At 37.4% G+C, this 144,179-nt stretch overlaps 1 protein-coding gene across 2 annotated transcripts; it reads right to left on the bottom strand.

Moving 5' to 3' along the window:
* Positions 1 to 29,887: 29,887 nt before the first annotated feature.
* Positions 29,888 to 89,327, bottom strand: FLRT2 (fibronectin leucine rich transmembrane protein 2). Of its 2 annotated transcripts, none has more exons than XM_054161943.1 (2): positions 88,338 to 89,327; positions 29,888 to 33,380 (listed from the first exon to the last, which is right to left on the bottom strand). In XM_054161943.1, exon 2 carries the CDS (start codon positions 32,954 to 32,956, stop codon positions 30,968 to 30,970), a length of 1,989 nt encoding a protein of 662 aa, XP_054017918.1. In that variant the 5' UTR covers positions 32,957 to 33,380; positions 88,338 to 89,327; the 3' UTR covers positions 29,888 to 30,967. The 2 variants fall into 2 exon arrangements, with proteins under 2 accessions (XP_054017918.1, XP_054017917.1); XM_054161942.1 differs by lacking the exon at positions 88,338 to 89,327 and adding an exon at positions 85,076 to 85,170.
* Between the last annotated feature and the right edge of the window lie 54,852 nt (positions 89,328 to 144,179).

Raw genomic sequence — 144,179 nt, forward strand, 5'->3', positions numbered from 1 at the left:
TGTAGGAAACCTAACAATATAACCTTATGGAACATCCTAACAATAATTCTCATCTGATCTTAAAAGTGAGAATCATGCTTTGTACTTATGTGAGCCTTATTTCCAGGCTCCAGTATGCTTGCAAAGCTCTTTAGAGCCAGGGATAACCACTCAATGTGACATTTAAGCAAACTCTGTATCATGCTTGCTTGTACCCTGAGTGGCCACAGACTAGCCTTTATGACATTTGTACATTCTGAGTCACTTTTGTCTGCCTTTGAAACCAGTGTCCATAAAATGAAAGATTAATGAGATCATTTGCAGCCATCCCTCACACAAATAGAATTCATCCCTTATTCACTCTGACATTTAGCCTGCTTCACACAATGCTGTCTGATATTACAAACCAGCAGGGTCACTTCCCCCAGCCTCCTTTTACTCATGTGCCTGCATAAAACTGAGCTTTCCTGGTAACATAGTAAAACAGTCTTTAACAAGCTACAACAGATTAGCAAAATAATTACTCTGAGTAGTTTAAGTTTCCAAAATTATTTCCTGACTTTTAAACTACTTTTTTTCCTTTTATTTTTTTTCTCTCCTCCTGCAAATTTCTATGTTGGACACAAAAGGAGGTTTTGCAGAAGATGAGATAGAGATAAAAGTCAGGGGAAACAGAAGGGAATGTTGACAGTTGCAATATGGACAATGGAATTTACTTCACCCTCAACAAGTTTGAGGTTGACACACTGGAGGGAAGGGATGCCAGCCAGAAAGACTTGGACAGGCTTGAGAGGTGGACCCATGCCAGCTTCCTGAAGTTCAATAAGACCAAGATCAAGGTCCTGCACCTGGGTAGAAACAATCCCAAGAACAAATATAGGCTGGGCAAAGGATGTCTCAACAGCAGTCTTGAGGAGAAGGACTTGAGTGTTGATGAAACACTCAACATGAGCCGTCAATGTGCCCTTGCAGCCCAGAAGGCCAACTGTGTCCTGGGGTGCATCAAAAGAAGTGTGACCAGCAGCACAAGTGAGGTGATTCTCCCCCTCTACTCTGCACTGGTGAGACCTGCCTGGAGTATTGCAACCAGTTCTGGAGCTCCCCAGCACAAGAACTGTTGGAGTGGGCTCAGAGGAGGACTGCAACAATCAGAGGACTGGAGCACCTGCCTTAGGAGGCCTGGCGGTGAGAATTGGGACTATTCATCATTGAGAGGAGAAGGCTCCAAGAATACCTCATATTGGCCTTCCAGGACATGAAAGGGGTCTAAAAGAAAGCTGGGGAGAGATTTTTCACAAGGGCTTGCAGTGATAGGACAAGGGAGAATGGCTTTAAGGTAGAAGTTGGTAGATTTAGACTGGATATTGAGAAGAAATTATTTACAGTGAAGGTGGTGAGACACTGGCTGCCCAGGGAAGTTGTGCATGCTCCCTCTCTGAAAGTGCTCAAGGCTAGGTCAGACAGCAACCTGGTCTAGTGGAAGATGTCCCTGCCCATGGCAGGGGGTTTGGAGCTAGATGATCTTTAAGGTCCCTTCCAACCCAAACCATTCTGATTCTAAGAAGGAAGGAAAGAAAAAAGAAGGAAAGTGTTAAAGGAAGTTAAAAATGAGAGGGAAAATGGGAAGCAGAAGTAAAAAGAGAGAGAGAAAAAAGAAAGGGAACAGGAATTACCTAACTTGCATCTGCACACAAAGGACATTCTGTAAAGTACAGGCAACTGGGTCTGACATAGCAAATGAACTCGTGTATTAAGTGATTTATATTTAAGAAGAAGTTTCATTCAGCTATATATTCTCATTGACTGTTTATTTTGGTTATGAAGGAAACTACAAATCTGCAACTCATAACTCATATAGCTCCTTTTTCCTTAATTAACTATTTAACTAAAAACCATCTGGTAAGCTGCCATATGCAATCAGTTCATTTTTCAGATTTTCACTACAAATTCCTTGTCATTATGATTTCCAAAATATTATTGTTGTAGAAGAAAAGGAAATTAATCCAAGTCCCATTGTTCCTTGCTGCATAAAACTAAATCCTGTGCTTCTCCCTCCCTTCTCAGGGAATTTCTGTGGAGCAAGACAAAGCATGCATTAAAGGAGAGATGTTTTAATGGATCATTAGCTTTCTTACTGGAGGCTTCAGCAAAGGAAATATTTTGCTGTGGTCACTGGTGAGCACAAAATATATTAAAGGATATGACACAGATGTTTTTATATCCAAGCTATTTTGTGGCTCTACAAAATCTAATACAGAGAAGCTTAAACTGAGAAGCTAGAAAGGGAGTAATTTAAGGGGCATGGTATTGAGAGCTTATGCCTTGGTTAAGGACAGCCTGGAGCTCAGGTTCCAGGCTTGATTCAGATCATAAATGTGACTTAGGTTACTACATTAACCAGTTTCTTTAGTTTTGGTGGGTGCTTTCTCCCCGTTCTTTGGAAACAGAACAATTAAATTGGCTTGTCCTAATGTATAACTTGGAATATTCCAAACAGTTATATTCATACAACAGTAAAGCTGTATCTTATCCACCAGTAGCTATCTGATTCTCATCATCAGCACCATGACACTGAGTCATTGTCATAACTGAACACAGGTTGGGAAATTTAACATCCAAACATAGGGCTAGCTGATGTAACTTGATGAAAAGTGTTTAGGAAGAAATAGGAATAGGAATCAAAAGCACTTTGAATCAATTTCTGGAGAACTAAGTATCAGGAATGTTCTTGACAAATGATAACTCCAGCTAAAATAAAGAAGATGATGAAAATAATTCTGTTTGTTTGTTCAGTTGTTTCCCAACAGAGTTTTTAGGTATTTTTTTTACTCTGAATGCAGGAATTGAACACTGCAGCTCTTCACAAGTCTGTAGAACCCTGCTTTCTGTCTTTCACACATACATTCCTTTGCCCAGTTTGAAGGAATTAGCTTGGTATATTGAACTAAATACAAACCGATATGTAGCCATTGCAGGCAAAACAGGTAAACAGAGAAGAGAGGAGGAGAGACAATAATAAACAGAAAAGCAACATAAATCTAAGAATATTTGCATTTGAAACCTTATTTATTTGTCTGCGTGTACATGTGACAAACAATAAAAAAATGTAAAGAAGGGAAAGTAGTGATTAAAAACACTGCAAATTTTAACCAGGAGACTGGATATTAGAATAGAGTGAAAGCAATGATAAAGCTTTGGGTGTGGCAGTCCCATCATTACATATTCTTGTTTCTCTTTCATCTCCATTCTTGTTATAAAACCCAGTGAAATGGATCTTGGAAACTGTAAAGCCTAGTGCTGAATTGGTTTAGGGAAGATGAATATGGTTGTTACTGCTGCTCACTAACTCTCCCATCTTGCTCACTCAATGAGTCCATATTTGCAGTGTGAGAAAAACACTTCTCAGCCAGAAGTAGCTCATATTTTTTACTAACATTTGACTTTTTCATGGCCTATGATCACAGTGGAGTTTTCTTCTTAAAGAGATACCATCTCCACATAACTAAACCAGAGCTGAAAATCAGGCTCAGGGAGGAAACACAACCTAAGCATATCTGACCGTAGCCTTATATCAGGAAGGGAGGTGACCTGAGACTGCCAAACAAGAGGAGCAGGTCTCCAAGGAAAAGACTCCCAGCTGCAGTATAAATTACTTTGTTCATGAGCTTTTAAATAATCTGTGTGACCTCTAGTGGCTTTTGCTAACTTGTGTCCCTGTGCTTTCAATTTGTGGAAGTGTGGTGGTTTTAGGTATTGCCTTTAAAATTTAGTTACAGATTTTGAGCAGAAATTGAGTAAAATTAATGTTGGGGGGGAAATTTTAACCTACCATAGGAAGTCACCTAGATACACTGATGGAGCAGCATATGTATCTTAGCTACTGCTGGATTTCTGTTGTGGAAGAAGTCAGCCAGGGGTTAGAGACAGATATGCATATGTTTTTGCTTAGATTAACACGGGGGGGTGTGGGGGGGGAACGGCAGGGGGGATGGGGTGGGGACGATGACGACTTGAAATAAACATAACAACTTTCTCTTCTGCCCAAACAATGTCACCCATGACAGAATCATAGAAGAATGGTTGAGGTTGGCCTAGTCCAACCCCCTGCTCAAAGCACTGCCACCTAGGGCAGGTAGCTCACATTTCTGTCCAGATGGGCTTTGAATATCTTAAAGCATGGAGAAATCATAGCCTCTTTGAACAACCTCTTCTACTGTTCAGTCACTATCATTGGAAAACCAAAACAAAACAATAAACCCTCTAATTTTTAATGATTAAATGATTTATTTTTCTGTTTATAACATTTGCTTCTTTTAGTCTCACTGCCCTTTTTTTTTCCCCTAAGAATGTGAAGAACATATGATAATGGACAGTAGAGACCTATTAGATTTCAAAGCTATACACACACAAATATTTTTTGCAGGGTGGGGTTTTCATCCTTTCTCTGACTGTAACATGCTCCACACAACCCTAGCTCTGTGTTTCTTTGACCACTCGCAGGAGTCTCCTCCTGTCTGCTCCTGCTGGATGTTCCCAGCTTGCCGTTTTTCTCCATTCCTGCTGATACCTCACACTGTAATATCACTCACTTCCTCAGGCATTCTTGCTCTTAAAAGACGTAAGCTGACCCTCATCTCCAAAAGAAACACAGAATTTGGCATCAAAAAGAAGTCAAACAGGTGATCTTCCTTGTTTTCTGTCACATTTCTTAATGGAGCTGAATAACATATTGCAGGAAAGCAAATAAACCAGATACTGTCCATCACTGCTGTGTTTGCTGACTGTTAGGTATAGTTGGTAAACATTACTGCTAGCTTTCCAGCATGCTGGTGTGCTTAGATCAAACTGGGATTTTTTCCAAAACTCCTAGTGAAAAAGATACATTAATCCCAATCAGAACTGTTTCTTTTACAGGGTTAGTATTCCGTTATGCTGTGAGCAGCAGATGGTGGAAGGTATACACAGACAAATGATGTAATGAAGGTGTATCCTTCATTGCTTGTCCCAAAATAATTTATGTTATAATTTAGATGTGAATAGATTTCGCTTTGTAGGTCTTTTTCACTGTTTTGTCCCTCTTTTGCAGAGAAAGTATCCAGATCACTAAATATTATTACATGAATACATTGTATTATACACAGATCCTAGATTTTATACTAAAATATACTAGGATTTGAGTCACTTAGATTAATCAACACAGGAAATACAAAAGAGTAACAGGATGATAATCAAGCATTTTTTTTACCCTTTCACTTTTTATGGTGTTTTGTTTTTGTTTAAAAACAGGGTCTGCATCTGTTAATGAAAAATCAAAAAATTTAATCCCTCAATGTGTATTACTGTATCATCAACCTCTATTGATTTTAAATAATGATGATGAAAGTGAGACAAGGATCACTTTAAAACCCCATCAAAAAAAACTTAGAGGAATGTAGCTTTCCCGTATGCATGAGCACAAGAATTTCCTGTATGCAGCAGTGTACCTGAAAGTAGAAAGTCTTTTGCAATTACAGAAAAGTTATACTAAAGCAATCAAAGAAATGGAAAAAAACAACCCAACATTCATCCTAATCATCAAAATATATTTCAAGCCACCAGCCATTGAGATAGCCTGGACATTTTTCAACCTCAAGGGATGTTAGATTTGACCCTTTTGGCCTTTTAATTTAATAATATTCCAGTATCTGGGAAGAGATAGCTACTGCTGAGCTGGCATTACTCAGGCTGAGTGGGTGGGATATATTTTGTCTGGGAATAACCTGATATTTCTTGCTAGTTATGTTTGTGCTATGTTGCAATTAAATAAACACAGTAAGCATATACACCTAGGGTTCTTTTATTTTCTATGGTTTGTTTTTTTCCTAAAGAAAGAGCTGATTCATCATGTTTGTGGGAGATAAGCTATAACATGCTGTTAAGATACAGGTTTTATCACTGCTCAGCAATAAAGATGGTTTATAAATTATATCTTTGCCATAAGGTAAGCAAAGATAATAGACCTGATTTGTACACAGCATATGGGCCCTTATAACCAATTTATTTCCTTTTTTATTTCTTGGATTTGCCTAAGGCCTGGGTTCTGTTTGTTTAGAGTTTAATCGAAAAATGAATTTTAAAGACATCTCTTTCGAATTGTGCAGTCCCCTGGTTTTTAAGAAAGTATAATCCAGACATCTGTTAAACTTGTTCCCCAGTATAATTTTAAGAGAGAGAAAACTAGCACAGCTCTAGCTAGTTATTGTGTTAATTGTATACTGCAGAACTTTAGTTTAATGGAAGTGTGTTATTAACGACAATTTTAAAATTAATGACAAGTTTAAAAAGAGCTTCTAAAATGTAATCACTTATCTACAGTAGGAATATTTTTTTTTGCTGTTACATAAGCAGAAAATACACATTTTGGATCATACTGGGTTGTGAGTTTTGTTATTGGTTAGGCCACAACTTGAGTACTGTGTCCAGTTCTGGGCCCCTCAGTTTAAGAAGGACATCGAGACACTTGAATGTGTCCAGAGAAGAGCAACAAGGCTGGTGAGAGGCCTCGAGCACAAGCCCTACGAGGAGAGGCTGAGGGAGCTGGGATTGTTTAGCCCGGAGAAGAGAAGGCTCAGGTGAGACCTTATTGCTGTCTACAACTACCTGAAGGGTGGTTGTAGCCAGGTGGGGGTTCGTCTCTTCTCCCAGGCAACCAGTACAACAAGAGGACACAGTCTCAAGCTTCACCAGGGGAAGTTTAGCTTCGAGGTGAGGAGAAAGTTCTTCACTCAGAGAGTTGTTAGGCATTGGAATGGGCTGCCCAGGGAGGTGGTGGAGTCACCATCCCTGGAGGAGAAGACTTGATGGGGTACTTGGTGCTGTGGGTTAGTTGCTTGGGCGGTGTTGGATTGGTTGATGGGTTGGACGCGATGATCTTGAAGGTCTCTTCCAACCTGGTTTATTCTATGTATTCTATTCTATGTATTCTATGAGGTGTTCAAGAGGTGATTGGACGTGGCACTTGGTGCCATGGTTTAGTCATGAGGTCTGTGGTGACAGGTTGGACTTGATGGTCTTTGAGGTCTCTTCCAACCTTGGTGATTCGGTGATTCGGTGATTTTTTGGTTTTTGTTTTGTTTTCTTTTAATGATATTTTTTAAGATTAATAAAGTTAAATTAGCATAGTTTAAAAAAAAAAAAAAAGAAAAAAAAAGAAGCTACAAAATAGCTTAACATGTCTACTGTTTGCCCAATGGCTGTGAGTCTTGCCAATATCTAAACTATGATTCCAAAACCTTCTCCAAGATGTTTCTAGCCCTGGGCAAACCACAAATCTCCCTCAGGAAGGACTCCGACCACTGTGGTTTTCTAAGTTAGAACACAGTCTTTTGTGAGATGAATGTACTTCTAAAAAGAGAATTAGCCCTTCCCTAATATCTGTATCAAAGAACTTTGGCCCATGGATCAGTATTTGCAACTTAATTCAATTCTGTGTTAAAGTTTTAGTCCTAACAACCAGCAAAAACTCAACAGAAACTCTTACATGCTACAGCATCCATGTCAACCACTACTCTTTTAAATGCTGCGGTCATGGTCCACAAGGTCATCTGATATTGTATCTCTAATGGAAATTAAAAATGAGTGTAGTAACAAGTGATAGATTCACCTGTATCCTACCTCAGACTAAAAGACAATGAGTAAGCTTAAACTATGTTCAAGATTATTCTGATTAAAGTATCTGTGCCTTTGAAATGGACAGAATAAATTCATGCAATAGAGAAAAGCAGATCAAATAAAAAAGAAATAATTTTTTCCTTTCTTTATGAAATCTTAGTTTCACTGATGTTCATCAGCACTTGATACAAAATTTATTTGTGTGAAATTCTTGTTGTCTACTAAGTGATGAGTATTTAATCTCAACTTTTTACAGTGTCAGAATTTGCCAGACAAATAAAACTTATATTATCTTCCCCTTTCTTCACTGCAAAATGAGACAACCACCTGCTTTCACACTTCCCATTTGGAGCTTCTCCAGAAACTGAAGCCTGAATGCAAACTGTGATTTATGTTTCTTGCCAAAAATAAGACAATAGATTCCTAAAACTATAATATTTTTTTTTTACCCCTCAGATCAGTAAAGATCAAATAACAACCTTGGCTACAAGGCCTATAAAAAAATCAAAGAGTCTTACCTGTTATACAGAGAGGTTCTGTTTTGGCATTTTGCCTAAGGAGCATTTTGCCCTTCTATTATTAGGTGCCAGGTAACTATAAGAAATTTAGATTCAGTTTTGGGTTGTGAATGAAAAGAAATATTTACTCAGAATCTTGTAAATTTTCAGAAATCCTACTACCAGAAAGCAGTGACTGAACAAGAAGGTATCATCTCATATCCCCATTGTTAATGAACATTATGAAGAAGCCATTTTCTATCAACTCACTAGAAGGCTTAAAAAGAAACAGCTGAAGGCACACAGGGTGCCCACATCTCATCTGGTCCCTGTCGTCACAATGTTGCCACTGCAATGTACATTTCCTACAGGTAGCTCACAGAAGAGGGCAATGAGGCTTTGCTAAATGTGTAGTTGGCAATACTATCTGATTCTATGACCTTCAACTTCCCATGGATGTTAAGAGACCATGTTCTAGTTGAGTACTCAATGTTCAAATGAGAAAACTAAAGTCTGGGATACTTTAAATCATGGCACTCAAGTATCTGTGAAATGACAAAAAAAACCCAACAAAACAACCCAGAAAATTCCTTGTTAGATGTGTACTGTGGCAATTGTACTTCTTATAAAACTGATTCAATTTCACATATCTTCAAACTACAAAGTGGAAAAGGATAATTTGAGGACAGCAGAGCAATCAGTTTAATTTCAATTACATTGAGTAGTGTATCAAACAAATCAGATTTGTAAACACTTGAGGAAAACATGATGATGAATATTGGCCAACTTTGACCATCAAACAGAAACAGTAACAAGACAATCTAATTTCTGTCTATGATATTGTAGCAGTCAGTATAGATGAGGAAGCAGCAGAAGTCATGCAGTGTGGTTTCTGTGGAGCTATTGTCTCACATGGCATTTTCATTAACAAAGTAGGGAAATTTTGCATCTGTTTCTGTAGAGGAAATTCAAAACTGGCTCCACACTCATAGTTATCAACTCACAGGGAACAAAATATTATGAAGTGGCAGAATGGGAACTTTCATGCATGCAATGACATATCATTTTCTTATTCACATTTATGACATAAAGATAAGGTGGTTCAGGACATGTGAGTTCAGAAACTTCACACAATACTTAGAACTTTCTTAAACTGAGCATTAAATTAGAGTTTTAGAATTAAAAGATAAATTTAATATTAATAAATAACCAATTCAGGTAATATTAACTTGTGTGTTCTACAGGGGCTCAGAAATGAAATTTCTGAAATCTAGTAAGAAGTCTAATAATTTTGAAAATTGCTTCACAGAAATGAATACAAGTAATTTTAAAAGGTGTTGTTAGGTACTGACACAGCAAAGGACATCTGACTTCCATGCTGGAAGACAAAGCACAAAAATAAAATAACTGATAGTGAATGCATTATACATGAGAAGGTCAGTATAACATCTGAAAATGAAATTTTAGGTTTCACAGAGCTGTCAGAGATCTTTTAAGGACTGCTTAACATGTGCATAAAGCATAAGGAGAGGATGTTGTCATAAGCTGAAAAGGAATCAAAAATGTCATGCTGTATTGTGAAAAACAACATGCCAAACTGGAGCAACAGCTGTAAGAGTGATATAATTCTGATTTCCTTAGCACTTGTAGCATCTTAATATTAGATGTAATTTTGTTGTGATGTATGTAGCAAAAAAAAAAAAGCAAAAAAAAAAAAGGCACCAACCAAATTGCTTGGATGGATTCTTTAGGAAGGAAAAGAAGAGGAAGAAAAGATCTTTGAAGCATGAATGACAAGAAATGACTGAAAGATTCAACCTTGCTTAGTCAAGAAAGAAATGGCAGAGGTTAGAAAAACTAGCATTACTTAAAATCACAAAGGCCATGTAGAAGTAAGTGATAAAAGTTATTTCATTCTCTGTGTCCAGAGCTAGTAGAATCTTTAATAAATGGATTTAAACATCTGGAAAAGCAGAGAGAAGGTATTGCAAAGCTATAACTAAACTCCAGATGCTGTTCCCTGGATGTAGCATTTATCACTAAGTAGAAAGAGGCGAATGGACATCTATCAGGAATGTCATGAAGTAGAGGAGTGCAAAGGATTACAGGGCTTAGAAAAACTTTCCCAAATCAATTTTCTATTAGTCAATAATTATATCCACATGTTCCACATTCTGTTTCAGGAATTTTAATCTAAGAACCTAATCTCAATAATTGTACAGTAGTTCAGTTATGACTTTAATTATAATCATTCCTACAAAATGTTTATTTCATCATAGGAAAGCAGTGATCCATAGCTTGTTAGGAATTGCTACAGTATTTTATTCTTCAAAGGCTAGTCTGGGCAACATTTATCCCAGGCCATTATCATTCCAAAGTTCTGGTTAATGTCATACTTGCTCTCATTTAAGAGTTGGAAATGAATGGTAGGCATTTTTTCCACCTATAGCCTTCAATTAAATATGTTTTTTTCAGTTTACAGGTTGGTATCAAATTTCAGGTTTTGTATGTGAAGACATTTTACATTGGAATGCACACATTTAGTAATCAAATGGGGAAGAGAGCACTCTTAGTCCAAGAGATGTTAACTGCAATTCTAGAACAGGTGACTTTGCATTTCCAAATATTTAAAAAATAAAACCCTGACCCATAATTGAATAGGAAGGATGGAAAAACTATTTGTAGAGCATTACAGATGAACAAGGTTTGGGAAGAGAAAATTACTTGAGGATGAAAGCTCTGGAGGATCCCAAGGAATTACAGGCTTGAAGACTTCCTAAGGAAAGATTTATGTTAACAAAATGAAAGCAAACAAGCACAGTGTGGCTTACAGAGAATGTCTGATTGTCCAGGAGGAAGCCCTCAGAAAGTAGCAATACAGTAAAATGGACACCTATCTTGAATGACAGATAGCCCATCTGAATACTGGCAATAAACACAAGTAGTGTCCTTTTGTTTCCAGTCCTTTATAAGCATCTGTAGTGCTTCTGCATATTTAAATAGTTTTTATTGACACTTCACCATAATTCAGATTGTGACCAATAAAATACATAGGAGTAACAGCAAGCTATTTAAAATCAGCAGATGTGGTGATCCTTAAAATTGGATTCTTACAGGTTCACAATTTTCCTAAATATTTATGCAAGAAATTTTAAAGGTAAACATTTCTATTCTTCCATCTAAGATGCCTGAATAAGAGATATATCATGAGATTAAGAGAGAAAGAAATATTTTTCAGTAGTAAGTGTGTGGTACTGTAGTAAGCAGGACAACTGAAGCCTGAAGATCTCAAAGGAATTCTTCAGTATTGTAGCCAAGGTAGTTGTGTTCCTATTGCCCAGCCACTTGAATTTCAGTCTAATAAACAAGCAAGAAGAACTGTTTTGAAAGTAATAACAAGGAGACAGGCTCACTTTACTGAAGAAGTACACAAAAACCAGTAAGGCTCAACCAATACATTTCTGCTGCAGTTTAAAAGAAGATAGGACAGGGAATTTTCAGAAGAAAAATCTTTTCCCTGATTAAGGTTGGCTTTATCCAAGAGAATGATCATAGAGCTGTAACTGCACACAGAGAAACAACTGGTTACTTTTGAATGAAGGCAAGCAAGACATAATGTGTCTATTGAGAAAACAGGTGGGGGGTAGGGGATGGGGGGGTGGAAGACACAATACAGAAGTGTTTATAGTCCTGGGATACATAATGAAGACGGAGGAGTGTTACTATGACAATACACTTGGAGAAATTGGCAGAAGAGCAGGAAGTTGTCCTTGAGTGGAAAGGTCCTTGAGTGAGATAAGGACCTCTCACTATCAGGACTTGCTACTCATTTAAAGGTGCACATCCTGAAAATGTAGAATGGATAAAACCAGAGTAGTTGTGGATAACAGCACAGATAAAGACACCACTGCCAGCAAGCCAGAGGTAGCTAATGACTAGGATTCACTCACTGACACAAACACTGGGAAGACAGAGGAGCTACAGGGTGAGGATCAGCTCTGCTGACTACCAGAGCTGCAAGGAGATTTTATGCACCAGAAAAGAAACTCTGTAGAAGAATTTGTCTTAATGTGTCATTACAAGCAAAAATTATAAAAGAAATGCTCTATGGATAATTGTGTCTATACTAGGGGCCTTGTCAGAGATAGACTTATAAGCTGTTAGTCACACGTTAATCTTTTACATCTAGTGTATTCTCATTTAAAGTCAAGAATGTTCCCAAGGTGTTCATGAAATGATTCTTCATCCTAACAGGTGGAGTGAAGTGAAGACTGCTGAGGCTTCTGTGACCAGACCTCAAAAGCCAAAAAGAATATTTGCTTCCAGGCAAGTTCCACTAAGTTCCTTCTCTGAGATGGTCAAACAGCCATTTTGAATGGCCTTTATCAATGTTATGAGCACACACATGGATTAGGATGGATGGAGAAAAATACTGTGTCTGTAATCTTGGTAAGAAATTTTGCTACCTCTTATCTTAAAGCAAGTACTTTGTGTTTTCAGATAACAATTAAAAAGACAACTTTTATGATCTTTTAAGCAAAATGATGACATTTATCTGCTATTATCCAGAAATAAATTATTTAATAGACATTTTCATCAATTGCTTAAAGCTAAATTGAAAATATACACAGCCTAAAAGATCGCAATGGCAGGATAATATTGCCTCATTTACTCTCTGGATTCTACAACCTACTTAAGGAATCCATCTGCTTTATGGGTTTATATACCCACACAGAAATAAAAAAAAAGTAAATCTTCAGACCTCAATGAATTTTTTTTTGTGAAGCAGTGCTAGATTGAAGGGGGAACTTCATAAATTCACAGTGTTATGTGGTAATCTAAAATTCACAGTACATTTGATGAAATTAAATATGATCCAAGGACCTAAAAGAAGTTGTACAGCTGGAATAGCTGCAAGAACTCTTTTGAAGTGGAACACTTGGTGCTACCCTTAGACTTTGAAAACCACTTTTAGATGCAAATTTCTTTGGAGGATGTCTTTAGGAAAATGAACAGATTAATGAATCAACTTGCAGGGTCAGTAAATTACACAGGTTATACCACAAACTGCACACATTAATAGTTTGGAAGTCTGTTACAGATGTAAAGATGTTATAAACATATTTTTTTGGAAAGAGAAGGTATCACAAGACCCTCTTCTATGACATGTACTCAGCAACAATAAAAGGAAACTTACTCTAGCACACAAATCTGCTCTGCAAATTATCTTTCTGTAAAGGCAGAACATTTTACAAAATCAACAGAAAAATGGACTTGATAAAAAAGCAGCCTTTGATGAAGACCCTATCAGACCAAGCTGCAGCTAGTAATATAAAGTTAGGGATATCTGAATGCTCTCATTAAGGAGTGAGACAAAATAATTTACTGGAAACTTTTAACTGATTCAGCCTAATTTAGAAGTATCTGTGCAAAAAGGTTTCCAGTTCTCTCTAGTTACTAAATATTGCATAGCAAAAAGAAAATAAGGATCAGGCAAATTGTATATTTTTAAAATTTTCATTAGCTCTATACTTAATTTGGGTGCTCCATAGCTCAGTTCTTACAAAAAATGTGGCAACATTTCATTAAATCAGCTTATTCCATCCCAGATCAAGACACTCCAAGCGTTCTGATGCAGTATGGTAGATGTAAACTGAAATTTCATTCCTTAAAATATTTTTTGGTTACATTTTAACATAATAATTGGTGTTGATATTAGTTTGAAGTTTTTAAAAAAATAAAAAGAAAATAAGAAATGCAAACCTATTTTGAAGGAGGGAAAATGGCCTTATATTTAATGCAGTATGACACAATATAACAAAATTAAGAGGCCTCCAGCAAAGCCTCCAATCAAGCCTTCTGTTGAAAGGTCCCTTAAAGCACGAGTTAATTAAAACCTACTTTTATATCTTACTGTTTTGAGCATATCTGTTTTGCTTAACTTATGCCAAAGCATAGGCTATAATGTCTCTTTGCAAAGACACCATTTTAAATGCAAAAGGCTTTCATAAATACTATCTCTTAGTGTTTGAACAGGAGAACGAGTTGATGCACTGAGAGAATTACACCCTCTGATACCATTTCCTCCTTTTATTCTTATCTTTTCTGACTTTATAATTGTAGGATTTCATCCCTAGGTGAAGCTTATGTAATCACCCTGATTTTTTTCTAAAACACAACTCTGAAATGTGTTTGATTTTGTTACTCTTTTATCACAGCAATATGCTCTTGTTCCCTATTCAGCTGGTCTAGTGTAATTTCTTAAATGTTTTTCTTGTGGCATCACTTCACCATATTTTTTATTGCTTTATTTATGAAATAAACAGCCTGTGTGCTTTTCCTCCTTGTCAGATTGTCAATCACATCTGTCTTGGTTGTTTTGGTGGGGTTTTTTGTTGTTGTTATTTGTGTAGTTGGTTTATGTTGTGGGGTTTTCTTTTTTTTTTTCCTTTTTTTGTTTGTTTTGTTTTGTTTAATTTGTAGCTTGTTATGAGCAAGAAAGAAAATAAAACTTCTCAGAGACAGATAGATGTGCTGAAATGTCTGAAAATTGCTGACTGGATAGATTGCAAAGAGTCTGTAAATTCATGTTCTCAGGAAAACCTAAGACTTTTTCTTTGGTATACTGTGCAGTAGCATAGCTGAAGACTAAGGAAAGCTTTAGGAAATAAACTGTGAAAAATACTTCTCAGAAAAACTGATAATATTATCTAATGGTGTGGAAAATCGTATCTGGATAGATGGGAAGAGCACAGAGGTGTGACTCAATCACTAGTTAAAACCAGAATTCTCCCAGCTTAAAAAAAATCCTATTTTTGTATCATATCTGGGCTGGAAAAACAAGTCACATTCAAGAATAACAAAGTAAAGGCTGATGGAGGACATCCAGATGAGCAATGATCAGAGGGAAACCAACATACTCAGGAGATTGCTTTTGCTATATTAAAAGTCTGTTTTGAAAACAACTTTGAATTGTTTTATTTGATCATTTGAGGAAGGAAAGCAACACTGGTAGGCTTTTCTATCACATTATATTGGCTTTTTTTTTTCCCTTTAACTTTTTTGAAAGAAAAAATATTCAACAGACAGAATTTTAGAGCTGAAGTACAAATATACCTTCAGATATGTTAGCTGTTTGAAAATTCAACAGAAAATAGATCCTCTGAAGGCTTGTTCATTTCAGCACTGTCTATTCAGTGATGTTTTATTCAACAGCAGAAAGTCTGTAAATAAGTAGCAATAATGTAATAATAATATAGAAAATGCTTTCTTTTGAGACAACAGGTTTTCCTCCTTTAAGAGAGGAAATATTTCCTCATAAAGATTAGTTGCTTTTAACCACCTGACAACCTTTAATTAGATTAAAACAAGGCCTATTTTCCCACTATACATTTACAAATGCATCAAAGAGACACACTTGCCTCTGTAAGACAGACAAGATATAATTAAATGTCCACTAAACAAGAAAGAGATAAGGGAAAGATTGCTTGTGTAATTCTAGTAAACCTACTAGGTGTATTTAAGTAACAAAAATATGGAAGGTGCCCTATACAACAGAAATTTACTAAAGCATCTCATTTAAATATGATATAACTTCCTTTATTATGTTTAGAATTGCATTTGACTTTCAGCTGGATTTCAGATCACTGTGCCTTTATATGAGTGAAGAATTGGCATATAAAATACAACCACAGAAAATCATACTTCTCAGAGAAGTATTGAGTGATTTGGAATATCTAACCTCTTAAGAATAAGCAATGATTCACTACATTTTTTATTTTCAGGTCTTTATCTCAATACAGACCCTAAGTAGTCAATTACTTTAGCTGTTGGTAAATGTAAAGGCTCAGAATCCGTTCGGGGGGAAGACAAAGAGCCAGAGCATGAGAACAAGACCTTAGGAAAGTCTTAAAAGAAATGCAATCTTATTAGAGAAGCTGATCATCATACTGAGAAGGATAGTGTCTTCTAAACTGGAATTGACAGCTTATAAAGATTTCTCAGGAACAGATTTTTCCCCATCTAAGTTAAGGTTGCTGAATCACTGCAAAAACTATTGCCTACTTTGGCACAGGTTTCCACAGTACATTCTCTTCCAGAAGGTTTTATTTAGACTACATCATCAACCTTAAATTGTAGAGATGTAGTAGTAGAAAAATGAAAACCCACTTCTTTTGACCCCTGTTTTTGATTATCTCTTTAAATACTTTAGTCCAGTTTATAGTTACTCCTACATTTAAGAGAATGCTCTTTACTCTTAAATAGATTCTGTCCTACAAAACTCCAGATACTAGTCTCTAAATTAGGTTAGACAACACTTTTAACATATGTGCTATCTATCCTACTGTGTAGGTCAATAATACAGTATATTTGTACTGAGCATGAGGCCTCAGAACCACAACTTTTCAAACATACTTCATCTGACCTGCTCCCAGTCTGCCTGGAACTTTGCTCCGACCTGGTTTGGCAGTAACAGTTATTTTTCTCTCATAACCAGATGACCAATGGGTTTTCATACACCTTCTTCTGGTATTATATATGTAGTTGTAATAAGTTGTTCTGTGTAGAATGTGACTGTAACGTAACAAAGAAAATGTACTCTAGTATGTTGGTGGAGGCTCTCAGAGGAAGAGACACAGTACAGAGAAATGCAGGCATAAGAGATGGGTTACAGGCTGCACTGGAAAGCCCATGACTATGAACAACTCACCTGTGGTTAGTCAAAGAAATACAGACCTGGATGTTAAATTTGAAGTGCAAACTTTAGCCTAGTCCCTGACTGCAAAGACTGAAAATAAATTACCATTGGATGTAAAAGGATAACAATTACTAGGTCTACATAATTCATTGGATTGTTAATTGGAATATAGAGCAGAGGCATACACAATTCTTGCTCTCTTTTCTTCTTCTGTCGCTGCTTCTTGCAACTTTTCTCTCTCTCTCCTCCATGGCCTTGCTGGGTATCGCTGTTTTGATTACTGCGTAACGGGAAGGAGGAAGGGAACGGGGGAAGAGGTGAATGGGTCCCCTGGATCCATCCAGGGGGAACTGAGGAGTTTCTGTGTTGTTTATAAGTTGTAAAAATAAATAAATAAAAAAAATATATAGTGCATATACTGTATATTTTGTACATATTCATTGCATTTCATATTTCTAGATTGAAGTTTGCTTGTGAGTATAGATTCATTTGCTTCCATTCCAAACTGAGCTAGTCTAGCAATTTCATTTTGGGGGTAATTCTCCAAATTAGCTGGGAGTGTGTGTGTGTGTAATTTCAACCCACCACACTGGACAAAACTGGTTTTAGGGGTATCACAAGTCCACCATATGCAGTAAATTTGGATCTAATGTGGACTTGCAGACCAGTGAAGAAAAAGCAACATGTAAAAGACCAATTAGCTAACAAATAAAGATCACCCGAGCAGATCCTAAAGTAAAGAAGAAACCAACACAGTCAACATCATAGTCTTTCTATTGAAGGAGCTGAGAGGTTAATGATTTACCGTAACAGAAGGAAGGATCCCCAGGGAGAATAGCAGGGCAAGCACAATACCAGAAAAAGGGTTAGCAGCTAGGAAACATCACAGTACCACAGTATAACTAAGGTTGGAAGAGACCCCAAGGATCATCGAGTCCAACCTGTCTCCACAGACCTCATGACTAAACCATGGCACCAAGTGCCACATCCAATCTCCTCTTGAACACCTCCAGGGATGGTGACTCCACCACTTCCCTGGGCAGCCCATTCCAATGACGAACGACTCTCTCAGTGAAGAACTTTCTCCTCACCTCGAGTCTAAACCTCCCCTGGCACAGCTTGAGACTGTGTCCCCTTGTTCTGGTGCTGGTTGCCTGGGAGAAGAGACCAACCCCTTCCTGGCTACAACCACCCTTCAGGTAGTTGTAGAGGGCAATGAGGTCATGTGCTACAATGCTAAGGGAGGTTTTCTGGCTCTGGTTTGGACAGCTTTTTTTGGTACGTTGTTATCCTATTCTTTAAGTTCCTTATTTTTTTATCTTTTTTTTTTTTTCCTGTTACATTTAGATGATGGCTAAGTCTCTAATTACAGTGTTAAGTCTTTGATTATACTAATAATGAACTTCCAGCTTTACCTATAACCATTGCTTCCTTTTCAACTACTAAGGTTTTTAAGAGAAGTGTGGATATCATGAAGATATAATTCCATTGTTGTTTGTGTATCTCTATTGAATATCTTGTGATGTCCATATATTAGTTTAAAGAAAACTCCTTGTAAAAATGCTGAAGTATATTATGCTCTCCTACTAAGATGCCTGTAGGTGAATCTACTGTTTTCAGTAGAGGTCACAGATAATTTAAAAATGCCTAGCTTTTACACAGTGCTTATCTGAAGTAGGTCAGTAAAGGATTTATCATGTGTCCCATTATAAGCAAAAATCAGCAGGCATTCAAATTCTGGATCGTTAGCATTTTGAGCTCAGAATTTCTATTTTCTATGCATTAGATGATACTGAATATTAGACATTTATTTATAAATCTACATAAGAAGCCATAACTGACCTAAGCTTCTACAGCTATTATAATCTGACAGTGGATTTAGCATTCTTTGGCTCAATATATTCTTAAGGATTCAAGATTCAGTCCAGAACTCCTCGAAGCTGTTAGGACAATTACCTCTGAAGAAGTCTGTAATGGCATCCAGAGACCATTCCAGCCAATTTAAACTTCCATGAAATCCATGTTTTACTAGTATCTTTGACATGGCACTTGGGACATGGTTTAATGGCCATGGTGGTGTTCAGTTGACAGTTGATGACATCAAGGATCAACTCCAACAAAAATTATTCTATGATTCTAAACTAATTCTAAAATTATTCTGTGATTCTAAACAAAGAGATACGTTCAAATACTCATAAGCAGCATGGATCTACAATTAAAAATATGAACGTACATTATTCTATAACATGCAAACCTGGAGCTTTTAATGTTAGCTGTGAATTAACCAAGAGTTCTAAAATGTTTGACTTTTGTCAGCTTAATTTATGGTCCTAACAGTTTTCCAGGAATATATTGTGTGTGGTTAGTGAATAGAAACTGGAGAATACAGTGCTAAACTCACAAACCAGGCTTAAGTTCCCTCTATACCACTCATGTTGCCCAAAGGACTCATAAACACACTACAGGTCATTCAGCAAGGATCCACTTGCTGATGATATATGTGCATTAGACTGAATGTTGGAGATACATGTGGCAGGTAGTCTGACACAGAGGTGACTGACATAGGGATAGTCCATCACACTGTTGAAGTCCTTTCACCTCATAAGACCTGCTGAGGGCTTTGTGTTAGCTGCGTATGTGGAGCTGTCTGGCAAACTGCTCTTTGTTCATCATCAGAGGTCTGAAAGGATTTGTCCTATTTTGCCTCTTGCCTGGCTGGTCTTAGAAAAACTTGCACATGCTAAAGTATGGCATACACTCAACATGCCTAACTATAGCCAGGGTAGTCAAGCAGGAAAAAACCAAAGGAAAAAAACCTGTGAGGAAATCCAAGAGACCATTATGAAAGACTCAGGGCTAGAAGCAGTTAATGCTCCAGAGGACTGGTATTTAGCATGGCTAATAGAACTTTATGAAATGGATGGCTCTGGAAAACAATTTTTAAATGATTGTGAGAAATATCCTGTGAATAGAATTTTGAAGGCTGTAATATTCATTAGAAATATGACTGTATTTCACAGCTAGAAGTACATTCTAACATAAGGAAATTCATGTCATTTCAGGCATATAATACTCCATACTCAACAGAGTAATCTTGTTACTCTTTTATTCATAACTTTTCTATTTGCTATGGTTATTTCACTTCCATTCTTCATCATCTGTCAAAAGCTAAATCCAAATGAGTACATGTCAACTTTCAGAATCAATGGAGAGAAGGCATTCATCTGACAGTGCATTTCTCTACAATTTCAAATTAAGATCAGCTTTTGAAACACACATAAATCTTGTCTCCTGATCAAACTCTGTTTGCTGGATTATTGGGGCTTGCAGAAATTTATCTCTAAACAATTTATCTTCTATAACAAGGTAAAGGAATGTTTGCTGTGAAGCTTTGTTTTCTTCTGTTTTCTTCAACTGACAAGCATGCAGCTTTTTTAATTCATTGCAGCTTACCAGACACTGGTATCTTTGGAGAAAAAAAGCGTTGGGGGTGGGGAGGGAATGGATGCATTCAATATAAAATAAATAAATAAAAGAAGAAAATAAGTTAGCAAATGTATGTAACAGGTATTTTTTCTCTAGGTAAAAAAAAATTATCAGTGATACTATTAATTCAGGCACTTAAAATAAGCAGTAACTCTAATTAAATCCCACAAATGGAGAACTTTGTTCAGATAAACTTTTGTATCTTTCTATTTACAGCAATTATATAAATATAACCCAGGTCTGAACAGAATTTTTATGTTTTGATTAGTATTTATTCAAATACATTTTATACTGCTACAATATCTATCTTCTTGGTTTTTTTCTCCATCCCTGCCCCATATAATTCATTAACTTTGAAGTTCAGTGTAGTCTGTTACAGAAACTTCAGAAGCCCGAAGGAACTTCATTACCTGCACTATTTCATTTTCTAACAGAGATGATCTCTAGCTGTAAAATAATAGTTTACTAAAAGATTATAGTACAATATGCACTCTTTATGCCTTTGTATTTCTGAATATGATATTCAGCAATATGTGCATAATATTATGGTTTAAAAGCAAACCCTGGCAACCCCTAATAGAGAGTGTTTTAAATTGCAAAGGAATGTATTTGGAAGAGGCCAGCATTAGGTTCATGAAAAACCTTGCCCTGTTTTGCTTCCATCCTGAGCAATGAGTAAGGCAGGAGTCCTATCAAAAAACAGATTATGTGAACTAGAAACTAAAAATTACAGTAAAAGAGAGGTACTGAATCTTCAAAACTGCATCACAAGCATGGAGAGGAGTAATTTAGAACTACAGAGTTAGCACATTTCACAGGAGAGTAGTTGGGGGTACTAGAAGGTGCTGAAGATACTACAAGGCATGAAGCCTGGTTAGCACAAGGAAAGAGCATATATTCAGTGAGAGCCTGTTCTTACATCATTCCAGAGATGACTTGCCCTTTTCTTGATAAACAGATTGAGAAATGTTTCTCTTCCTTTCTTACTCACTTTGGGAGAAATAATACTATTACTATTTACAACCGGAGGAAGGCATGGATAGGTTTATAGATCCGAAAGCAAATAATCTTTTTACACCAGAAAGGGACAGTAGAGGTCATTGAAACCATATACGCAGTGCTGAGGACTTGGCTTGTAGGCTACCACATGTCCAGGAACACATCTATGGTCAAGAGTCTTGCAGTTCCTTCTCTTGGTCCTTTAATTTGATGTATGATTATTTATGTCTTTTAAATATAAAGTCAGAATACCTAAACCACATATGAACAACAGAAGCAAACTCTAGGCTTTTCATATTTGAAGTCAGCAGCCAGAGGCAAGTGGAATGTCAGGGAACCAAGGAAAAGATGCTCCTGCAGCAGTTGGTGTGGCAGAGAAGACTGATGATGCATACAAATTTCCTTGCATGTTAGATACAAGTAGAAAATCTTTAAAATGAAAAAAAAAAAAAAAATCAACTGTAATGTTAATAATGTACAAAGATTTGAATTTTTCCCTTCTTGTTCATACTGGGGTTTAGTTACTTACTGTGTTTTCACACATTCTCCTCTGTTTACAGTTTATTCACAACCACACAGAACAGTCCTGCTATACATTGACTCCTCAGATGTGCTTTGTGCATTGGAAAGTGTCTTTCAGCAGGTGCATAGTTAATCTCTGTATTATTTAAGTTTTAGTGCATATGCTTCCAAAGAACATACATTATTGAAAAGATGTTCTCACCAGTGATGACAATAGAGTTCTTTAAAAAATAAGTCATGCTATTCTACATCATTTCTATCTTTCACAAGCTTCAGTGGAACGGAAATGATGCATAAATCAGAGCAAAAGAAAAGTATGGTACTCAGTCCAGACAAATCCAGATTTATACATACACATACATATATATATATATATATATAGTTTATGTCTATATATATGTTTTTGTGTATGTTTGAGTATCTCTCTTTTTATACATATATAAAATGTATAACTATAGTGTGCGCTTGTGTGTATGTTTGTATGCATGTCTTACGCATGTGCAAAACCAGTGAGAAACAGTGCAGTAGACATGCTACTATGGCAACTCAAAAATGCAGGCAATCAGAAAATAACTTTGTTTTTCTTGTTTTCATCTTACGTGTAAAGACTTTCAAGTGACATCATTATGTGAGGAAGGAACCAACAATCTGTACTCTAAGCCAATCACACTACAGAAGGTTGATGTGGCGTAGAAAAACTGATGCAAATACAAAAGAAGTTGTGAGATTGGTGCCTCTGGATTTTCCATAGTCTGGGTATAAACTGAATTGATATCATGGCAATCTTCATCACAGTTTGCAAGTATAATGGTTTTGTAGAAACTTTTTCCCTTGTATTTTGACAAATAATAAGTAGTTCTAGCTACTTAGTTTAACAATTAATTGGGCAAGGAATAATGAAAAAAATAAATAGACAAGTAACATAAAGCAGGAGTATCCAGTCTGACCACTAACTCAATGATCACATCTGCTGTATTTTGGAATTTCACCTGCAAGCAGCTCATTAATATTTGCACTGATAAAATATGAGTCATCAAAAACATGATCTTCCAAATTTGCCTTGTTATGAACTCCTCCTTTAACACAGTGATGCACCTGGAACTCATAGTGATGAACTCAGAAATTACAGGAAATGGTAATTAAAGGCCTGCAAAACAAAATGAATCTCAGATCCTTCCTCACTTTTATAGGCAGACCTCTAAGAGGATGCAGCTCAGAAAAGGTACATTAGCAGGGTAATCATCCTAAAATGACCCAGCTCTGCACCCTTCAGCTTCTGTAGTCAGCAAACACAAATGCCATGACTCCAGATATTTTCCCTCTGTTCTAGATACTTCCGGTTTTGAGTGAGATATCTGTATTGTCTTCCTCCTTGATCACTACAGAAGAGAATCTGATATACCTGAGCAAGCAGTAAGAAGCATTTGTCCCCTTCTCTTTCTGCAGCTACTAATAATAATCTGTAAACCCTATAAAACTGAACTTCCCATAATTACAAACTGGAGTATATTCAGTCTCCCCAGCTCAACTTCCTACCATGGATATTGTAAGTAAAAGTTGAAAAACAATGAATTAAAGTTTATAGCAAATTCCCTAAGATAATTTCTTTCCTAACTCAGTATTCTTAATTTTTTGCTCTTCTGCTAAGAAGACCGTCTTACCATTGTTGTAACTGTAGCAGAAAATAAATTAAATTTGATCTACCTTTAATTTAATTTTCCACTTGTTCATAATGTGAAATTGTAACAAGGAAACACAAAACCAAAGAGGAAATGTATAGAAGTGTAGTTAACAATGAATTTGTTGTGAAGGCAAGTATCACACATCAAATAGCCTAACCCTCAAATCCTTCATAGATGATAAAGTAAATCAGTAAATCTTTTCCTTTCTTTTTTCTTTCTTTTTCTTCTTTTCTTTCCTTCTTTCCTTTCTTTCTTTCCTTTTTTTTTCTTTCTTTCTTTCTTCCTTCTTCTTTTTTTCTTTTTCTTTGCTTTTTTTTCTTTTCTTTCCTTTTTTCTTTCCTTTTCCTTCCTTCCTTCCTTCCTTCCTTCCTTTCCTTCCTTCCTTCATTCTTTCCTCCATTTCTTCTTTTTTATTCTCAGCTAAAGCTTTGAGAAACTACTGAACACTTTCTGTAATTACTCATTTCACCACATGCTTTAGAAGCGGATTTCATTTGAAGAGTAAAAATTACAAAGGAAACTTATGTCACAGATGTATATGTATAAAGGGTATGTATGTGTCCTTTTTCACATCCATAACATGTCTTTAAAGAGGAGTATCTATTAGCATATTTCATCTCAACTGAATAAAATCTGCCTTTTCTTCATCATAAATAGGCAGTTTCAAAATATGAAAATGACAGCATTCCATTTGCAGAAACATTGTTCCAATCCTCATTATAAAGAATTTTATTTATATATGTCATAATCAGCGCAAAGTCTATAGGAGTGGAAATACTGCTATCACTCAAAAAATACATTATTTTAATGGAACCTTTTGGCAATTGCACTTTTAAAGAATGTTCATATTCATCTCAGCACTCTCAACTATCAGTCATCAGGGAAACCTCTCACTTTTCCATAGAGCATGTTAAAGTTGCAAACACGTGTGTGCATTCAAGTGGGATTTTCCGTAATGGTTTATATACTCTCTCCATTCTTCAAGGCATTCTACACTTAGAAAAACAGGATAATGCAATCAGCATGACTTTCATTGCTCTTTTGTTCCTTCCTCTGTACATGAAAGCATTCTATGCAGAGGAAGATAAATAACAGACCCAGTGTCAAGATTCTTTCTCTGTATAAGATGACCCAACAAAGCGTTACTGTATTATAAACTCTTAATATAAATGCATGCATTTGTACTATCACATATGTCAATCATGATATGGCATGGTAAGCAGATAATGTGAATGTTTATTTGTAAAAAAAAAAAAAAAAAAAGTTTTTGCTATGCTCAGCAGTCTGTTTGTGGCTTTAAATGTCCACATCTTGCATGGCTTTACTTCAGACAGTGTTGCTTAGTAGGTGTTTCTTTCCACCCCTCCTTTTCTGTGAAGTGTTTCATTGCTTACCTAGCTTTTCAAAAGAGAAACATAGGCCTACTGCCTTACTTGGTTTATGTGTTTTACTTGGGGATACAAAGTGTGCCATTATATACATGTCATGATGAATGCTTTTAATAATCCTTCCAACATACATATTATCCCTATAAATATTCAGATTTATAGTGAAATCAGAGGTCAGGATTTTACCAGAAGACTGTACTGATTCATTTTAGATATGCAAAGAATTATAAGAAATATCACCAAGTCTCTACTTGTGTAATAAAAGTATTTTAGTGATTTTTAGTTTGAGCCTTCACTGACTACTGGCACTTGAAGTAAAATTAAAGCTTTTGTTTCATACATTAACAATGGAATATGGTTTCTCCATGTGACATTTTAATTCAGATAGAACTCTTTTGAAAGGGAATGACTGGAAAAATATTGACTGAACAACAATGAAAAACACTCTTTCATGTGCTTGCTTCGGGAGTTTCTGTGTGGCTAAACGCTCTATACACAACCCCTGGAATTTATACACACATGCACATATATGTGAACATCTCCAGATAACTGATCTTAGAACTATAGAAAGTAATTACAAAGATTGATCTCTACTAAGAGAAGTAATTTTTGGTTACTAAAAATTATCTGATTAAATAGTCAGTGTTTGTCAAATTGTTTGTTCATTGAGAAAACAAAACCATCAACTGAAAACTATTCCATTATTTTTCCCAGAAACACATAAATGATTGCAAGTGTGGTCAGGCAAGACGGTTTAATTACCAGGGTCTAGTCTGGCTTAGAAGAAATGTCAAGTTCAGGGAAGCATACAAAGGGAGGGATCTAGATGTGGATGTATTGCACAGTAGCTCTTGGTAGTTTTACTTGATATTCAGGGTTAAGACATAGTAAGATAAATTATAGAGGAACTGTGACACTCAGCAATATTACATTTCTAAGCTTGGAAGTGGCACAGCTTGCGACATTCAATATTTCAGGCTCTGGCAAAGCCAAAACTTAGTTCTTGTATAGGAAAATAGAATAGGGGTAATTTAAATTTCTAAGTAGCTGAAGCATTTCTTTATATGTACTGTATATATTACAATATATGCTAGGTATAAGAGATACAAAATTTTATTAAGGCCTATGATTGAATGTTGTGCATTCTGAAAATTCAAGAACAATTTAAAATGGAGAACTGGAAAAAAAACCCACACTTTGTTTTAAGGTAAAAGATTAAATAGATAATAATAAATAAAAGGCAGTTTTAAGATTGTCAGTGATTAATTTCAAATGCATTTCTCAAATTACTATGAATATAATGGGGTCACAGCTTCCACATTTTTTTTTTAATAGATTGTAGCTGCTTGAGTGTACTTACAAACTGCAAACACTGAAATACAACCTGTTCTTGGTTACAGTGCTTTCCTATATGCATATCAGAATGAGATAATCTTAAAGATAAGATTAAATCTGAGACATTGAAGTAACATTTGTTTAACTCTTTCAGAGATAGAAGACAAAAGTATTTGTCTTTCAGAATGTGAAGAGCGAGAGGGTGGACATAGAGTAGAACATATGAAAATGTATCCAGGAATGAAAATACAAAAGTTTGATATTTTTGGTTTTCTGTTTTCCCTTTCAGATATTCACATCCTTATTTTAATTAACTTACTCATATAAATACAGCAGGATTGTTGCATTTTTTGAATAACTCTTTACTGAATATGTCAACAAGATAATATATAGTGTATAGTGAGGTTTTGAAGTTAACAATGCGTGCAACATGGCAGATTGCAGAAAACAGATAATGCAGACTTCAAACTTTTTCCATGTTAAAGATAGAAAGTATACCAAACAGAACAGAATCAAGTGTGCATGTCTCAGTTAAAATCAACTTTATGAAAGATCACCTTCAGATATTTGGGACCAAGGGATGCTAACAATTTGTTTAGTAGTTTGTCTGTTACAGAGATCAGAACTCAACTCTCTGTGAGGCACATTTCCACAGAGCCCCAGTATAATAAAAGCCTGCCAAAGTTCTTTTGCACTATTCCAAATGGACTACTATCCAGAGTCCTTTAAAAAGCAAGACATTCTCTGCAGCAAAAAAAATTTAATGCCAAGTGCTTCAATACTGCCCGTAGTATCATCTGAACAGAAGTTCAGCAGAGCTCAGGGAAGGAGTGATCGTCAGCTTCCTAGGATTATCTCTGTGTTTAGAAGAGAGCATGAGGAAGAATTTGATGAGGCTTAGAGCCAGTAACTTGGGGTTAAACTTTGGGTTTGACACTCATTTCTGTTTTGTTTTCCCACTAAGCTGGAAATATGTCATAAGCAAAACCATTATTCTCATGGTCTAAAGAAAAAACTTTAGTATCTCCATGTTAAATTTAAGGTGTAGAAGTACTATAAATAGAGAATTTAATGGGAATTAACCACTTCACTGTCAAAAGCTGAGACGGAACTTTCACTTCAGTGCCATTAATAAAGTGCCTTAAAACCACGAGAACAATAAAATATTCATAAAGTTCTGTTGCTTGCAAAATTAAAATTTACATGTTGCTCAGGAGAAATTTAGTCTCATGAGGAAGTGAGGGAAAAACTGAGATGAACTACTCTAGTAGCAAACACCATATGTTACTTTGTTTTTCTGTTTTACATGACATTCAAGGTAGTCCTTTACGGGCTTACAGGGAGAACTGCTAATACCTTTTTAGTCCAAAGTAACTCAATCTCTCAATATCCTTATGAAGGAATTCAGTAACAGTGTCTCCAATAAGAACCTTTAAATACAAAATCCATGCATTGATCAGGTGTTTGTTTCTGCCAGCAAGCTACATGCAAAGAACACATTATAGTGACACATTTCCTCTGTGGGAATGAGGACATGTTTGTAAATAAATATGTCTTCAAAAGGAACCCAGTCACTGGGCATAGCAGTGCTGTGATACTGTTTCAACATAATTTTGCTTAAACTTTTGTTTTATTCCATTCACCTATTTTTTCTGTACATTTTTGTCAGTTATTAGAAGTACAAAATGGAAGATGGGTGAGATTTTCTCTGTAAACTACTCATTCTAATGAACCTTTTCAAATCAGGACCTGGAAGAGAACATTTTGGATGACTTGCCTATGCACACATTTGGGACTTATGCTCTATAGCCTTTAGGAAGCATAAACTATGCTATTTGAATTATCATTTTGATTTTTGATCTATGTGAGTAACAGTACATACATATACATATGTATATGTGTGTGCATATATATATGTGTGTGTGTGTATGTATGTATATGTGTACATATACACACATATATATGTATATATGTTTCATCACCTGAGATCAAAAACAAGAGTTTGAGAATGCCTTCTGGTTTCACCCTATTAGGACAGTAACCACATTTGTTGTCATACTTTTGGGCTTGTGGATCATTCACCTGTAGTACAAACTTCCTGAATAAGTAATTTGCTATAAATAAGGTGCCTAGCTCATCAATAAACTATGGTATCCTGAGGCGTAGAACAGATGATGTTCATCAAGGAGGATAAAGATTCCTCCAGTATCAGACACTGAAGTATGAAATTGTAGTAAGAACATACTTTCAAAGGATGCCTTTTGAAATGAACTTACAACTTGCTATCTCAGCAAAATTAAATACTATACCCACAGCCAATGAGAATCTCTGACTCAATTTCAAACGCTAGCATGCAATGGAAGCGTGCAGAAGCACTACTAGCTGCTGCTTGTCTTGTGGACTTTGACATCTAAAACATTACATGAAGAAAACAAAAGCATCAACCTTCCAATCATAATCTTTAGTAAATAGATCACAGAAAAAAAAACCAAAAAACCAAACACCCCCCACCCCACCCCCACTTTGCATAGACGTTTCTACCTAGAATTACACCATTTGAAATCATATGGCAGAACTTTATTCAGCAAAATTTCAGTGACTTTACCATTACAGTAGCCACACAGGCTGATTAAAATACCTATTATAGCCAGAGAAAATAGCAAATATACAGAACATAGAATGGAATTTCAAAATGTGATTATAAAAGGTGTTGGAAGAAGGATGTGGTTCCTTATACGATGATTGTACTTTGCCAACAATCATAACTGGATTCATTTCGCCATAGCAGAAAATGAGTGTTATCATGTGATTTGAATGTCAGAAACTGCATACTCATAGACTGCTGTATTTCAAGAACAGGTTGAGTGAAATGGGCAAAGGAAAGGATTAAAACCCTCTCTCCCAACATAAAGTGAAAAGTCTAAGCATTCCACAGTGAAAGTGTTTCAGCCTTTGCTTCCAATCTACTTCCAACAATAACTTCTTGTCCCTAGTTGGTCACTGTAAAAAGCTTTCATTTTGGGTTCCTACTCCCTCAGGAAAATTTTGTCTCCCTCCAACCCTTTTTATTTTTTTTAACTCTTTATCATGAACTTGTGCTTTTCCCCAAGCTCAGAAGAAACTGAGTTGCATTAAAAACCGAACAAACTTAAAGAAAGAAAGATTTAGATTCCACCACTGAGCTGACAGGAAATCCAGAGTTCTTGGCAGTCACAGAGTCAGTGGGCTGGCTGGAATATTATATAATTTTGAAAGCATCATCATGGTCATAATAGAAGCATGATGATTCACATAATGCATGTAAAGCTCAAGGAATCAAAAGGTATTCCAGTTAAAGAATTTGAGAGAATAAAAAAGGAAATTCTAACCCCACCTACTGCTTATAAAGCACAGATCATTGTGGAAAACTTTCAAAAGCTCAAGACAAAGGGTATCAGAGGAACAGTGTGGACTTGTACTCCCCAATTTCTCAATTAATTGGATACTTAGTTAACACCCATCTCTGAACACTGTACTATGGTGTATACTATCAAAACACAACCAGGATTTATACATGATTTCCTCTGATGAATATATTTCAGCTCCTAATAGAACTTGAGGCCTTTCCAATAACAAATAATTTTTTGAAATTTTTTTTTTCTGTTTGTCTTTTTCCCCCCCTACTTCACCATACAGAACATAACTCAGAACCCTAGATTAAACAGGTCTTGAATTATGAAAGTCAATAGTAACCCTTTCATTTGCATCATACTTTGCATCATATTTTCAGCAACTTACACTTTTATATTCCAAATTCTACATGAATACTACAGAGCTGGGAGCACTCAGAATTCCCCTCATTCAAGCTTTACCTGAACACACTGTGTCAACAAATGCTGCCCCATTAAAGGGAGATGCAACTTAATGACAGCTATCTGTTACATACTGATAACCTTCATCTCCCAGTGAAAAGGGTCAAAGAATGCCTAAAGCTTCTTAATCATAATGAAAAACAGGAACAGTTTCTGTCATAAAAGTATATAGTGTTAGGGGACATTTTCAGAGTAGCTTTTGAAAATAGGAATCAAGGTCACTTTAAGTTTGACACTGAGCTCTGTCTACCTTTCCTATTCCACATATATTGACAGGAAACTAATCAAAGAAGAAAGCAGCCTTTTGGTAGCACTCAGAACTCTAGCTTTCAGTTGGAGGTAGGAAATGCAGAAGTGACAAAGGGGAAGGGAAGTGTTTCCAGTTGTTTGAAGCACAACAGCAACTGCCGTGTTTAAGTCAGAAGGGACATACCCATTTTATCTGAATCACTTTTGTCCATTCCTAGTGACCCTGTTTTAATATGCACTTATTTTCCTGTACTGCAGGAGACTGAGAAACTTAACATCCCTCAGACAGCTTCGACAGCAAAGTGGTTAATGTTTGAAGAATGAGTCATTCTTTCCTTTGCCATGACATTGGGTTCTTATTGTACAACCCTGTACAGTACTTAGCAATATTTTTTAAAGATTTTAAAAAGCAAAGAGTTACAAAACCATTTGCAATTAACTTGAAATAGAAAAGATAGCACTTTTTTTAAATCCCATTATATAGTACACCGTATAAATTACAGAGTATTCAAATGCATAAATGCATCTGTGTAACATTTATCAAATGTAATTTCTTTTCATTGTTTTTCAGGGGTTATCTTTTCTGAGAGTTCTTTTTCTTTGTCCTAGACACCCCCATCTGCCCACACTATCACGTATGACAGTGCTCCAGGTCTGAGACATTGCTGTTGCAGTATCGCATGTTGTTGGGGATGTGGCAGTCTGTGTAGTTAATGCCCCCATTTGGGGTATAAATGGGCTGCAGTCTGAAATCTCCTTTAAGGAGCTGATCATTATTTAAGGAGACAATCTGGAAGCTGGTTTCCGTCATCTCCAGGATGGAGTTGTCCTTCTTGGTCCCTGCCTCGCAGTAGTCATCTTTCCGACGGCCCCGGTTGTATTTCCACTTCTGGGAGGTGTAACGCCCTTTTTTGTGCATGTGCCAGCAAAAAATGCCGAGCAGGACCACAAGGACAAAAATCACTGCACCCCCAATCAACCCTGCCAGCAGAAATGGGGAGCCCAGGTTCTGAGAAGTTGTCTGCTCATGGCTGGAGGGGATGTTGCTGCCATTGCTCAAAAATGAAGCCTTGGTTGTGGCTTCCGAACAGACAGTGTCTTCTGCAGTTCGGTAATTGTTGTAAGTATCCAGTGGAATTAAGCAAATCCGGTAGGTGGATCTGGGCTCCAGATTTACCAAGCTTAAGTGTTGCTTATCTCCACTAACTATTTGTTCCTGAACAATTCCTCCTACCAGGCTATGGCCCATTTTAACCCATGTGAGTTTATATGCCATCACGGTAAAAAGAGACATCCAATTAACTTGGATGCAAGTGTCATTCACAAAATGGATGGAGAGTTGGATCCGATCAGATATTGGAGGTGTCACCCTTTCTCTGTCTTCCCTGTCAGGAACAGTGGGGAGTGTGGCTAAGGTAGGAATGAGAGGATGGTATTTGCTACTTGGTGGAGAAACTGATGAGGTGGGAACTAATGTAGTTGGCATGGTTGTAGCTGGGACTGGGGTGATGATAAGTGGCAGACCAGGGGTAGTGGTGGGGCATGACAACATATTCATATTGAGCTCCCTGACTGCCATACCTCGGACCTGCTCCGGTCCCTGGCACATAAAACCCCGTACGTTGATGGAAGAAGGAATAAATTTGAGCCATTCAGTGACCCACTTAATACTGCAGTCACACAACCAGGGATTATTCCTTACAGTGAGTTGCCTCAGGCTGTGAAGATTATCAAATACTCCCTTTACCAACATCCGAAGCTGGTTGTTGGAAATATCGAGGCGTTCCAGTTTGTGGAGGTTAGAAAAGGTTGTAAGTGGTATATGAGTTATCTGGTTGTCCTGCAAGTAGAGCCTTAGCAGATGTGTACCTGGAAGATCAGGAGGAGGGTAGGTCAGTGAATTCCGCACTATTGAGAATTCCTTGAGCTTGGAGAGGTGGCTGAAGGTGCCTTCAGCTATGCCTTTATTTGTAAGGAGATTGCCATCCACAATCAGACGCTCCAGACTTGTAAGATTCTGGAAGGCCAGGTCTGAAATGACAGCAATTCTGTTTTCATCTACTCGGAGTTCTTGTAAGTCCACTGGAAGGCCTACTGGGACACTGCTTAAATGATTCTTGGACAAGAACAGAAGCTTGAGGCTGATGGCTTCCCGGAATGCTCCATCCTCAACACCAACAGTGGAGATGGAGTTGTCATCCAGGTGCAGCTCTTCCAGCTTCAAAAGCTGAGCAAGGGCTGCCCGAGAAATGGTCTGAATGTTGTTTTCCTGCAGGTGGAGAACCCTGACATTCTTGGGCAGGTTCATGGGGAATTCGTCTAATTGGTTGCCATACAGGTAGACTGTGTGCACAGACTGAACATTGTGCAACTCTGCAGGAAATCCAGCATTATTAATTTGGTTATTGTGGAGGTAGAGGACAGTTACACCCTCTGGTATCCCAAGAGGCACTGAGGTCAAACTTCGCTCATTACAATAGACAAAGTTTCGATCACAGCGGCACACTTTTGGGCAGGCCAAAGTTTTGCAGACCTGCATGTAAAGCCCCAGGGAAAAGATAAGCCATGATTTCATGAGAACAGCCCAATCTGTGGGACACGTTCTAGTCCATGAACCCATTTCTAATTTAAAGAAATAAAGTACCAAAGTGTTAAAGAACTGATAACAATAATAAAGCACAGGTAGCAAAATCTCAGGTCATTAAAACTGCCTTCTATTTATGCCCAGTGTTCAGGCCAGAGTTGAAGTCCTGGAGAGTATGAAATAATCCTCTTATAATTGGTCTACCTCCTACTTTTGATAAGAAAGCCACAGTCTTATTAGCCAGGGTTACAAAGTTTGTTGCCTTCCTCCATGTGTGCTGAACAAAATAATAGCTGTGTCTTTGCAGGTAAGCAACAGGTTAATTTAAAGCTACCGAAAGTCGTCTGTATGAGTTGCTTGGAGGGATAATATTTCCTTTCCCTGAAGTCTGTTGGTGTTACACTCAGCTTTCAGATGTCCACGAAGTCCTCATATCATCTATCTGTCAGATTCGGCCTTCCTGTAAGAGGCAAGAGAAACGAAAAAGCTGAATAGTATGAAATGTTTAATAGGGAAGTTGAAGCCCATTGGAAGACTATTCTAAGGCTGTACTTTTTGACACTTTCTGAAAAAAAAAAGGCATTAATATTAAACATTACCTTAATAGTACTGCTAAATACCCTTGAAATAGATTTGATGAAGTCATTGAAATGATTGAAGAACTTTCAGTGACTTTGGTGAAGGCTAGATCTATCACTTGCATTTGCTTATTGTACCTCCAGTCTTTGACCTCTCTTTGTTTCTAATCCTAAACCTAAAACATTTTATAAACCTAAAACTAAACCATTTAACTGGAAATTTTTGCTCAGGTATTATTTTCTTTTGCAGAACTACAGACTAAAATGAATGTTATCCACTGATGCTTGACAGAGTAGACTCTGGGCCATATTATTTAATCACACTCTGTGCACTTTTTGTCATTTCCTACTAGACTCTGGAATGTTCTGCTTCTCTTTTTGTAATGCCATTATATATATTCTCCAACTTAATGCACACAGCCAGATTATAGGTACTTATGAAGAAGGTCTTTTTTAAAAAGTACAGTAATTCACAAATATAAGATATCCTGCTGTAAGGTACGTATTTGTTAGAACTATTACCTTGATATAGTTTCTTAGGTGAACTGTGCTGTCAACACACTTCAGAACTAGCCTGCCACTAAATGAAACTGGCTCACATCTGCTAAACTGTTGGTTTAGGGTATCAGCTCAGAGCAGTTTCTTCAAAACCATAAAAGTTAGACACAGAATACAGAATATAGAATTAACCAGGCTGGAAAAGAACTTTGAGATCATAAAGTCCAACCTATCACCCAGTACCAACTAATCAACTAAACCATGGCACTAAGTGCCTCATTCAGTCGCTTTTTAAACACCTCCAGTGACAGTGACTCCACCACGCCCTGGGCAGCCCATTCCAGTGGCCAATCACTCTCTCTAGGAAGACTTTCTTCCTAACATCCAGTCTAAACCTCCCCTGGTGCAGCTTGAGACTGTGTCCTCTTGTTCTGTTGGTGGCTGCCTGGGAGAAAAGACCAACCCCCACCTGGCTACAACCTCCCTTCAGGTAGTTGTAGACGGCAGTAAGATCTCCCCTATTCTCTTCTCTTAATTCTGCAACAGTTGTCTATGAATGGCCACATAAACAAATATGCTAGCTTTAGCACAGATGAGTTCTTTAATGTGTATTTTCAGCTTTTATTTGTATTATTAACTTTTATTTTCCCAGATACTATTTAATATTCAGATCTATTAAAAAAAAAGTCTTTAAAGCATGCAATGACAGATATTGCATTGTATGATATTATCTTGTCTTGTTATATGTTATTTACAATAGCTGAAAAAAAAGGTGTATTTTGCATACTTGAACCTAATGAAGCATATAAACCTTGAAAGGTACCAAACACATAGATGTCAGGGCGTTGAACTACAGTTACAGAAGCACAGTACTTTCCCAGATTTTGTTTACTCAGATCAAAACTCATGGCTGGGATTTCAGGAAAACAGAATTTCAGTGCAGAGAAATCATGTTTAAAATTTTTTATTCCCTTATTTAAGCAGTGTAAGTACCAAACAGATAATTCACTGAGTGTAATTCAGGAATATGTGTTGTTTTGCTACATCCGTGCAGTTCATTACATGTCCCACAATGCTGCCTTTGCAAACCCCATGGACTGAGTGTAGAAAGTTTCTTTAGGAGTCAAACTCTACAGCCTTGCACTTGTAGGTCATCATATTTATATGGAGCAGGATCAGGTACCAACCTCAAGGCTAGAAGAGTTGGGGAAAAAAAGTGAGATCCTGAAAAGTCCTGTTTCTTAGCATTATGGATTTAAGTGACAAATGTATCTATATTGTAATGCAAGCTATATTGTGTAGCAGTAAGATGGCTACCCCACTATTCAAGGTTTTCTCTCTCACAGGTATAATTCAGTCAAGAGTGGTTTCTTTTCAATTATGTCAGATGACGTGATATTGTAGAGAAACCCTAACATGATTATGTTCTAACATGAGCTGAAATACGGCAGTTTATCAGCCTTTAATATGGCCTGGCTCCCATCGAGATGATACTGCCCTGATCCATCAAGACACTGTCTTTTTAAAATAAGAAAGGACATGCAGAACCTCTTCTGAGATGCTTGGGACCACATGGAATAGTAATAGTGGATCTCTTTCTTCCTTTACTTCATCAGAGAGAGAGAGTAGCAGGGCCAATACCCTGCACTGAGTTCTTGTTCAATTGTAAGTTCAATTATTGATTAGGTTTTATTTGACTCCCAGGTATGATAGAATGCCCAGCTGAGGACTTGCAGCCACAGGCAACTGCAGCTCCTGGGAATTTCCTAGGAGGGAATGTCATATTAAAACTAATTTATGCATTCACCTTTTTCTAGGACTCTGCTCAGAGCAGCTCTCACCTAGGTAAATGTGGCACTGAATAAAAGATTTCAGTAATTATTCTAGCAAATTGGGTCAAACACAGAGCACTTCTCATTATAAGTAAGAGAGCTTCAACTGGACAGCCACTTAAGCATATCAGCACCTTGGAAGCTGGCACCTTTTCACTGTCACATGAATTTGCCCTTAAAAATCTGTTAAAACTTTTCTACTGTATTCATTCCTTACAATGGTGAGAAAGGGAGTCCTTTTATTAATGCCATTATCCTAATCTCCAGCTATCAATCCTTAATAAACTGATACTATAAAAATCAGTACAAAACCCATGTATTGGTAGCTACTGTTGATTGTAATAAGCAAGAGCACAAGGACAGATCTAGATATCTATGACTTTAGGATTTATTGCGGTGCAACAGAAGGAATGAGGACGCAAGGATACAACTGAATCTGTTTAGATAAATAGGGGAAAGCTTTACTTCATTAGTCTTTTAGAACTGTTTAATAATAATTCATAGTAGTGGTCATAGTTACAGGATTTTTTAGCAAATCTCAGGGACACTAACGCAATTCACTCTGGACTTGATCATTCTGGACTCAATTCATTCTGGACTCGATGATATCAAAGGTCTCTTCCAACCTGGTTAATTCTATTCTATTCAAAAGTGAGTTTTGTCCCTGTGTTAGAAAGCTCTACTCCAATGACATTAAAAAGAATGGAGAGGTGAACAATTTACTCAATTTTTTTAAAAGTAACTTTGTTAAAGAAAAACATTCTCTACAAATTCCAGAAGGCTGGAAAAGCTGAAACAGTTTGTTCTTTAGCAACTGCCAAAACTGAAGGCAGGTAGAGTAATTGAACTTTCTCTGCATCCCTGCCATGCTGGCCACCTAAAGCAAACTGTGTTTTCAATACTCTTACATGAACTTAGCTGAGCCTCTCTGTGAATGAACTGATCATTTGCAACAACAAGCAAATACCTCAATAGTAACACCTCTGCCCATCATCACCTTGGTCATTTTTGTTTCTATTTCTTTACCATGTACACTTCATTTCTATATTTCTCACTGTATCCCCCTTAGGAGCACAAGCCACATCTTCCAAGTGTCTAGGACATTTCCTGTCTTGCTGCAGCCAGGATCTTAAATCCCATTAGGATTTAAGGAATGTTATAATAAAGTTGAGAAAAGAACATTGGAAGAGATGAGAACATATGCACACGTTTTAGGTAGCCATGTCTAAAAATCTGGCTTGGTGGCCTGAGTTGCTGACACTAATGTTTCCTTTCATATCCTAAGAGGAGTCTGAGATTAACATTTTTAGCTCACTGTCTTTTAAAAACCTGCTTTATTTAAATTACCTTTTGTCATGACTACCACTGTCTGGAGAAGAACAATTCTGTCTTTGTGCACTGGATAAAAAATTTAAATCTGCTTTTGTTCCAACACTGGAACTGAACAGTCCTTTAAGATATTTTGCTTAAAATTTTTCAAAGGCTGAAACATCAGGTTGCAAGTTGGAAAGGTGAGGGTGTCATTAGTCTCCCCTTCACTGGTCAGAATTACCAACACAAATTTAAGCTTTAATTACCCTACTGTGTATAGCTATGAAATAATTTCATTTCATAAACAAACATGTTTAAATAACTAATATATATATATAACTAATATATTACTGAAAATGCTACTCAATTTTGTGGTATCTAGGAAAGAAAGAAAAAACAACAAAACAAAAGGAAAGGAAAACAAAACCAACCAATCCAAACAAAAATCCAAAGAAACCCCTCACCAACAACACAACAAACAAACAAACCAACTGAAAAAAACAAACAAAAAAACTAGCAGCCTGTTTATGGAACTCTTTCCTACCTCACTGACCAATATTTCTTCAGTGGTGGTATCTATAGAGCCTATAGAAGCTCCAGAGCTGCCCTCAGAGCCCTTCTCCCCACTTTTCATGCTGCTTTCTTCCAAACATGCAGTCCCATGCATAACAGTCAAAGTCCCTGTGGCTGCCTGAGAACCTATTTACGTTCAAGGGACATAACAGAGAATAAAGGGCCAAGATAGCATATGGAGCATAGCCTGCATATGAACACTTACAGCCTGATGTTACAAGAACAGGAGTTTTGTTGAGCTCCTGAAGCCCCTTGTCTGTTTTCATTAGTCTTCTGATGTTTTATATTAAGGGTACTTTATATTAAGGGTATTTCTTTTTTAGGGGGAATTAATGACATTTGTCTATTTTTTTTTCCTTCAAGGAATCCTGAAAACAATAAATAGTGTGTCCTTGGAATACATTTTTTTTTTCTCTGAATTTCTAACAACTCGGCACCACTTTTCCAAGCAGCTCATTCATCGGAACCTAAGTGCAATCCAACATAAACTGAAAGGCACATACAACCAAAATCAAATGGTCATATCTACTCTTTTCACTACTACCAGCCAGTGACTCTAATTTAACACAAAAATATTTAGTATAAATTTTCTTGGCTTTATTGCAGTCATAAACTTACCCTACATAATTATAATATACAGTAAGTATAAAGTTGTTATGTCTGGAATTGAATGAGAAGCAGAAAACAAATCCAGTTCCATTCCTCTGAAGCCTAGTACAGTGCTCCTAGTGCTTAACAAAAATGCCCATGTATTTCTATCACCTGATAACAAAGAATAGTTATGGAACAGTACATGACAAATCCCATTTTTTTCCTCCTCATAAGTATTGTTCACATCTACATCCACATTAGTGGATACTCTGCTCTTTTTTTAGCTTACTAGAAGCCTCAGATTAAGAGTATTTTTCTTTATGAGTTATTTGGGTTTGAACTTTGTGTTCAAAATTTGAGGCTATAATCTCTGCATCAAAGGTGCAGAGAAAATGACCAAGCAACTAAAATACCCCTTTGTGTGCCTGCTGCTCTGGCTGCTTTATAGTTATGAGCATGCATTTTTATGTAAGAAGAAGTAAGGAGGAAGAAAAAGAGGTGAAAAGTATCAGAAGAGACCATCCTTGATGTCCTCTTCTGAAAAGAATATTGATGTCAGGATAAAGATCAGTAGCTAGTGCTGGAAGGAAACATTAAAGTGTCTCTGTACACTGTTACAGACACTATGAAGTCTGTACGGACAGATTTTGGTAGAGAAAGACATTATTGTCTTTGCACTACTGTTAGCAAAATGATTCAGCATATATACACAAATGAGCTCTTCACTCATCTTTTCTGCTCTGATCAGGACATTTCTGGTTTTGTCTCTCAATTTACACTTATCCTCAAAAGCTTAGATCAGGCAGCCTGGTGAAGGCAAGGGAAATGGATTTGGATCTGCCTTGGTGGAGGCAGGAGACAGTTTACTGAGTTGTGCATCTTGCAGCAATGGGTGTAAAGACATCATTTGCCGACATCTCCATTGCTTGTCTCTAACCTTCTGCTCCTACAAGCCTTTTATCTCTTTCCAGCTACTTTCCTGCAAATTATTAAGCAGACACACTTCCCAGAAGGATGCAGGTTTCAGGAAATCCCTTTTCAAAAGGAATGATATCGTCAACAAAAGCATTGTCTTCGGAAATTTGGGTTGTCTACAGGTTCCTGTCAATCAACAGGAATATGACAGATTCCAATTCCTGTGCACCAGGAGGGAGAGGTAAGACAGCAGGAAACTTTCTCTCCCTTGAATAAACAAATACATGAATAAATCTGTGAGTAGTTTTCTTACCACTTGGCGCATACACACACACACACATGCACACACATCACCTTCCTCATAGAATTCTGGGATTGACAGTGATGGCTGGTTTGTTTGACAGTGTCTCTGCTACATACCTGACAAACTCTGAGTAGTACAGCACTTTGAGAAAATTAGTATTTCTATATCCTGATAATTCACAACTTGAATTGTATATGGTTTATCATTCAAGACTGTTTTTAACTTATGGGTTACTGCAGAGTGCACTTATTGTATAGGTATGAAGGAGGCATGCAAGAGGGAGAGTGGAAAGGAGAACTAGCAGTGGAAAACAACAGAGAAGTTTTTGAAGGATACAGCTCAAATACAACATTCCCCCCCCCCCCCCCCATTTTACAGTTTAGTAGGAATTAGTAACAGGTGAAAAGAGAGAGCAAACTACAAGACATAATCACGAGAGTGACCACGGTAGTTCATGAATCAGGGCAGACACAGTTACATGAACAATGGCATTAATGCCTCAGGAGTCATGAGGCTCCATGCATCCTGCTGGGAAGCGTGTTTTGCCACACATCCTTCTCAGACTTGTCTGTAAGTGGACACTAAAGTGCCAAAGTTCAGATGTGCAGAATACAGACTAACATATCTTCAAGCTTATGTTTATTTCAGCATTTTTTTTAATGACAGAAGGAAGTTATTCTCAAGACTTGAAGTTGAATAACTTCAAAAGTCTTTTCAAACCTGGTCTATTCTATTCTATTCTATTCTATTCTATTCTATTCTATTCTATTCTATTCTATTCTATTCTATTCTATTCCATGTGAATATATCACCTGTGATAACTAATGTATCCTTGAGTCCAAGAACATCTATGTTTCCACACAAAAAAGCAACTCCACTAGTGCACACAGATCCTCTATAGGTCAATATAATTTTTACCATAGACAATGTATGTTGAGGAATATGACTATTTTTATTAAGCAAAACCAGAAATGAAACACTACAGAACATCCAGTGGAAAATGTCAAAGAAATTGCACATATCCTACTGCAGGCTGAATTAGTTGACATTGTTGTGCTACCTATCCAAAATTATCTTTTGGTTTGCCATACCACCCAGTTCAATTTGAATGTCTGTCTACACAGATTAATCTTGAATAGACCTCTGCTACTGACCATTTTATCTTCAGGCAGAACCAGAAGGAAAGTTCTAGAAGTGGAAAACTACCACTAAGTATTCCTACCTGTGGAGTCTTTAATTCTAAAGTAGGGCTCACTGAAAACTATTTCAAGGTAATTGCAGCTGTCAGTGTAAATAGGAATGAGGACACACATGGCAAATTAAAAAGCAAAATCTTTAATTGCTTGTGCACAAACAGGTAGGACTCCCACACAAAACACAAGGAAGAAAGAAATGTACAGAAGTCCAGCTTTTAAGCTTACATGAGCTTCTGAGTTATGTAGGACTTCAAGGCAGCCCAAAGTCATCAATAGCCCAAGTATCTGTTTATAAGGAAATATTGCTGATTTCATTATAAAATTGTTAATTGTTGAAACTTTACTGCAGATGGTGACCATCATGATATTTTCATTCTAGTGGTCAAGAAGGAACAGATGATCACCTCCAGGACTTATATTAAATGGAGTATTGCACCTACCAGCAAAGGGCTATTGGTGTCTTTATTAACCTTCCCCCAAGGCCTAGTCTAATTTTTCAACAGTTTGATGCTACACTGCTCAAAAGATGACGATCTGTTTTGTATGAAATTAATTACCAAGTCTTTCATCCTCAAACAACTGATCTCGTCTCTTAGTTGCAGTAGTTTTGAAGGATCTCATCCAGGACTCGAAAAACTCAGCAGTGTAGTATGTGATAGTGTAAAGCTGGATTAAGAGTGTTGGAAATGGTAGATTAAAATAAACATATATGAGGAGCTATCTACAATTTCAACAAAATATGTTTTCATCAAAATATGTGATTTCACTGCAGTCAAAACCTTTCATGGAGATTTGTTGGTTTTGATTATGTTTTCAATAGGAAATACATAGAATACATAGAATACATAGAATAAACCAGGTTGGAAGAGACCTTCAAGATCATCGCGTCCAACCCATCAACCAATCCAACACCACCCAAACAACTAACCCACGGCACCAAGCACCCCATCAAGTCTTCTCCTGAAAACCTCCAGTGATGGCGACTCCACCACCTCCCCAGGCAGCCCATTCCAATGGGCAATCACTCTTTCTGTATAGAACTTTTTCCTAACATCTAGCCTGAACCTCCCCTGGCGCAGCCTGAGACTGTGTCCTCTTGTTCTGGTACTGGCCGCCTGGGAGAAGAGACCAACATCTGTCTGTCTACAACCTCCCTTCAGGTAGTTGTAGAGAGTAATAAGGTCACCCCTGAGTCTCCTCTTCTCCAGGCTAAGCAACCCCAGCTCCCTCAATCTCTCCTCGTAGGGCTTATGTTCCAAACCCCTCACCAACTTTGTTGCTCTTCTCTGGACTCGTTCCAGCAAGTCAACATCCTTCCTAAACTGAGGGGCCCAGAATGTGCCTGAGGTCCAATGCTTTCTGATCATTTATGACCAGAGGCAGAAAGGAAAAAAAAAAGCTATACAGAGTAAAAAATTGACCTTTTTAACCCAAATGGAAAGTTTCGACACAATTTCATTTCATGAGCCTTCATAAAATAGTGTTTACATTCCACATTTTAAAATAATGAGTCATTGTCGAATTCTCTGCCTCTGGACAGCTGCACTTAACATGATAAAAGAAAAAGAAAGATACTCTCTTTTGTTTGTTTCCTTCTTGACCCCCTTGCAGAGGACTTGCAGCTTACTGTGACTGAAACTGAACATGTCTGTTTGAGAAAAACTAATAATGCTACTAAACTAAATTAAAATAATTTTGCCTTTGGAACACAAATGTTCTGCACTGTGTTTAGCATAATGCATTTTGTAGTAAGAAAAAATGAAGGCAACCTGCTGTTTCTTTGCAAGCAAATTGGTCCCTACCTATAAATTATTCTACACTGTGAAGCAAACACACTGCTTTTATCTAGAGATACGTGGGCAGCCTGGCAAAATGTCTGTGGATAATTTGAAAGAGCTGTTTTTAGTGACCTAAGTGACTAAACATTGCTTCTATGGAGACAACATCTTGACACATTTTAAATGTGTTTCATGGGGTGACATCGTTGCTGTGATTCTGTGTGGTGTCACATTACTTTGTGGAGCTTCATTCATCTAGGGTCTTAGGCAAATGAGTGTGGACTGACATGTTCTTATCTTCCTTATTTGGAGCATATGGACCAGGAAGAAAATATATCCCTAGCTGCCCCTCAACACCTTAGGCACCTTGACAAAAATTTAGCTATAAGTGTCACCGTGTGTTCATCTTTCCAGTGCAGACAGATGGAAATCCCTTCTTCCTCTTTTAGTATTATTTAGCATGCTGCTCCTTCACAGTAATAAGAACTACTCCATAAACACTGCTAAGGAGCTATCAAGAAAGATTAATAAAGTTGTTTGCACCTTAACTGCTTCAGAGAACTTGTCATATGTAGTGTAGTCACTTATGAGGCCACTGAACAGAAGACGTTCTCCAGCTAGAGAACAAATCTTGCTTATATGACACAACCCCTGTAACAGGCAAATAGAAGGCTATCCAAAAAAATATGTTTAAATCATTGTCATCAGATGGCCAGTTAAGACAAAAGGGGAAAGATTATAATGATGGATGAAGAGTGTCCAACTAATCCTCTGAATCCCTATGCAGCCTAATAGCTGAATTATTTATCAACTGTACAATATCTCAGCATCAATAGTGCCTGACAAGTGTCTGGGGATCTGGATTTGTTATCATTCCCAGTGATCTAATTACACTTTTCTGTATGCACAGGTGGAGAAAACACAGTGTTCTCACTACTCCAGGAATGACAGTAGAGCAATTCAAATAGGAAACACTGCGCTCCCACATACAATCAAAATAAAAAAATTAATTTTTCAGTATTACAAAAGTCTAAAGACATAGTAGTAACTATTTTAAAGCACTACAAAAACATCCTGTGTGGTAATAAAATAGGTATTTATATATTTTATATTTAATATTTTGGGCAGTGGTATCTTCAGACACCACCATAACTTATTTACAAAGTATATTTACAGGTTCTGTTACTTGGTTGTGGGCAACATATTAACTGAAGACAGTTAAACGATTTAAGCACAAATCTGAGAATTTCCAATACAGTGATTTAAACTGGGAATAAAGGTGCTGCAATCTGCAGTTTCCCACAGTGGGGATTCTGGAGCAAATCATCTGGGTACTCATGACTTGCTCCTTTGTTTGGTATCTTCCCAGGTGCTGTAACTATAATTCAAGCGTCTCTTGTCCCTTTTTCAATACTGATGTCCAAACACATATCCTAAGAATGTATGCATCTGAGGAATAAAAGGATTGAGGAAAATATGACAGGTGGTGGGATTAAAGAATTTGTTTGACACTTCGCTCCAGTTTGGTTCTACTTTGGTGAAAGGGTACAATACTACCTTTTCCCAGCAGTCAATTCAGACTCCTCATTTAACTTCAAAGTTCTTTGAGAATGAGACCATGCATGGGACTGCACAGAACTTAACACAGAGCAGCTTCATTTTCAGGTACAGGTAGAAATGAGAACATGCCAGAAACAGTAAATAGACATTTCTAACCTAATTATTCTCAGCCATGAATTAAAACCACAAGAGGATCATGAGAGGTCTTAAAGGATCACAAAGTAATAAATAAAGGCAGTGTCAGCCAGCAAGAGCACTGCTCTTGAAAGATGAAGGAGAACAGATTACATGTTTAAACACTGGCTGTAGCAGTTTACATCAACCAGGGAACTACTTACTAGCTGCCTTTAATTTCTGGCAGCAGCTCAGTTCCCTGGGGAAGAAAAGACAGAACAGAAGAAAAAATTATGTTTACATCTGCAGCTATGATTAAAGTCACTTCTCAGTCTTCCTCCTGCTGTACTCTTTCCTTGAAGGACCAGAGATGCTGCCAACACAGAGGGTGCACAAAGACAAAGGAGAGCCAAATGGACATCGTATTTCCAGAAGCTGGAAATGTGCTGCTCCAGCCAAAATTCTGTGCCATGTTGATGGCTGCAGGACAGAATATTGTATGTGAACAGTTTCACATGCAATACAACATCACAAGCCTTCTGTCCATGAACAGAGGAAAGAGGACACAGTAATGGCAATGTTTAATTTTCTCCACAGAGTGACAGGAAAGAGCCTGACATACGTGTGTTTATGAAGAAGCTCACAGCAGAATAAACCTTTGATATTCTGTCCTAAAGTTTCTGTCCTTATATTTTCTCAATAAATGCTATAACCCCTTTTTATTTAAGAGTTCTTCTAAGCCAGTTTCACTTAGGAAGTTCAAAGGCTTCATGTTGAGTGAATTCTGACAAAGACAGAAGAGAGCACAGAAAGCAGCTCAGCTTTCTTTTTCTCACTTCTCTATGCCTTTGAGTTCTGTGCGTGGTTGCATCAGTCAGATCAAAATTGCCAGCAGGCGCATGAATGACACCTACCAGCAGCAAAGTGAAAAACAGTCCTCTAGTATTAATTCTTCACAGTGGGTGATCGCTAGCCCTGTGCAAACAGCCAACGAGACTCACAAAGCACTTAAACTCTTCTAATACTTTTTAAGTGGGTTCTAAAAGGTGCAAAAGCCTTGAGTTGGCCTTCAGCCTCAAAGCAAATACCACGTGCCAAAGTATTTCAGGCAATGAACTCCTTATCAACATGTATCCTTTTGAGCACAGTCATTATTGCAAGGAATCAAAACATTATTCTTACAAGCATTTTGTGCTTGCACAAACCCAGACATCTCAAATGAGTTCAGGAAGGCTGAGAGGCAGTGAACAATAAAACAGGAGAGAGGGCCAGAGGGAGAAATACTTTTTTTTTTAAAAGTGAGATAGTTTGAAGCAGCAAAATGTGCCTGGTAAAAAATGCAATTATTGTTTTCTTCTCTTTGCAGAGCACTCTATCTATTCAGGTCACTGCATTAATCAAATACAAAGACCCTCTTTTATTCTTTTTGTTTAGACCTCTGGGTACTTTAAATGGACTTCATGAATATCTGCTCTGGGATTTGGAGGTTTGATTTTTTTTTTTTTGCTTGGACTGAAAACTGAGGTAGGTCCCTAATGTAAGTATTTTTGTAAGCATGGGACATCTTGGATCTTAACCTATGTCTACACCACCATCATGGGTACTGGAGTCACAGGTTCTTTACTCATACACTTTTTCTAATAAGGCATATATGTGTTATAATCCACTATGTTAACACTGAAGCCAGTGTCCACTTTACATTCAATCCATGGTGTTTTCAGAAATGTTACCTTTGCTTGTATGTTCTTACATCTACACAGTCCTTTTGTATAGGGGGATACAAAATGAGGGAAATAAGAAGTAAATCAGCTTTGATGGCCAGGGAAATATTCCTATTGCCTACACACATAACAGCAGGCATAGGCTTGCACTTTCCTGTTTTATTTCATATTGGATACATATATGCAGATGTGGAAGGATACCTATAGAGTAGATGAGGAAAAAATTCAAAATCTTCTGCTTTATGAATAGATGAATGGCAGCAGCCATTCATAAGTAGCCTGGGAAAAGGATTCTGAGAATTTGTGTAGCTGCAGATGTTGCTTTGATTACACAAAGGACATTTTCTTATTGTGCAAAGCCCTCTTTATTCCACCTCTGTCTTTGGGCTACTGCTTCTGCATATGCTATTCAGGGCATATAGCCTAGAAGACAGACGTGATGTCAATTATTAGAATAAATATGAAGTGAGGAAGTTACCTGAGCCTTCACACATACCCCACCTCAATTTGATTTGGCAGGAATTTATCAGGCATTTCACTCCAGATCTATCTAGACATCTCTGACCCATTACACTAGATAGCTGACCTTAATCCAGAAAGTAGTGTGAAATAATAAAGAACAAAAAAATGAAACAGTTATTCCAGAGTATAACAGACTTACTGACTTCTAACATCTAGAATGAGCTCAGCCTGCAGCAGTGGAGTTTGTTTATAGTATAGTATTATTTTAGAAATCCTTTCCTTGCTATTTCAATCAAAAGGAATGGTGTTTCCTAATACCATACATCCTGAGACATTGCCACATGCTCTATCCAAACAGAGTCTTAAACTAACCCATCCTCGCAGCAATTATCTTCAAGGTTTTTCATCTTCTTGGGGAATATTGCCTTCCTCTGTTCCAGTGAAGCAGAAAGCCATCTTGTATTCAAAATAAAAATAAAATAAAATAAATCTGTTTACACGTTGGCTGCAAATATTGTAAGCATTAACTCTCATCCCCCCAAAAAAGTTTATTCAGATCTTCTATTAAGTCTTACCTGAAACATAATGTAAATTTCATACTTATCACAAATAAAAAATAAAATATAGAATAAATATAGTGATAAAAAAGAAACAAAGCAGAGGGTACCCACACACACTTTTACTTCTGATCCTGCACTCAATTTCATCCCATCATCATCACCAATACCTCAGCATCCATCTTGATTAATTCCACTCCACTTTTGGTGGATGAACATTCCACAAGCCTCCATTCCTCACTGGTATTGTTAATCTAAGTAGTAACAATCACAATTTTAAAAGGAATCACTATGTTTCTGCTGTTTGAATGTGGTAAACAAGATAAATTCCCAAGATGGCCTCTTCACAGCTATGGTATATAAAGTCAGTAAATTCTTAATAAGAGCAATCAAGGCTTGCTTATTTTCTCCTTCTCTAAAAATTACAGTTATGAACTTACTATCAAAAATGATAATTTCCTTTCTTTGTTGTCTTTGCAGTTTCTGAGAGGAACCTCACCTTTCGCATCAGCTCCTTCAGAACACTGTGAACATGATCTTACAGCATTACCAAGGCCATAAAATTTCCAACATGGCTTTACTGCTAATGGAAAATTGTATCCTGCAATCTGTTGGGCACAGTCATGCTTGTCATTGTACACATCATAATTCACCTTTCTGATCATCCTTTCTAATCCAGACAAAGTCAGTAGTGTCCAGCCATTGATCATTAGAATGGGTGATAACTGTGGTGAAAAATGAGTTGGCAACTTATGGCTATTCCTCAGGAGAAGTAGTCTGAAACGGTGTGAAGATGAGGCAGTTGCATGTATGATAGTTATATTTCTCCTTCCTGACTCCAGAACCAAACCTTTGATTAAGTACTGACCCAGGAGCAGTCAAGCATACCTCTAGAAGAGGTGCTTGGAGAGAGTACCATCACTTCACTGATAGAAACAAAATTTAGTCCCCAGGCTTTTTTTTGTACATACTGTTTCTTCTCTGAAAAACTCTGGATGAAAATTTCCTTACAGCAGATGAGGACAGGATTGAAAATAAAATCATCCACCTAATGCAGAAAACAGTAGAATACCCCTGCATTCAGACAAGCTCTAAATAGTATTAACTGCTGAAATACTGAAGTAATTAATATTTCTAAGAAATGCTGTGGTGGCCTCCATCAAGCTGTATGGGCAGGCTGTCCCAGATATCTTACTACCAGAGTGATGAAAATGAGATAAAATGTCCTCTGCTGGATTGTGTTCAAAAAGAAAAGAAACTATTTGTAGCAGTCCCACAGGCTTCACTGAGCCAGAGTCATGGCAGAAATAAAGGAAATTCTCCTTTTCTGATACTTTGAAAAATAGCTTCTCAGGTTTTGGATTGCCATCCCCAAAATAAGGAGACTAAAGGCCAGGCCTCAAATGTGTGGGCACTGGCTTTGTGAAGGTATTTTTTGTTAACACAAGTTACAGTTAATTATATTCACCCCAGTGCTCATTTACATGTGTCAGTTTGGGGTTTGAGAGCTCTGCCCTGGAAGGGCAATACTGACTGTATTTCTGACCAGATGGCTGCCAGCAAGAGACTGGCTAATTCCCTGGGTTGTCTGTATGATATGGTAACTTGGGCCTGGGACTGACCTCCTGGCTCAAGGAGTCTGGACCTCTGCTGTCACAAACAGCCATATCACTGAAAAGTAGTATGTTAACTGGGAGCTAGCATGTGGTTTATTCCTCTTGCCATGACTCCTTTTGGCACCCTTCCCATTTTCTCCTGGGAGATAAAGCCTTGTGCTTCAGCTGCTTTCATTCCAAGAGATAGCTAATGATCCTTTCCAAAATCATGGCATGACAAGCATTATTACCCTCCTCCTGGAATTCATAAAGCATTTTTATTTTTTGGTTTAGATCGAGAAATCAGAAGAAACTGCTCTGACACAGCCAATGTCAAAATCAGCTCTGACTTTCTCAAGAAATCCAGGATATGACCCAATATATGAGATGTAAGGGAGTAAGGCTGAGGGCTATAGGATTTTACATAAGCATACTACACTGGGAGGTTCCTCTGAGCTCTCTTCAGGAGGCACTCTTGAACCCTTGAAGCAATCCAGAATAAGGACAACTCAAAGCATGTCTCACATTGCACTTGGTCTTTGGGATCGGTGTTGCAATGATTAAAAAATGCAATGCTAGATCTTCCCTAGAGTTAAAAAAAAAGTTGCTTAAGGGTTGCAAAATGAGATGAGAAGTAAAATTAAGTTACAAGTTCCTATCTTCTCGTCTGCATTCAATCAATGAAACCACATGTTCTCTCTGCTTAAACATCCAGCTTTGAAGATGTGGCCTTAATGGCCTGAGGCTTAACTGTTCCAGCTTTGTTATTTTGGTTTGGTTTTTTTCCCCTTCAGCCTTTACTACCAACCACAGACACTCATTCAATGCAAGTATAAGGAAAAAGACTGGTGTCACAGTGGGGAATTCAATTTAATGAAAGCACTTGCAGAAATTCTTTTGTTTATTGAAAGCATGTAAATGGACAGTATGATTTACAAGGAAACAAGTACACAGCTTCCCCTGATGCTGTGGTTAAGACAGCTTGGAAACTATTGTGCTGTGTGACAGAACAGCACAAACACATGCTGCTGAATGACAGAGCAACTATTCAAATCCATCCTTGTTTTAAGCACCAACTATTACAGTGACTATTCTGGTTCTACCTTGTTCTCTCTGACAATGTGTGACAAAAGTCCTTTGAAATACTGAAAAGTTGCAAATTTGCCTTTTTGGAATTGCAAAGAATTTGTCTTTGTGGTTTCTGAATGGCAATAAGGAGCCAAAGCTGAGAAGAATAGTTGTACATACTGTGTCAACTATACATAGTAGAAATCAAATATAAACCTGGAATGTGGAGACCCAGCTGAATTACATTCCTGAGATTTTATAGCACTCAGGTTTTAATATAGCCTGAACAAGATATGGTGGAAGTCATGATAGTTATTTTATTTCATGAGCAAAAAATATACCTCATGTTTGTAATTCCATGATATTCCACATACTTCAATCTCTTGGTCCAACAATATCATGTGAACAACTTTATGCCAGAATTAAATAATCTTTGTGTCTTTCACCACTTCTTGAACTTCTATTGACGTAGGATTTAACGAGACATATCAGTCTTTAAACTGAGACAAACCAATTTGCAATAGATAACTGAAAATATCAACTCTTATTCTGATTCAAATATTATGATTTTATAAAGTATGTTAATTATTTGGAACTACACAATGAAGTATTCTGCAAATTACAGCAATGAGATGGGTTATTATTGAAAGTGTCCTTATTATTTGCAGTTGGTGACATCAGTCATATGAAGAGTTTCTGGTTTCGTGTTCAATGCTCCTAATTCATATGATAATTTTGCTATTAGAAATGTTCATAGAAAGATAAATAACACACTCAACACAATAGCTTATAATCTACTTTTCAGAGCCTTCACACAAGTAGCTCAAACACCAAGAAAAAGGGAATTGAAATGCATCTCTCCAGTTTTCGGGAATTTCTGCTTCTAGGGTCAAACTCTTCACTGATGAAGAAGTCATTTTATTGCGCCTGTCTGGCAGAGAGCACACTCTGCAATATTTAGACATTTCAAACTGAAGTCTGACTAAGAGATTACATGGACATTTTGAGAAGTGCATGATAAAGAGCTGTATCATTCTTAGCACCATACAAAAGGTTTTTTCTATGTATGGTCCTAAACATATATTTGTAGAAAAATGTTTAATTTTTTAAAACTGATGCTACAATTTAGTAATGGAATTTAAGAATGGTAATGTTCTTTTCTCTCTTAAAAAACAAACAGACAAAAATCTCCACCATTTTGACCTTCATTCCAACATTGCATGCTAAAATGTTAGAATAACACCTATATGCTTTCTCAACAAAATTAATATTGGTACTGTTAGTAGAGTATAAAACAGACATTACTATGAGTGACTGTTATTTTATTGCTTATTTTTAAGCATTCAAGCTCCATAATACTTTACTTCTCATATTTATTTTATAGTTTTGAGTGCTAGATTGATAAGTTTATTTGCACTAGCCTGAAAGACTATGTGCTTTATTTAAACAGAAGCTATTAAAACTGGCAAAAGAAGGTGGGCTATAGTAGAAGTACAATTTTGAGAAACCAGTAAAAAATCATAGTCATGGATTACTTTCTTATGTATTTCCTAGATCTGATTCTATTCTACTGTCTTTGAAGTCAATGGAAAATTTCCTATTAGTTTCAGCTGTCCCTTTGTTTTATTTTCTGATTTTTTTTTTTAAGTTTTCCATTCTCAAGTTCCCATGATTTAACCTTGAGTGTGATCTTTAAAGAGATTTTATGCACATGAATAGACAGTTACAGAAGTCAATAAGCCTGGAGGGCTGAGCCAAACATCACCACGTACAGGACTATATTCCCTCAACTGCACAGAATGCCGGTCACATCACGTTGATTTCTCCATCCCACTTTATCATTCAAGATTCAGAGCTCTGCAGCTTATGCGATAGTTATATTGTTAACAATGGCATCTTACTAGAAAAAAAACCAGTTAGCACTTTGTGGAATGACAAGGACATAAAATGGCAAAAGAATAATCTCAGTACATTTTAAAAATGGCCAAAAAAAAAGAATTTTATCCAAGTTTGTTGGGACTGTTCAGAATGACATAAGTGTAAAAGGCTTGAGACCAATGTTTTGAAGAAAGCATCTGAAACTTTGTTTTACGTAAAGTCAATTGATTTGGGCATGCAATTATTGCTGCATCAAGGGATTTTTTTAAAGACCTGAGTAACAAACAAGATAATGGGCTTCATCAGTTTCATAGAGTATTTAAGTGCCTAATTTACTTGACAAAATGAAAATTTTCCCCAAAATTTCATCTGGCACTGCAATGCACCATCATGTACTGTGTAAAATCTAACAGCCATGGTTTGATTTAGTTTAAAATAAAGATAAAAACATCACTGCATGTCACAGTAGCTTTGCTAATGATTGTCAGCCAAAATTCTAATTTATTCCAGGCATTCTTCGTTTTCACTTTTATCCTCACATCCTTCCAGAAAATCAATGCAATTTTACTTGTTATCAGTTAAATTCGCAGAAGTGCTTTTCTTCTTCTTCTCCCCCCACGCCCTGGTCTTAATGAAGATACTGGTACCAGTAAAATGCTGAGGAGAAACCCAACTGCAACCATGTACTGGATATTCTTTTCTCTGTTCTGTAAAAATAAACTCAGTTCACACAAATATACATCTGTATTTCCACCATTTCCTTCTCTCTTCTGGGTGTTTGTTCTTTCTCTCTTATCCTCCCCGCTTCCTAGGATGAGGTACAATCCACTCCAGGAGGTTTCTGTGGACTTCCGCAAGGGTAGACTGACTTCTGACTGATACTCTTCCCCTCTCTTGACATACATAAATTACATAACTAGACTTCTGAAAGGACCATATTTTGTCAAAAAACTAATACTTTTTTGATTCTTAATTGTTCAAATTATAATTTCCAAGGTGTATCTTTTTTTTCCCTTTCCCTCTTAAATAACAAAGTAATTGAGTTTTCAGTAGCCCCAACCAAGTTCCTCTTAGATTTGTGAACTGAACTTTTTGTTTCCTTTAGTCTGGTGTCCCCAGCGTAAAAAGGACATAAAATTGCTAGAGCAGATCCAGAGGAGGGATACTGAAGATGGTCAGATGGCTGGAGCACCTCCCCCATGGGGACAGGCTGTGAGAGTCAGGGCTGTTCAGCCTGGAGAAAGGAAGGATCGGGGAGAATTTATAGCAGTCTTCCAGTGGTGATAAGATGGGAAGCTTGAGGATGACAGATTTAGACTAGCTCTTAGCAAGAAAATCTTTACAGTAGGGTGGTGAGACAGTGAAATAGGTCATGGGTGCGCCCACTTCCTGGAGGTATTCAAGGCTAGGTTGGATGAAGCCTTTAGTGACCTGGTTTAATGAAAGGTGTCCCTGCAAATGCCTAGGCAGCTGGAATTAGATGATCTTTAAGGTTCCTTCCAACCCTAACCATTCTATGAATCTATGATTTTTTCCAAAACAACATTAATGAAAAGAACATAGAAAATAAATCAACTTTTCTTGCAAAAGGTCTTCTGTGCTAAATAAACAAACTTAAGGATGTCAAGGTTCTGCCCACCAGAGATAATAACAATGTTTAATACATACAGTAAATATACTTTTCTGTTAAATGACTTTTCATCTCTCTAGTAGAAACTTTAAGCAATCAAGCCTCAGTCCAACAGAAAAACAAATGGATAATTAAGAAAAAAATTGACATTAGAATACCTATAAAACCTCAAACAGGCAGCTAGGCCAGTTCATTAAGTTCAGTCTAATTTAATTTCAGCTGTAACTATAACAATATCCATCAGACATCCCTCTACTGAGAACTGAATGTGCAAAGAATCTCATGACCTACCATTAATAAAACACTTGTTTGAAATGTTTCTTTTTAATTAGATATCTAGGTTTATGATGCCAGGTACCAAAGAAAAAATACTGGATACCTAGGAACTAGGCACCACATAACTGTGTAATTTGTTTATAGTAAGATGAATAAAGAAATTATTAAAGTTTCTATTAAACATTGGTAAGTGATGATTTATGGGGAAAAGACTGCAAACCACAATAAACAAATTCTAGATATAAAAAGCATAAATTTCTGATAAGAGTCCTGATTTACCTAATATGTTACTAATTCCAGGGGTTCAAATAGATTAAACAAATGTCTTGATTCTTTTGTATTTCTCTCAGGGCTTTGATGGTCTCCTACGGAAAATATCTCTTCCCCTGCTTTGATGAATAATTCACGGTCAGGGCCATTTTCCTTGCCTGTTGGACAATACTTGTTTTCCCTGGCACTGTTTTCCTCTGTTCCTAGCAGCAGCACCTCTGATATAACTGAAAGACACATGCTTTCAGTTAAATTGGTTGGCAGGTTTGGGTTTAAAAGTAAGTATTTTCTCACTGCCAAATGGTTTTGGAAAGAGACAGTTATTTGTTGTGCTACCTAGTGCTGGTATTATTCCACTTTCTACATTCACATGAGGAGTTTCCTTCAAAAAATTCAAAAGTAAGAGGTTGCTCTTACTTGTGAATTGTATGTTATTCCTACTGCTAGGATTGTTTTGACTTTTAATCTGAAACTAGGCTTTTAAACATATTTTCTGCCCTGTAACATATGATCGTAGACAAAGCAAATTATGTGAATGATTGCAAGGCTCCCTCCAATATTTTTCTAACATTACTAAGGATACTGGTGCAGAATCAGTATTCTTCTCACATCCCTTCTGAACGTACTAGATATGCAGCGCTGCCACGAGGGGTTTGCAAATCCCAGGTTCTCAGATGATCTATGCTCTGACGATCTCTCCTTTATGATAATGCCTGCTCTGCTGCTTTAAGGTAGCTCTGGTACTTGTAAAAGTTAGAGGCACTTCAGATTGCTTTAAACCCCTCTGGCTGGTAGCAGCCTCTGCACAGACATTTGCCATCTGAGAGCAATTGAAAGCAGATGCCAAGTGGTTGCCTCTGGTAAAGGGTTGGCTCTGGCCCATTTGACCCACTAAGTAACCGATCTTTTGTGGCCAGGCTAGTGATGGAATTCAGCTGGGGATAAAGCTATACTACTTATTCTTCTACTTTGTTCTGCCAGAGCAAAGCTGTACTTCAAGACAAATTCTGAACATTCCTCTCTAGGGCAAATCATGTATGTATCCAAAATTTTTCAAGTATTTATTGTTTTGAGTATTAAGAACTGCTCAAAAAATACTACCTAGCTGTCCAGAAATTAATCTTTGTGACTCTGAAAATCTTCCCCACAGACAATGAAGAGAGAGCTTTCTTTTTCCCCACATTTACACTTTTTATGTCCCCCATAAGAAAAGGTACTGGGACTAGTGCTGAGAGTACTGGGGCTCTGGGTCATGAGTCCCCTACGAGGGATGATGCACTACTGACATCTTCCTAGTCCATGTGTCTTGCTGAGTGAGATTTACTCTCACCTCTTGGTGACTGAGACTTCAGCTGTTCTGTTGTTAGAGCTGTACGTATCACTGTCTTCAGCAGAGTAGAACAAGGCCATGCACCAGACGATGGGGATTTATGGGAAGAGCTCAAGTATGTCCCAGTCTTGGTGATGGGGTCTTCAGCATACTTGCCTCCTCTTGGACTAATGGAGAGGAAAGAATATACATGTGAAGCCTCTGCCTTCATCCCGTTCCCAACTATTTTGGCCACTGTCAAAATAAAGGATGTCCTCAGAACACTGTCAGCAGCTTTTGACAGATTGGAAAAAGTTCAGTCTGAGAATACTGATTATAGACTTGCAAGCAAGAGAACTAAAATGAAAACGTTTAACACTATGCATTATAAGCAAATCAGAAATTAAACTGTTTGGAACAAAGCTATGGGACTATCTCTTGTCTAGCATCAAATGTCTGTTGTAGGTAAGACAGCTGTTCAAATTTCTGAAAATAGAGTTCACATAAAACCTTGTTAAAGGAATTCCTAGACAATCTAAATATAATATTTGCAATTAGCTTCCACTGTAAGAACTGAGTCAAAAAAAATTTAGCTCTAATTCTATTTAACACAATATGTGAGGCACTTAATACTAGAAGCATGATCCAAAATCAGGTGTTTGACTATTTTAATTAAGTACTCCATTTTCAATCATATAACCATAAAAATGTTAACATCTGAGTGTTTTCTAAATGCCAGTTGCTATTCTTACAATTTACAATTTAGAGGCTATACCAAAAAAAAAAAACAAAACCAAAAAAACAAACAACCCAAAAAACAACCCCAAGCCAACAAACCAACCTCAGGAAGGACTGTCAAAAAATAATGAATTTTAGAGGTATGGCAATTAAGCCATGAGGGAGATCAGGAAGTTTTTCAGACTACGCGTTGTTTGCAGTGCATTCATCACAGTGACACTTGATTTACATGCCTTTTTGTATTTAAAAGCATGCCATAAACTTGAACAAGTAACAAAAAATTTCTGTAGAAGAGATAAATACTATAGATAAACTAGCTGAAGCAGAAAACTGAAAAACTGTACTTTGGAAAGTCTGAGTAATCACAGATAGCTTGATCTCTAATAGGATTGTAAATGCTTAGTACTAAACTTATATTTATTTTTCATCAGTGCATATTTTCTGGTAGAAAATCCTGAATCAATGCCTGGATTGCTAGGATTCAACTTTTAATTAAAATTTAATTTTACAAATATTCTGACATCAGTGATATTATCATTGTTCATACAAGACAGCATATTCCTACTGCTGATCAGGGACCACAAGACTCTGAGCATTGATTCCAACCAGTCTCAATTTTATTTTTATTTTTTCGAGCAGGGAACAGAAAATCACCCTACTGCTTCTCCTCTTGGCCAGGTTCCCACTGCCCACCCAGGCTTTCTAGAGCCATGAATGGAGAAAAGGTGGACTTTGATGTACATAGGTGTTGATTCAGTCCTCCTTCCAGGCAGGCATTCTGACAATGGGATGCCATAGCCATGTTCACATAGCCAAGCCCATGCCTCACAGTTGCCAATGACAGACAAGTTAGTTTTAGCTAACTAGTAAGTCTGAAAAATAAAGTATTTTATTATGGCTGAAGTGAGATGCCTTGGAAAATCTCAAGAGTTCTATTTATCTTTACTATTAAAGGTGAAAACATCTCAAAATTATAAAATTCTACATACTTCTCATTTTCAGAGATTCTTCTTTTAAGGGATAACATAACCAGGACAGCACAGAATTGCCCCAAAGCTGTAGGAGTCAAATGCAATTAGCCCTAGATTCTACATCAAAGTCAGACAGATCTGTAAGAGTTTCTACATGGCCTGCTCCCAGTTTCAGCCTACAGAAGTTTAAACTAGAAATACTGTCATGAAAAGATTGTAAACATGGTATTAGATTAATATAAGGAATTATTTTGTTGAAAAACTTGAAAATAGAGTAGAAAATCACTCAAACTTTAGCTTATCATTTCAAATCAGTCTCAGCTAGACTCAAGAGTCGTTGCCAGTTGATGGCAGTTCTGTATGAAACATGCAGAAGTCAGCACACTTATCACTGTGAAAATGTGCATAGCAAAAGTAACAGCCCCTATTTGCAATAACTGTCTTCTTGTGAAGCCAAAAAAGAAAATAAGGATGGAGATGAAAATATTCACATATTCACTGAAAGGTCCCTCTGGGCTAAGCAGAGGGATGGAGTGAGACAATGTGTATATGTGAAAGAAGTCGTGCTTGTGATGTATTTGGTCAAAGCTCTCAGTCTGATAAACCAGCACTACAATAATTAATCATCAAGAATGGTGAAAATAAATCTTTTCTACTCCCTAAAATTATATGATAGGTAAATCCAGAACAATGCATAGGAATCTTAGTATAGTCTGTATGAAAATAAGAAGCCATTTAAATGCCTTTATTCTTATCCTTCTTAATAAAGTATCTAAGAAAAATTAATCACGCTTATATCACCCTTCACCAAAAGAACTGAAGGGGAATCTGCACGCAGATTTATGTACGATCTCCATTAACACTAATGGGAGCCTTCAGCTAAATACCCAAGCACTGCAGCAGATATTTGCCCTTTATGAATTGGGGAAGAACTGAAAAAATGGTGAGTAACACTTAACAAACATTAAAAAATAACCAACCAAACAAAAACCCCAGCAGAAATCAAATAGTAACGGGAATTGCAATAGAGGACAGCAAAAGAAAAAAAACACTGCAGAATGTTGTGGCTTCTAAAGAAATGGGGTTGTAGGATTCCAGTAGGGTCCTGAGAAGGTAAAAATAGAGCTGGTGTGTGAAAAGGTGTGACAGAAAACCAAGCAGCTTAGGATGCTCTGTAGCCTATCATCACCTCCAGAAATAGTGGTATATGCCTCCATGGTGGTGCAGAATGGAAGACATGGTATTACTTTCTGGGGATGAATCAAAGTGGTATTTTTAGTCTATATATTGTGTTTTGTTAGTAAATAATTGGCTTATTGAAAAGAAATTCATCTGTCCTTTTTTTTCAGCAAAGGAAACAGAGAAAAAGAACAACTTTGTGTTTTTTCCAAGCAACTTAAGTTAAAATAATATTTTTAATCAGATGGGATCTTGTTATAGCTGGCTGTATATTAAATACAGTTCTGCAGTTAAAAGTTCATTATTTCAGTTTTGCTCTCTCTTCACGCTGTATGTGCACTGAAAGAAAATGACACATTCATGGTTGAGTATGTCAGCCTTGGCAATGTAAGCTATTTCATCTTACAACAACTTCTGTTCTTTTATCCTACAATTTGTATGTTAAATCCCATACTGAATCAGACCCCCTACATGAAAGTAGAATTTTATGTAAACAGAAAGCAAGATTTAATGGAATTAGGCCAAGGACAGTTTTGGGCCAAATTATATGTAATAGAATTTCTGACAGTGAATTGGGTGGCCAGAGTCAAAAATCTAATAAACTTTTCTTATGTTATCACCTTTTAATTTAACTATAGATAAACAAATGTCAGAATGTATCATTTCCATGCTGAGGGGCATAGAGATTTTAAATGAAATCACTATTGTAAAGACAGAAAAGAAGACAAATTTAAGCAAGGTGACCCATTGGCTGGGAATCTCCAGTATATGATGTGAGAAAATATTTTTTTGGATCTGGAAGAGCTGTTCTGCAGAGCAGGGTACTCATGCAGGGCAAAGATGAGAGAAATGAATGATTTCATTTACCACGCGCTCTAAAACCAAACCAAACCAATCAACCAACCAACCAAAAAAAAACCCAAAAAACTAATCCAAAAACCAAACCCCACAAACAAAACAAACCCAGCTTCGTAAGGACTTGAAGAGGAAGAATTATTGTTTTAACATGCAAGTGACTGTTCTTCTTTGCTTTTAGTCTTCATTTGTAGTTACATGTATTTATTTATGAATCAATAATGAGAAGAGTAAAATGGCTAAAAAAACGAGAAAAATACATTTCACAGTTTCACAGTTACAGATACAATGCAAAAGTTGCATATAATTAAATAGAGAAGAATTGTGATTTAGGATTGATATAGGGGAAAATATACAGTCACCACAATAAAAGAAAAAACTACTGCAACAGTTAAAGAGTGCCTCTCCCTCATCTCCATTAAACTGTGCTATTACTGAAATTAATACACTGACACAGATGAACTCTATAACAAATTTCTGAAGGCTGACATTTTAAATATATAGGATATAATTTTTCTTTCCTTTACAAATGAAAAGTGAAGAATTATCATAATTAATGTAATCATATTTAAAAATGGTGAGAGTTCTAAATAAAATCTGAAATCTATGTTCTGAAATTTGTCTGCAAGAAATACAGCGCATAGATGCATATGTTCATATTTTCCTGTGAAGTTTTTCCCCTTCCCTCTAAATCTGATACAGGCTTACCCAGAGAAATGGTATTAAAGGGGTTAAAAACATAGTATTAATGCTATTCTACACTTATGTCAGCAATTTATGACAGGATGGTGGGTTCCAGTGCCAGTAGCTATGGCACAGGAGAGAATGTTATTTTAACAGCATGATTCTCTATGAAAGCCTGTCATCTTCTGCTCTTGAACCTTTGCTAATGTACTAAAATGACATGCCCAGATAGCAAAAGAATGTTTTTCAGCTGTTATGTTCTGGCTATTAATATAGTTACTACTACATAATAAATATGCTGCCACTGCTTGCCATCATTTTAAATTGACAAAGACATAAGAATCTCTTGGGACACCATTGTTTCTAGAGGGCCACATCCTTCATTCCTTATTCAGATGAAACTCTTAATAACTTAGCTCAGGAGAAACTTTCCTTTTAAGAATTTTAAACCCTTGAGACTATCCGGGTACAAATACCCTGCTGTGCCAGGCCACATTCACTACAGCTGACAGGGCATAATGCAACGCACAAGTCTGAATGTTTCTGCATTACGGCTCTCATACTCCTTTGATATTTTTCTAGCATGCCTGACAACACCATAGCCAGATCCAGCACATGAACAGCAGCAGACAGAAATGAAATTTTGAACATTGTAACTGATTGAACATTTTGTCTAATAGCCCTCACAATTCACTTTTCTTTCTGCTACCAGTTTCCCAAATCACTCACCTGTATTCCAAAGATTCCTTTACCTCCTTTTCAAAACCAAATGAAAACAAAAGAGAAACATTCTGTCTAGTAAACAGATTTTTTTCACATATGACATTTGACCAGTTGCACATGGTTTTCTTTTGGCTAACAAGTTCTTGCAACATCATGGCCAAGGACTATAAAGCTAATACTTTAGGGCCCAATGGACAGTGTTACATAGTTGTAGATGGCTTACACACATGTACTTCAAGGCAAATTATTAATAATGCCTCTTCTTAAAAAGATAGTTCTATCTACCCTCTTCACTGAGGAAGATATCTGAGTCATCAAGATGAACAAAGGTACCTTGATCACCTGAGCCTGTTTTGTTTCCTGAGGCAGTGTGGCAATTGAGGCATCAGGTCTCTTTAACAGAATCAGCTTAGTGCCCTGAGAGAGCAAGAAAATTCTGTGGAATCAGTGGAACTTACACAAAGAAATACTTACATCTCTGTGAAAATAAAATAATTCTTTAATGTTATTACCTTTTATAACAAAATTAAAATGTAACATGCATGTACACATTAGTGCTCATATTTGATGTAATGCTGTAGTAGCTGTAAAACTGGTTGTTCATATTTACTCATGCATAATTTGGGCCCATACACTTTCCATATACTTTGTTGCCATCACACACCCTGATCTGCTTTTCTGCCAAAAATACATGAAATAATACTTGAAAATTTACTGGAAAATGCAGAAGTATTTTATTATTTCCCTTATCCAGACAGAAAGAGAAGGGAGAAACAAAGGGAAAAGGTAAAGAAATAAATTTCAAAATGTCTTCCAGTGACTGCATCACTACTGGAAATGAAAACTGAAAAGACTTTAGACAGTGTTGAACAAAATCTCAGCAAGCAAGCAAATAGTAACAGAAGTAGGTGAGCACAGAACTGCAATTTGTGTGAACACAGAACTGCAATTTGTATGAGCACATGCTATAGAACTAGAGGAGGCATCCTGGGTCAGTGAATTCAATTCCCTGCTATCATAAATAATCATGTCATATAATCCCATTCATCTCATTTGAGCTCCATCTTAAAACCCTTTTTATGAATTTGCAGAATAAATGCATTCATAGCTAGTTTATAGTAATTTGTTCTTGTGCAACCTTGTCCTTCAGCAAAAATAGCTCATCCTCCTCCTGCACCATGTTTATTTATAGAAAGTAATCATACTTTTTCTCAGCTATTATTTTGCCAGGATAAGTCCAGCTCTTTCAGTCCCCTCATGTAAAATAGCTTCTTCATTCCTCTAATTATCAAAGCAGCTGGTCTGTGTACCTGCTACAGTTCAAGCACTTTTAAAAAATTCTCTCTACAATGTTCTAAATAGTTTTAACCACTCCTACTGTTAACCATCAAGTTTTCATTATCTGCTAGAAATACTTCATACATAGTAAGACATTTGGGGTTGGAACTAGGTGATCTTCGTGGTCCCTTCCAAACCTGACTGATACTATGATACTCTTCTCATTTTCTTTTTCTTTCATTTCTTTCCTTTCTGTCTATGTCATGTCCAAGTCACACAAGTGTTTTCTGGTCCAAGTTTTGCTACCCATCTGTTGTTTTCCTAGCGTGCAAGCTAAACTTTTTGTTAATTAACAGTATAAATGTATCGATACCTTTTTTGTTTGTTATGCTTAATTTTGACAAAAATCTGTTATTCCTGTGTCTTACAACTGTGAAAGGGTTTTTCTAATATACAATTGCAGTACTTCAATAAGAATTTATCTCAGACTTGTGCCATTGGTCAATTTTTTCCCTAATAAACTAAATTCTTAAATGAAAATGCTAAGAATTGTCAGCTTCCAAAGATAATGCTAGATGAATTCTGATAATATCTCTCAAATTACTCCTTTTTTTAGCTCTCTTCCCTTTAGTTGTTTCACACTTTGAAAACTATTTTGTTCTAAGTCTCATAAGTCTCTAAGTCTCTTCCTTAGATTAAGTAATTTCACATATCAAACACTGTTGAAGTCTTAGTTGGAAAACATGAAGTACAATTTTCTTCCAGAAAACCTGTTGAATACACTTATCAGGCTAGTCTGCCTCTATCACTGCCTAGTGCAAATTGCAATTTTTCACAAAAATTACTGTGTTCTTAAATATTTGTTCTAAAATGTGTTTCCAATTCTTATTATTAATTTTGATTATGACAAAGACAAAGAAACATTAGCCATGAGCACAAAGATGATCACTTGTTTCTTCTCCTTCATACACGCTGCCCAGTTATGAAGGATGTTTCAGGAGTTACTCTTTCAAATCATCCGTGTTTCCAGGGTGAAATGTATATGCTCTTAACTCTTGCTGCATTCTCAGAAGAAGGAATATCAGTGTTTAACACATGAGTCTATTAGCTTCTCTGATTTTACTGGGATTAGTGTCAGCTTTGCTGAAAAGTCAGTAACAAATCCTAACTGAGAATAACTCACCTGGAAGAAGTTATAAAAACTTCTCTCTTCATCTGTTTCCCTACAATAGGGATAATGAAATATATGTCACAAAGCAGGGTAAGAAGGTCTGATTTGCTTATGTGTTGCTTTAGGAATAAAAAGCACTTTCTATGCATGATCATATCCCCAGTAAAAGACACTATGATCTCATAACTTGGGTGTCTGAATGCTAACCTTCTTGGGTTTGTGGCAAGTTCTGTTGGATGAAAAACTTTCATATCAGATATTTTCTGTAAGTGCATCTAGATCAAATCACTATAGTCTACCTTTTTTTGCTGTAGTGCTATGGTAACAAGTTATTCTACTGTTAACATTGTTGCAGAATAATCCTACAGTTCCTACAATTTTATTACAACAGCTTCATAATTCAAGAGCATAAATGAGAAACAGAAAATGCTACAAAGGCTGAAAATTCTAATAAGAAATACATGCAGCATAGATACTACTCATACAGAGGTGCATATATATGCATGCATGAAATATATGCACAGTAATGTAAATTAGGGGCTTAGATAAAAACAGTACTAAACCTGGCAAATAAGACACTGAAAAGGATATGTGGTATTAGAAAGAATGAGATGATTAGTGATAAGAATATATGAAGAAAAAGATAGTATAAGGTTTTAAACAATGTTAAGTAAAAAAAAAAAAATTAATAATTGTTTCATATGGAAAATATACACTATACATCACAGAAAGGAGAAGGGCAAGCCAGACAAGTCAAAAGCAGTGGTCATCACCAGACATGTCAAAAAGTCTTGAAGACTAAAACACTAAAGAGATCCTAAACTCTAATTGATCTCATACTCACAAATGAGTTTCTAAGCTCCTGAATACTTAACAAGCTATTTTGTCCACTCCCTTACAACAGCACACACCCTGACACACATACAATATTTTTCTTTTGTAACTATAAGTTTCCCATTTTCCATATAAATAGAGGATATTTGTCCTGATCATAACTTTTTGTCATTATAGATATTCAGTGGCACTGAGTGCAGCAGGGTAGCTCGTAACTACAGAGAATACAATCTCTTCAGTAAATATTTGTCTGTTTTTACAGTATTACTTCTACAGACTCTTGATCTGACATAATGAAAAGGCCACTTTTCTCCTTATCTACCTAATAGGTTTAATATTATAATATCAAATCCTTTGGGACATCTCCCTTCTGAGCTAAATATTTCAATTTTGTGTAATGTCTCCTCATAACACTAATAAAATTTCTTGTGGACAATGTGTTTTCTTTGGAAAGGAAAAAAAAAAAATCAAGACAGAAAACACTCTTTTGCTATTGACTTCAGTTTTGAAGAAATAGAGGTGTCTCAATTTTTATGGGACACTTCATACAAAGACCATCTTCCATTGCATCATCTTTAGGTGTTCTGCAGACAAAAGATGATTCACCAAAAGAGTGATGAATAAACTTTCTGAGACAGGTCAGAATTTTTAGCCAGATAGGACCACAGGTCAAATGACTCGACCTAGTAAGTTCAGTGAGTCAGCAGCAGAGTCAGAAGGAATAAGACACCGGAATGAAATCTCATCTTTTTGAGGCCAACATCTTCTGTAAACCAGGGATTTCACTTCTGTTGTAATATGTTTCTCCTTCTAATCACTAAAGCATAATTGCACAACGTGGCTTTTCTGGTGCTAAACTTATAAAGGCAATTTTCTTGGTGACAGTTTTTGCCCATTTATGTGCTTGATTTCATATGATTCCACAAAGTGTTCATCATGCAGTATTTCAGTAATGTAAATTTAGGCAAGTAGCATGACTTAAATTTTACTGACACCATAATCCCTTTAAATAGTTCCAGCATATCATTAACTTTTTATGGGGAATGAAAATGACAGTATAATATCAACATAAATCAGTAAACTATAAATAATTTTTTTGAAGCAAGACAGATCTTGTTGCAGGCTATTTGCAGCAAAGAATATGATGATAATGTACAATATTTGTATACTTGATCTAGAAACCCTTTAACAACTTTTATTTGTATGTATGAGACTCATACTAATAATCAGTGATAACATTTTCTGTCCTAAATCTTTGCAAACTGTGAACTGTGAAAGGAAATAAAACTGCTGTATTTTTGATTCCTCTGGAGAAACGTGAATAGTCCAGCAGGTTTACATCTTCTTTCATTTGATAGTAAAAGAGTTGTTCAGATATTTGCTTAAAAAAATTGTTTTTCATTCTTTCAGGATGTGATTGGCTTTCTGGGCTGCAAGTGCACACTGGTGGCTCATACTGAGCTTCTCATCCACCAGCACCCCCAAGTCCCTTACTTCAGGGCTGCTATCAAGCCAGTTGCTGCCCAGCCTATATTGATGCTTGGGATTGCCCTGACCCAGATGCAGGACCTTGCATTTGGTCTTCTTGAACCTTATGAGGTTGACATGGACCCACCTCTCCAGCCTGTCAAGGTCCCTCTGGATGGCATCCCATTCCTCTAGCGTGTCAGCTGCACCACACAGCTTGGTGTCACCAGCAACCTTGCTGAGGGTGCACTCAATGCCACTGTCCATGTCGCCAACAAAGATGTTGGAGTTTGCAGTAAGTTCGCAGACGATATCAAGTTAAGCATTGATCTGCACAAGGGTAGGGAGGCTCTACAGAGAGACTTGTATAGATTGAATCATTGGGCCAACATTAACAGGATGAGCTTCAACAAGGCCAAGTACCAGGTCCTGCACTTGGGCTACAACAACCTCATGCAACACTACAGGCTTGGGGAAGTGTGGCTGGAAAGCTGGCAGAAATTAGAACTCAGGGCAGGGTTCTGACAAGCAGCTGAAATGAATCAGCTGTGTGCTCAGGTGGCCAAGAAAGCCAATGGCATCCTGGCTTGTACTAGAAATACTGTGTCCAGCAAGAGTAGGAAGGTGATTATTAACCCTATTCTCAGCACTGGTAAGTCCACACCTCAGTACTGTGTCCAGTTTTCAGCACCTCAATACAAGAGAGAACATGAAGTACTGGAGCAAGTGCAGAGGAGGGCAACAAAGTTGGTGAAGGGCCTGGAGAATAAATCTTACAAAGAGCAACTGAAGGGTCTGCAGCTGTTTAGTTTGAAGAGGAGGCTAAGGAGAGACCTCATCACTCTCTACAACTACCTGAAAGGGCATTTCAGAGAGGCTGGCACTGGTCTCTTCTCACAGGTACTAGTGATAGAACAAGAGAGAATGGGCCTCAAACTAAAACAGAGTAGGTTTAGACTGGACATTTGGAAACTTTTTTTTCACAGAAAGAGTGGTCAGACACTGGAACAGGCTGCTCATGGAGGCAATTGAACCACCATCCCTGGATATGTTTAAAGGTCATTTAGATGTGGTGCTTGGGGGTACGGTTTAGTACTGGACTTTGTAGAGTAGGGTCAGTGGTTGGACTGGATGAACCCAGGGGTCTTTTCCAACCTGAATGATTCTATGATTCTATTAACTTTCCACAATTTTGCTCAAAATGCTTAAGAATTCTTTGCAATGAAAGAAATTATTTTTCCCATTTATCTTTTTAGCCAATACAGATGGGCATTTTTTCCAGTGCAGTTTTACTGGTGACATTCAATCTAGACAGCTACAGTTCTCACATTACTGCAATAATGCTATTGCTATTAATAATCTCAAGAAACCTCTGAGTTTGAAGGCATTGCCTAAAGCTGCAGATGGTTATGTAAAGGTCATTACTTTTATGGCTATAATATTAAAAATACTGGAAACTCCATATACATGGATTTGTTCTGCTGTATGTTTACCTTCAAAAATCCACAAATGAATGAATGTGACAGAAGAATACTTGCAGGAAACATAACACTACATAAACAACATTGTAGTTCAAGCTAAGTTTATGGCAATATAAATATTGATGCTATTAATGCCACCTAAAGTATCCAGGTATAAAATATAACTCCCTATCTTGCGTGCAACATAGCAAGGCATGACTTCTGTTGCAATGAGCTTTATTTTAAAATTATTTGTTGCACTGAAATAGCTTGAGGAGGTGCACAACAGGCATAAGACAGGACCAGAAAAAGAAAGGAGAACTGGATGCATGCACAGTTCAATAACATAAATGATTATATTTTCTTTCTGAGTCCATGATTTTAACTGTTGATGCAGCATATGTACTCATGTGAAAGTGGTTTTCTGAAGTGAATGGAAACTTAAGACATTTGTAATGGTTTGGTAAATTTGGCCTATGGATACAAGAACTTATGAATAGGTGCCTAGACAAAAACTCTGCCAGTATTCAATAGACTGTTGCTGTTACTTTAATCCCATGTGTTCATGGAAAGGGTTATCAAACACTGGAATAGACTCTCCACGGAGGTCACTGAATCACCATGTGGTGCTAAGGGACATGGTTTAGCACCAGACTTGGCAGAGTTAGATAATGGTTGGACTCAATGACCTTAAATGTCTTTTCCAATCGAAATGACTCCATGATTCTATGATTATCTTCTAAATTACTCACCTATAGCTCCAAATGAAGTCAATGATGTTGTAGTTAGTGCAGCAGTCAGTTCTTTGTCAAAGGAGAAGATATGAACCCTATGGCAACATTCAACACTGATCATTCCATTCTGCTATTTGAAATAACAAAACTTGTTAACTGAGTTATCTTAAGTGATGAGAAAGTTCCTTTATGCCAGTTGTACCAGTCCCATCACTAACACACCAGTGCTCTGTCAAAACTATATTTTTTTGTGCCTAGAAATGTGGCTCCCATGATTTCTTGAAGATTGTAATAATTTTTGCTTTTAGAGAAATTTCCTGATGTTTTGCTTACTTGAGACAAATGCTAAAAGAGTAAACATGGTATTCCAGCAGTGAGACAAGCATCGTGATTTTCAGTTTCTCAAAGAATAATTAGCATCCTTCAGTGTTTTTTATCTAATTATCTGGAGACAAACACTTTTAAGAAAGGCAGTTTTTTAATGTCTGTGAAGAATTCAAGCCTAAAGGTTACAGGTCTACATAGCAAAGTACACATGCAAGCATCGAAGCCTGTTTCTACAGCAGGCTTGTTTAAATTCAGTTATTTTTATATGAGTTTGCTGAAAAATAACATGCAGTACCACATCAAAATTATACACAGTACCTACATGCACTAGATTAGATTCCAGGTTCTTGTATAATATTTTTTTTGTCTGGTGTTGGGGTCCATCTTCACTCAGTACTTGTGTTTGTGGTCTGAGCAGGAAGGAAAGGAATATATCCCTTCCAGGAGGCTTGTAGACCTTCACACCAAGGTCAAAACTAGCAATCTGATCACAAGTTAAGTGCTTATATGTAGCCTTCTCTTGAATGGATGCTCCTTTGCATGAGAAAGAAAGAATAAAGAGCTCTTAACCATTTAAAGGGTTTTAGCAGCTACTCAATGAAATACTCGAGTGAATACATAGAATACATAGAATACATAGAATAAACCAGGTTGGAAGAGACCTTCAAGATCATCGCGTCCAACCCATCACCAATCCAACACCGCCCAAGCAACTAACCCACAGCACCAAGCACCCTGTCAAGTCTTCTCCTAAAAACCTCCAGTGATGGCGACTCCACCACCTCCCCAGGCAGCCCATTCCAATGTGCAATCACTCTCTCTGTATAGAACTTTTTTCTAACATCCAGCCTGAACCTCCCCTGGCGCAGCCTGAGACTGTGTCCTCTTGTTCTGGTACTGCTTGCCTGGGAGAAGAGACCAACATCTGTCTGTCTACAACCTCCCTTCAGATAGTTGTAGAGAGCAATAAGGTCACCCCTGAGTCTCCTCTTCTCCAGGCTAAGCAACCCCAGCTCCCTCAGCCTCTCCTCGTAGGGCTTATGTTCCAAACCCCTCACCAACTTTGTTGCTCTTCTCTGGACTCGTTCCAGCAAGTCAACATCCTTCCTAAACTGAGGGGCCCAGAACTGGACACAGTACTCGAGGTGCGGCCTAACCAGTGCAGTGTACAGGGGCAGAATGACCTCCCTGCTCCTGCTGGCCACACTGTTCCTGATGCAGGCCAGGATGCCATTGGCCCTCTTAGCTGCCTGGGCACACTGCAGGCTCATGTTCAGTCTACCGTCGACCAGCACCCCCAGGTCCCTCTCAGCCTGACTGCTCTCCAGCCACTCTGACCCCAGCCTGTAGCTCTGCATGGGGTTGCAGAATAATCCTACAGTTCCTACAATTTTATTACAACAGCTTCATAATTCAAGAGCATAAATGAGAAAGAAAAAAGAAATGAGAAAGAAAAAGGACTAACTAGGCATAAAGGATAGGGAACACGTGGTCAGAAGTTACGCCATTCCTTTGATACCAGTGCTGATATCAGTGAAAAATATTTCTATTGATTTGGTTGAAGGCCAACACTTCACTTACATCTTTGAGGCCCAAGAACTTCAGTCCCTTATGTTAAACAGACTCTCAGATATTTTGATGCTATTATCAAGGTGAGTACCTAAAAATTGACTATATCTAAATTAATCAATCAAAACTAACAAGGGGCTGGTGTTAAATTTCAGGGGGTTATGCAAATCAAAGTAGCATTTAGAACACCAAATTAGTAATTCTGCATCACTTTAGATACCCTCTTTCATGAAGTAAAATTGTTTTGAGAATTTAAAAAATATTTCAAAATTGTTCACATAATATCAAGGAGAAAATTCATGAGTTGATGTTAAATTTAAATAACCATTAATATCTGACATGCCCTTTAATTTTTTGCCACTCTGGAAAGCTTGTCTAGAGATCAGAACACGCAGCTGACCATTCATTGCTTGGTTCAAATCCTAAACTAACATAACCCATCTAATGATGAGATGGTTAAAGCCAAGAAAATTATGTCACTACAAACCAGCTGAGGAACAGACCTACATGTTCAAATTAGAGAGTCAGATATGCTCAATATCAAATCAGAACTGGATGACATGCTTTCAGTCCACTAGTACCACACTCACTACAATATTACAATATTTTCTCTCCAGAAAACACTCAAGAAGGAAAATTTCAGGTATTGTTAAAAAAAAAAAAAGAAAAAGTTCCTAAAACTCATCCTCCATTTGGGAAATTAGTTTGGGAAGTTTTAGTACCAAGGTAAGTTGTGCAATTCAAGCAAATGAAGATGTTGGAGACATACATAAAAGCTTTCCTTTGAAATAAATTTTAATTCCTCACATATCTCTAGAAGCAAACTGCTTTTGACAGACTATATTTTGCCACTGTTTTGTTTAATAATTCATATCAACATTTGCCAAGGGAAATTGGTCTTTACTTTAATTCATTGTATGCCAGCCAACCTGCTACCCGTTTTTTATGACTTTTATAACTTATTGCTATTGTTTTGTGGACTATGCAGGTAATATTGCTACAATTAAACCGAAGCACCAGCATGAGAAATTTTTATCTTCAGAAAGGGCTTTTATTTCAAACTGTCTCTAATTTCTGTTTTAGGTCATAGTATACATTGAAATTAGATCTTTGTCACACAAAAACCTAACAATATTAGGTGATGCTTCTTGATTTGTCAAATGGAGATAGCTGACCGCCATTTCTGTGTGTTTAAATATATAGAGAGACCCTGAAAAAATGGTTATACTGTGCAAAACCTATTGATTTCTATTGGAATTGAAAGTATCAAGGATTTTTAATAACTTGGCCTCAGCTGTGGTAAGGGAACTCTTCCCAAATGTATTTTTGATCAAAATGGAAATAGAAGGAGCCAGTGTCATATACAATATAAAATGGAGGCCTGCATCTCACAGGCATAATACTTCAGACACTTTGTGGGGAGAGAAGGGAAGACAGAGGAGAAATCAAAGAAACTTCTGTTGTTTTGGTATGGAGTAACTGCAAAATGAGTACAGTTACATCATTCTAAGCTTTGGCAAGAAAAAAAAAAAAAGTCTTGGATATTGTAAAATTCAAGTAATGTGGAGATAGTTCTCCTCTGGATCAATACTCTATATGTGCTGAAATACCCATGAGAAAATACTCCTGAGTTACATTGCTATAATGGAGAGCAAAACCCTTAGAAATCAATCACGCCTGCCTAAATCTCTCTGCAAAAGGTGATATATACAGGAGTTTTAACAGTAATAGTCACTTTTTTACAGTATTTTTCAGATTTTTGCTGTGCTTTCTGGATAGCCTTACAATGTTCTCCCCCTGTTTACTCCAAACTCAGTTTATATATGGAGAAATCATTTATTGTGAAGCTGCAGCATTATTAGGAATTTCTGGTTATGGTAACATGTGGTCTGGAAGTAGGTAACTGTTTTGCTGGACTTTTGGGGTTTTTCTGTGATTCTCCTGAGTGCCACACACTGAAGCGGCAAAACGACTGCATACTAAGGATGTGTATGAGTTTCATGAAGTTTCTACTCTGGATTCTGTTCTAAAAAAAAAATGACATAGAGTTATGCATTTGCTTTTTAAATTTCACTATGGATATGGGTGGTGTGCACAAATAGGCAGTTCTTTATAGTTACCCATTTAATTTGTTAGTGCACTGGTGTCTTTGCATTGATTCATAAACCATCAGCACCCTCTTCTTTACTTGACATTTCACGCAGTCCTGAACATGCACTGCATTTTTGATTATTTACAGTCCTAAATATATTTTGCAGTGAGACTGGCAAATGGTTTGATGTAAGAAAGCTCATCTTCTTTTTCTTTTACCCTGTGGATGAAGGTTTATATAGATGTAAAATAGTTCCAGATTTCAGAAGAATAAACCTAGATTTATACTGGAGAAAGTCTGTGGTGAAAGTATAACCAGCCATACACTAGTTCTTGCTCTTTTATCGGGTTTCATAATTAATTTTCTCTTATTGGTAGTAGTGTGTCATGAGAAGATTTAAATAATGAAAATTTATTAGAAAGATTCTCCTCTGTTTCAGACCAGTCATATGAGATATGGAGATACTTAGTTTTATTTTTGGCATTGCAGTACATGTAAAGGAAAGAAATAAGGATCCCCATGATTGTCAGCAATTATAAGGCACATGTACTTATTTATGACAGGAAGAATTTTCATACTAGAGATTGCTTGAAAAGCAAGCAATACACTAAGCTGATAAATTTAACCTCTATAATTACCTGGGAGAAAGGAACTAGAGTGAAAGAAGATATTTGCTCCTCATCAGATCAGCTCTAATCTCATTTCCACACAGTTTAAAATGACAGCTTTGTATCTATACCTATTAGTGAACCCGCAGACTCCTTCCTAAAGCAGCTCTTTCAGATAAGAGATGTTAAAATAGATAGAATCATATGACCATAAAAGTACAACCCTTTAATTGTGGTGGCAAGATCTAGGTTTTAATGTATCTAGGCTTTCAAGCTTTGGAGGTTAAGACAGTAGCTAGAAAGGGAGAGAGCATGCAAAGGTGAGAGAGAGACTATTTTTATTACATTTCTAAAAGAACAATTAATTGCAAGTAATTTTTGCAACACTGTTATTTGCAGATGGAATATGCAGCAGAATTTATGTCATTCTGCTAATTGCTTATCTAGAGTGTTCATATGTGGAGTTATAACTAGAATCTATGCACTCATAAATATTTGTGAGTACTAACCACTGCCCTGAATTTTGTGTTCAGAAGGGAATTTAAGGCTTAGCAATTCTGACTGGCCAGGTCTCATGTTGCATATTAAGAATCCTCTGCATGAAATAAAGTTATTTGATATTACCAAATATAACAGAATTATTCTGTAAAAACATCTTTCACTGAAGTTTTACAGATTGGTGTTAGGCTACTACACTGATGAGTAAAATATAAGATCAAATAAAAAAGAACAGAATATGGCTCATTATTATTCAGATTGTTTCATATCTAGTTGCAAAACACTACACTAGTTTTTAGAAAGGAAACAATTACTAACAAAATTTATACATTTATTTTTAGACACCAACTGCTTCTGGGGTACTAGTAAAAGCTGTATAAGAAAAAGGCTGTTAAATCATGTATGTAAAGACATCACCAGTTACCAGCTAGCAAAACTCCACAGACTGCTGCCTGTATCTGACTGGAGACAGCAGTGTAACATCTCTCTGCAGATTCTGGAGGTAAATATTCACCTGCAAAACAGCAGTACTAATTTATCTCCAGTAACATTGTTTTCCTACTCCTCTTATCTTCCTTAAACAATATGTTCATCAAAATATGCACAACTATAGGCTTAACTGAAATTTTTTTAAATGGCAAATTGATAGAGGACTTCTGTCATTATTTTCCCTACTCCTACAGTAGAGAGTTCCCGTAGCAAGGGAATTTATTTAATTCACTAAGACTGATCAGTTTGAAACTCAATGCAAGTACTAAAAGCCCAGAGTTGTATTGATAAAACCACTGTATCTGTGGTCCTATGGAAACAGGAGATGAAAGTTAGTCTGGGAAAATTTTTAGAGCCATACTGCATGCCCACGATTGTCACATGCATGTGAAAAATCAAGCTGCATCAAATATAGCAAGGGTGGAACGTGTGAAAAGTGTCATAGAAAATACATCAGTCACAAGGGGCATAGCAATTGCTATGAGACAGATACAAGAAACATAACTGAAGTATAAATAGATGCCTCGATAAATTACATAACCATGTCCACATATGAATTTGGTACTCCAAATTGAGCAGCAAGTAACTAGAGCAGCGCTTTAAACCTGACCTTCGGCAATCGTATGCCCAAGCATTTCCTTAAATCATTGATTCAGAGTCAGCTAGGGCACAAATAGCAGTGTCAGCTCCCAGACTACAATCCTTTCCCCTTAAAGCAACACAAGGAAGGCTGGCTTCTAGTCATGACTCTAACAAGGAACTCAACAGAGCAGTTTTCTGTTCTATATGGTGGATAGTCAGCTGCTGTAAACTTGCCCAGCCCTGATTTATATGAGCACTACATATCTAATATAAAGCAGCTTTCTGAATCCACCTGTGTATCAGAACTTCTTTGATCAAATGCTGTTATTCACTTTTCCTTCTATTCTTTGTTTGCGTTGCCTCTTTTTATGTCAGGAAAAACAGCACAGTTTGTTTCTCTTAATGTGCTTTTTACAAGGACTTCTAAAGCATGACTTTGGCGTAATTCTACTTTGTAAGAACAGAGGAAGAAGAGAATGTGGAGGTGAAAGAGTAGCTCATTCTTCTTACCTAATACATCTTTTCACTTCTGACAGGGACTGGAAAAATGAGGCTCTGTTAATAGTGGTGGGTTTACCTGAGTCCACCCTTCATTTCATGTACATCACTATGTCTGGATTTCAAATGGAAACAGAAAAAAACCATGTATTCAGTAGGAGAAATACTGTGTTCTTCTATTTCTTCTCCATCTTTAAAAATATTACACCTTGTTATTTGTCTTAAACTGTTAGGAAAGATGGGTCAGAAGCCATAACATTGTTCCTGTTCCCAGGAATTAAATGTTGGCTAGTAAGAAATAGTTCAGAGTATTTTAATTTTTACTTGTATATGTTTTTGTTTTTTATCCAAAATGTCTAATAAAAGATTTATAAATTTGATAAAATATGAGTTTTCTCCACTCTCTAAAAACAATTACTTGCAAAACATGTTTGGCTGAATTTTAGTGCTCATGGAAAGGGAAGACAAGTATTACCAAGTGAAACTGAAGTTCCCTGAAGCAGTTCTAGCAATGCAGTTCAGTGCCATAACTGTCCTAGAACTATTCACAGAACTAACCTATGTGGTAGTTAGTCCCATGTGGGCAAAAAAATCCATGAGGGGATAGACTGAGACCAGCCAAATTGTTTTTCATTAGTCACAAAAAGCTTGATTGGAAAGAATGAAGGGCTAACATTAACTCAAACAACCCACTCTTTCCACTAAGTTTTTTCTTCTCTTTCACAGTTGTGGTAACTGAACTCTAGTCAGACTCTTTACTATGCTTTCTGCAAAACTGCAAGTAAGCAAAGAAGTAGAACTACATGTGACATAAAGTATGGCAATTATTATTATTACCAGAACACGTTTGGAGAATGTTGAAATCATTAAAAAATTGCATACCCTCTCAAACAAAACAAAGACATAAATCTCTAGTATAATCTTCCCCATAAATTATCTCCTTCCTACATATTAAGTGCCCAGCTTGGCGCTGATGCTGATTGTGGTATTTGGTGTGCCTAGGGTAAGAGAAATGCCAACTTTCCCATATGTACAAACATGCAGGGAATTTCTGCAACTGGTACCAGTTCACTTCTCAGGGTGCACCACTTCTTGTCACCTTACTGTTTTTAGAATCCAGCGTTGAATTCTGCCTTGCCTATGGCTGCAAGGGAAAAGAATATACTGCAGGGCCAGACCATAACATAGAGTTTGAGAATTAACAGGACAGCCTGAATATGCTGGTGATGCAGAAGTAACATCACAATTCTGTCTATTGTAGTGCACAATGACCCTTTCCTTCAGAGTGTTTCTTATATGAAAGAATAACAAAGAATTAATTCAGTGCCATTTGCCCTTACTGCTAATCTAGTACTGATATCCTAATTCAGATGTGGATTTATTTACACAAAGGATCTCTAAGTTTTCAGGTGAGAGGTCTGAAGGCAAGATAAAGCTAAACAACAAAAAAGCTGCCATGATCCATGTAATTTATTTTCAATAACAAACACTATTAATTACCCACTCTTGATTTGTCTATATAAAGTGGACTTTCTATGTATACATGCATGCCTGAGAAGAAAATCTGAGACTGGTTGCTCACTAATTGCTTTGTCCATCCCATCTTGCTTCTGTATCCCCATTTTTTTTTTTTTAAATGGCTAACAAACACAGTTTCTAAGGTCACAATACTAAGAAGGAATACACCAAAGCTCACAAAAGCAGACTCACCATACCTGTAAGGGTTTTGTTTCAAAGCTAACACATTCAGAGACAGCATTAACTCTGTCTGATTATTCCCATGTGCTACACCCACCACAAAAAGAACTGAGGGAACCTCACAAAGAGTTTCCTCTGCCCCACAGGTCCCCCTAGACTGTGGATTGCCCTACCTCTGCCTCTCACAGCAGTTCACAGTCTTCCCTGCAGATGACTAACAGCTTAGGTAATTAAAACTGTGACTGTTAGGAAACTCTGATTTCCTGTTGCACAGAAAGTTGAGTGAATCTCTGCACTTCATTCACTCTGGATAATTTTGATTACTCACTTTCATCCTGGTTTTCCCCCAGTTGTTTTCTAGTCACTTTCCCTTTCCTGTTTTTATCTTCCCTACTTGTTTTTCATAGTATCTTTAGAATACTTTGTGTCCTTAATGCATCTGACAGTCAGAATTAATTCCAGCTTGAAAGAGAGATTCTTCTTAGCTGAAGATCTAACTAAAAATTCCCATTCAGCCTATGATGCTGTATGTATTTTTCAATATAAAAAGAGACTGAGAGAAACAGGAGAGAATATGTCAATAAAAGTACCCCAGATGGTGGAAGAGAGTGTAAATTTTATAGGCAGGCTACAAGTCTTTGAATTCTAATATAGGGGAGATGATGTTTTAACAAAGCACTGAATGAGTTAAAAAGAATACATTTCTGTCAAACATGGTTATCATTCAACACAGAACAATATACAAGGCTATACTTAAAGACCTCTTCCCAAGATCATCACATATTTCTTAACAAGATCTAAACAGCTCATGTATTGATACTGATGATATCTGAAATTTAAAGGTTTATTCTGCTAGTCCTTAAAGAGCATCATCTTTCTGCAGCTGGTTGGCTAGACTGTAGGATAACTTCTCTCAGTCAGCGTATGTATAACAAGACAATCATTCAGCAGCTTGTAAAATATGATTGCATGAGATACTGATGGCCTAAGGGAAGTTCTGAATACCAGAGGTTCATAATTAGAATAGCTATGCATTTTATCCAACAGAGTTTCCATCAATGTCACAGAGATGAGTGGTTATGAATTTCAGAGTCGTTTCTGCCCATAAAGACTGATTTACACACTTTCAACTTTGGACAAGTGAAGGGCAAAGAAGTAAAGCCAAACCCTTCTAGCAAGAGAGTTCCTTATCCTTACAGGGATTCTAAAATTTATAATCATCTCTCCTGGTACTCAGGTTCAAGCCTTACAGTTGGTAACTTATGACCTATTTACACTCATACCATCCATCCGCTTTCAGTCATTCTGTCCCTCTATCTGCAAATCCACAGTCACACCATGTAGGATGTATGGAACAGCTGATAAATTTTAGGAGGAAAAAGAATCAGAGCAAATCAACAGTTCTGTTGCCAGTGCTGCTGGCAGCAAGTTTAACATCTCATTTGCTCCAGATTTATAAAGAGTTACTGTACTGATCTGAGGATAGTAGTGCTTGACTTCTGTGGCAATTGACCAACTAGTTGAAACCTGTATTTGGTAGTAAATATTACGTTAAACTGATACTGATAACATTATCCAGGGTGGGATAGAAAACAACCATCTTGCTAGCAATGAGATTTCCATAGTTCCTGGGCTATGGGTTTGAGTTTCCTTTGGGTTTGCTTTTTGGGTTTGTTCTGGTTGGACTTGTTGGCTTTTCTGGGGTTTTGCTGTTGTTTGGGGTTTGTTGGTTTGTTTGTTTGTTTTGTTGCTTGGGTTGGGTTTGGGTTTTCATTGTTGTTTGGTTCGGGTTTTGTTTTTAACTTTTATCTGTTTTTCAATCACTGCATTTCACTGGAATTATACATAACTAAAAAGTAGTATCAAGAGAGGGATTCAGTACCCTGTAACCAACACTCAAAAAACCAAACAATGCAAAACTTAGAAATACAATTTCATTATTATTTTTAAAACTATATTAAACAGACTACCCCTTGTGAGAACAGTTCTTTATTAATTGTGAGGAGAAAGAATGAGGGGACATAAGAAAATTATCAAACTAGAAAATCTCATATATAATTTCCATTTCAAAGGGCTACAGTATCACTGAATGCTCCACTGTCTAGTTATGCAATAATAAAAAAGATGTTAACTAAGCTCCAGAAGGAAACAGATTTTGCTAAATGATCTTTTGCCATTTTACTTCTCTCAGATTTTTATTTTATTTTTCCTTAGTGTATGTGTCCCTGCATGCATGTGTGTGCATGTAGACAATGTTCTCTCTAAGACTGTTATTCCATTGCACAACTACTGAAGAATAAGATTCTGAAACTAATTTTGTCACTCAGTGAAAATAATTTCGCAAATGAAAACAAAAAAGCCTTCGACTGGCAAAACACATTTTACAATTTACTACTGAACTTCTTCAAGAAGAACCTCTTCACTGAGCAGCATGGCACAGGGCCAGAACAAGCTATTTCAAAAACCGCTGTTGGGCATATACCAATTTGATACACAGAACTTAGCAACACAGCTGGGATTTACTCTGTGTGTCTGTGTGTATGTGTTTATATTCTGTTAAATTTTAGCAGTCCCTAACTGTATACTTGTCTTCAGTAAGAGGAAGTTTGTTGTTAGGCTGGTAAATTTGTTTTAAAGAAGGAGAAATTTATCATGTGGATAGTAACACTTTCTACTTGTTTAATTATTTTGTGTTGGAAACTAGTTTTTTATAGTAGTTCAGAGAATAAAATGTTTCAGATGAAATCATTGAAAGAATTTAAAACACGAATGAAAATGTGATGTGTATTAGAAGGGTTAACCTTTATATGTCTTATACTACCTCCAGATTCTCTCTTCAGTAAATAATTTGGGGTTTATAGTAATGGATCATTATAACATGATACAATATGCACATAGACTTTTAACATAAAATTGAAGTATTCCAACCACCCCATTCCAGTTCACGTCATTTAAGGCATCAAAGTGATTTTATTTCTTTTTACATAATTATAACAAACTATGAAATAAGCAGCAAAATTTCAACTGATATGGCTGAAGAAATAATACTTAGTCTAGGACCATTTGCAACTAACTCCCAAGTTAAGTGGTTAAAAGATAAGGTTAAACCTAGATCAGTCAATGAGGTGGCCTGTGAAACCAGGCAAACAAGATTACTAAATGGAGTACATTTACTTGGATGCAAATCTCTCAATGACACAAGAAGCACCACCTAGGCAAAGCCTTCTAGATCACAAATTAAATTATAAGGTACTGCTAACAAATATTCATTCAGAGACACTTCACATGGTTTCAGTGTTTCAGGCGTGCAACAGGCTCACTAAAACCATCTCACTTACCAAAAGTGTATTCATTAAATGATATACACACCCAATTCCTAGTCTATGGATAGTTTTTAGAGAAGCATCCTAATGTAGGCTGTGTCTATTACATATACACTGCAACAATCCTAATACAGATAGAGTTCCAGTCATCTAAACAGCTTGTACCTACATAGCTTGTTTTCCCACAGACACATGAAGAAACTACTGATGAAAACATATACACATTAGTATAACCCAAGACACACTGTTGGGGTTGTATCATCTTCAATTATGGCTAAATGACATCACTTTGGGGTATTCAAATTATTACTCACATGAGTAATCTCTAATCATGAGAAGAGTGTCTGTGAAATTAACTTGCCAGTGAAAGAGAGAAGGATTGAGTCTGGAATCGAATACATTAATTTAAAAAGCAGTTTTTCAGCTGTGAAGGTCTATTTCATAAGCAAAAGTAAGTTTGCTGCAGACTCTTTCCATTGACCTTGGGAGCAATACCACTTGGGAGTACCTTGGGTTTTACCTAATACAGAAACTTCCAACTCACTGGAGGAAAAATATCAAGTTTTCTCCTTGTTGAATTTGATTTCAGTTCACCCACAAAATTAATTTTGAATGAAAATCAATTGTGTATGTTTTGAAGGGTCTGATAGAGAACTCTGTGATTATAGACAAAGTCAGTCCCCTATACATGTAACACATACCCAAATTGTATATATGTATACATAGATAAAAGAAAACCCTAATTTCTTCTTCAGAGCTGTTGTTCTGTAAGATGTCGATATAAAATACTACTTTGTTGTTGTTGCTGTGATAATTTCCAGTGACATTGTGAATGTCATGCTCATCTTAAAACAGTTCTAATATTGCATTTATTTTTCTCTGTAGCAAAAACACACAGGAAATCTCAAGAGAAAGAAATATTTGTAACTATGAATCTACAACCATGTGGCTGATGATCTTTGGTTTGACCATGGTTCAATCCTCTGCAGTCTGTGTGACAACTGAAGACTGTATGAGCATCACTGAAGGCTCTCACTAGTGCTAAGACACACTGCAGAAGCATTGTCCCCTTTCCTCATATGGAAACTCTTTTTCACATATTTCTTGGCTAACTTTATGGAACAGCTCAGTGAGGTATGAGCTACTTGTGCTGCTATGTGGACATACTTACGATGAGAGCTCTTCTCTTCTGTTTAATTTTCCCTTATGGATTTGATAAAAGAATGAAAAATCTGCCAGCAGCAACTGGGAGTGACACTGGCACGCACTGATTTCAGCTCTCAGAAGGTGCTGATGAGGCTTTTCATTCAGAGCTCTGACCTTTCCTGCTCTTAATAGGTCATATAGTACTTCCGTATAATTTACAATATTTACTAGAAGTGTCTAGCATCAGCCTGCCCAGACCTTGCTGGATACAGAAGTACATGACAGCTAATGAATCAGTGACATGGAATTCCAGAATATCCCTCCTCAAGATCCCTGACATTAAACAATGTCAATTTTGACTGAATAAAGGTTATGGAATAGCTTTGGATAAATCGAGTCATCGCTTACATGTTTTCAGGAAGGAACAAATTTGTTGTTGGTATGATTTTGCATTTTTAAGGAAATTGACAACTTGGCCACAACAAAGAATTTAGACTGAAGAAAAGGACCTCAGCCCTTTCATTAAAAAATTTCACTGTCATATATTCACAAATAAATGATGATAAAAAGAACTAATGCCCTCTTCTGTATTCTGTGGATCAAGATATGTCCCTGTCTGGGACAGTAAAACCATGATGTAGGCCATTACAGTCATCTACAGATTATTGTATAAACTATCTTTCAAAACTACTCTTTTCTTAAAAAAAAAACATATTACTGCAGCCTTTAATCCATAGCTGTGCCAGAAAATTATAATGTTTTACCTTGTGAATAGGTAGCTGGTGATTAAGTGTTATGAAAGTGGCCTGTTGACTTGAAGGCCAAGCCAGAATATTATCTGTGACCTTTAATATTCTGCTTTGCAAAGTGCAGATCCTACAAAATACTGACCAGGCCCTGCTGAAAGCAAGCTATGTCTCACCTGGGGCCAAATCATAATCGTCACTTTGCAGGACCAATTCTAGCAATTATCTGATCCTGTACATCAAAAGCCTGCTGAGTTTTGTTTCAAAGGGCTGAAGGGTCAGTTTCAATGATAGTGTACTTTTACATGACCAAAGTTCTCTGTGTGGTATGCTTTTATAAATACATCCTTGCATTAAGCTAGACCACAAAAAGGTTTCTTTCACAACAAATTAATAAAGAAGTTACAGCATGAATTAAAATATACAGGAGATTTTTTTGAGGTAAAGCTGTTAGAACAAGAATTTCTTTTTAGAAGGGGCATTTTACCAAACTCTTTATGCATCATTAAGTTTTCAGGAATGCTAAATTGATGGATTTGACTTAAGTTGTAGCCAGCATTTAATTTTGATTCAGTTCAAAGGGTGATGTCAGACGAAGGAATTCAACAGGGCCAGGGGGTAGCTGTTAGCTCAGTAAACCATCAGTTAAAAATAAAGGAAAGTATAAGAAGATGCCAACACCTGTCAGCACTGGCTCAAAATATCAGATTAAACTGCACTATTCCTGGGACATACTGTTTGATATGACTGCAGTATAATTTGTAAAACAGAAAATACTTTTTATTTTAAATGTTTCTTCCCTGAGTATTACCTATGATTTAAGGTTTGGCTTGCTTTAAATAAATGAATAAAACATGCATGCCAAGAAGCATGTCTTCATGATGATTTTTTGATGGCTGTTCTCTTTAAAAGATGTCCATTACTTGAAAGGTGTAGGTTGCATATAACTGTAGAGAAACTAAAACTCCTATCTTCGGTGTATGTTAAACTAGCCTTCTTTGCCATAATTCTTTTTTTTTTATTATTATTAAAGAAAAAAAAAAATTTCAAAAGAAAAGAAAAAACAGTTTTTATACCTCTAGGGCAAGTTCCAGCTCTTTTGGTTTCTTGAGAAAATAAATAAAAGAATTGGCAGAAAGACTCCTAAAAAGACTGCCCAAGGGGGAAGTAAGGAAACACCTTAAAACATCATATTACCAAGTGCTGAGGTAATCAGCTACAATCTGGGAAATGTCAAACAATGGTATTCACCTACCCAAAGATACTGCTGATCAAGTCCTCAACTGCCATTTACAATCACTAACTAAAACATGGAATATAGCGATGGATATAAACAAGAGACAAATTAGTATTGGGAAGCTGGGTTTAATAATCCCCTAAAAGAGACCATCTGTTTATAAAGACCTCCTTTTCCTTGATCTCTGACATGTATTCCTAATATAGACACAGCTGGATTTTTATTTTTTTGTACATTTTTTAAACACCCTGCTACTATAAAGTCTACTTAAAGTATATCTGGTTTGAGTGTTTGTCTCAAGTTTCAGTTATTATGTAAGCACTCAAGGGCAATAAAGTTTCACATTAAGTTAGTCTGCTTCAGAGCAAGCACTAAACCATCAGACAAACACAAGTGTAATTCCTGTATTATTGATGTTCAATACCATAGGATATTTTTACATTTTTCTGATTTCTGCAAATGTTCATCATATTATTGCTAGAATATCTGGAATAGTTTTAGAGCTCTTTTCAAGTTCTGGATTTGTGTTTGGAACTGGAGATGAGTTTTCTTGGTTTCTACTTTTAAAAACACTGGGAAATCACATTATCTGTAACAGATATGACATTGATAACCTGACAAGCTAAGTGATTTGCAGGTATAAAAAGCCAAAACAATTTGTAGCCTATGTATCCCATCTACTGTGGTGAAGAAAAAGAGAGAAAAACACTACTGACTATACGCTTCTTGCAGATAGAGGTCACTAATGGACTGGATTTGAATCCCTCTGGTAAAAGCCTGAAAGTTGCATGTAAGTAATGTAGTGAAAAGAGAACTTATTTTGAGATTAAAGAGGTAGCATAAATGATTAAGAAATAAAGCTCTCGCTTTCCTGGAAGCAATATTATCTTAATTGTGCCTTCTTTCTAATCCTTTAAATAGAAAGTGCAGTACAGGAAAAGCCTGACAGTGATGTTTGTTTGAAGTCTTTTTTGTTTTCTTGACTTAGCAAAACTATGTCTTTATGTCTTTTCTACAGGAAAGGTAGGGAATTCAGGCCTAATAACGTTCTACAATTTAGATATAGCTATTTTAAGCAGTTAAAGGAAAGGACATTCTTGATTCTCAAAGGAAACCATAGCCTATGTAATGCAGATTCCAACTGGGAGGGTGTAGGGTTGCGCAAAGGAGATATGTCTACATCCTAAATCAAACTATCCAGCAGGCCAGGATACAAATGTGACTTGTAACAGTGGCTCAAATTAAAGCCAGACTCTCAAAGACAAACAGAGATAACATCACATTATACAAAATATAGGGTGTATGTGTGTATGAGGAGTGACTCTTGTAAGAACACTGAGTGCATTCCAGAACCACTTCTTGCTATAGCCTTGGACTTTGGAAAACACTGATGACTGTTCTAGTCACAGGTAGTTTTCCAGACACATTTATACTTTACCTGTAGTACTCCAGGCCTGTACTCTCTTACTTTGAACTGCCTCACTACTGCATCAGGCTAGAGAACAACCATTTAAATAGAAAATTTCCAACAAATAGCAGTGATGTTTGAAATCTCACCTCTGTCATAACCTTAAGAAAAAAGATCAGCACTAACATTTTAATGTCACTTTTGTCATGTAGAAATTATGACTTTTAAATAATATCTGTTGTATGGTTTTGATTAAGAAAAAACTGTGTCTCATTGTGTACATTGACTCTTTAAAGGAAGAAAGGAACAAAAGGTGGATAGAGGTATAGGTAGGGTACCTTTAAAGTTTTTTGAAAAATTGCCAGCATGGATTTTTCTCCTTCCAAAAATGCATATATCTGAAACCAATTTATGAACTTCCTTTTAAACTACAAATATGTAAAGGTGGTTGTGCAGAAAGTCCATGTCAATGAATGAAGCAAGGAATTAACTCCATGGAAGTTTGTGGGGTTTTGTTGTTTTGGTTCGGGGTTTGTTTTGTTGTTTGGTTGGTTTTATTTTTTGTGTGTCTGATTTGTTGGGTGTTTTAAACCCAAGTAATGATCAATCTCAACTTCTAAACTGGTTTCATTTTCCTGCAAGCACAGTAGAGTTAGATGCAGTAAATAAATCTCTCTTTAACGCACACCCTGTTTTTCTGTGCACGTATAGACATCTCCGTGTGTGAGGAAGATCTGACTTGCTTTAGTGTCTTTTCCTGCTCGTCATGTAAGGAACCTCTCCCTTTCTGTTTGACTGAGCTCTGCATTGCAAAAAGCAGCATCTGAAGAAATCTAGCCAGTATCTCATACAAACAGTACAGGAATTTACACAGATTTGTGCTTTGGATTTATTAGCTTATTGTGAGCCTTAAAACATATTTCCTCCATTAAAATTAATTAAAAGCTCCTGTTAACCAATTCCCACTCCTAAAAGAAGGTGGAGAGTCTTACTCTCTCACTTTGCTTCTGATTCCTTTATCTTTTAAGGCTTTTTATCTCATGCTCTGAAGAGGTCTTTCCAGCTGTTAGACTTCATTTTTGCAATCTTTTTGCCACACACCCCCTTGTATTTTACTATTTTCGTAGAAACCACGGTCTAACTCATCAGGTCTGTGAGGGGTTCCTTTGTACTCCCCAGTCTAGTTCTCTTAACCTCGCCCCCACCCTCTCGCCACCAGCCCCCACTCCGAAGGCTGCTGATGCGATCTGGAGCTGATGGATCCTGGTGCCAGGCGCAGCTTCTCGCCAGCGTCGAGCTAAGCCGACTGCTGCTTCCAAGCAAGGTTCACCTTCAAAGGTCCCATTTCTCAAAACCACGTCTCACATAATACTAACGGTGGTGCTAAGACAGGAACTCTGCCGGTTGCCCCACAGCAGGGGTAGCTCTAGGTTCTCCCATCCCCGCTCGGCGCCGTGGGGGGGCCACAGGGTGAGGGCCAGGTTCGGCACCCGCCCACTCGGCACTGAAATGCGACCGAGGATACGGGACCCCGCTGCAGCTGCGACTCCAAGTCCTACTCCTAACCAACAAGCTGGCATAAAATAACCTGGGGAACCTCCTGATACTTGCCCCGGCCATTCATAAAGCCGTGCGTTTGTGTGCCCGGGGCCGCACACTCTCTGACATGGGTCTCTAATGAGGCAGAGGCGGTATTTCTGGCACACAACCTGATCCCAGCTCCTCAAGTTTGCCTTCTCGGAGAAAGCAAAGAGTACCTCTACTTTAAATCGCCCAGGGCTAGAATTACGAGGAAAAGAGAAAGAAATTAAATCCCAACTGTACCTGGCGATGTCTGGAAATCCCTCGCCGGCACCGATCATAATCCCCCTCAGCGCCTCTGGTCCCCCACACCAAAACTTTTCCGCTGCCGCCGCCGCCGCTTCTCTGTGTGGCCTCCGCCCTCCGCGCCGCGCAGCGCTGCCGCCCAGCGCCGCTCCCGGCCGGCCCCGCGGGCCCACTCCCCGCCGGCCGCCGCTGCTCCGGAGCGACCCCCGCGCCTTCCTCCGCCCTTACGAGGCAGCGGCATCGTCCTCCCCCCTTCTCCGCCACCTCCTTCTCCGGCGCGCAGCCCGCAGCTCTGGCATTCCCAACGCACTTTCTCTGCTCGATTCGCTCGCTCTTCCCCCCGCCGCTCCTCCTTCTCCGGTAAAAAACGAGAAGGGACCGCGGGTGCGCCTGGTCTTGGGGTTTATTTCTTTCTTTCTTTCTGTCCTCTGGAAATTATGAAAGGATCACATGAGGAGCAGGCACGGAGGAAACCCAGGACCCTTGGAAGTCGGAGAAGGCATCGGACAGTTACATGTGAGTATATGTGCGAGTGTGTGTGGCTAGCTCTCTCCAAGTCCTGCGCCTGCCTTCAGCCGCGTCTGCAGGCTGATCTTAGCAGTAATGATGCCTCAGATCTGACTATTCCCTGCTAATGTAAGTCGTGCCTTTTTTTCCTCCCTGCCTGACACCCCAGGGAGATGTTTACAGTAATGAATTCAGTTGATAGCCATCTCTCTCTCTCCTGGAGTCCCTCCCACATTTCTAGTTTAAAGAATGCTTGGAAGGCAGGGCAGCAACCTAAAGCTTTCCAAGAGGCAAAGTCAGGCTAGGTTTTCTCTCTTTTTTTTTTTTTTTTTCCCCCTTTTTTTCCCCTCCCCCCCCCCCCCACTCCCCGCCCCCCGCCCCGCTTTTAACCCATTGCTTGCTGACGGCAGTTTAGCAAGCCCAGTCCCTTTGGACTTGCCCTCCTCCTCTACTCTCTGGGAACGGAACCAAGCGGGCGGCGCTGTCCAGGAGAGTGTTGGGCTACTCAATTCTCGGACCCCCACTCCTCCTCACCGCGGAGCCTGCCGGGCCGGGGCTTGCGGGGAAGGAAGGTTAGGATTCCGCTGCCTTTACTGGTGGCGCTGCCTCAGCCCGCTGCTCCAGAGACGTTTGGGGTATATCGAAAGGGAAGCTTGGGAGTGAGCTCTGCCCAAGCTGCGGTCCTAACAGGGAGATGTCCTCTCTAGCAATTTCAGTCGTGCTTCCCACCAACATGGCGATATTTCATGTGCAACCATCGACAAGCCCGCCTCCCCCACACCCTTCTCTCCTCCCTCCCTGCGAACTTTTAGGTAGGCAATAGCAGTACGAAATAAATATAACACAGAATAAAAGAAAGTCCAACCCTCAGGGAACAGACGGACCTCCTTTAGTATTCCATCTGATTTCCATCATCAGTCAGAAAGACTTTAAAACCACTGGAGAAACCGCCTTTTGCCCTAAAGCTCTAACAACGCCCCCCTCCTTCCCCACCCCCGCAATGTCTCCTGTGCACTTTCAGTGCGTGTTCGTGTGTGTAAATGTATGTGTGCATCCTGGGCTGCCTGCGCTTGTTTCGGGGTAACCCTTCCCCCGCCGCCCAGTTCCCTAGCAAACTATTGCCTTGTTCTGACAAGTCCACTTAAAGACAAGACTATTTAATGCCGAAAAGCACTTGAGCGATAGGATACAGCCGTCAAGGTAGGACGTGGATCTTGCGAAGACAATTTGCCTCAAACTCCTCCATTAAGAAAATGCACAATACGGCTTTGGCTGTGAGTTACTTTAAGAGAGGGGCTGCAGAGGTATGGAAGAGAGGAGAGCTGATCAATGCCATGTGTCGAGGAAACTGAAAAGGCAACTGAAATGCCTCGGGGTTTGCTTCCCCCTCACCCTTGGCTGCTCACTACTTGCATTTTCTGCTCAGCCGTACCTCAAAAGCTGAATCACTCACCATTGTCTCCGCACCTCCTTCGCCCTTCGCTTGGGGGGGGGGGCGCTAAATTATTCACGACTTCAAAGGCTTAATAAGCCATACGGAGAAGCCCATCGCGGAGCCGCAAGAGGAGGCGGGGGGTGCGGTATTAGCCCAGCAGCAGTGTGCTTGGCGCGGCTGCTGCTTCTCCGCACCCATCCTGCTGTCCACCTCGTGCCCTCCAAAGGGGCTTAGGAGAGCCCCCGTGTATGATAGCCCCGAGACGTGCTGCCTGCACTCTCGGAGGTTGTGCCCTAGTCTACGCCGATGAGCGTAATGATGGGGGAGGAGGGTAGGGAAAGGGGAGAGCAGGTCGAACTAGCGATTCTCAGGGGACTTGGCGAGAGAAAAGGAATTGAGGACGAGACCCGGCTTCTGTCCTGATGCCACTGCCTCAGAGACCAGGGTCTGATTTAGGCCCCGGGATCCGGGGTGAAGGGGAAGGAGCCCGAGGCCCTCCGTGGGGTTTAGCTGGCTGGAAATGAGCGAGTCTGGCATGGGTCGGACCACAGGGAGAACCTGTATCCCCGGTTCGGAGACTGGGCTGCTCTGAAGTCGAGTCTGCCTGCAGCTTTCAGCTGGTCTCGAGGGATGCAAGTATCTGGAGCCCTGTAGGGTCCAAAGGCGAATGAATAACCTTTTTTTCAAAGGTTGTTCTGGGGTTTTGACTTTTTAAGACCTGTCTCTTTTTTGTGTTTTTGGTTGGTTGGTTTTTTGTTTGTTGGGGTGTGTGTGTGTTTTGGTTTTGGTGTGGTTTTGTTTGTTTGTTTTGTGGTGGTGATGCTTGCTTGTTTTATTCCACCCCCCCACCCCACCCCACCCCCCAGGGCCTGCATGCTTTTAAGAGCAGTTATTTGAACATAATTTATATCTCTTTCCTGAAGGAGATAAGACAACTAGTGCATTTTCTCGTGACAAAAGCCAACCCTTTCTAAGTCACCTTTTGTCCACCCATCTCTTTTCTTCACGTTCCTAATGTTAGCAACCTGTCGACATCACATAAGGCAAAGCAGACCTTTGTTGATCACAGGCATTTCTGCCCCCTGTGCCACCAATCACGGAAGAAATTTGGAATGCTTAAAACTTCTGCAAGGCTGCAGGCTACTGCACTGCCCCCCAGGCTCAGGATGCTTAGGAGGAATTGTACATGCCTCCCTCCCCCTCTCTGCCCTGGGCCCCTCAAGCACGCCGCACTTCAAATCAGAGAAAGATACTCAGGACACGCTTTGATCAAATCAAGATCGTCTTAATCCAGAAAGTGACTTAACTAACCATTACCTGCTGCTGCAGAGGTGGGTCCTTCTTAGTAGGTCACCCAAAGCCCACCGGGTCCGGCAGGTTGAAAGGGGAGAAAGTGGTGGAAGAGCTGGACTCCGGCATGGTATTACTTTAAAGATGACCACCAATGTCTGTGTTTCCCATAGCTGCCAATGGTCACCATCACCCAGGGTTTCTCTCAAGGAAAGGAGGAAGGAAATTGTCTTTCCAAGCTGCTGTCCAGCCAGTCATTTGACCCTGACACTCACCGATGACACCGAAGAACACCCTGCTAAAGCAGTTAAACGCCTTGTAATTTCCTTTCTTCTCTTTCCCTCGGCGGCTCCGGCGCAACGCCGCGGAGCGATCTTATCACTGTGCGATCATTATTCACCGGTGACAACCAGCGATGCAGAGCTCCTAAGTGAGTGTGACAGATTTCAAACGCGGAGCTGCATCGTACTCAGCCTCAGACATACTCTTCCTCAAACTTTGCCTAGCAGGCAAGTCAACGGCTTAACCCTTTGCAGCCCTTTCTTTTGCCCGAGTACCGAGACCTCAGCCCGTAGGGGAATTGCTTATTTGAGAGGAAGCACAGCGTGCACGGTTACTTGGCTGGGGACTTCTTATTACGTGTCATTTTCTATTCTTGGTTATTTGCAGTGGAAACAAATCAGAACCGCCAGATCTGGGGAGCAGTTGGAGAGCTGAATACTCCTCCTCTGTGGTTAGGAGCTGGAAAAATCCTTTTGGGAATGCACATCTCCTGAGGAGTCACCTGTGATCCCTACTTTGCCACCGAGTCTAGTATGCAGACTGTCATATACATTGTTTGAATCCCTCTCACACAGGCATATACAGAACTTCTGCACTTTATTCAGCATGGTGTGGCTGAAAGCACAGGTCCAAAAGTGTTATTTCACACAGCCCTCCAGGTTCAGTTAAGTTACAGGTTATTAATAACAGCAGAAAAAGAAGCAAGCAAGAATGAAACATATTTCCATGGGAAAAAAAAAAGAAGAAAGGCTTTTTCACACATGCACTTTGTAGTGAAAGGAAATATTTACCACCAGCAAACTCCAGCATGTCAGAACATATTTCCTCTGAAGCAGAAGAGAGCCTTAAAAAATGAGAGAAAAAGCATGTGAAATTCAAAGATGAAATTAAGTGCTTTCCAAATTCAGTACCACCAGCCCGGAGCCTGATGTCAAGACAATGCTGTAGCACTGTAACATGAAGATGTAGAGAGGGAAACAAGGAAATTAGCAAACTCCGTTGCTTTTCTAATATTCATTTCTATGTATTTTCAATAAATTACGGTATTTCTCTAAACTCTTCTGCCTCTTGTCCCGTCTGAAAAAGAAGGGGAAGATACCTCTGACTACAGTTGAATGACACTGAGAGCCTGGATGTGGATATAAAATGGCTGGAGCTCCTTCCCAATCTCCTTCCAGATCCCCAGTGGTCACAGCATAGGAAGGACACAGAAGCAGGTTGGTATGTAACTGAGTGCATTCGTCATTAAATGAATAAGATAAGGCTGGACAAGGAAGGAGAAGAATCCTACACTAAGCAAATGGGCAGAAAAAAAATCAACCAACCAAGCAAACATTCTCCTCCCACCCACGTTTCTAAGTTTTGAATTTAAACACAGCAGATAAATAAACCTCTTTTGAAGAACATCCCCCAGCTTCTCTCAAGAAAAGAAACCCAGACCTTTAAAGCCATTGCATACATCCTTGTCCTATTTATAGCAATGAGTGGCGTAAGTAGAGAGCGTGGCAAGACCTGCCCGGCTGATGGTGCCCAGCCAGGAGGCAGCTGCTGCAGGTGCGCTACGGGAGCTCCGCGGCCGCGGCGCGGCGCCGCCTGCACGTCCCGCGGCACGGCCCAGGTGGCAGCAGAGCACAGCGCTGCGATGCTGACAGTAGCCGGGGCGCGTACCCGCTCTTCCTCCAGCGCACCCTGTTTAAACTGCTGCCTCCCTCCCCTCCTGTTAATCTTGGTTATAGTCTGATAACTTTCACTTTAAACAGTTCTCCACCACACTATAAATGTGTGAAGCATGTATTTATTTATTAGCAAGCTGTTTTGCATGGTTGAAAGGCAGTAAACTGAGAGTATAGAAACGCATTCTCTTTAAATTATCTGTGATCATACAAAATGGCTAGCCTGGAGTGATGATCCACTGATCCATAATACAATCTCACTTATTTTAAAGAGAATGTGAGATGGGATAACATTAGCAAAGACTATAAAATGAAAGTGTCTTTATATATATATATATTGTATTTTTTTTTTTTATTCCCAGCTGTATTGTTAGAATGATTTCTGCCACTTGCAAGAGAGAGGGGGAAAAAAAGCTGGAAATAGTTCTGTAACTGGGAGGCTGGTCTAAAATATACTGAATAATCTAGTTATGTCAATAATGACAAATTTTGGTTTAGGCCTTGAATTCTTGCAACTGACAGAAGGAAAAATATCACAAAGTGAATCCATCAAATTTGGGAAAATCACTATCCAGGGTTCAGCTGCTTTAACAAATGTTTTGAAGAAGGTGAGGGACCTTTAGAACAGCAGATCAATGAGTTATTAAGATCTTGTATTGAATTCTAGACAAATGAAAGTATGTATGTGTTTCTGTCCGATTTAATTAAACAAATGAAACTTTCACGTTAGATCAGGAAATGCACGCCCAGCTTGTATTTTCTCTAAGCTCTCACTTCTGCGGTGAACTTAAAAGGAAAATACCACACTGACGCTGACAGAGTTTGTGATGTGACTCATATGGTAAATGTCTACCATTTTGGAGGGTAGTGATTGGATTTTATTTCCAAATAAATCTGATAATAAAACTTAGGTGTGCCATCTGACCATCCTTGTGCTTCTCATCAGCTTTCTCTCCTTTCCCTTTGCCATCAGACCAGTGTTACCTTCTATTCTTTTTTTAATTGTGTATGTTGTTAGGTACCACCTTGTAATAGCTATGATGCCTTGGATTGCTGCATTTTGTAGTCTTCATCTAGTAGAGGTTCTCCCTTCTTTACTGCAAGTGGTTTTTACATTTAGCTTTTGACATTATCATGGTAAACTGCTTCTGTAGGTTGTCTTTGGCCCAGGAGACACAGGGATTTAGGTGTCTTACAGATCTTGTTTCTTTTCCTTAACACTAAAGAGGATTATTTTCTGGTTGCAGTCTCTTTGTCAGTTTGATTTCCAATAAAACCAGGTCAAAATCTGATGAAGGCTTTTTTTTTTTTTTTTTTTTTGACCCTTCCCTTTTGAACACCTTAGAGGCTTATGTCAAATTTTGTTCAGTATAAAGGGATCGACCCAGATGTCATCAGATAGCACATTGGAAATAGATAATAAATAGGTAAGATAACCAGGAAGATGGGACTATTAACATTTTATTAGATGTGAAACAATGGAAAGCATGTTTTTCTGACCACATTCTGTGAACAAAGTAAACTATGAGAAATTGCATTATATATCATGCCATCTCATGTCAAGCAGAAAGTCTATAGGGAAGGCAAAATTCTGTGTATAATTGCTGATTGCTCACCTTAATTTTCATGCTGAAAGCAGTTGCAGAAATACAGATTAGTCCAGGTAGTGATAATTGCATCCGATAAAGTTTAGGTGATTTAAATGGCTAAATCATAATGGGCATAAGAATTTGACATTCATGAAGCTGTTATGCATTAGCACTTTGGGGGTTTTTGTATGCAAAATTTAAAGGAAAAATAGAATAATGAGAAAGACTACTGGTTGAAATGAACATATATATGAAACAAACAAAAAATTAATTTGAAATTAACCTGCAGCTTATCACGGTAGGAATGGAAGGCATAAGTAAAACCTTGTGAGTGGCATGCAGACAGCCCATGTAAGTTGTTTTTTAAACAAACAATTTTTTTCCATCTCTGATTCTATCACTGAACCTTAACATTTCTGAAAAAAATGTCCACACAGTGGACATACCTCTAGCTGTAGAATTGAAACATCAGCTTGTGAAAGTCACACACCTATTCATTGAGTTACCTGTTATGCATCCATTGCTTTTGTATTCTAAGTGGAGAAGGGTAGAAGACAGCCTATCAATCTACCATAGAAAAAGCATCACTTTCTGATCACAAGGCCATCTGCCTTACTTTGTAAAGGACATCAAGAGCTTGCCCATTCTAATTTTTTACTGATTAAAACTTCATTGATTTTTACTTTTTTATCCACAGGTTCAACAAGCTAAAATAATTCTTTCATTTTTATCTCTGTCAAGTCCGTTTGTGTAACTTCTTGTATTTCAAGGAGATGGTTACAATTATGGAAAAGTGCCTCTAAACAATCTAAGAGGAACCAGTTTTCTTTTGGCTCAGTAAATATGAATGGACAGTTTTTAGAATTTGGGGTTTGGACAGGATAAAATTATTTTATAACAGCAATTGGCCCAGTCAAAGTATCTCAATATTATTTCAAGAGATAATTTAAAAAAAGAAAAATAAAAAAAAGTATGAACCCCAGAGTTTTACAAGCTGCCTGATTTCCATGCAGCACTTTATGCAAGATTGGCAAAATTTGTTCTACGATGTTTTGAAAAACCTTGAGCTCTGTCTTACAACTGTGGTTAATTCTCTTTCAATTCCAGTATAAGGTAATTATGTGTAATAGGATACAAAGGAGAATGTAGATGTCTATTGAAATTTATTGATTTTTGCTTTTTCTGGATTAATCCCTTGATTATGATAAAGAGGTAATGCCATTTTGTCAAGTCTTTTCTAATCCTTCCTGTTTATTTAATTAAAAGCATATTATTGTAAATGGGTTAGGTGAAAAGGAAAATTGGTTTCAGTTACCTGAAGAAGGCATAAAGCCATTAACCTGGCCATCAAGGTCAAGAATAAGAGGTTATATAATTACACCTCCAAACTCATATGTGCAATAATCTCTGCATGCTGCTGCCACAGGTAGGAAATGATCACCTAAAAAAAAACACAACCCAAAACAAACAAACAACAAAAAAGTCAAAATATCATAGGCAGAACAACTAGGCAGACAGTATCTGTTTTGAATCCTGGTAATTTGGCAGTAAGCTTTAAGGTCTTTTGAGAGGATTTTGAGGCAGTGCAAATATCTTGTGAAATAATTTGTCTTGGTCTTCAGCAGTGCAATGCACCCACGTCACAGATTTGTGGACTGTGTGGGATAGGAAGTTGACATTGTCAGAACAGTCAACAGCTCTTAGTCAATTTTACAACAAGGGACACCAGCTTGATTTTGTTCAGATCTAAACTTTTTTCCTGAGATCTAGTAAAAGAGAGCTTATGCCACTTCAATAATCTCTTTCTGAACAGGAAGGTATTACCTTTTAGACTTAAGGGAGATGGTGGCAGAAGGAAAAAGGATCTCTGATGAGTTCTACTAAAATAGTGAAAAGTTCAGCACTCATCTGGGTAACCATAGTCTGCTGGCAGAGAAATGGAAAGCACGTGCTTTAAAGAAGAATGTAAGCTATGTGGAAGCTGAAATTCACTGTTCAAAGGTGTGAACCTGCTTACTACATTGACGCTATGACAAATATTTAGCCATTAGTACCAGTAGATTTTTTTCCTAATTTCATTTCTGTACTCTAGTGGAACTGGTAAAGATTATTAATTTGTTTCTACAATGGGATACTGAGGGAACCCTCTGGTGAGAAAACCCAGCTGTGGAATTGCACCAGGATTACAAGTTTAGGGTGATCTAGTTCAGCTAGGTGCCATTGTTAGGAAATTCCACTCCTTTTGGTTTTCCGTTTTGCAGTCATCACAATTCTCAAGTCCTTGAACAATCCCTAGAGAGTGACCTATATTGGCTTTACATATACTATATTTATTCAGCCTAAGAGACTACTGACTATTTTGTGTAAAAACACAGCTGTATGCAAAGGTGAGAGCACATTGGAAGCTTTTTTCTGTATTTGTTTATTGTTATTATTACCATCTTGCATAACTAGGTAATGAATGTTTTCTTCTTCTTTCAAATCAAACCCTTCCTTAATTAATGATGAGTTTTGAGTTAATTCTGCTTACCTGGTTATGAAAAGTTTCACTTGAAATCACCCATGGACTTATCTAGTTAAGCACACTACACATGTGATGTCCTGGATGCAGTAGTTATGAAGAAGAGTCAGCAATATTCCCCTAGGATAAATGGAACTTTTTACTTGCATCTTAAAATGATCTGCCTTTCTCTGCCTCAGGCAAAAAGCATGCTAAGAAGTTAAGCTATTCTTTGGGTAGGGCTAGGGAAGGCAGTGAAATGCTCCCTGAACAAACTGAAGCAACTTGAGTGTAATAGTTTATTGGTGACTTTCAGTGAGTTAAAAGAAAATGAGATAAGGAAAAGAGAGTTTTCAGGATTTAACTAATTCACTTCATTTCTGAAACATATGCATGGTTGTCAGTATTTGTTCAGCAGAGAGATTTCTGCAAGCTTGGAGACAAGCTGGGTTCTCACTACAAAAACATCTTTGGAGTTTGTTTCATGCATTTGCTCTACACAATTTACTTCAACCACTGCTGAACAAAATAGTCTAATTATATGCTTCAGTTGTCATTGTTCTTGGATTTCTCTGGTCTCTGACTCATTGACTGTTGAACATCATTATGGTCAGTCTTGGCATTCTCTTAGTTATTGGCTTATTGCTGGACTCATTGTCAGTGAGCTGCAAAAGCAAGGCTGCATCACAAGGGAGGATGAGCTGGAAGCTGAGGATGACCCCAGGCAGAGGAAGTGCCCTCAGCAAGTCCTGTAGCAGGAACGTAGGGTGGGTAAAATAGGGTGCTGGAGACTGGGTCTATTAACAGTTCCAGACACAGCAAGGTGGAAAGTCATGATCAGGAACCACACAGGAGAGAGGACTGAAAAGAAGACTGTCACTTCTGCCCAAGGTCCATTGAGAGGACAGGACTGGATTTCTGCACACCTCCATCAGTAATCAGACCAGATCTGGGTGTCAGTCACAAGCTGACATGGAGTCCCTCCTCTGGAGCAAAGAGTGTTCAGGGGCTCTCAGGAGAGAATGGGGCCAGTTAGGGTCTGTAGGTACACCCAGGACTTTGGCATTTATGATATTAACCACCAGTAACTGCATACTTGACTTGGTAAAAACAAGTCTCTGAAGGGCTGTTTCATTAGCCCACAAAAATGTTCCAGGTCTTTTCTCAGACAACAGATGATTTTACCAATTCATCCAGGATAATCTATTACATTACTGGATAATCTATTACATTAACAAAAGTTGTGCTAGCCCTGACCAGGGTCAATTTTCAGTTTCCTTTTTTGTGCTAGGTTGCAAATTGGTAACTATCAGGAGTTGTTGCCAGTCTAAGAAAGTTCTTGTTGAAGGAAAATGAAGAAGGAAATGAACGCATAGCTGGGGGAGGTAACAACTTTAACCAGCCTTGCTTGATCCCCCACTGCAAATAAGTCAATAATCACAGGTCTAATTAACAAAAAATAAAAATAAGGTCTCTGACTTTCAAGAATGCAAATCCTCAAACCAAAAAAAAAAAAAAAAGAGAAAAGGCTAAAACCCCAGTAAATCTATCAAGCAACTAATATGAAGTAAGCAAATAAGATAATTACTGGAAAAAATAAATTCCTAATCAATATTGGTTTAGATTTCCATTACATGTTGTAGATTGCCATAATGATTTCCACTAGAAATGCAGGTTTTCAATGTCATGATTTTCAGTTGTGTGACTGAGAAACGATTTGAGCTAGCAGTTCTGGTTTTATCTCACTTCTTGTTACTGCTATGGTTGTATGTACTTGTCTTTGCTGTTAGTTTTGCTTTTCTGTTAATTGCTGTCTCCTGCTATATCCCTCCCTCCCCCCCCCCCCCCCCGCTGCTTTCTGTATTCTGAAGTGATCAGAAATGATGAATCACATTTGTGGCATGGCTAAGGTGCATGTTATAGTACCTGTGCATACTTCATTACTTCATTACCAGGCCCTTCATTCTCAGGGCCTGGTCTACTGTGACTTACCTTATGCTATGATAGAATTGATTAACTTTAGGCTTATCCTAGGTTGGCAGAGGATAATATTAAGAAATTTGTCATCTACTAGGAAATTTGTCTTTGGAGCTATGGGAGTAGATCCTTTGTGACTGTCTCTTCTGTAGCTGCATTAGAAGAGAAGGTATACAATTGTTTCCTATGGATTTGATTATTATTACTACAGATCTTGTGTTTTGTACTTCTGAGAGATGGACAAAAAATGTCTCTTACTTTTGCAAGGCAAACTATTGAGTCAGCTAAGTCAGATCATGCTGAGTGCAGAACTTTTGGTGCCATGAATCAAAGAATTGGTATAGCTATGACAACACCCTGCTACTTCTAGCTATGCCATTTTTTGACACGTTAGAGAAATGTGCAAAAAATCCATAAACCACCTGGCCAATTGCTTAACTTACATATCTTGATTTAAAAAGTTATGGATGAAGGAGCAGAAGTCAGGGAAACTGATGATCTTTTTCTGTCTGAGTGCACAGATAGACACTTTGTACGTGAAGAAGCTTCCTTTTGTTTCTCACTGTTTTTCTGAAGCTCATACTTTATGAAGCATGTGCATACTAATCCACATAACGGAACTATTAAGATTCACTAAATGCATTGATTTCTCTTTCTTCTTTTTTTCTTCTTTTTGTTTCTTATCAGTCATTAATTACTCATGTCCCAAATTTTAAATCTGTTTTCATCCTCAAACAAAGAGTAGTCTTATGCCATGAATGCTCATCAAAGTCAAAATTACATTTCATTCCTCTGCATTGACATCTATTATCATTTGTAACAGTCCACAGGTATTTCTGCACTTGCCTGCATTCTTTCTCATTTACTCCTTCTCAACCATCTATTGTTGGTTGCTATCTTTTTTATTCTTTTTTTATTCTTTTTTTTTTTTCTTTTTAATTATCAGTTTTTGTAACTTTCTATCAATTTCAACTCAGAAATATTGGTAAAGCTTTTTTTCCATATTTAACAAGTGTTCATATTTTTAATACTAATGTTTATCTACACAACCAATGTGCCAAAACAAGGCTGGATAAGTCTCAGGACTGAGGTTCTGTTATATCCCACACCTGTCTACACAATTTTTTTCTGGTCTACCTTTTTGTGCTCTGGACACTGTCCCTGGCATAGCCTAAAACTTAAAAGCACTCCAAATTCCTTGTTGTGAGTAATTTCTTTTTTGACATAAAATTGTTAACTGATAATGACCATATTGGTGGCTAGAAGGAGGCAAGAATGTTTTTCATTCTTTATTGGTTTTATTACACATCATGTTTTATTTTAATTTTTATTTAATTAAAATATTGGCATAGTTTTCTTATTTTTATGTAAATGATTATGTTTGTGCTTGAGATCCTTTTCCACCTAGGTACTTGCTTCATCATTCTTTATATCTTATTTTAAAGGAGTGCACGCTATCAGCAAATATATGCAGTATCTGGCAAAGCTGGGTCACAACAGGTGGTTTTCAACTTAGATGAAGAGCCCACATCTCAAAGGCTTGCTTGTAAAGAAAGAAATGTGAAAAATACTTATTATTGTACAGATACTGTATTTCTTATCCATAAAATGGGACAAATGAGCTTCATTTCCTTCACAAGGAAATCCTTCTCATGAGTATGTGAAGGTTATCAGGCAGAAGGCTTCTGTAGGAGTATAATATATACTTTACAGATCAGATTCTTAACTGATACACATTAGTATAACTTTAACGGAGTTGATGAAACTATGGTGGTTTATATAAAAGGAATATATAACTGAGTTAGTTTATTTGGTTTTTGCTCTTAACAGAGATTCAGGCAGATCTATGTCTGGTATTGTTACATCATTCTGGTTGGTTTCAGAGGCTTAGGAACTATTGAGTTCAGGTGAAAAAAGCATGATATAGTGTTTAGTCACAGGCCACAAGAAAGCTGCTGAGGCTTACTATGCTTTCATAGCTCTGTTATTAATTTATTTCTTTTCACTAAAACAAATTTCTGATAGTGTGTAGAAAATGTTAAATAGCATTAGAAAGAGCAGGAGCCATCACAAAAGTCAAACATACTTCATCAATCTTAACTTTTCATGCACTGATTTAATTTCTATAATTTTTTTTGTAAGTACCAGGAGTGCTTTATATCTTTACGTGCTCTGTACCATGAAATTAAACAAAAAGATCTTTAACAGGTGTTATATTTTAAAGTGGCAATGAAATCATCTAATAGGTCTATGAAGCATTGCTAGTGTATGCATAATTTAATGTTTGTATTAAGCTTTAACTGAGAAGCAACATGTAGTTTAGAAAGGTAACCAAACTCTTGATAATCCATCATGATGGTTATCTTCAATACTAATCACATATTTGAGTTTGTCTGTCTTAAATTATCAGCCATTGATCCCTACATAATTTTCTTCATGTAGCTACTTATAAATGATGATCAAATGACATACGAGCTTTCAGAAGCAAAATGGATTCAGCTCCTTAACTCTCTTAAGTAATGCAATATTTTTTTTCCTCTTTTCCATTCTTTTGTTGATTACCAGTTCTTTATCAACTACAGCATCACCCACCCACGCATTCCTGCTGCCATTTTCTTATTTTCCATTCAAAACAGCAGAATGCATCACATGTTATCAGTACTGCCATTTTCAACCCACCACACTCTCAGGAAACAATCAAGAAATAGATACTTATCCAAGATTCCTGGCAGCTATTAATGCCTGAAAGACTGAGGAATTCTATTTCTAGCCTATTTGCATCAGCACAGAGCATAGCATGTCTCTGAAGAAATACCTGAACTTCCACTAGAAACACCTAGTCACAGAATGGGAATGGAATGGATTTGTGGCATTTCCTGGGGAGCCAGCAAAAAAGTAATTTCCAACGGCAGCAGCCAGAAGGATCTCTTCTTTGTTTCCCTGATGCTCTGTCACAAATTCTGACTTTTTATTATTATTATTATTATCATCACTTTTTTTTTTTTTTTAATTTTATTTGTATTTGTTTGGTTTGTTGATTGGGTTTCTTTGGTCCAACAATTTCACATGTTGCTTGCTTTTGTCATTTAATTTGCCTTGCTACATGCTATAGCACATTCAAACCTTTCATCTGACTCTGCTGTCATTTAATTACCCTTGCTTGCTTTCACCTCCTTTCTGCCAAAAAACTGGTTGCTCCACTGCTGTCACTTACCTAAATGAGGTTGTTATTTTAGTCATCTGTGCTGACATACACGGTGGGTTAGCTAGCTCTTGTTAACAGTTCTTAACTTTGACTCGTCTGTTGTTTCAAAGGACATAACTCTTGTAACACTGCTTGCTTTTCTCTTGTACTCCTTTTCCCTCCTTGATTTCTCTACCTTTTCATTTAACTTCCTCTTATCTTACCCCAGAATCTCAAGCCCTAAGTCACTGGGTGCAATGCAATAAGCATGAGTGACTGTGCTGTTATAACTTACAAAAGAAAATCAAAAAGCATCAGAGAAAATGCCCCAGTTAATCTCTGCTCTTGTATTTTATACAGTCAGTTTCACCCCTGCAGGACAGAATCTTGTCCCTGCTTGCTAACAGGCAACGATAACATGAAGTGCATGACCAAGTGGCCACGCTTCATAGACATGCATATCTTCTAGAAAGAACATAGTCTTGCTTTTAAAATTTATTTTATTTTTCCTCCCCATAAACCATATCTTCCCATATTTTCTTTTTTCCTTCTGTGTTACTACCAGTGTTTTGTTGTATCTAAACACAGCACAACACAGAGGCCACCCCAATTTTCATTCTCCATTCTGCTTAGCAATTGCAGGTGAAAGCAAGAACTGTTCAAGCCTGTATAGGTGACAGCATCACTTAGAGCTACTGTCTGTTTGTCTGGTTATTGCTACAGCCTCTTCAACTAATAGTAGCTGCTCAAATTCAGTGCATTTTGGCTCTCCTACTCCTGCCACACTACTGTCAGGGAAGTTTATGAGAGGAACTAGCCTGAGACAGCTGTAAGCTAAAGAGATATTAAGCCAGAGGCAGAATCTGACTATATTCAGGAACAATTCCTGATCAAGAAGAGGGCCTCCCACTCTGTGGAGTTGCCAACAAGTGTCTTCTTCATGAACGAAATTGGGGGAGGAGAGAGCTTTTAAATGGAATGGATCCAGCTGTGTTTTAGGCCACATATACCAGATCCTTCTCTGTCTTCTGTTAACAGTAAGTCTACAGTGTGACTGCAACTTAATAAATGACTTCTGGTCACCCATCAGAGCACAAAACATTCTTGAATGAGGAAATATTTGACCTGTTTTACATTTTTGGAGTGCAGTGGCCATGTTTTGGTCATGTATTGAAGGAAGATTATGATCACTCTCTAAAATGAGGCACCCTCATTCAAATAGTTTACATTGTATTTTCTTCATATCTATGATTTTTCTCTCCTCATCAGCTTCTCCCTCCAGGGTGAAAGATTGGCAAGATGGCTGGTGGCACCATGCTTGATTTGAAAGCTATTAATAAACTGAATTCTCCAAAGAAAAAGGTGCAGGGAACAATATTTTACATGATTTGTGCAAACTTCAGTGGCAGTTTGAGATGAAGGATGAAAGGAAAATTAAAGATACGAAATTAAGTGTGAGGTAGAGATGGAGGAAAGTTTGGTAACTGTGCATATCTGAAAGCTATTTCATATTCATTTAGATTCAGTGCATTGTTCATCAGGAGTCTGCCTTTTTTGGGGGTTTTGTGTGTTTGTTGTTTTTTGTGTGCTTTTTTAAAGTTCATATATACTCAAACCATGAAACAACAGGAAAAAAATCACTTCAGCATCAAATCAAAGTTGTTTGCTTTATTACCTTTTGCAACAAGGTATTTTGTGAAGTTTCTTTAATTCTTTCTTGGATCTTCATCTGTACATGTGTATGTGTATTCACATGCATGTATACACAAATAAATATATTTATACAGCTGGGGATCTGTCTATTCTGGACCAATCTTTAAGCCAAATGAAACAATTATACAATTTGACTCTCTGTATTATCCTAGTGTGTTTACATTAAGCAAGTCTGTAGCTTTCTAATAAAAGACTAGAAACACTCCCTTTCCCACCCTGCACAGCCAGTACATCTGGGAGCTGATTTTGGAAATGCTAAGAGGAAAGGTCACTTCCTGGCATGTATCCTACTTTAGCTGAATGCCACACGAGGCTCTTTTCCATTGCTCACCTGTTGTTAGTGATCTACAAGGGGATCTCATCACCACAGCACTGTCTGCTGCTTGGGTTAGTGGAAATTGTTGAATTATATATTAGCCTTTTACCAATTCCAAATCCAGATGGACAGCGGTGAAAGAGCTATGCCCTTTTTGAAACAGTGTGAATCAGAGAGCATCTATTCTGGATGTATTGCTCTGTGGTGAATCACTGAATGCTGAATGGGGAAAGAGTCTCGGTATTGTCAGGATGGAAAATCCCCCTCTCCTGTCTTCTCAAAAGACAATGATTAACTGAAGGTAAAACCTCATGGACTCTTTCAAAAAGACCCACAAAAGTCATAAATCCTCATGGCTTGCAGTAAATACCTTGCTGTGCTGAAACTTCAAAAAACCCCAAGTTTTGTTGCAGGTTCTGAAGTTTCAAATTGTAAAAATGGTATCAGTCTGATTGCTTGCTTTTCTTCACTGTTTTGTTTCTGTCTTGAAAGCAGTGGTTATTTTCACAGCAAGCAATATAATCTCTGAAAAGTCTTACAAATGATGTTACAAATGTTTGCTACTTTCTCAGGCATGGCCAAACTTAGGCTGTTTCCTTCAACCTCCCATTCTGGTTTTCCCTAAAGTTGTTCTTACTGATTTACTTCTCAGTTCCAGTTATGCCTCTTACAAAGTTAATGGAAGATGATTTGCATCCTCCACATCTCAGAAAAGAGTTTACATTGATATCAACTCTATTACTTTTTAGATTTCATAAAAACATGCAGATGAGTGCAACATGCCTATATTTTTGGTGTTTATAAGCAAAAAATTGAATTATGAATAAGTCACTGCTGTGATCTCAGCAGATCCAGTGATTAATTGTATAACAAATGGAAGTTTGTGCACATTTCTTGAGGTTTGTAGCAATACTGAGTTTTAGGATTGTTTTTCATAGGTATGCTTGATGTGCAGATGAAGAGTGAATAGAATTTTTAAGACCCTTAAAATATATGATATGGGCAAAGAGAAGAATATCAATACCTGATTAGGTATGTCTAAACACAGTGATTCTGGAGAAAGTTTTCTGGGATATTGGGTGAATAAAATTTATTTCTCAAAGCATTCTCAGGTGGAAAGGGACCTGGGGGTGCTGGTTGATGGTAGGCTGAACATGAGCCTGCAGCGTGCCCAGGCAGCCAGGAGGGCCAATGGCATCCTGGCCTGCATCAGGAACAGTGTGGCCAGCAGGAGCAGGGAGGTCATTCTGCCCCTGTACACTGCACTGGTTAGGCCGCACCTTGAGTACTGTGTCCAGTTCTGGGCCCCTCACTTTAGGGAGGATGTTGACTTGCTGGAGTGTGTCCAGAGAAGGGCAACAAGGTTGGTGAGGGGCTTGGAGCACAAGCCCTATGAGGAGAGATTGAGGGAGCTGGGGTTGCTTAGTCTGGAGAAGAGGAGACTCAGGGGTGACCTTATTGCTCTCTACAACTACCTGAAGGGGGTTTGTAGTGAGGCAGAGGTTGGTCTCTTCTCCCAGGCAACCAGTACCAGAACAAGAGGACACAGTCTCAGGCTGTGTCAGGGGAGGTTTACGCTGGAGGTTAGGAGGAAGTTTTACACAGAGAGAGTGATTGCCCACTGGAATGGGCTGCCTGAGGAGGTGGTGGGGTCGCCGTCGCTGGGGGTGTTCAGGGCGAGGCTTGACAGGATGCTTGGTTGTATGGTTTAGTTGATTGGGTGGTGTTGGATGATAGGTTGGACATGATGATCTCGAAGGTCTCTTCCAACCTGGTTAATTCTATTCTATTCTATTCTAAATAGCTTAATTGCTACTAAGGATTTTTGACTGTGTTTCCTGGCAGTCTCACACTGCTTGATAGGAATTTTCAGCAATTATTATCTAACCTATCCAGACCCTAACCATATTGGTGCCGACTCAGAACTCTTCTTTATCAGTGTTTTTACTGTATTGAGTGAGCCAAAACTGGACAAAATAGTCTTATAGGTGTCTAGTGTCTTCTCTGGATTTTCTGCATGTGCTCTCTTCATGTTCTTACAGCTCAGTATGCAGTTTGCCCTTGCTATTATGGTTTCATGCTGCTGGCTCATGGTCAGCTTGCTGCTGACTATGACCCCCAGGACTTTTTCAGCATAACTGCCCACAACTGGTTTATTCTCAGCCTGTAACACTGCAAGAGGCTCTTTCCGTGTACAGGACTTTATTTGTCTTTGCTACATTTGATAAGGGTCCTGTTGGCCCCATTCCTTCCACTATCAACTATCAGCCATCAATTGTTCCCCCCTTTCTTGGTATCACCTGCAAATTTGAAAACAGAGCACTTCATCACCTCCTTCAGGTTACTGTTAGCATTGCTAAACAGGACGAATATGTATGCAACATTTGTTTTTCAAGAATTCAAGTAGTCCATTGGGTCTTTGCAATTCTGAGACTCAAAGTCTGTGGTGGGTTGAAAATTCCCCCTCCTGCTATCATTAAATTTGCCAGACCAGCTTAGTTGGAAGCAAATGAAAGCCTTGTTTACAAGCAAAGCTACAATCTGCAACAAAATGCAATTAATATGTACAAAATAGACAGTATTTATGGGTATTTACAATTAATAAACAGCACAAGAACCCCCCTGGCCAAGGACCAGGAGAGCTGCAATAGCTTCTTTCCCCCCTGCCTCTCCCTTACCCCGCTGTACACAAAGGGACAAGAGAAAGGAGAGACAGAGAAGTTAATACCAGTCAGAACAAAGCAGTGCAGCCAAGGTCAAGCAGAAGCCAGTTACTATCTCCCAGCCCAAGGAAGTGAGAATGGGATTGTTGAGAATTATCATTATTTTCCTTTCTATACCCAGCAGTGATTTATTTACATTCTACCATTTTCTGTTCTAGATCTGTGAAAAATTTGTAAAGGCATCGCCTAAAACTACCACAAAGTCTCATAACTATTCTTGACTCTGACCAGATGAAGTGATTTGAACTAAGAGGAAATTTATGGGTTGTATAATAACAGCAGAAAAATTTCAGTATTTCTCGGAAAATGGCTGAATGAAGACTGAAAGATTGTGTGGTTCATAATATTGGGCAGGCTAGCAACAAAGGGATTTCAGGAAAAGCTCTGTTCAGCAAATGCATAAAGGCAAGTCTTTTGATTATCATAGCTGTACAGTGTGATACTGGCAGGGTGTGCTTAGTGTATAATTATCATTTCTAAGAATGAATTCTATTAAAATTGAAATAAAAGGTCTTTGTGAGGAAAGAGGAGTTCTAAAATTGTCATTATTTTGAACCTTAAAATAAATAATATGTTTCCAGAAGCAAACACTGGCTATTCAGATGCCAAATTCTTTTGTTTTCATAAGTGTCCCTTTGAATGCTTTGAATCCAGCATTTAGTACTTGGCATCTAATTAATTTGTTATCAGAGAGGAAGTCATGGAGGGATGAATTCCCCATTCTCATAAGTACCAGAGTCTGTTTTTAAAACTGCGGAGGTAGAGTACTAATAATGACTGGTTTGTCGGCTTAAATGCTATTTCCCTTCTAGCTCCATGACATACCTTAAAGAAGCTCTCCTCCAAGCTCACAGTAGAAAGAAAAACCTCCAAACAAACAAATCCCCAGAAAACCTTCCTTAGGAAAAATATAACTCAGGATTTTTTTATATTTTTTTTAAATTGGTAAAGTAAATCACAAGGTTCTTTTATTCTGCTTTGGGAAACGGTCTCAGTATGTTTTAAAGTCATGGAGATAATATTCAAGGAAAGATGCACCAAGGAATTTGCATATTTTCTATAAATAGAATTTCAAGAGATGAATTAATTTTATCTGGAATGATGGAGGGGCAGTTCTGTTATTCAACTTTTCAAAGTACAGAACAGGCCTCATTTTTACTGAGTAGGCTTATCAAATTTACATCACCATTTAATTAAATATTTGCAGCAATAATTGGCTTCAGAAGTAAGTCGTCTGATAATAAGTAGATTCCACTGTTTCTAAATAGTGTTTTACTGGCTCTGAGATACTATTCATAGCCTGGTATCTTTGCCACCAATCCCATTAACAATTTACTTAAATGTATATTCCATTGTAAAACTGACAGCGAATCAAAATTAAGTTTAACAACAGAGATTTCTGCATGTAGTCCCAAACATAAAATAGCATACATTTCTCTGAAACTTTATTTTTCTTTTTTTTTCCCCCAGGAACAGACATAAACTGAGACAGGAAAAGCACAAAACAAAACAAAACAAAGAAACAATAAACAGATGAATAACCCAAACCCTGATTTTCTTTTTCTTTTTTTTACCTGTTGAAATAATTGCTTGAAGAATTTTGTGCATATCTCAACTTGAGTTCAATAATGTTTCAAGAAAAAAGACAGGAGCTTTTTATTAGTTTTGATGAAATACAGTGATAACCTTACAAAACCAAAATGGACATATATTTAATGTCCTCCCTCCTCCAAACTCTCGATTTATTACTCTGCCTTTGTTTAAAATCTGTAAGCTAAATTCAGATGTGATGTATAAAGTGTGCAATTTAGAGCCCTTTATGCTCAGTTAGACACCTTAAGACCTACTTACACTCACTTACTAGAGTCTAAGTCAGTGAAATGGAGTGTAAATTGACATGATTTACAAGTGGAGGAGCTGGAAGAGTTATATTACTTATGGGAAGAAATGGACCTTTTATGAGTACAGTATTCCGCTCATTTTCTTGCTACACCTCTGTACTTCTGAGTAAACACATTTGCATTTACCTGCTTAAGTTCCTGTGCGTTCAATGAGACTTTCTGGGCCAAAGTCACTGATGGTGTGTAAGAAATGTGATAGAAATTGTGTAGACTGAATATGGGGTTTATAAGTTAGTAAAGGTTCTGGTTCAGTTTCCTCTTTGTAGTAAGCTTAAAATCCAGCAGTTTTATAGTTACCTGTAATGATCGAGTATTTTCCTCATCTAAGATGCTTGCTCTGCCTTCTATTGGGAAGATTTTTTGCATCCAGTGAAGACTGCATGTTGTGCCCTGGTGCCTTGTTTGACAAGCTGGCAGGTAAGAAGTAAGCTCCTTTGTGTTTTCTTTGGGATAAGAACATGCACCTGGCAGCTACCATGTTGCTGTAATTTCACACACTTACCCTGTGGTAAGTTGCTTTTTTGCCAAGTGAGTTATGTAAAGCCTTGTCAGTTCCCTGAATTGTACTACTTAAAACATGTGTATAGAAGTATTACCAGTGCAGATGTAATTCCTGAAGGATAAAGAACCATAAAGGTATTAATTTTAATTTCTACTACCTTTTAAAACTCTGCTGATAATGCATGAATTTTATTTAAAAAAAAAAAATGCTGACCAAAATACTTACCCTAAGGTTATGGATGTTTATACAGAAAGAAAACTCAAGTTTAAAATTAATCTAAAGAATAACAGACATTTCTCAGAAAAGAGAAGAGAGAGGAGTAAACTGTCTCCACAGGAGCAGTTTCACCAGCTGTGATCAGCAGGACCACTTAGCACAGGGTGAGACTGGGACCACCCACAAGGTAGCCCTGGCTGACCTGGCAGCTTCTCATAGCAGTCACATGTGTGGAAGTGTTCATTTACCACTTTGACATTTGAAAAGTCTGACTATAGCTGTCGTCTCATGCACAGAAGTTTTAGAATTAACTAAAGGGAATATAATTATCTCTGATATTTATGGGTCTCCAGTTACTGTACTATTTTGATGTCAACTATAAAGCCAGGATAATGGCACAGGCCCAAGGAGATTCTTTGCTTGCTACGATTCTGCTGAGTGTACAAGGAAGAGCTTTTATATTCCCTTGTCTTTGTGCATTTTTGCTTTTTATAGGTACTTGAGGACACCACATTGTGCCCCTAAGATTCACAATTAAGATGGCAGAAGACAGAATATAAATCAGGATGATGGATTTTTCTAATACTGTCATTGGAGATATAAATCCACCTTGGCACAGAGTAAAGCAGGAGTTCAGGAAGTGGATTCAGACTGTGAACTCTTGTAAGGCAAGGCTCAAAAAATACTTCATAAAGAATTTATGATCTAGATTCAGTCTTTTTTTTTTTTTTTTCCTTTTTTTTTTTTTTTCCTCTCCTGTTGAGTTTAATCAATTTTCTTGAGAAACTGTGGACTGAAACTATATATAAATTTTGGGGCTTTTTTATTTCTATTTGACAGGCTTTGGGCAGTTAAATTTGTAGATAGTAAAATTCATGAAAAAAAAATTGCAAACTATTTGCCTACCCTTTCAGTAAACATCTTCAACATCTTTTTCACCAAATTCCTCAACACTGGTATCAGGCATGGGAAGAAGTATAAATCTATATAACTGTCTTTAAGCAGTTTCCAATGCTATGTGATGTAAAAACAAGATTTTTGAGTGTATTCTTTCATTTTCTGCTTTGTAGAAGCCTTAACAGCTTTTGCATCAGTAAATGAGGCATTTTCTTCAAACATTACACTTACAACTAAGCATTTCCTATATATGTGTAAAACATGCAGCATTAGCCAAATTTATCTGTGTGTTCAAGCCAGAATTACTTTTTTTTTTCTTTTGATAAAGGGAATGTATAACTATTTGTAGCTTTTTATTGTGCAGTTGCTTATTGACCACCATCCTGACTTACCTGGGAACAGTTTTTAAAGGCTATATTGTTGCCTCAAAAAGTGAATAGATTGCTATTGGAATTTTCAAAGGTGCCTTATCTTTCTAAGGCAGTTCTGAACATTTAGGAGTTGAAATGTTTCGTAAAATCTGATCCCTGAGGTTTATACATCCACATAATCCCAATCTTTGTTCTTTTGTTTTGGTAGATTAGTCTGCAAATTTTTTGTTCATGGAATGCATAATTTTGAGGTGAAGAAAAACACAGCTTCAACAGTTCACAAAGCCTCAATGAAGTCAAGGACCTGTGTTCTGCTATGATTGAATGATTGTATCTTCACTGAAGTAGAAAGAGGTGCTCCAGATTGTCAGAAATGAGAACAGGATCTTTCCCTAACATGAATCACTGAGAATTTTAACACCATACATATGTCTACAATCCAAAGAAATTCATATCTATATTTGACTTTGGAAGCATATGAAATTTGAATGAGCAGTTTTCTCAGCCAAGAAGAACTAAAAATAATGGATAAAGGTATCTAATGCAGAGCAAAATCAGATAAAAATGGCATATGAAACAGTGAACAACTCGGTCTATGATCTCTCTGATTCATGAATCCTTATATTAAGCAGAGTTATTGCTCGTTTTATGGTGACCCCTGCATTAAAAACAGCATTTTCCCTGATCACTGGCAAGTTTCTGCTGGGTCAGATTTTTGCTATTATTCTCATCAAACAAATTCACATTTGATATTATAGAATGAGAAAAAGTAATTCATAGAATTAATGTTACACCTCACCACCTATATTTCAGCTGTAAAGGTAGCTATTAGTATTATGAAAGAGAAGTGTGTGAAGCGATGACTTAGGAAATGCCTAGTCTAGAGTCACAGGAATCCAGGAAGTCTTTCTCTTTATAATGAATATGATGTACATGAAATGGAATATCTTGTTGGCCAGTTTAGGGCCACCTGAACAATCCACTAATCTCTGCAGGTATGGCCTTTCATTCTGCACCCCCACACAGAACACAAGATGTAGCAGTGATCTTGGTCTACATACTAGTCCTTGGTACTATCTAGAAATATTGAGGAAGTATTGAGTGTTATCTCTGCTAGAAGCAGACCCTGTTTGTGGAAACATGCTGTTAATTGCAGAAAGAGCAGTTACTTTGAAGAGACTGAGCTAAAAAGTAAAATCACTGAACTGATTTAGTTCTCTTCTAACTCAGACCAGGACAGCCACTTATTGAAACTTCCTTCATTGGATCTGATATCTTGACCAACATGTGCTATTAAGAAAAGCATAGTTCACACAATCCCAGAATACTCTCCATCTCCTTTTTCCTTCTGTCTTTAATATTTACTCAAAAGATGTGGCATGGTTCTCAGGAAAGGCACATTTACTACATGCATTAGTAAAGCCCATTAAAACTATAGAGTACTTTTCACTTGAGTATGCAGAAGAGCAATTTTTCATTGTTTAGAGTGCTCCATCTGCATTGTTTAATTAAACAGTATGAAGCAATCAAGCTCCATTGTCAAAGTACTTTTGGTGGAAGATCCTAGGCATGTATAGAAGCACAGGCAAATGCCTCTACTTAGGTCAGTTTTTTGCTTCCTGGTTTCAGAAGCAGAGGGATGGCAGTTGGACCTTTTCTCAGTGAGGAGTTGCTGCTTTTTGGTTGGACCTTCTATTGGATGGATAGAATCCTGACCAAATCAGTTTTTCAAAGCTGAATCTGACATAGGTATTTACCCTACTTTGAGTATATACCGGATTAATGGCCTGTGGATATCCTGTCTGTCCCAAATTACTGCATAATTCTAAAATGATATTTTGGTTTTCTTCAGTCCAGGTTGTGGGTTTAAGGTTGAAGTTTGGATCTGTCTGTTTCTGCAGAGAAAAAAAATGTAGTCTTAAGGAAAACTTCCTTGAACTAATCCACTAACTTGCATATGCAGGAATAACTGAATTAGTCAGTGAAAGGAGTAGGTGACACCAATCTTCAAAACAAAATGCACTACATTTCACCATTAAGACTTGGGATTCCCTTTAAAGATAATTAGAAGACTAGTCAAGTAAATCAGATCTCAACCCATGGCTAGAGCCTCAAAAATCACAGACTACAGCCTGCCTTTTGGGGTAGCCTGATACCCCAGAGGGTACGCTCTGGGATTGGAAATTGGATGGAAACCATTTATCCAGTATGCTCTCACTGTTTCCAGAGTGTATGCTGAACATGCTGGCTAAGCAGTGACAAGCAATATTTCTCTTTCCCTCCCTGACTGTTCAAGTAGACTTGAATAGGGTAAAATGGATGACAGTGGTGGCATATTTCATTGTTTGTCTACTTTGGGTAGTTCAGAGCTTGGTTTGACTTGGATTTGAACTCTGATTATCACCTCTCAGTATGTTATGAGCTGCCTCAAAAAGATGACAGGATAAGCATAAAATGTTCCTGCTGAGGACAGGAGCAGAAGACAGCTATCATAAGACATATGCTGTGGCAGGAACAGCTGCACTAAAAGCTGTCTCTGTGTGCGATGAAGCTAATGAGAATTAACTCGGAGAGGGAAAGAGATACTACACTGTTGCACCAGTGATTTTTCATGTTACATTTTAAAGACTAAGCTGCATTAGTCATCTCACCAGTGTTTGCATCTGGGAAAAATGGAGAAATAATGCATAAGTTCCAGGAAGAAGTTAGAATTCACAAGAATTATTCTACAAAGAGCTTATAAGTGAATATTGAAGACTTGACACATTCATAAAACTCCCGAAAGGTTCATTTTTGTGCCTGGTATATTTCTGATGTTATTCCTGCCATTGCTATTTTTGCCTTCTGAGTACATCACCTTTATAATCTGCTTAAATAAACTGTGGCTATAAATCCAAATTTTTATTTTGATGTGTCTTTGAGCAATGCATAGTGTCACTACACATAGTAATTGTGAGCAGAGCAACATCAGTTTCTGGGTTTAGGGACAATTAAAATGGTATCAGTTGTCAGATATATAAACTACAGATAGATGGAAACAGGGATTCTAGTGGCGGTTGCGTTCACAGACAATGGCTCTGCTCTCATGTGAAGTTCTTGTGATGGTAAGTACTGAGAGAGTGGAATAAGCTTAGAATTTCAGTGTAGCTAAAGTTGTGTCTCAAATTTTGCTCTAAACTTCTGATCCCATGGATGTGCTGCCCTCTCTGCAGAGTCTTCTTTTCAAGAGAAAACTTTCTATTTTCTGTCCATGAGTAGACAGGTAGGACCTGAATATTACTTTTAAACAAGGATTTGAAATTAGTCACGTGGCTTATCTACATATCTCTGACTATAACCTGAAAGGCAGAAGAGAATTGCTAAGTACCTTTGAGGATATTGCTTTCAGACAATAATGTTACTTCCTGTGGCTCAGTGATATAGATAGAGACAGACAGTAAATATCAGTTTATCAGGGATGTCAGCAGAAAGATATATACAGCACATTCATATAAATCATTTCATCTCCTTGCTTGAGTTTCCCTGTCTATTACATAGCTCTGGTTACTCTCACCCTCATGAACTGTGCCACCACACATTCAACATAATTTCAGCTATTTAGTAGTTAATCACACTGTAATTTCATAATTATGATTGCAACATTTTAGTGAATTATGCTTCACCAAAAATGCAGAAGGGAGAATTTTTACAATTATTTGAAAGTATGACTTCTGAAAGTTACCTGCTTTTTCATTGTTGTTCAGTCCCTATGAAGACATGGGTTTCCTAAGAAGATCCCTGTTGCTCAGAGAGGATTGTGCAATCTCATGCTGCAAATATCCTCTCCTCTAAGCCAAGAAATTTTGACCCATGTAGAATTCAGGTCAGTTTATACTCAAGACAGTTGCTTCACTGGACAGCTGGTTGTGTGTAGTTGTCTCAAGTCAGTTTTCACTTTAGTTTGCCTTAACTCTCTGTTTTGTGATAATTCATTAGTGGACTAGTGGATAAAACCCATTAGGTTTCACTACCAGTTGCCATAATTCTTAAATAAATATGGTCAGAGGTAAGGATTAAATTTCCTGAAATAAATTGTAGCACAAAACCTGCAAAAGACGGTAGCCGCTGTGTGGCATAATTCTGGTCTAATGGACTGTTGACCCTGATGACAGCAAGGGCAAAATCAGAGCTTTCATATTGTATGAAAGGAAATTATCTTAGTATATATAATCCTATGACAAATTCTAGGAAATACATGGTCACATTTCTCTTTCACCTTAATTTTGAGCCTTTTTTTCCCCCCCTTGAATTTTGTTGTAAAGCTTGAAAAAAACCCAACATATTAAGACCCTTTAAATCAAGGCTACATGTGCTAGTGGCAGGGGAAGTCTAATACTTTGGTATATTTGGCCCATTAAAGAGAAACAAGAAGTTCTATTGGTGATTAATGAGAATTCTTTACTGATTTTTAGCCTGAATATCATGGCTATAAGTACAAATTAGGACCTTAGTGACAGATTAAATTAAGGTAACTCAGGTCCTTCTTTATTAAGAAATGTCCTGGATGATACATACCATTATGTATGCAATGCAAAATAACTTCAGTTAAAGAGAAAGCAAGAACCACTGCACTGTGGTGTTTCAATCCATTTTGCTTACTGTTTCAAACATCCATATTTACAGCCTTCTTGGGCAGAGTCATCAAGGTTAGGAATAGAATAGAATAGAATAGAATAGATCAGATTGGAAAAGACCTTTGAGATCATCAAGTCCAACCTATCATCCAACCCTATCTAATCAACTAAATCATGGCACCAAGCACCCCATCCAGTCTCTTCCTAAACACCTCCAGTGATGGTGACTCCAACACCTGCCCAGGCAGCACACTGCAATGGCAAATCACTCTTTCTGTGAAAAACTTCCTAACATCCAGCCTAAACCTCCCCTGGTGCAGCTTGAGACTGTGTCCTCTTGTTCTGGTGCTGGTTGCCTGGGAAAAGAGACCAACCCCCACCTGGTTACAACCTCCCTTCAGGTAGTTGCAGAGAGCAATAAGGTCTGCCCGGAGCCTCCTCTTCTCCAGGCTAAGCAACCCCAGCTCCCTCAGCCTCTCCTCATAGGGCTTGTGCTCCAAACTCCTCACCAGCTTTGTTGCCCTTGCTGGACATGTCCCAGCAACTCAACATCTTTCCTAAACTGAGGTTCTTTTCTCCTAAGAAAAATTAAATTATGCATATCAGATTTCCTTTCAGGGTGAGGTTTCTAAATAACATCACCTTGCATTTTATATAACTAGAACTCTGGAAGTGACTTTCTTCTGTGCTCTTTGCTACAGGCATACTGGCGTCGCTAGATTACCTTCTAATTGTAAGTGATTTTGGTAAGAAGAGATTCAGGTCAATTGTGATGGAGGTTTGCATAAGCACTATTCATTCCATATGCCATGCTGTGGTTTAACTTTTGATGGAAAAGTAGAACTTACGGTGTCTGACCTATTCTTTTTTTCCCCCCGTATTTATTTGAGACAGAAGTGTCATATAGATAAATTGCAGACAGAAGAGTGTGTATGTTTGGTTACTGTGTCACTTCTGCTAAATCAGAAAAAATCTTTCATAATCAGCTAGCCTTTAACTTAACATGTTTGATAAATTGCTTGTATACAGTAGGTTATCAAACCCAAACACTAAAGACTTCAGTGTGACACTCAGGAATGAATCACAGACACAAGAGGCCAAATTTCTAATTCCTTATCTGGGGTAAAGTAAAAAAAAAATAAATGTATTGATTTCAAGACTTGCACTAATTGCTGAATGAAGAATTTTAGAACTGCTCTAAGGAAGTTAAAGATGTGCTTGTAGCATAATTGTTCATTACAGCAGCATTTCCATTTCCTTGACCAGTGAGTTTTAGCACTCTGTGTATCATTGTTCTGTAATTTATTGTATGATACCATTAGAAGAGTCATCTTTATGTTCTTCCCCCACCCGCTTCTTTCCTGAATTTATTCACATTTCTTGTACCTTTTCAGCTTCCCACACACACTTCCCATGGTGGAGCTGCCACACTCCAAAATATGTGAGTGACAACAGATTTGACAGCCTTTGGGGTGGTGGAGGATCTGGCAGGAGCAAGCCTTCCCAGCATGCTCTTCAGGTTAGTAGGGATAGTGTCATGGATGACAGTGCCATATACTCTTGTCAGCCAAAAGTGTAAAGTGATTGCGGCCAAACCTTTCCTCACAACAAAAGGAAGACTGAAGAAACCTTCATGAGAAAGCAAGTTGAAAGATTATAATGCTTTCCAATTTATGAAAAAAGGCTTCTTTAAAGTACTTTGCAAATGTGCCTATTTCTAATTTCTGTCACTTTCACATTGTAAAGAGGCCTTACAGTGACTGTAAATATAATTTGTTTGAATTTTATAGTCCTTTATACTGCTGAAACAGTGTGCTGAGGCTTCACTGTAAACATGAATTAAAAGCCAGCTTGTGCCATTAAGGCCTTCATTGGTCTAATTTAGAAATTGCCCTCTCAAAAATGAGGTCACAGAGGCAAAACAAAGCTATAGGATAAACCTGACTGTGTAAGGGAAATATTTGCTTCAGTCTCCACAAGACTCAAGCAGACACTTTCTTCAGCATCCATGTGTGCATGCGTGTGAGTGTGCATGTGTGTGTACACCTGCCTCCTTGCTGTACCTTCAGGTGGCCAGCAAATACAGAGACTCTCTTCAAGGAGATGATAGTAAAAGAGACATATCTGGACCATTTTTTAGCAAAAGATGAGTGAATGCTGTCTGTAATGTGGTAACAGGCACAAGGGAGCAGCTATCCATCTGAAGGTCAGATTCTCAGCAGCAGAAATCTATCAGCAATTTTATTTTGTGTTAATATGGCAGAACAAAGCACACAGTATCTCATTTCATTTTGCATTAAAATGTGCTAGTTTACTTGCTGCTTAGGTAATATTCATAATAAACATTGACAGAGGAGCAGGTTAGAGTGTAGCAACCATTTGCTATGTTCTTCCCATTATTTCACACCACCAAATGTTACTGAATATCCTGAAATTAAGAGAAAAGTATATATCCACTCCCATTGCACATCCTCATAATAGCCTGGTAAAACATAATTTTCAGAAGCTACTTTTGATGCAGGTAGAAACAAGTGTAGCCTATTTAAGTCTGGTAGGTGAAAGACTTCATGTTAAGTGATATTTTTTAGGTGAGAAAGAGAATAAGCATCTGTATTTGCAATGAGGTGATGGAGTCATGCCCTCTGTGTTATGCTGCCACCACTAAGCAGTATCTCTCGGCACAGAACAGTGATAATGAAGGTGCTATGGAATTTGCTTTGAAAAACAAATATTTAACTTTCTACTGAGCATTGAAGACCTGATAAAACTCTGAGTCACCTAATTAATTTCCTTTTCTTTTTAATTGAAAAATCTTCTTATTCTTTTCATCTATATGTATGGTTAAAATAAACTGGAAAAGTAGTTTACAGTTATTTTCAAATATAATTCATGCAAATAAACTTCACCAGGTCAGAATGTTCAAAATGAGACTTTGAAGGAAGAATTCCCAATAAAAGCACATTATTTAAGAAATAGGAATCCTCTTTGCAGTTAGTCAAGAGGGCAAGTATCACCTTGTTTTGAGGTGTGGAGAGGCAAATGGCCAGGAAGGGTGGGGGGTGATGTGCACAGCTTTATCAGTCTGGTCAATGTTCCCCTGCACACAAGCTTGTGATGCAAATTCCAGACCAAGCACCAAGCGAGCAGCTCAGAGAGCAAAATAGCTAGATAGTTGGGTTGCAGCAAAGACAAGGGAACACTAGCACACGCTAGTAATTCATTCAGATCCAATATCCAGAATGGGAGATTAAAAAGCATAAAAGGCATTCAGCATGTGACAGGAGAGGGCTGGGATTTTTTAAGTTGTTTATTTCTCACCATAACTTCTGAGAATTGAAGACTTTCCTATGCTTGGGCAGAAAATCAAAGACAGCACCGGTGCTGGAAAATATATACAACACTGTCGGGGAAAGCCACTGTGAAAATGCCAGTGCAATGGAAGGATTTTGTGCAGGGCATTCTAAACTGTTGTTTTTCAGCCATGTTCAATAAATTCAGTAAATATGTCACCTATGTAATTCGTGGTTTATATTCATTCAGATCATTCTGTCTATAGCAAGACTCCAGTTTAACTTTTTCTTTTTTCTTTTTAAACACCTTAAAGATTTAAATTTTAAATATCTCATATCAAACATTATTCCTCCTTCACTCCTCCCTTGAAAGCAAAGGAAGCCTTATGCAAGTGTTGACATAGTTGATCTTGTCAAGTTCTGATATTAAAATAAATGCTTACAAAATAAAGCAATCAAGATTTAAGGAGTGTTAGGAAAAGGACTAAGTATGAACTGGAAAACATCGTTGTGTTACCATATATGTTGGTAGAGTGCTTGTGGATTCAACACTGAATTAATTTCTGATCCTCTTATCCTAAAATGGGATACAGTATAACAAGACAAGGTGCATTGAAAGGAGAGAGGGCTGATTAAAGAGACAGATGTCTTCTATATTAAGCACATACAAATAAATCAGGATTATACAGGACAGAGAAAACACAAAAGTGACATTTTTAGAGATCTAAAGCAGCATTATTTGCCTGGGAAAGGCATGTTTATATGCAATAACCATTCACTGCTTCTCTGGATACAGGAAGCAATGAAAATCAAATTAAATTTTGATATCATAGGTTCAAACCAAACAAAATGTTTTGGCTGAGTATTTTTCTGCACACACACACACACATGCACAAAAGTATTAATCTGTGCAACTTCTTGCTACAGTTTGTTGTCAATGTCAAAAATTTACATAAATTTAAAAACTCATTAAGCAGACTCAGAGAAGAACAATCTATCAAAAGCTAATAAACATAAGATACAGCTTGCTGCTCAGGAAGGCCTTGAATTTGAGATCATAGGAAGATGATAGATCATGCTAAGAAAGTACCTCTTGAATAAATTTGTCACATTTCTATACTGTTCTGTAGAGGACTCTATTCTTCATGCACCTTCCTTGGTCAGCACTGAAGAAGAGAAACAGGACTACATATATATTTTGTTCTACCAAGCTAAGTTACCCTTTTCTGGAGAAAAAAAGTCTGAACAGACATCCAACATTTAGCAAAACTAAATACTTTGATTGTCAGAAAAATGTTTGACAGGGTCCCATGACTAAAGGTAAAAAAAAGAAAAAAAAAGGCAAAAAAAATAGCAAAAAGGTAAACTATCTATTTACAAGACAGAAAATCTTATTTTTCTCCTACACCTTTTCATATCTACTTGCAGTCATTACAGGTAAGTATATACTGCTGGTAAGGATACTTAAACATATAATTACATTAAAGATACAGCTAGTAAAGTGTGTGTGTGTGGGTTGCTTGGGGTTTTTGTTGTTGGTGGTTTTGTTTTGTTTTGGGGGTTTTGTGATATTTTACCTCTGGATTATTTTGTTACCCTTATTGCCTCTGTCAGTTTACCTTACTTTCACCACCTAGTCATCTAAAAGAACAAGTTAGAAGATAAATATTTTAACAAAACAAAATAAATGAATATTTGTTTTTCTCTGTTCTGTAATGAAATGATCTCCTCGGCACTTGCTTTGCAACTAATTATGGTCTCATTCAAATTCTTAGTAAGCATAAATGTGCTTTATTTGGTGACTGATAATTACCTTGATTTTTATAAATAGGGAACACCTGATGCTAATAGCACATACCAAAAGGAATTGAATGAGAAAACAAAATTAAAAAGAACATATCTTCAAAATATGAGGAACAAAACTGACTTCATTGCTGCTAAATGTGGTCTTCTAAGGGTGTAAATTTGCCTCCACATCATAACATCTAGAAAATCTTTGCTGTTACCAGATTTATACTACTATTATCACTTTTAATTGAAGGAATTCTAATGTTGCATAAGAAGAATTTTTGTTAAGCTAATGCCAGCTAAGCTAGCTGTATCTGGACAAAGCAGACAAGCTTTTACACAGAAACTGTCATGCTGGCTTTAAAGAGAAGACTTTCTTTTCTACTTTAGAAAACTGGCTGATTTTTTAGTTGCAATGACAAATATCCCCTCTTCCTAAAAACTCAGAATGTGTCCCAGCCTTTAGCAATTATATATGTGACAGTGGTACTGAAATCAAGAGGTCCTGAAGGACCAGAAGATTGAAAGGTGACTAAGAGGTTGGAATCATGATTTTTTTAGGGTACGATATACTTCTATAACTGGTATGGAGAGGCAGTAATGACCTATCACAGTTGGAAATGGATCTGCTTCTCTGAACAGCTGGGAAAGCAAAGGTGAAGGACATGATATTTAGTGTAATTCTGTATGTTAGGAAAACCCAGTCATAATGTTGGTTCATCAGACTAGTCCTCCTATGGTAAAGATGAAATTTGAGTCTGAGTTTGCTCAGTGTTTGAGATAAGGAAAGACTTTGAGTCTTTCTAAAATCCCTTAAGAAATCAGACACCCGAACTGCAAACAGATGACATAAGCAGCAGTGGTCAATAATTTAGAGGTTTATCTCTCTTTTATACAATTCAGTGGGTGTTTGAACATTGATTTCTTGAGATCAAGATCAGGCTCCCAGCTTCTAAATTAATTTTAAACTAATGTACAAAAAGAAATGCTTCATTAAATTGTTGCTACTGTATTATTTGTCATAATGCCAGTACCACATTTTGCTGTTGCATAGGTCTCCATTCAGCAGCTCCTTCATCCTCCAAGATTCTTGAAATTAATAGTGCTATCTTCAGTCCCCCATGAAATAACAAAAAGGCTGTCAGCCTAAACCCCACATAGCACTGAAAGATAGAGAATCTCATGTGATTGTCATCTACATTTAAGAACAAAACAAGGATTGAGATATACTCTTTTATAACTGAAGTGTTATATCTTCTTGTTTATCTATAGCCTTGTGTAAGAAAGGAAAAGGGAATGTTCAGTAAATCTGCCAATCCACTATGCTTGGCATTATTGCACTAGGTCAGGCATTCTGAAGTTTTATGAAATGCCTTCCTTGCAGGAACAATTAGGACTTGACAACCTTTTATTTTTCTTGTCACTTGAAGGCTTTTTTAAATATAACACAACAGCAACAAATACAATAGGGTGATTTTTATTGAGCAAAGGTTTTTTTAGCATTGCTATGTCAGATTAAATTATATTTGTAAGAGGATATCACCAAATTACCCATTTATGGTTCCAGTATGGTAAATTGCAACATCATTGTTAAGATGGGAAAATATACAAACCCAGTACTATATTTTTTATATTTATATTAATTCCAAAATGTCTCTACTGCATATGAATGAATAAACAATTGTTAAAATATGTCCAAAACATAGATGAGTTTGTATGTAGCTCCTTATGTACATTCTGTTGCCTATTCTACATGTAAATGTACAGAACCTACTTTGCATGTGAAAACAGAGGCACATTGACAGGTAGCCCATGAGACTGCATTGACCCTTGAAGGTCAATTAAAATGTTAGTGATTTCAGTGGGCTTTTCAGTTAGATTCTAAATATATGTGCCTATGTTGCTGGAGATGTATGTAAAGTGCAATAGTGAACAGAAGTATTTACAGCAAAACCAATCATCCTCAAGCCACAACTCTTCTACATTGACTTATGAAGCAAAAGTTGCTAGTTTTATTCAGGAAGCACTTACAAAGCTTCACATTTATTGCAGTAAAATAAAAATTTTAAAATAATTAAAACTTTTTCTCCCCCTTTTTCTCCTTGCATAACATTACAAAATAGTTTATGGTTCATGATTGGTTTCAGTTATGTTTAATTTGTATAAATCAATAATTTGAGATAATCATGTGTAGAAGTTCAAGTGAGTAAAATGAACAGAGGAAAAAAATGCTTCGTCGAATCTTGATATTGTTTTAGGTTGAACACATTTTGTTGTTGACATTTGAATTTGTTACTTGTTCAAATTACAACCATGGAGGTACATTTGTTTCAGGTTTAAATTTCTTCTTGTTTTAATTTAACTGTCAAGTCATGAAAAAAGTCAGATTATACAAATGACAGATTTGAATAGAAAAAGTATTTTATAAGCCAGTTAAATTTCATTTGTCTTAGCTTCAAAGAATAGGTTACTTCAAATTTACAAAGACACTGGCAAGCAGTTTTGTATCAGACTTGCTTCATTTGTAAAGGCAAGCTGAAGCAAGAAATTTCTTGACAATATTCACCTTTAAACACCCCCATGTTTCACAAACCATCAGAGATATTAGGATCAAAAAGCTAATTGAAGTACCTATTGAATAAAGCTCTTCTAGTTGTCTGTCTCATCTGCTAATCTTTCTAAATGCTCTGACAATAAGCAGACTTAAATGTAAATTTTGTGTCTATTAAGGGTGAATCTCTTTAAAGAGTTAAGAAATAGGCTGAGATACAGAAGACATAAGGGAATCACTTTCTGCTAAAATGTATGATTCTGTCAGAAGTACATTTCTTATATTTGGTACAGTTTGCAAACTTTCTCTTGTGTTTTGGAGAGGGGGGGAGGAAATCACCACCCTTAAAAATTCTCATTTTAGCATTTTCATGACAATGATGTTTTGCTTTTGGTTTTATCACTCATATTTTACTTTCTATTTCTGTTATGTTTTAGCCCACTCTGTGAAGCTATAGCACTTCAACAGCTTAATCAGACACAGTAACTTGTGTCATTCCTGCTAAAATGCATCTTTCTGGATAATTTGTTACACATCAAAAATTCTTCATAGAACAGAACTTCTAGGTCCTGCACAACTGTAAGAACTGTCTCTAGTCTATACCAATTTTCTAAAAGCTCTTTACTGTTGTATGCATATTTCATGTAAAAGAGCAATAATTCTACAAGAGGTCACTTGCAAAGTGTGCATTGTTTGGTCCACCTGAAACAGAGGTGAGTGGATCAATTGAGGTCATAGACATACATCTGAGGTAATTCGTGACAGACTCGGCTGTCAAAAATGAAAAAGTTATACTTCCACAGTGATGGCCTGGGCCTGTCGGCTGCAGTGTAAAGAAAAGAACACAGGTTCTTCCTCCAGGAGGATGCTCTGAGCTGAACATCAGGTACGTCAAGTGCTCGTGTGCCACTGGGATCCACACCTAAGGAGGGGTGGATGACTTTTCTGATGTGCTTGAGACCGCAGAATATTGGCTAATTCTCATCTAGTGATTGCTGAGCTGGCAGACACTGAGTGGCTTCAGGCATCCTCAGCTACCTTTTCTTGTACTGCTGTGAGAGATCTGGCTCTCTGCACTCTACAGGAAGCCTGTGCCTTCAGTGCAGAGACTTCTGTGCCAAATTTTCTTTAGTCACCTAGATTCTTAATAAGCTCTGGCCTTGTCTGAAAAAAAAAAAAGCCGCTGAATCTGAAGATATTAAGGACAGATATATATATATATATGTATGTATATAAAAATAAGTTATTTAACACAGATAATCTATTGTACAGATATCAAAGTGCACAGTTTTGTGGTGAAAATATTTGATGAATTGTAATCACTTGGCAAATCTGAATAAGAAATGTTTTCTTGCTTGGTTTTCAAAGTTGTGTGTATTTGTAGTTTCACTTAGCTTCATTGTTTGTGTTGCCTATACTGTTGTCTATGTTACATATTCTTCATTGTTACTACATTCGTATTGTTTGTATAGTCACTTTGGGGTTTTTGTTTCCTTTCATTTTCTACAGAAGTATTACATTCTTCCTTTAATAATTAAAAAAAAAAAAAAAAAAAAAAGCCCACATATATTCCATGGGGGCAGACAGATCACTGTTTTGACTGTTATTTTGTAATTCTGACACCATGAAGAAGTTTTTTGAAAGTTTTGATGTAACTGGCTGCCAGCATCAGAAAGAGTACTTTGGGACTAGTGCTTGAAATATATTTACTTTCTCCAGGACAGTTGAATAATGAAAACATGTTTCATTATTTCCAGCCTCTGAAATGGTAGACAGTGTAATTAACTATGATATGTATTTCTCAGCTAATTAGAGAAAGCTATAGCACCAAGATAATTGGACACAATAGTAGGTCGGAAGAGCAATAAAACAAGTTTATCACTTCCTGTGATTGTCATAAAAATAGTATGAATAGAGTATATAAACAAAATTAGAATAGTTGTGAAGACAATATTTGTAGCAAGATAAGTTCCTAGCTGTCAGTTCATTTCAGAAGGAAGTCTTTGCCTGATTTCATTCAAACCTCATTTCTTTTAAGTGTAACTGCTCAGCATCATGCTGGCCCTTACCTCTCACAACTCCCTGTGCTGCCTTCTGCTCATGGATGAAGATCTTCCTCTATAAATACTTGAATCTCCATGAATCCACTGTCACAAACTCAAGATTTTATGATACAGCTGAAAGATTAACTTCTGGAGGAGTCATAATTTTTAGGAATTTCAGCTTTTAGGGATTGGAAAATCATCTACAGAATAAATCCAAGCATGGATTCTGTCGTGTGCTAAAGGATATGAATGTTCTAAAGGAATGAATTTGGAAGGAATTTAGAAGGAAGGAAGGGAAGAAGGAAGGAATTAGGAAGGAAGGAATTCAGAAGAAAGGGTGGATGGTTGGAAGGATGGATAGTTTTCCCCACCAAACACAAGTATTTAAAGTTTGTTACTTTTTCTTAATTTATCTTTCCTATATTTATTTATTTATTTCATTTTCTAAATGATTGTGATCTTCATTTTAAGCAGAAAGATAATTTTGTCTAAATCCATCTAATGAAGCATTAAATTTGTATTTCTGTCAAAATACAGCCCAAATCTTCCTCTCCAGTTCTGTGAAGCATTTAGGAAGTTGATTTCTGACAGTAATCAAGAAAAACTCAGCTGTGTTTAATGCCAAAGCAAAGTTGATTTTAACTGTAGAAGTGGGAAAGCAGCAGAAATTTTTTTGTTATTCACAGAATGGCTACAAGATAGGCAAGTGACTTGCTTCTTTGTGTATGTCAAAATCCTAAAAGTAGTTTTTGCCATTTTCTGCTTCAGTACCACCCAAAAGATGAATTATGACCATCATAGGAAGTGGCAGATGCTTCTACCACCAACCCTCTCCTCAACAGAGGAGGTTTGGAAAAGCAGCATCTCTCTTAAGAGCTCCATGGCTAGGGATTTAGTCTCATGTCATTGCCTTTCATGAGGAGAATGTGACACTACATTAAGATCCCTCCTTTAAAAGGTATAATCCTTGCATTTGTTTCTTTGATTGCAGACATGTTATGGTCAGTACTTTCCCATCTGATCTGGGGCATAACTGGAGTGTTAAAGATGGAAAGTGCATCAGAATCAAAATACAGATTAAAAGTTCTTTTAAATCTGAACACCTGTGACAATATTAGTGATCTTTACAGTGCAACTATGGACAACTGTGCCATGTCGTATGCTTTCTTCCAGGCAGTGCTATGCAATTACACCTTACACAGTGATCGTACTTGGAAAAATTAGCAGTGGCCTGATCTGTCACAGGATCTGTTTATGCCTCACAAGTGCAGCTCTACAGGCCCTAACTACAGTTAAACTGTAAACTGAAACTGCTCGTATGTACTCAGACATGAAATGAGACTGTAAGCTCCTGAACCCTTGGCAACAATACCATTTCCATTGATGTTATCACCAGTTAAACTGTACCTATTGGGAATTAATAGTCAAAAAATAGAAGTATAGAAAAAAGCCACTGAGTGCAATTGTTCACTGTAAATGGAGAGATTAAAAGCATTACAAAGGAGATATTTTCCCCACACATCCCATTGAAGCTGCACTTGTATAGATTAAATATGAAATGTTATGACATTTTCAGACTTTACTTAAAATGGCTCACAGCTAACAAAAGAAAACTCTTAATTCTGCTAACTTTGATACACAGCTGTTCAAATAAATTAGGCATCAGGGAGATGACCTGCAGTACTATTTGCGCTACAGCATTTCTTTCTTAAAGGACTGTGTTTGCCTTTTAATTTCTCTAAAAAAAGCTGTAGACCTTGTGTCCTTAGCACAGAGAAGATGGACAGAACAAAACCTTAAGTTTAAGAGGAAGCAAACATGGAACTGAGGTTTTGTGAGGGGGTTGTTTGGTTTTGGTGGTTTGTTTGTTGTTGTGTTTCCTCCTCATCCACTCTTCCCCAGCACCACCCCCCCCCCCCCCCCCCCCCCCCCCCCCCCCCCCCCCCCCCACTTCCTTCCCACTCACTGCAGTAGGAGGCAAGAATAACATCTTGTGGTAACAGAGCCCTGAGGTAGCAACAGGCTTTGGTGGTCCCGATGTGCCTCACCTGGGGCTTTCATCCTTTCAATGATCCCAGGAGCCCCTTTTAAGCTCAAGTTTGGGAATTTAGTCTTTTCTTGAAGTGACTTGTTTCCAGCTGTCAGTCTTGCGTGGACCCTTTGTGTGGGTATGGTGCACTGTCTCCAGCCCTCTCTCTGCCCCCAGTGTGTTTTGTCATTAACTGGGCTTTCTGCTTGACATTCTTGTGGCTCTGTTGGACCCTGTTGCTGGCACTAGGTCTGCCTGTTATACTGGCATATGTCCTCCTTGGCTCACTGCTGTTGAGGGCACAGCTGCCTCTTGCTCTTCTGTGATGTGCAGTATGCATATGTCATTCAATCCCCATGCAGTGCTCTGGGAGATAGTAACAATCTTTGTATATTTACTGTTATATTTGGGACAAATGTTCCTCTGGACTCTTGTTTAGTGCATCACTTTTGTCTTGATCATGAAGGGAACGATTTTTTTTCTTAAGTATTCAATGATTACATCATAACTTAAAATGAGTGGCTTAATTTTCTAAGATAACAAGCAAGGGCAATTTCTATTTGTGTTGGAGGGTTTTGGCACTTATGCAACTCAACCTCCTACATGTTAAAGTCCTGGCTCAAGCCCTGAATAAGTTTTTATAACTACACTTTCCCAATTGTTTGGCAAAATATTTTGTGCCTTTTGGAGGTAACTAAAGCAGACAGTAATTGGCTTGTCTTCGTATTCTGTTCCTGTAGTGGGAATAAGAAACAGATGATTAAGAAGCATATATATTGCATATATACTAGCCAGAGGAGGAACATTTTATCCTAGTTATGCTTTCACAGCAGTGAAAATGTGGCAGAGTGAGTATGGACATCTCAAAACAGACTAACTTTGCCTGTGCAAGTTTCAATGTGTCTGAATCTCTACTAATATTGAAAGAGAATTTACGCAATCACTAGTGCATTGAATTCTAATGTATATAGAGATAGGACATGGATTAAAGTCCTTTGCATTATTCTGTGGTAGCACAGCAAACAGATTAATTTATCTACCTGACACACTTGGTTGAAGTGAAATATGCTATACTAGTTCAAAGCTGAGGCAAACATTTGAGGTTTACTTATTAGGCCAGATTGAAAAATATTAATATACACTTTTTTTTCTTTTTTCTTTTGCAAAACCTGTTGTGCATGTGGAAGAAAGAATGGCTCAGGTTTTCATAGCTCATAGCAAAGCATTTGTTCAAACTGGAACCGGGCTTGAGGAATTGGTATTTTCCTGCAATGCTTACAAGGAACCTCATGCTCAGACTGTTTTGAGTGGGACAAGAAAGGCAGGGAAGAACTCAAACTAGCATTCCAATTTGTACAAAGCCTCAGTTACTTTTCCTTTCTTAAGTGCAGTAAGAGATTCATGTGTGAAAGGTACTTAGTACAAACACATACATGTGGCACATATGCAATGTTTTCCATTGTAGGATCAATAAATGCAAAATACTCACATGGATTACTTCTTTTCTTGTGAAATATACTTGTATCCTGTGTCAGGAATGGTTGAAGTGACAATGCAGTCACACTGGGGGAGATACTAATATATAAAATACCTGTTAAAAAAATAAGAGCTTATACTACCATCCTCATGGCTAAGCTTAGATACCTATTTTCCCTGTTGTTTATGGGTAAGAAAGAGGTGGCTTCAGGCTATCTTGTTGACAACCTCTTTGATATCTCCATTAGTTTTTATGGATCTATAATATAAACAGGGGCAGGTCATAGATCCTTGATTTTTAGCAAGCTATTTTTGGTGCACACATGTAGCTGAAGACACGACTACTTAATGTCAGCTTTAATTCTTACTCACCCTTCACCTCTCCATTTGCATTGTGCGTCACTCACTTTTACTCATCTGTGCTTGGGGTTTATTCTTGTCTCTTTTTAACATGTTCTTTTGTTTTAGAAACAAAGAGTAAACTGATATTGCCATCTATAATGTAATGTTATTGCTCAAAGTGGGATACATTTATTAAAACTTATTGGGTAAATACATAACCAGAAGACAAAGCTGAGTGAACAGTTACATGCAAGAACTGAGCAATTTCCAGAAATTTTAACACTTCTAGTATGCTCTTGTCTGAGTTTCAGGAAGGATTTAGGAGTACAAAAATGGATTTGTTAAGTTTAAAGGGTGCATATAATGGAATTGTCTGGAGATACCTGTGACATACTGTTGCTACTGAAGTCATGTTCATTAACAGAGGCTTTTCAAGTTTACCGGGTGTTGATAAATGACAGGATTAGAAAGATCACCAGACTCCATAACAAACTGACACTTTTCTGACCCTTTCAAAGGTACAAATTAAGTCCAAATGCTGAAACTGAAGATTCTTGCAGAGTGATGGAAGTCATTGTTGCTGTGCCTCTTCTTTGCATAGCAATTGGCTCAAGTTTTATAACCTTGGACATACAGGTGCAATGTATTGGGAAGGTAAACATCCGGACGGATGTAGGAGAAGATAGATTAGGCGTTTTATCTAGTCAATAACTAAAAACATTCTGGGAATGTTCTGTTCTGCATTATACCTCACACATTGTTTGTTCAGACTTCCAGTTTTCTACGTACAGTTATGAAGATCACACACACAAACAAACAAACAAAAAAGACAAAAAAATACCACACCACCACCATCCCAAAAAAAAAAGAAAAAACCCCAAACCAACCAGCCTGGATGCAGGTGGCACTTCAAGCTTCCATGGCTTCTTTGTTTACTGTCATCCATTACATTCTACAACCAGAAAGTAGTATGCCATTTCTCCAGCAAAAAAAAAAAGATGCCTTTAACAGAACAAAAAACCCAAAATAAACAAACAACCCCTCCAACAATCAAACTAAAAAAACTCCAGAAAACCAAAAATCAAACAAAAAATACCTAAACAACAACAAAGAGGAAAAAAAGCCAACAAAAAGAAACCCAACCAAATAAAAAACAAACCAACCAACCACGCCCCCGCCAAAACAAACAAACAAAAGAACACTCAAAACTGTGTAGAATTTCTGTGCAACTCTCTGTGTATTTATATCTCACAAGATTTCACTTTCACATAAAATTTAAAACTTGCTGTCCACCCACTCTGCTGGGGAGTGATGTGTGTCAAGTGAAGTATCTTCAACCCCAGAAGAAAATATTGTCTTTGTAAGCTTCTCTGCAAGACATCCTCCTGATAAGACAGTCCCCTTTCACCCCCTCACTTTGTCTGCAGCAGTTTTCCCACCCAGTGTGCTCCTTCACATGTTTTATTTTCTCAAGACTTTTGCATTTCCATCCTTAACCTATGCACACTTTTTCCAGATGTGTGGCAAACATTGCCTTTTCAGAGCACAATTCTAAAACCAAAAGCATTCCAGGGGCTAATTTATCTCAGAACATTGAAGTCTTTGTTTGAGCAGATACCAGATGAGTTCAGAAGATTGAGGGAGGCCTCTCCTTCCAGCCTTCCTGGTAACATGAGTCAGAACTCTGTGTTCTCAGCGTGAAGAGGAAACCTGCTTCCTGTGGCACCCGATGGGGCAGAAAAATATCTGCAGCTGAGTTGATATTAGTGCTTATGAAGTTTTAGTTTTTTATTTTGAGATTTCATAACTTTATGATTTGGTAGAGACAATCTGTAATGATTATAAGATGTGCAACACTTTGATTTTCTCTTAACAAAATGCTTGAATGTGATTTCAGTGACAGATTGCAGATTTGAAGTCAGAATTGGATCCTATGACTTGGCCTCTCTTCTCTGATGGGGTGACCTGACCCCTGTAAGAAAGTGAAGTAGTACCTATTGAGGCTTCATGAGATCATGACCCAGGTTCAAGGAAGTACAAGGCTTTTAATTAAGCTGTTATTTTACCTACAAGTGGAGGAGAGTTAGAACATTTTAGGCACTGACATGAATGTATGAGCTAGATCTAGGTAGTAGCATTAAGTGTCTCTCTGAGAACTGAGTTCCTGAATACCAGTAAGATAAAACCAGAAATTCAGAGACACCTCAAGGCAAAGCTTGTGTGCTGGGAATTTCTTCTGCAAGTCCTACCATTCTGGAGAAAATGTAGCCTTCAAATCCACTTAAATCTTAAATTATTTACTATTTTGCTATATGTGCAGGTACTTTTTAGAGGCATTTCACTTTGCTTTTACTTTGAGACTGATGACTTTCGTTGGAGGATAATCCAAGCCCTTGTTTCATTCAAACAACTCATATCTTAGAGCTTTATGGAAAGAGCCTGAAATGGCTAAATAATGTTAAGAATTATTTTTGAGTACTTCAGTTCACAACTAACACAAATACTTATTGAATATCTATGTGTGATCCATCCTAGTTGAGGCATAGTTTGAAAGCAGTGTACAGCACATTTACTTTCAAGCACTCTTCTCTAATGTGGGTGAGAAGTGTCAGCTTCCAAGAAATTTTTTAGTATTAATAGGACAAACATATTAAGTAGCACAATTATGTGCATAGTTTTAGTCCCAAATATTATTTTGTGAAAAAATGGAATTGACTTTCCCTGCCCATTCATTCCTTGATCACAGCTCTGAGACTGAAATTAAAATGGAGTCTTGTGTAGACAGATGGAAAGGGTAAAATACAGGCAAAATACAGTATTTTCCCTCCCAGCATTTTCCTATAAGTTGCCAGTCATTCATGAAACAATTATCTTTAGTCTTAACCAGCTTGGGCCAGGAAAGAAGCATTAACTGTGTTAGTATCTTTCTGTGTCATGCACAAATATGTATACTACTTGTTCATTTTACATTTTATTATGTGGGGGTTTTTTTCATATGTGCATGTGTAATAGGATGAAACTTTTTATTTGATTATGCACTTGCATTTATTTGGTTGCATCTTCTTTGAAACTTGTTTGAACCCAAGACTTACCTTTTATCTTCAGAAGTTTTTCAACAATTGTTAGCACTGCTCAAGCATTAAATGCAGAAGATGCTTCAATAGTTTCACAGAAGTGTGAGTGACATTTGATTAGATAGATTAGGTTAAGCTACTCAAGTTTGTCTTGACAATTGTAATCATTATTCCATTCCCTCTGCAGGTGAGGTGTGGATTTATATACTGTATACTGTGAGATCAATATTCATTAAAGGCAGTCAGTTAAAGAAAAAAGTAAGAAAAATTTTGTGTAATTGGCTCACTAAGGACTACAAATGAAATGATGGCAGGTTATGGTTGCAGTGGTTCAAATTATTTACTTGTTGATTTTTAAGCATGAGCAGAAGGATAATCTAACGTCCTTATGAGATCACTTGCAGGATTTAAACTTCTTTTTCCAAGAGACTGACTCTCCTGAAATGTATTTAAGTAATGTTCAGTAGTGCTTGTTCTTTAAAATGCTCCTCACCACTGAAGTGCTTTCAGAAACAGGCTTCATTTAAGGTTGCTTTTATTCCTAGCCATGTTTTTCATGTGGTGCCTGTGTAATTAAAACTTTTTTTTGTATCACTTAATTGGGCCATTTAGTACCTTTTAAATTACTAAAGTGTTATTTCTTGGTTTAATATTCTTAAAGCTGTGTTTATTGAATGTGGTTTGCATCTTACCAGTGTTTTCAAAGCTGCCGAGAAATCCATTGTGAATTCCTGTTATCCCTCAAGGCCAACAGGAAACCAAGCATTCATCCTTATTGTAGCTTCTTTTAGAGAAATGTGGTTAGTCAGAGATAAGAAGGGTCAGTTTTTGGAGAAATTACTAGGAGTGTGCTAGAAAGGCATACAGATTAACCTGTGGATTGATGCAAACACCAGGTCTAAATTTCCCCTAGATTTCCTCTTCAGATGAGAAGCGGATGAAATAAATGCTGACATGCCAAAACTGTTTCTCAGAGTCTCAGAGTTTACAGATTTTATAGTTCGCAGCAATTAAGGATCCTCCTTTCTGGTTGCATTCCACTGAGCTGAAAAGGAGGAGGAGGGATGCGATCATGATTAGGGTGAACAGGCAGAAACATCTGAGCACTAACAGTCTTTGCTGAACTGTTACTGTCCTTACACGTCACCTTTCTGTATGATAACTGTAAAGCTGACTCTGACCTTTCATCATCAAAAATATAAAACCAACACAAGCTATTGTGGACTCTTTAGGAACCTGGACTATCAAACTGTTTCTACAGATTGTCATTGATGTATGTTGTCTTTATATACCGTAATTTCATTAATTAAAAGCAAGGCTGAAGTTGTTTGGTAATAGAATGAGATATCTCCATTTTTTTTAGCAGGCAGTAGTCTGTCTTCTGGGAGAGAAAACAGAATTACCTTCTGACTGGTTTTCAACATGCCTGGCAGGTTTATTGTGGAACATCCTTTAGAGACACCAGATCTTGCATCCGCAACCAGTATGGTACATAAATGTCTGGAAGTTGCTGTTGCCATGCTGATTCAGCCAGGTGGGAATGAGGGAGTGCCTGTGTGGCTGTACAAAGCTGGAATCCAGTTCCCATGGCTGTTGAGATTAGATCAGCCTGAAGGACAGGATAGAAAAGCAGAGTCTGCATGTGCAGCAGACACCCTGTCAAAGCTGACTGGGTCATTTTTGCTTTCTGATGCTGCAAACCTAGAAGTGCTAGGGAATATTGCAGTGCTATAAAAGAAATCCATGCTTTACTACACCTGCCATTAAGTACACTGTCCTCTAAAGCTTGAAATATTTTATCTAACTAATATGCCAATTTAATTTTAAATTGACTGCTTGGATAAGAAATTAAAGATTATGTGTTTTCTGCCGCTGTACTAATGAATATATTTTCACAGTAAGGGTGATTGATTTTAAACCGTGTGTGCTCCATTAATCTGTTACAGCACATAGCATTAATCCAAAACTTCTTCAGTACTTGATTTTACAACTGAAAAATAAGTGTTTGTCTTGCAAGAGAATATTGCTGTTGAGTTAATAAATATTTCTGTTGCTGAGCCAAAACCCCATCTGGAAGGTATCTGAAAACTAATGTGTGTCTTTTTTATTTTTTTTTTTTAATATTTTTTGGCACTTTTTTGGCAAGAAAGGAAGTGATAACAGAACTAAGAGCACCATAGCCAGATTGCTCCTTAGGGAGAGGAGGATTGGTTTGGTTTCTGTGTTGTTGCTGCTCTTGTGAATGTGCTGACATCCCTGAAATCTCATGAGGTTGTTTTGAGTTTGAGGGCTACAATTAAGATTAAAATCTAGATCATCACAACACAGTCTTAAAGACAATCTCTGGGCCAGAACAAGCCCAAAGGATGTTTCATCCAAATTTCACTTTAATGCCAGGGGACACAAAAAATGGCTGGTAATGCAGTAAATAATTCTGTAACAAGTAACATTGTTTATTACTTCAGAAAGTGGCTCAGCATAAAGGTAGATTGGATATCACTGTCACCATGATACTTACACTGCCCAGTGAGTGGACACTTTGGTTGTCCAATAGGATATCCTTCTCCCATGGTGACCAAGAATGGGTCCTGATAAAGAAATTGGGACCCAGGTTAGTATTGGCTTTGTTCATTCTTGTTGGGTAAGATATGTGTCTCATTGTTACTTAATATTTATTTCTTTTGTTAATAGGCCAAGTAATTCTTACTTGTCAGTGTTGCAAGTAGTGATGGATTTGATTTTTGGACTTGTTAAAAAAAACAACAATTTCCATTTTTCTGCCTGAAAACACTATTGTTTTTACTGAGTAGAGCTTCCTCTGAAAATATCTGAACCTTTTTTTAAACAAGAAGAAGTTTAGGTGGAAATAATCATTTGACAAATACAGGATCTGAAAACTTTTGGGCATTCACATGATCTACAGGTAAAGTAAATAACATAGATCACAGACTGAGCCAGATACATGCATACTATCGCTAAAAAATAAGCATCAATTTAGACATGAACAAAGACGTCGTTTGGAAGACACAGGAGTAAACAAAGTATTAGGTCTTCAGATGAGTACTTTTGAGTTTGTTGCTTGAATTAGTTGCTAGTCCAATTGGTTGCTAGTAAAGAAAACTGTTTAGGAATTCATCCACAAAACTGAAATGAAGCAGCAGTGTTTTACATCACGGAAGATCAAGAGAAATATGCCAACAGATTTAAAGAAACAACAGGTTCTGAGAAGAAGGATGTAATCTGTTATTTGTTTACATGGTGGGTGGAGCAAGAAATAATGGGTTTAAACTGCACAAAGAAATTCCTCCTGAGGCTTCTTTCAGCCCCTTACTTCTGTGATGATATAGTACTATAAATATTCCAAGCTACATTAAATACAGATGCCAATAGAGTCTTCTTTCAGAAGTGAGAAATCAAAGAAGCTGATAAAAAACAAAAACAAAAACAAAAACAAAAAGCAATTGCCACACCAAACATTCAAGCAAACAACACCAAACAACCCATTCTAAACATAGCACACCACCACTAAAACAGCAACATGAAAATCTCCTGGGGAACTGAAACTATATGGTCTGGTAGATTTGAAAGGTGATATTTTGAGGAGAGAAGTGAGTATGTTTGTAGGAGAAATCAGGATACTCAGATTCAGAGAAGGAAAAAAGCAGGACTCTCTAGACATGAACCTCCAGGAAGAGAGTGGAGGATTCTGAGTTGAGATCCAGGTCAAAGACTTGGAGAAGCACTAAAACTAGTGGGTTTTGCATTCTCATAGGAAAATTTTCCTCCTTCACTTAAATCAACAGTAAAAGCCTGGTCCTTTTGATATGATCCTTCTCACTTTATAAAATACATTTTTAAAACAGTAAGATAGACTTTACTTACACTCCTTATTGACCAGAGTAATTATAAAGTAATTATTAGATTATTCCAAAATTGTTTTAGTCCTGCCTTGGAAATGGAAGATTCTTTCTAATGAAAGGAACTCCTGGATGTAAGTTCTATTTGTTGTAATTTTTACAGACATACCATAATTAATTAGATATGGCACAGAACTACTGAATGCAATCAATATTTTTTCATATCAAGTGAAGGTATGGCAAAAATACCTGGATCAAAGACTTTTTAGAAACTCTCACTGTGTGCAGATGTCATGGGCTTGCAGCAGCTGATATGAATTTTGAATCACTTGAAGAAAAAGATGCTACTGTCAAATGAGGCCAAAATTGCTAAACTACATGTAATAACTAAAAATCTGAAACCATACTTCACTACTTCTTTTCTTCCATATTGCAATAAGAATTTTAAAAATCCCCCCAAATCAAATCCTTACTCTTTTCTGAAGAGTGTCTGTGATCAGACTGATCCTAAATTATTTAAAAAGATCTTCTAACCTGTATTTCAGGATTACATGTTAATCACAGCATAGAAAATTCAGTTTACTCTATATATTTTGTTATATATCAGGTTATAGCAGGTTGCCTCTGTGTTTGAGAATAACATTCATATATGTGCTCCTAAACATGAGTAATCAAACCTCATGCTTCAGGGCATTGCTTGATCACTTTTTATCATCAAAAAAAGCCATTGTAACATAGGTTCCTGAAAGAATTGCACAACTGGCTTCTGATTTCATCTCTCTGATGAGTGCTTCATTCAGTACAAAAATAGTTTGGAAAGCAATTTTATTCAATATAAAAAGCTATGACCCTCCTCAGCAGATAAATGTCTGGTCACAAGCAGACAGGGTTGTCAACACTGTTCAGCAAGTTCTTAAAGACATAAGGGAATATATGAACTTAAAATTAGGGAGTAGTCTGATGTGATTTCCAATTGAAGCTAGTATTAATACCAATTTTGCAGGGCAAATAAACACACTAATGAAACCCCTAGTATATCCAACCAAACCCCATAACTAATACTGACAACAAAGCCAGTTAGTGTTTACTACTTGAAACTCCTAATTAAGAGCAGAATGACGACCTGCAAGATGTACACTGTGTGAAAAATTCACAAATGGCTGTTATTGCTCTGTAGAACATACCATTTGTCAGTAGGAGCATGACACCTATGTTTAGAATTGTAACATCCTTTTTATTACAACTAGAAAATTATTTCAGCTATGACACTAACTTACCTTTTTATGTAGTATTAATTTATTTTTCTGTAAAATTAGCCTTAAACTAACAAGTCTGCAAAAGATCTTATGGTACTGAATTATTACTATTAAGGTTCTTTATAACCATTTACTTTGCATTACATATTTTCCTAGCACCCATTAGTAGAGATCATGAGCTGCCTCTTTGCCAGAGCTGTCAGAATGAGTTCTATATTTTATTTTTTCTTTTTGGAGATATAAGAATTGTCTTAGTGGAGCAATCAATCCTAGAGCTATGTCCCCTGCTATGGATAATGGTGAAAATAGGAACTTTAATATGCTCCCTCCCACTCCTATTCTCACAATCCACCTATTCCAATACTTCATCACACTAAGATATTTCCTGACCTCTTTTCAGGCTTTGGAACAGATACAGTGAGAAGCCCTGTAGTTTTGTACCTATACTTATCTGTAAAAGTTGAATTTATATATTTTTTTTTAGGCAGTAAATATGTAACCCTTTCAAGAATGCATTCTACTAATGCTTTGGGACAGTGAATTCCACAATTTAATTATATGTTATACTAACAATAATGTCTGTGGCTGAGGTTTATTTATACTTTTAATGTTTTAAATTTGCTCACAAATGGCTTTGTGAAGCAGATATGTTTTGTAATGTAGCACCAAGTTAAAAGATTAAGTAAAAGAGACCATAAGCAATAAAAAACAAATGCAACATTATATTTAAATTCTTGTCGCAGTGAGGTTTCAGAAATTTCTGCTTCTCAAAGATACCAAGACTGAAGAGATTTCTGTTAAAGCCTGGAAAATGACTGAATGACTCTGTTATAAGACTGAGTACTGAAGAAAGGTTTTGAAGTTTAGAGGAAGCAGATCTATCTTCATAAATACTAGATGGAGAAATGGATATCTCAAAATCACGTGGAGAATCTTATATTTTCTCCAGATGTCACTACTTGTATCTCATTTAAAAATAGTGTTGCACAGGTTCTTATCCAGAACAGCGCTGCTGGCCTCATATACCTCTGATACAAGGGATATGCTGAAATTGTTTAACCAGGGAACTCTTACAGTTGTTTAACTCCTATCAATTGGTAGGGCTTTATCATCAGATGTCATTCCTGATGTCCTTCAACAAGCTTTACTGCAGACAAAAACTATATCTTGGTAGTGACCTCATGCTCAAGTGTGTGGTTCTATTTAATTGTATAAATTTAGACTTCACATTTTTATACCTCCTGGAAGAATAACTTTACCCAGCTCCTCTTTCAGTGCTTAGGAAATTCCCCCTTGATCTTTGTGGACTTGGCAAATGAGCCACTCTTACTTAGTAAAAATCAATGTGGGCTCCCTCTTTCTGCTCTCAATGAGCACCATGTTATTTCCCAGACACATGCAGGTGAGTAACAGCCACTTGTTACTCATGATGCAGCAAGGGTGCAAATCATACAACCAGTGTTTGTTTTGTGTGTGCCCGACTCATGTTTTGCCAGCAATCAAAAATTTTTCTCTATATCAGAGACAGGGTAATTTGAGTCCATTGAAGTCTGACCATGTCTTCATAATTGACTGCAAAACTAGGTTATTCATTGACTGTCATTTCTGGCCTTCTTAAAAGTATTAGCAAAGGGCGATAAAATCATGGAATGGCTGTGTATCTTTTGATGCATCCCAGAATAGGACTGGCTTTCTAGGCTGCAAACGCATATTCTTGGTTCATGTTTAGCTACCACCCTCAGGCCCTTCTCTGAAGGGCTACTCATCTCCCAGACCTTATTTGTGCTGTGTGCAGGAACTTGCACTTGACCTGGTTGAACTTCATGGTGTTTGCACAGGCCCACCTCTCCAGCCTGTCTATGTCCCTTTGGACAGCAATCCCTTCCCTCCAGCATGTCAACTGCACTGTACATCTTGCTGTTGTCAGCAGATTTGTAAGGTTGCATTCAATCCCACTGACTCTCTCACAGAAAAAGATGTAAACAACATCAGTCCCAATATTAACCTCTAAGAAATTCCACTTGTGACTCAACTCCCCTTGGATATGGAGCCATTGACTGCGACTCTTTGAGTGTGACCATCCAGTCAGTTCCATACATACCAAATAGCCCATCCTTTAATTCCATGTGTCTGCAATTTAGAGACAAGGGTTGTGCAGGGCGAATACTTTGCATGAGTACAGGTAGATGTTGTTTGTTGATCATGCCTTATCCACCATTGCTGTAATCTTGTTGTGGAAGGCCACTGAATTTGTCAGTCACAATTTGCCCTTATTGAAGATGTGTTAGATCTCACCAGTTGGACTGTTTTCTATGTGTTTTAGCATAGCTTCCAGGGTTCAAAAACTTTAAAAGCATAGCTATATGTTAGTCATCAAAATATTGACATTGATGATAGGAATTTCTATTTCATTAAAACTTGCCTTAAAAAAATTAGAACACTGCAAAAAAACAAAACCAAAACCAAAGACAAACAAACAAACAAAACCCCCTATACATTATTTCTCTTTCAGGGTGCATCTTCAGCTTTCAATAAGTCTGTTTTGCTATATTTAGTATTGTTATAATTCTATAATTACTCATTTAAGTTTGGTGTGTTGTTTTTTTTTCTTGAGAACCCTAAATACTGTAATAACACACAGTTTTTGATAAGCAAAATCACTTCGTTAAATTTGTTCTAGCCTCTTCTATGTGTTTTTCTCAAAGTCCCATCCCAGTTTTATTACCAGTTTCTTACTGGGGGAGAATCTTCAGTCTCAATTGCCACCACTCTACTCACGTCTTCTAGAATTTCATTATACCCTCTTCATGTGTTTTTCATGATGATTTGTGAAGCATATCCACATCCTTTACTTGTCTAGACAGCTGGGTGGAAAAGAGAAGATTCTTGCCATAAGGAAATCAGTCATATAGAGTGCTTGAGTAGATTGGGGCTGAGAATCTGACTGTGCTGATGAATGTTGCTGTAATATAAACAATACTTAGTAAGTCTTACCTGGCTCCCAAATCTGTAATCTTGCAAAAAAGGAATATGTTTTTGTCTGATAATTTTCTATTTGATCAGCACTTTCTGCATTTCTTACAGAACATTTTAATGAGTGAAAATAACCAAACCAAAACAAAGCAAACCAACCAACCAAAAAAATCTCATGCTTTATTTGTCTAAAAATCCATTTTGTCTTTCTTTCCAGTCCCAATCAGGTATTATGTACTTAAGTTCTGACTCACTTTTCTTAGTTAAGGAATTCAAAAGTACAAATTATATTACAGAAATGTCCCTGGAGTCTAAAAGTATTTTGTGAGGCATATAATAGTGTCTAAGATTCAGGTGTCTGTCTGTTTCCTTCAAAGACATTAAAATAAAGAGACTGACTAACAGTAGGTGTAGCTTAGTCACAAAAGCCTGCATGTAGTAATCATAATTGTAGACTGTCTATTTTCATTAATGCTATCAACTTCCCTGAACAGCAGAATTTAGAGGCAAACTCTCTCTTGCAGACAATTTTAAAATAAAAATGTTCTTTTGATTGAAGTGTCAAAGTTGAAGAGTTTATAGTACCATAATGACCCTTAAAACTGTAATGTGAAAAAATCCAAAAAGTTGGTGAGTTTTTTGCATATAGAACTCCTTCCTGTTAAAATTATGCATCATAACTGACTTTTCTTCCTTCCTCTGAATAGATTCTGTGAGATTTAGGTGAGATTTGACACTGAAGTAGTGCAGTTGAAAATTATATTTTCTGGTGGAATTGCCCCAAAAAATTTTACTGTGGCTTTCTACTGCAGTAGTGCTGCAAAATGTAATATATTTGAGTTTCATTTTTATAAAATAAGCAACTCTTTTTCTGTGGTCATGTGTGTTGTATACAGTGATGGTCAAGCCAAAGAAAGATCTCTATATCCCAGAGTATATCTGAAAGTTGTTACAGAAGTTTTATGGACTACTAAGCATGAATGGCTTACTAGAGGTATATGACACAATGTTGTTTTGATAAGCTGTACATGATTTTATATGTAAATCAAGTCTAATCTTATTTTAAACCAATATTTAAACTCAAAATTCAAAGTGAGTGAAACAATGGTCTGATCTTACATGTCATGAGATTAGAACTTATTTTACAGATTGGGTAACTGAAGCACAAGTATCTGGCATGTGATTCTAGAAAAGGTTGAGTCTACTAAATTCACTTCAAATCAAGTTTGAGTTAGGCCTTGTCATGTTCTTGGTGGGCATGGTCAATATTTTTATAAGCTGTTCAAAGTTCTGAGTCAGTGATACAATTTTTCTTGAGGAGGCAACAAAACAACTAGTGTTTTCTTCCTAGATGGCCTTTGCTCAGTTTCATTTTATTTTGTTGTGTATATGAGAGATAAAAAGGATTAAATGGACCCTGGCTGTCAAAATATAAAATAAAATCAATGTCATAAAAGATTTTGACTGGCACATTCACAGCCCTAGTTATCATATACCTACTTGAAGTTGAGCACTAAAAATGTGGGGAAGCACAAGTAAATCCTCATAGCTGTGCCAATTATGAAAGAGCCATAGAAAATGGGAATTGCAGCAAATGTAACCAGCACTGAAACACAACTATTTTGAAGATATCTAAAGCTCTGATTTATTTTGTGTTTAACTCTTTTAAAACACAATGGTGAGTTGCTAAGCACTCCATTATATGATGTTGCGCAGCTCTTGGGAACCTTTAGGGGTTTTCAATGGAGACAAATTGATAATGGGTCACAAAATAGCCCATGATATTCCTAAGAGGACCTGGGATGCTTTTCTTGCAAATTGCCAAATGAAATTCAGTCTGTGTTCTTTATGGCTGGCTGTTGTATCATGTAATGGTGGTTAAGTGCCTACTATGTGGGAAATTAATTGCTGCCTTTCAATTAAACACATTCCCAGCAACTGGACAAGGGTCACAACTGGTATGTTTTTTTAGACCCTGCATTTTAGGAAACTAGGAATGAACAGGACCTCCTGGCTCATTATATACGCAGAATCACAGAATCAACCAGGTTGGAAAAGCCCTCAGAGATGATCAAGTCTAACCTATTACCTAATACCTAACACCTCATGACAACTAAACCATGGCTTCAAGTGCCACATCCAATCTTTTTTCAAACACCTCCAGAGAAGGTGACTCCACCACCTCTCTGGGCAACACATTCCACTGGCCAATTACTCTTTCTGTGAAGAGTATCCCATAATCCCATACTTCTCTAGACCATCCGTATCTTCATGTTTATTTTGTAAACCAACCAGATTCTACATCAAATCTACTTTTTTTTGTGCTCAGATAAGGAAGTGTTGATACAGAATTGCTGTATAGTGAGAATGTGATGAGGATGTGGGGGTTTTTTGACCATTAGAAATCTAGTCACATAATTTGTCCTGTGTGTAAACCGCTGATTTCTCCACCAGCTCAATCTTTTAGTTGACTAACTCTTAATCCTCCATGTATAAATAACCCATTTATTTATACATGGCAAAAGTAGTTTTCTCAAAACTCTTTTAATTTTTTTTTTCTTTTGGTGAACTATGGAAGTCAAATTATTTTAATTTTCTATATTTTTTTTATTCCTTCAGTCATCTCAAACTTTTAGTCAGTCTTTCTGGAAAGTGGTGATAATAATATATAACTTGTATTCTACAGGAGATCTTACTGCCTTCTCTTTCTTTATTGTAAATATTGCCAATGCTCATTAATTAAATTATTTTTGAATGTATCAATACACAGCTTGCAGTCATTCTCAGTTTTAGTGTAGACAGTCTTCATCCAGTCTTGAAGTAAGTCTTGCTACATGACCTTACATTTCATTCTGTTGAAATACATCATAGTTTCTGCAATACCCAAGGTAATCCATCTTTTTGTGTGTCATTTTGATCCTTATTTAACAAAAATATTTACTTACTAGTGAGTATTGGGAGTATATACATAAGTGACAACTTTCATGACAGAGAACTCTGTAGTATCTTAAATGGTGATAGAAATCTTTCTTTCATACACGTAATTTTACTGTGGCTTCATTATAGACTCATCCAAGAGGTTATTTCAATATCATAACCAAAGTATTTATCTAGAATGAATGCAAGTATCATTATACGTAGTGAAGCATATACATAACCATGTAAGTGTACTTCCATGCACAAATACATTCTTTATATAATAATCTTTCAGTTCTTACATTCCCAACTATAAGATCCCTCTTGCCATTTTATGACTTTAGATTATATCTTAGGTAATAACTTTGCATGTATCTAGGTCCTTCACTCTACAGTACATTTTAAAGAATTGATTTGTACTTTAGCTGCCTGGTTTTCACAGTAAATTTTGACTGATCATTCTGAACAAAACCCTAGCCATATCACATAATAAAATAGTTAATAATGGATTTTAGATGTAAATATAGAGATAATGATGCTATGTTGATAGCTATGATGTTTGCTGAATATGATTAAGAAAGAGTGTTAGCCCTAAGCTGTTTAATATTTGTTTCACTGAATTAGAAAAATAAACTTTAATCCTAGTTGGTGAACAGAATGCCAAAACAAGCATAGCTATAAATAATGTAATAGTTTTAATAAAGGGAATAGGGCAATAATACAACCCTGACCTAATGGTGAACTGATTACAGATAAATATTATACAGTTATAAGATTCAGAATTCTTACAGAAACAAAATAATTATCTTTTCAGAATGGAAGACATTTTTATATAAGGTTAATTCTGTGTATAATGGAAAATAGTTGTATTACAGTATAATTTCCTACAGTTTACAGGACATATCTGTGATATCTCTGGATATCTGAAGATAAATTTAAAAAATTTATTAGAAAAACCTGACAGGAATGTTAAAATGATGACCTCAAAGTTTAATCTCCTCAAAGATGGTCTGGAGAATAAATAGGAGAAGACTTGATGGCGTGCTTGGTGCTGTGGGTTAGTTGTTTGGGTGGTGTTGGATTGGTTGATGGGTTCGACGCGATGATCTTGAAGGTCTCTTCCAACCTGGTTTATTCTATGTATGTATTCTATGTATGATGGACTTTTTCTTACCCTTCACCTTCCTCATGGAGAGAACTTTGACAAAGCTTTTGTCAAAACATGCCCCCAAAACAGGGACAATAGAGTGATCATATCAAGAATGTGGAAAAGCAAGTGGCAAAGTAGCACCTAGTCAGAGGCTGTACGGGAAATCCTTGTAACCAATGAGCTGAACATGTGCTTAAGGAAAAAAAAATTGAAACAAAACAAAGCAAACCAAACCAACAACAACAGCAAAACACACAAAAAACCCCCTCCAAACCAAATCAAAACAAAAAAAAACCCAACCCAAAGAAAATCTGTGAACATTCTGAGTCATGGAGAGAAAAGGGGGGAAAAAAAGCACACCACTTTTTTTTTTTTTTTTTTTTTTTTTTGGCAGGGAAAGGAAAATGTGAAGCTCACTAATCACCATAGTAAACAGGGAGTTAAAGCTCAGATTTTTCTGTGCCTTCTGTGTTCAAAATAAAAGATTCAATTTAGATTTCACACACAACCTCTCACTGACTACTTGTGCTTGATCTATCTGAAAACAATTCACTTATTTGAAGTCTAATATGAACCTTGCACCTCAATACAAGATTGCTCTTTATAGAAAATTTTATGTTGTGTAGTGACTCGGCTTCTTTCGGTGCTCACATTATGTAGTCATTTGCACTTGTGAAAAGCGGCACAGTAAAACGTTGGTTTGTTTTACACCCATATCACAGTCATCATTTGTATGGAATACTACTTAGGATTCAAGGCAAGTAAGAACTGGGACACGCATAAGCCTTTTTGTCCCGCTCATCTGAATAAGTTTATTCCCTCAAGGCTACAGAGATGTTCAAAAAGTTAAGTGCTCACTTGGAACAGAAGTTCTGTAGGCTGCGTGGGGGCAGAAACTACCAAGGAATGTTTCATATCAATTTTACACTCAACAGAGTGGGGATGAGTAATAGTTAGGTGAGAAGTTGCTATAACTTTGTGTTAGCAGTTCTGAGTTCAGCTACAAGATATTATCGGAGACTCAATGGAGAGCTGACTAGATGACTCAGAACATTAGTAATGACTTATACAATAATTTCTAAGTCAACACTTTGTATATATTGAACATTATTGTTGCAAGCCATCACTAGCTGATGACTCTGCTGTGGTCTCTGAATCAGTTGTCCTGTGTTTGGTTTAGTGGACAGATCACTTAAAATTGCTGCTGCAGCAGTTTCCATGTATTTTTCATCCACCGAGTTCTTTGTCATTTCAATGTGACTCAAAGCGTACCTTTGAAATCCCTGGAACACAATATTTACCACAGCTGCAAAGGGCAACAGATGGCAAAAATCAAGATTGCTGTACACAACATTTAAATAGAATGAGGACAATATCTTCATCCCTAGTGCTCTTCTGCTCCCTCATCCTTTTACTCTGACAGCCTGTTCCTTTGTGCTGATTTCTCCCTTGTGGAGATTAGTGCTGAGCTCTCCCTTACCCCAGTCCTCTCTGAAAATTATATGACTTTCCAGCTTCTCAGAGAGAGTTCATTACAGAGATCTGATGTGACACAAACTAAACCAGAATAAACAAACAAACAAAAAAATCACATAAATTTGGGAAAACAAGGAGGCTTGACAAATAGATTGTCAGTTCATCTAGTAACAGAAGAGATGGAAAGACTAACAGAAAATAAATGCATAGTGGAAACCTGTGTCCCATATTCTTATGGGTTTCTGTCTTGAATCATTGATATAGATTTGGGATGATAGCACTGGTTTATCTGATACAGACACACAGCCTAAGGAGAATGCCCAAAGACCATTATTTGTTTTGGCAAAACCCCTCAAACAGTATAAACAGGTCTAGATTTAAATTGTGATGGCAGTAGAAAGTACCTTTGCAAGACTGACTCTCATTCTATTCTTCTCTGTTAATAGGTTTAAGAGTATCTGGTACGGGCATTAAGTTTTTCATCATTCCTCCAGAATTCATGCTCTAATTATATTCTGGAGTGAGTTGCATGACTTGGGATAGAATTTTGCTCACTTTTGAAAGACTACTTCATGGCCTTTAAGAAGTAATATGTTGGAATTACATTTGAATGCAGGAAAACTAAGCAAACCCACAGAGTTTGCAATTCCTGTGTCTCAGCACGTGTTTTAATTTAAATGTAATTTTGAATTATTTTCTAAATAAAGACATATTTGATAATTCGAGCTGTAATGAAGATGACAGATTTTAATGAATGGTGTGATTTTCCTCCCTCAAAATGTATTATTCAAAACACTATTTTTCAAAGTTCACCAGGCTGTACTGGAATCAAAGAAACTATAAATATATTCCTGCTAGAATAAGATAGAATAGACTAGACTAGACTAGACTAGACTAGAATAGAATAAACCAGGTTGGAAGAGACCTTCAAGATCATCGTGTCCAACCTATCACCCAACACCACCTAATCAACTAAACCTTCTCTGGACTCGTTCCAGCAAGTCAACATCCTTCCTAAACTGAGGGGCCCAGAACTGGTCACAGTACTCGAGGTGCAGCCTAACCAGTGCAGTGTACAGGGGCAGAATGACCTCCTTGCTCCTGCTGGCCACACTGTTCCTGATGCAGGCCAGGATGCCATTGGCCCTCCTGGCTGCCTGGGCACACTGCAGGCTCATGTTCAGCTTAC

Source organism: Dryobates pubescens, chromosome 5, assembly GCF_014839835.1.
Source record: "Dryobates pubescens isolate bDryPub1 chromosome 5, bDryPub1.pri, whole genome shotgun sequence".
Classification (NCBI taxonomy): Eukaryota; Metazoa; Chordata; class Aves; order Piciformes; family Picidae; genus Dryobates; species Dryobates pubescens.

Bases quoted from the DNA above. Each gene is read 5' to 3' on its own strand.
- FLRT2 (XM_054161943.1), bottom strand. From the start codon at position 32,956: ATGGGTTCATGGACTAGAACGTGTCCCACAGATTGGGCTGTTCTCATG.